The 144179-nt window shown below is 39.2% G+C and overlaps 3 protein-coding genes, 2 long non-coding RNA genes and 1 other non-coding gene across 6 annotated transcripts; 3 read left to right on the forward strand and 3 right to left on the reverse strand.

Annotated features, from left to right (window-relative positions):
• Positions 1–24554: 24554 nt before the first annotated feature.
• LOC122026480 (zinc finger protein GIS3-like) lies at positions 24555–25151 on the reverse strand. Its single transcript, XM_042585221.1, has one exon. It carries the CDS (start codon positions 25149–25151, stop codon positions 24555–24557), a length of 597 nt encoding a protein of 198 aa, XP_042441155.1.
• A 3421-nt stretch (positions 25152–28572) lies between these two features.
• Positions 28573–29659, reverse strand: LOC122027878. The gene is made up of 3 exons (XR_006124557.1): positions 29245–29659; positions 28976–29123; positions 28573–28872 (listed from the first exon to the last, which is right to left on the reverse strand). It is a non-coding gene; the product is annotated as an uncharacterized LOC122027878 (long non-coding RNA).
• A 15920-nt stretch (positions 29660–45579) lies between these two features.
• Positions 45580–46056, forward strand: LOC122027723 (non-specific lipid-transfer protein 2-like). The gene has a single exon (XM_042586729.1). It carries the CDS (start codon positions 45620–45622, stop codon positions 45899–45901), a length of 282 nt encoding a protein of 93 aa, XP_042442663.1. The 5' UTR covers positions 45580–45619; the 3' UTR covers positions 45902–46056.
• A 7441-nt stretch (positions 46057–53497) lies between these two features.
• Positions 53498–65026, forward strand: LOC122027233. Its single transcript, XR_006124322.1, has 4 exons — positions 53498–53709; positions 53783–53867; positions 54254–54491; positions 54583–65026. It is a non-coding gene; the product is annotated as an uncharacterized LOC122027233 (long non-coding RNA).
• A 3008-nt stretch (positions 65027–68034) lies between these two features.
• On the forward strand, positions 68035–70161 carry LOC122027232 (transcription factor BHLH148-like). Its single transcript, XM_042586160.1, has 3 exons — positions 68035–68876; positions 68964–69242; positions 69756–70161. The coding sequence occupies exons 1-3, from the start codon at positions 68379–68381 to the stop codon at positions 69861–69863; spliced, it is 885 nt and encodes a 294-aa protein (XP_042442094.1). The 5' UTR covers positions 68035–68378; the 3' UTR covers positions 69864–70161.
• An 18914-nt stretch (positions 70162–89075) lies between these two features.
• LOC122028287 lies at positions 89076–89181 on the reverse strand. Its single transcript, XR_006124694.1, has one exon. It is a non-coding gene; the product is annotated as a small nucleolar RNA R71 (small nucleolar RNA).
• Between the last annotated feature and the right edge of the window lie 54998 nt (positions 89182–144179).

Here is a 144179-nt window from a genome sequence, read left to right on the forward strand (position 1 = left end):
TTGGACTTACAACCGACGGAGACGACCTCTAGGGCTTCGGAGATGTGGTTGTTTCGGCTCTTCTTTGTGCCCGCGCGCTCTCCTTGCCGAGAGTAACTCGAACTTGTGAAGAATCCGCAGAGAAGGGAGCTCGCCGGCCGCCGGAAAACCAACCCTAGCCGCCGCTGCGTTTCCGCCCGAGAGGAGCGCCGTCGCGTGAAGGAGAAGAGATGTAGAAATTAGGTCACGGGAAATCAAGCCCTAAGTTCTCCCTTTATAACTCCAATATTTCTATTATCAACTATCCTTTAAATTATTTCCGTTCTTTCCTTAATTAACAAAACTCGCTGGCACAGTTGGTTGGCTGCATTTTGCTTAAAGCGCGGCTCGCAGGTTCGAGTCTCGGCTGCAACTATTTTTCTTTCTATTTATTCTCTATTCACTAACTACTGCTTAAATATTATTCACTCCATATAAGGTTATCAAAACCTTGTATCTCAGCTGGTTGGGCCGGTTTTGCTTGGGTCAGTCCGACCCGAGGTCGTGGGGTCGAACCTTGCTTTCAATAATTTTTGTCAAAAGTTCTTTCTTTTTGTAAACATACTAAACGACCTCCAAAAATTACGTAAAAATACTCTAAAAATTTCTAAAAATCTCTAGAATATTTTTAAAGTATTTCCCAATATTTTTATGGACTTTTAGAACTTGAAATAGGGAAAATTGGGTCGTTACAATAGGTTCAACATGAAAAATGCAAAGTCGGTGAGCATACCCCTGGCGCATCACTTCAAGTTATCCAATGCACACTGTCCAAAGACAGATAATGAGATCCAAGAGATGTCAAATGTTCCTTATGCCAGTGTAGTTGGTTGTCTAATGTATGTCATGGTTTGCACGAGACTAGATTTGGCGCAAATAGTTAGTATGGTGAGGAAGTTTCTCTCAAATCCCCGTACAAAAAATTTATACAAGAACAGAACTTTTCCTAGCAACCCGCATGTTTGATCAAACATGTGTTTGATTAATCAAGCAAGTTCTTGACGGATCAAAGCACACCTTGATCGAAGTACAAGATCGCTGGCCTCTTGTGTTGGTATTCAAAATCGATACAAAGAAAACTAAACTAATTACGTAGCGAAATTAAAGAACTAGTTATACCTTTCCTTTGTAGCTAAAACCTCTTGATCTTCTGTCGTATTCCTCTCCTCTTCTTGGACGCCGTGTGGGCGATGATCTACCAAGATAAAACCACCCTCCTTCTCTTCTTGGTTTCCAAACCGCCGACTACAAATGGAGGCTCTAGGATGGGGCGCTTTCTAATCTTCTTTCTTCTCTTCTTCTTCCTCTTCTTCCTCTTCTTCAAGCCGCCACCCACCAAGGGAGAAGGGGCACCGGCCCTAAGCAAGGAGGAGGGGAGGGGCGCCGGCCCTAGGTGGAGAAGGGGCACCATCCACAAGCAAGGAGGAAGAGAGGGGCGCCGACCCTAGGTGGAGAAGGGGCGCCGACCACACGGAGAGAAGGGGCTTATGGAAAATTAGGTTTTAGGAGGCACAACCTACTCCTTTTATAACATTTGCCATTGGTTATAAAGAAAGGAAAATAACATAATTCTGTTTAGAAAAAATTTCCCTTTCTATAACCAAGTTAAACCAAACCAAGTTAAACTAAACCAAGTTATGGATGGGTGGATGCGAGACTTTATATAGAGGCTAGAATAGGGACCTAGAGGAGGAATTGGTTTAGGCCTCTTGATGGGCTTGGGCTTCTTGTGTTCGGCCCGAACACCCAACTCAAGTACATCAATAATAACCCATACCACTAAAGTGTTATTATTAAACTACCGCACTAATCCCATATTATAATATGGGCTCCTTCTTATCATGAGTGTGTTAATCTCCCTGTGTTTAAAATATCGTATGTCCATTAATTAAATGAGTTACTGACAACTCAATTAATTAATATCTGATTCCAAGAGTAGTACCACTCAACTTTATATATTATCATGCCGGACTAAGTCCACCTGCAGGGTTTACATGATAATCCTTATGAGCTCCTCAAGGGGACATCATCAACCTAAATAATTAGGACACAGATTCCTTGTATAATCAACGACACATCATATAAATAGTACTATCTCCTAACTCATTGGGTCTATTAATTTAACGAATAAATCTTACCCATTGATAAGTTAAAGAAATAAATACTAAGTATACGTGCTTGTTATTATATAGGGATTAAGAGGACGCACATCCATAATAACAGAGGTTCTGTTCTTTTATGTAGTCAGTATAAATCGAACAACCTCAAATGGTCCTGCTTAATACACACATAGTGCACTAGTGTAATTTTATACTCAAGACAGACTAATACCAAATTACACTACAACCGTTCCAATGGTTTGTCCCAATCCATCTTGGTTGTGAGCTACTATTTATAATTTATAAGGAACCGATAACATGATCTTCTGTGTGGCATTGCACACCATGTTATCTACAATATAAATTAAATGGACAACTACATTAACATATATATATATATATATATATATATATATATATCAATACTTGCATAACTCTTTATTTAATGTTTCAATATATTTGTCTGCTTATTTATTTTTAGCAATGCATCATGTCATATTACATGTTTGATCAAGTCATTACATAGCATTCAAAATATGAGTAAAATGGTCAAAAAATATAGCAAAGGATCTGTAGCTAAAATTTAGATAATATTGTATTTTATTTTAAATCTTGGTTTATTTTACTAAAGATATTTCAATATCTCATTTTGCTATTTTACAGAAATATATAACTAGTAGGTTATCGAGAATGGACTCTAACCATTCAGTCAATTCATCACAAGTTTTGCATGGTAAAGAACCAATTGGTGACAAGAAAATTGATAAGAAAAAAGAATGACGTGCTTAAAGTTAAAAATAGTTAGTGGTTAAGACAAGTACAAAGAGCTAGATCGTAATGAGTTTGGACAGTCGATTGGAGATAATTCAGTGAAGTATGCTTCTTTCCTAAGTTGCATGATAAAGAAATTTATAGTCCCCTCGGATGGGTCTAGTGGCTAGCGCATGAGGTGTTGCCACAATGATGTATAGAGTTCGAATCTCGGCAAAGTCGAGGTAAATACCTCCCTTATGTGCTAGTCACTATTCCAAAGGCTAGTAGCCGCCCGTGATTTACCTCCTCCGTGTTGACCCTGGGACGGGTTGGCGGGGGCGCTAGAGGCGAGCGTATTCGCCATTTGCCACAATGATAAAGAAATTTATGCCATATACATAGATGGATGGAATGATATTGATGAAGAAGTAAAGGATAGGATGTTGAGCTATCTTCAAGTAATATATTAGTTACTTAATTTTTCATTGCCATTTTTATAACAAAATGTAGACATATTTTTGTGTTATTTAATGTACAACTCACTTATAAAGTTGAGGATTGGGAAAAGAAATCAATTTTTTAAAAGTTAGCTAAATTGTGGTGCGATAGAAAATCCAAATTGCAAATACTTGTATGAGAAGCTAATACAAGTTGAGTGGCTTCTCGAGATCTCAATTTGTTGAAGCCTGAATTTATGGACCAAAATTAGTGGGACTTATTTGTATAGAGGACATTATAATCTACCTTTCAAGTAAGTATTTATTCACTCATACCATGAGTTGGATGGGAATGCACTGAATTTATTCTCTTGCTATGGTTGGGTAAGAGACTACTAAGTTTTAATATGTTGGAGAGTTTGATTATGCGATTTTAACTAATCTTAGGAAAAGAGTGCAAGATTTAGAGAAATGAGGGAAAAAGAAGATCATATTCACACAATGAGCCGGAGAGGTTATGCTCATTTGACTCACATTATGGTAATTATTTTTAATTTTTTATAATTTAAGTATAAGTAATGATATATGCATCTTTTGAATTATGCTGTAATAATTTTGTATATATTTCTATATTTAAGGAAAAGACAAGTCTGGTAGATACAAAAATTACGAGATCACAAGTTTGGATTGAAGGTTACAAGAAAAAAAAATGGAGAGCCTAGTACTCAAGCCGTTGGAGAGAAAATGGTAAGCATGTCCACTCATTTTAGATTTCTTTGATATGTACACTTAAATGCTTTTGAATTATCATGATAACATTTTTTGACACGATTTGGTTGTAAAATTAGATTGCTAGTGGTGGCATTTGTATCGGTATTGGGAATGATTTTGGTAGCAATAGCGATATCAATATTGGTGCAAAAAAAGTGGTGATTTTGGTCATGTTGTATTTCTAAATCACAAAATTGTTACAAAATATACATGATTGAATTAATAACTTTGTATTGTTTATTTACAGTCAAATTTGAGAAATGTAAGTCATGTAGATAGTTGTGCTAATACTAAATATAAGCTGCTTCATTGATCTGTTGATGAATTAGTTGTTGCAGAAGGTCGAATTGCATCTACAAATCCAAACACAAAAGTGCATCAAGTTATTCTTGGTGGATCATGTTAGAAAGTTTGGGTTGATAAGATTTTGGTGGAACAGGTGGACCTAATTCGGCCAAATGATGAAATGCAGTTTCTCGATGACACAATAGGAAGCACAGTTGCATGGTTATCTAAATTTATAGTATTGTGTGACTGATATATATTATACAAATTTGTGTGGATTTTGAGTTTAATTATTGTTATGTAATTGCTAGTTTGTTAGATATTTCATATCTTGTTTTAGATCTTTAGATTTTTTTTGGTATAATGAAAAACTATGACTTTTATTAATTTTGTATGGATTTGATTTGCACTAAATTTGTTAAAAAATTTTAGTTTATTATTTTTGTCAAATTAGTTTTTTTAATATAGTTAAAACCATCAACAACGTGTGTTTGCATGCTACAGATTATTATCCATAACGCATAATGTATGTTGTAGAAAATATTATCTGAAGCGTGTGTTGCACGCTACGGATAATATTTTCCATAGGACACAAAGAACACTGTCAATAATTTAGGACTTTCAACAGCTTAATTATGCAGCGCATAATGCGCACTGCGGAAAGCGAATTTGCACACTGCGAAAAATTATTTTTGTTGTAGGGAATGATCTTCAAACTCTGCTTGCAAAAATTCTTGTAAAACTTATCTTTGAAAAATATTTTTAAAAAATTTGAACATTTAAAAATATTTGTAAAATATTTTTACAAAATTCTTGTTTTCAAAATTATTTAAAGTACTTGAAATAATTGCTTGAAAACTTACTTGAAAAACTAAGTATACAAACTCCTTTTTGCTAAAACTTTATTTAATTTTTTTCTACTTCATGCATAATTTTTTAATATATGACAAAGGGGGAGAATAGTGGGTTATGTTAGAAAAATTAACTCACTTTACTCAATTTAACTTAATGCTTGCTTAATTGCATTTTTTTTTAAATTTTAACCTAGATTATCATTACATCAAAAGGGGGAGATTATTGGTACAAGTTGTACTGATAATTAGGTTTTGATGTATGACAAATAGGTTAAAGTTAGATATATTATTTGTCTAACCTTTCTACCAAGTGTGTAGGAGTTGACTGATCTGAATGACCTGACATCAGACTGAAATCCAGGTAGGTCCATGGGACCCGATAACTGGTGTGAAGTCCAGATATGTCTGCGGGACCCAATATCTAGCGGGAAGTGTGGTTGGGTCCACGAGACCTGACAACCGACCGAAGTCCAATTGGGTTCATGGGACCTGACAACTATCAGGAATACCTAGTGGGTCAAAGGCAAGTCAAGTGATTGTAGTTGGTAAGTGGAGGTAAGCAACTGGAGGAGAGATCCAGTGAGGACGCGTTCTCGATTGAGGGAACTCTTGGCATCGGTCGAACTTAGGTCTATTTGAAAAACCTAAGTTGAGACCTTAACTAGATCCTGGTCTCGGGGATATAGAATCTAATTACTATTCATATTTTATTAATATTATGTTAACTCTGTTTTATAGGATAAATATATTTTATTTGCCTAGACTAACTCCTTTTTATAGGAATTCAAAAGTTGCAAAAAAGGAAGTCTAGGTGCCCAAAAGGGATTCAGACACTAGGAGTCTAGGTGCCCAGAGCTGGTCCGAGCGCCCGGACCAGTGTTGCCCGGGCCGGTGCTGCAGGCACTCTAGCAGTCTGAGAGCTCAGAGCTAGTCCAGGAACCTGGACTAGAAAATTATCCCAAAGTTTAGTTGGAGCGCGTCGACTGACCGAGCCCATATCAACGATCCAAGCGCTCGGAAGGGTCCAGATGCCCGAAAGTGGATAAACTTCACCGGATGAAGTTTTGACCAGAGATCACCATGTCAGCAGTGGTCCAAGCGCTTGGAGGGGTTCCAAGTGCTCAGAATGGGCCTATATAAGGGTCTTCGACCAACAGCTTTAGAATATCAACTACTACAAGTTTCATTCTTGCATGCTGCTCCGAAAAGGCTCCGACGACATCGAAAGGCTGCTCCGAAGTTTGAAGACGAGTGATTCCAATTTCTTTTCTGTTTGTCGATAACAACTAATTTTAGTTTTTATACTCAATATTTGTAACTAATTATTCGAACTGATAGTGATTGCCCAACGAAAGTAATCGACTATCGCGGGCCTTGGAGTAGGAGTCGTCACAGGCTCCAAACCAAGTAAAATAATTTGTGTTTACGTTGTTTTCTATTTTCTTTATTCCTCTCTATAACTCATTTTAATTTTCAATTTTCAAAAAATGTTACTCCCCCCCTAGCATATTTACGGTCATACAGGACCTTTCTAATAAATTGAAGTAGCTGGAAACAGCTCATGTTTCTACTCTGGCGACCCTAGCAACGAAAGATGCTGAGTTGGCTGCGTACACCTTGTAGGAGTCTCTACGCGTTGAGTTTGAGGTGGCGAAGTTTGAGGCTGCATCTTCTAAGATGGAGCTAGTTGGGATAAAATCTGAGTTAATCAAATCCCAGGATGAGCTAGCAAGCTACTAGAAGAAGGGGGGGGGGGATAACCTCTTCGAAGCCAGAAAGAATACTTAGTTTGCTTCCCTTGATTTCGGTTCACAAGTTAACAATGCCATTAACCAGATGCTTTGTTATGGTGCCAAAGGGGTCATTACACAACTATTGGAGGTTGGCCTACTGGCATCCGAAGATTTTCTAGATCTCTAGTGGCTCTTGAACGAGCTCTCGAATGAAGTTTTCTCCACCTTCAAGTAGACTTTTAACTATTGTATTCCAAACACAGGTTGGGTGTAGACTTTTCTCAACCTATAGTGAACCATTGTTTCTATTTGCTTTTCTTATCTATATGCTATCTATTTCTACATGCATGAGAACACTATCCTGTGAGGAATGGGGTAAATGCCCTGTCCCCCTATGCGCCGATCGAGTAATGGACCTTGCTATTCCTCGAGGGTAATATTATATGCTGCCCAAGCAATTCCCCTCCTAGATTATTATTACCAATCGAGAAGTAAATTGCACGGCATACCCATGTGTTAATCGGATGGGGAAGAGAGTTGGTAAGCATATAACCGACCGACTAGTGAGTACCGGCGATAAAAATAGCTGGTCAACGTGCCAACTGGCTAATGAGTACATGTCAATCTTGTTATTAAGCGATCCGCTCAGGGAAGTGGGAAGGTTGTTTGCAAAGTGTACTCTCTTGTGAACCTATTCGAGATTGACTGCTAGAAACCTTACTCGGCCGAGGTGCAGGTTGGCTATAGCCGGGCAGTTTAGACAAGGCGTTCCACCCTTATGAGGACCCGTTCAACCATAGTTGAGGGGATTGACGGAAGACTGATATTTATTGAATGTTGGTAAGCTCGAGATGGTCAAACCTATTAGCTTGTAGACATCATAAATGCAAGAAAAGACACAGGAATGACATGCCTCACTATTCTTTCTCGTCACTTGTTGATGTCATATATGTATCCTTTCTAATGCCGTCATGTGTTTATCAAACTTACTTTTCCCAGATAAGACAACTGATGTGTGATATTTCATATGGACGACGATCCTAAAATCCAATGGTATAGGTGCTCAACCCCTCTTTAGATGCGATCGTGCGGTTCATCCTTTTGGATAGAGAAGCGCTAGAGGGGGGCGGGTGAATAGCGCTTGTGCCTATTTCGTACGATTTAGAAACAGAGTCGGAATATGCAGCAGAAAAATAAAAACAAACGCACACGCAAACACAGGTTGTTTACTTGGTTCGGAGCCTGTGGCGACTCCTACTCCAAGGCCCACGCTCGTTGAGCGTTTATGGTGGGCAACACTTATAATATCGAAAAAGATGTTACAATTTAAGTACAATAAACAGAAATTAAATATACCAACGACACTGGAAAATAGCAGATTCAGAGCTCCGGGTCGTCAGGATGTTGTTGCAGCACTTCGGGATGGACTCGTTAGCAGCTGGATGCAGAAGGATTGCTTTTTCGAAGATGTGCTAGACTGCTGCTTGAGACCTCCTTTTATTCACTGCTGAAGGCGCCTTAAAGCCCATCCGAGGCACCTCCAACCCACCGAGTCAGCCGCGTGGATCCGCACTGATCCGGTCGCACCTCATCCACTTGAAGGCGCCTTCAAGCCACTCCAAGGCACCTCCAAGCCGCGGTCCAAGGCGCCTCCAAGTCGCGGTCCAAGGTGCCTTCAGTCCCCATGAAGGCGCCTCCATCTCCTATGCACAGCTGACTTCGATTTGCACTCAAGGCGCCTCCAAGCTCCATGGAGGCGCCTCGGACACTGTTCATCCGAGGCTTAACTTGTTCCTTTTGTACCTGCAAGATATGTTAGTCCCAAAACAACACCGTACCCTGCAAGATAAAGTTAGAACAGATATAAACATGATAAATTAAGTGGTTGACAATCATCGGACTGTCCGGGTCTGACTTCGGATTTTCAACCGGAAACCCTAGGTCGACCCGACGCCTACTGTTCCCTCTACGGGGAACGCGTCCTCACCTACCCCACTCAGGAGATTTACCTTTTGTCAGTTCGATCCTCCAGACCGACTGGACTTTTGCTCAGCGTCTGATGCTTCCGGTCTTCATGCTGGACGTTCGGTCCATGACCCGTCCAGACTTCTACCCGGTTCACGACACCAGGATTTCAACCTAGGGTTATCTCCCCCTAGCATTTTTGCTCGAAGTTTCGACCCACCAAGACTTTTCGTATAGGGTTACCACCCCCTATGACCTAGGGTTACCGCCCCCTAGGGTTTTACCTTTGCCTAACCGTAGCTAGGATTTTTCTTCACCTAGGGTTACCACCCCTTAGGACCTAGGGTTACCACCCCCTAGGATTTTTCACCTGCCTAACCGCAGTTAGGACTTTCCTAAAAAGCTCATTCAAGTATGTTAGATAACAAACAATCTTAACTTTGAATCCCTTTGACATAATCAAAACATAGGTTTGATCGTCGATGCTTCCCGCACCCACAATCTCCCCCTTTTTGATTATGGTAACACAGTTCAAAGTTAAGAGAAATATAACAGTAATATGAGGAATTTTAAGCAAAGGAAAAAAAATGAAATAACATAAAAGAAATTTCCTTATATTCCCCCCTTACTTAACTTTGATCTCTCTCCCCCTTTGACATAAATCAAAAAGAACACCAAGAAGAGAGAAAAACAAATATTCTATTTAAGTGAAGGCTCCCCCTGAAGGGTAGTACATGTTTGTCAAATTTTCATATTTTTTGAAAAACCAACTTAGCTATATTTTTAGCTTTTAAAATGATTAAGTTGTAAAAATCACTTTGCCAAGTAGCTAAGTTTAGAACATGATGTGATTAAATTTAGTTAAAGAAAACTTGATTAGTTAAAGAAAATTTTCATATATATATTTTTTTAATTTCAACATAGGCTTAGCTTAAATTTTGAAAATAGTTTGATAAATTTAATATTTAAAAATTTGATAAACTTAAATTTTGAAGCTATATTTTTTTTCATAATTTCTTTGAAAGATTTTTTAAAATAGTAAAAAAAAAAGGACTTTCTTTATAGGATTATATATATATATATATATATATATATATATATATATATATAACTATAAAGTTTAACTTGACTCCCTTCGCTCCCCCTTAATTGACGCTTTAATAAATTCTTTGGGGTCCTAGAGTCCAATCATAAGAACTTAAAGATTTTGAAATAATTTTCAAGGATTTTTTAATAATTTTGAAATAATTTTCAAAGGATTTAAATAATTTTTCCAAAAAAACTTTTAAATGATTTTTTAAATAATTGTTCAAATAATTTCTAAAATGATTTTTAAAAGAGTTTTTTAAAGGATTTTAAAATGATATTTAAAAGAGTACTTTAAAGGATTTTTAAAACGATTTTTAAATAATTTTCTAAATAATTTTTAAAAGAGTTTAAAATATTTTTAAAATGATTTTTAAATAGTTTTTAAAATGATTTTAAAAAGAGTTTAAAAGATTTTTAAAATGATTTCTAAATAATTTTTAAAATGATATTTAAATAATTTTTCAAATAATTTCTAAATAATTTTTCAAATAATTTTTAAAAGAGTTTAAAAGATTTTTAAAATGATTTCAAAATAATTTTTAAAAAAATTTTTAAAAGAGTTTAAAATATTTTTCATATGATTTTTAAATAATTTTTCAAATATTTTTTAAAATTATTTTTAAATAATTTTTAAAATGATTCTTAAATAATTTTTAAAAGAGTTTAAAAGATTTTTAAAATGATTTTAAACTAATTTTTTAAATGCTTTTTAAATTAATTTTCAAATAATTTTTAAAAGAGTTTAAAAGATTTTTAAAATAATTTTTAAAATGATTTTTAGAAGAGTTTAAAAGATTTTTAAAATGATTTACAAAATGATTTTTAAATAATTTTTACAATAATTTATAAATGATTTTTAAAATGATTTTTAAATAATTTTAAAAATGATTTTTAAATAATTGTAAAAATGATTTTTAAAAGAGTTCTTTAAAGGATTTTTAAAATGATTTTTAAAATTATTTTTAAATAATTTTCCAAATAATTTTTAAAAGAGTTTAAAAGATTTTTAAAATAATTTTAAAAAAAATTTCGAATGATTTTTAAATAATTTTTAAAATGATTTTTAAATTATTTTTAAAAGAGTTTTTTAATGGATTTTTAAAATTATTTTTAAATAATTATCAAATAATTTTAAAAATGATTTTTAAATAATTTTTAAATGATTTAAAAATAAATTTCAAATAATTTTTTAAAATATTTTTAAATAATTTTTGAAATAATTTCTAAAATTATTTTTAAATAATTTTTCAAATAATTTTTAAATTGATTTTAAATAATTTTTGAAATAATTTTAATATGATTTTTAAATAATTTTTGAATAATTTTTAAAATGATTTTTATATAATTTTTGAAATAATTTTTAAAACGATTTTTAAATAATTTTTCTAATTATTTTTAAATAATTTTTAAAATTGTTTTTAAAAGAGTTTTTTAAAGGATTTTTAAAATAATTTTTAAATTATTTTTCAAATGATTTTAAAATAATTTTTCAAATAATTTTTAAAATGATTTTTAAATAATTTTTAAATAATTTTTAAAATAATTCTTAAATGATTTTTCAAATAATTTTTAAAAGAGTTTAAAAGATTTTTAAATAATTTTTAAAATTGTTTTTAAAAGTGGTTTTTAAAGGATTTTTAAAATGGTTTTGAAAATAGTTTTTTATAGGATTTTTAAAATGTTTTTTAAATAATTTTTTTAAAATTAATTAATTTGATTCATTTGATTATTATTGAATTTATTTAATTAACTTGAATTTATTTGAATATTAATACTGTTGATTCAACCTAGATCTATCTCACCCAATTCTAAGTTATCAATCAGGTAATCTTAAGTAATTTTGTGAGATGATTATCTTAAATTTAGATTATTTCTAAGGATTAATTTACATTTGAGTTAAACTTAGGTTTTTCAATTAGTCAATTAAATTTGTATTTTCATGATTGGCTCCCAGGTCAAGGCGAGGCTCTAGGCCTTCTTGGGTATGAGATCATCCACCCCTTCCTAGACAGAACCGTTCAAAGAAAATATATATTTAATTTTCTTTTTGAAACTCATGGATTTAACTAACAAGTGTAAATTATGCCTAGATCCTTAAACTATCCTAGTCTAAGCATGTATATTGCAAGGAAAATAAATAAACAAGCATCAATCAATTTTATCTATTTATTGAGATAGTTTTTCTATTGGCTCCCCCTGGATCATAGCCTCGATATGGTCTATCAAGGAAATGAATTTGATCCTTGGGGACCCAATAGTGACCGGGTCCAACTTGATTAACCAAGTTGGACTTTGGCACCCATGCTTGGATAATTTTTTTATTATTTCTATTAACTAACGATAAATATGATTTGTATTTTATTTTAGTTTTAAATCCATGTCCGGTTTTGTTTTAAACGGCTCGCTGTTTTCCAAGAATCAGATCTAGATTCTTGGAACCCAAAGTGAACCATTCCAACGTGTCCTTGAGTTCTTTAATTTGAATTTTCAAATTGGAATTTTCTTCCTCAAGTTGTTGGACTTGAGTTGAACTTCCAATTTGAACTGGCTCATTTAAAGAACTCAAGTCAGTCGTTTCCTTAAGGGCTGCCACCTCCTTTTGGAGTGACTTGACCCGAACGTTGGATTTAGCCAACTTTTTTAACAAGTAAGGTACTAATTCTTGCAATTCATCTAAATGAGTTTCGGCGAGTAGGGCACTTAGAGTGGAGTTCGGTCCTTCGAAAATAGATGCGGATCCGTGGCTTCGCTCGGACTCGGTTTCTGACACGCTCTCAGTTTCTGAATCGGTTTCGACAATGTTCGCTTGCACTGGTAACGCGAGGAAGCTCGTCGGTTCTTCTTCATCAGTCTCGGATTCATCTGATGACTCAGACCAAGTCGCCTTCAACACCTTCCTTCTTTTCTTCTTGTTTGGACAATCTGGCTTGTAGTGCCCCTTCTGGTTACAGCCGTAGCAGGTGACTCCAGTCTTACCCTTCGTCTTCGTTTGAGTCGCCTTTTCAGTTTGCATATCTTCCGTACAAGCTTTACCAGTTTGGAAATAGCCTCGTCATTGTCTTCTGCATTTGATTCATCTTTGGACTCGGGTTTGGTTTTGCGATTTACTTTAGCTTCCCGGGTTCTGCTTATACCTGCAATTAAGGCAATACCCTTCTTGACCGAGCGTTCATTAGTCTGCTCATGCAATTCCAATTCAGAAAAAAGTTGATCTAATTTTATTGACGAGAGATCCTTGGATACCTTGTACACATCTACCATGGATGCCCACAAGGTATTCCTCGGAAAAGCGTTGAGTGCATACCTTATAACGTCCCTGTTCTTCACCCTTTGGCCGATCGCATGAAGCCCGTTGACTAGGTCTTGTATCCGGGCGTGGAGTTGGGTAGCTGTCTCACCTTTTTGCAATTTAATATTATACAATTTATTCAAAATTAAATCGCGTTTACTTACTTTAGCGTCGGAAGTGCCCTCGTGGAGGTCGATCAGCTTCTCCCATAGCTCTTTGGCGCTTGAGAAGGGTCCAACTCTGTTGAGTTCTTCTTTTGTAAGTCTACATTGTAGCGTGTAGGTTGCTTTGGCATCGGCTTCAACCTTTTTCTTTATACTAGCGTCCCAGTTGATGCATGAGACTAGTTCTCCCACGCCGTCATGTGGAAGTTCGAGACCGGTCTGGATAATAATCCACATCTCGACTTGCGTTTTGAGGTGGTATTCCATCCGGTTCTTCCAATAGCCAAAGTCGTCTCCGGTGAAAAGCGGGGGTCGGGCTGTACTGAAGCCTTCTTGGAGAGTCATGAAAGCAGAATCTCGCACACAAAGAAAAACAATGGAAAAAAATGTCCCAGGACTTAATCTTGGATTAATAGTGCGGGAAAAAGATAGAAATGGAAATTCATGAATTTTGAGAAAAAATAATAATAATATATTATTAAAATAATATTAAAAAATATTACCAAAAATTTTTGAAAACGCAATATTTTGCTAATACGGACTAGTAGTGAAAAGATGATAGTGAATTTTTCGAAATTAATTTTGGAGGGAAAAAAATGAAAGGCGTAAGGTTTTATTTTTATCCTAAACGAACGAAAAAAACGACGAAAAAATACTTGAACGGTAGTTGTACCAATTCAGAGCAACCTCGCTCTGATACCAATTGTTGGATCGAGAAGCGTTAGAGGGGGGGCGGGTGAATAGCGCTCGTGCCTATTTCGTACGATTTAGAAATAGAGTCGGAATATGCAGCGGAAAAATAAAAGCAAACACACACGCAAACACAGGTTGTTTACTTAGTTCGGAGCTTGTGGCGACTCCTACTCCAAGGCCCACACTCGTTGAGCGTTTACGGTGGGCAACACTTATAATATCGAAAAAGATGTTACAATTTAAGTACAATAAAAAGAAATTAAATATACCAACAACACTGGAAAATAGCAGATTCAGAGCTTCGGGTCGTCAGGATGTTGTTGCAGCACTTCGGGATGGACTCGTTAGCAGCTGGATGCAGAAGGATTGCTTTTTCGAAGATGTGCTAGACTGCTGCTCGAGACCTCTTTTATTCACTGCTGAAGGCGCCTTAAAGCCCATCTGAGGCGCCTCTAACTCGCCGAGTCAGCCGCGTGGATCAGCACTGATCCGGTAGCACCTCATCCACTTGAAGGCGCCTTCAAGCCACTCCAAGGCACCTCCAAGCCGCGGTCCAAGGCGCCTCCAAGACGCGGTCCAAGGTGCCTTCAGTCCCCATGAAGGCGCCTCCAGCTCCTCTGCACAGCTGGCTTCGGTTTGCACCTGAGGCGCCTCCAAGCTCCATGGAGGCGCCTCGGACACTGTTCATCCGAGACTTAACTTGTTCCTTTTATACCTGTAAGATATGTTAGTCTCAAAACAACACCGTACCCTACAAGACAAAGTTAGAACAGATATAAACATGATAAATTAAGTGGTTGACAGTCATCGGACTGTCCGGGCCTGACTTCGGATTTCCGACTGGAAACCCTAAGTCGACCCGATGCCTACTGTTCCCTCTACGGGGAGCGCGTCCTCACCTACCCCACTCAGGAGATTTACCTTTTGCCAGTTCGGTCCTCCAGACCGACTGGACTTTTTCTCAGCGTCCGATACTTCCGGTCTTCATGTTGGACGTCCGGTCCATGACCCGTCTAGACTTCTACCCGGTTCGCGACACCAGGATTTCAACCTAGGGTTATCTCCCCCTAAGATTTTTGCCCGAAGCTTCGACCCACCAAGACTTTCCGTATAGGGTTACCACCCCCTATGACCTAGGGTTACCGCCCCCTAGGGTTTTACCTTTGACTAACCGCAGCTAGGACTTTTCTTCACCTAGGGTTACCACCCCCTAGGGTTTTTCACCTGCCTAACCGCAGTTAGGACTTTCTTGAAAAGCTCATTCAAGTATGTTAGATAACAAACAATCTTAACTTTGAATCCCTTTGACATAATCAAAACATAGGTTCGATCATCGATGCTTCCCACACCAACACATCCAATGGCCTGAGTGATCGGCTCATTTTTGGAGGTGGTCATATGGCTTATTCCCCCAGATGCCTCTTTAAAAAGGCCTAACGGCTTCTCCCATACTCTAGCACTTTGTCTTCATCGCACTTCTTCGCTTTCTTCCTTCGGCGACCTCGACTACCTCTTTATCTACTCTTGGTCTTTCCACATTCTCCATTTTCTTGAGATCTTGAATCAACCCTCTCTTCGACTCCATCATGAACTCCTCTGCTTTGTGGTACACTGTCATGCCCCAGAGGAGTCCTGTCAGACAAAAATCCGGCAATATCTCCCCTGTACCGATGACAATATGAAGCAATATACATACGCACACAACATATAACATATTCATCAGCCCACACGGCTGAAACATACATAACCATGTAGTTTATATAACACAGCCTACCCGGCTGGACATAAATCAATAAAACAGCCACGCAGTTAATATTCAACCCACACGGCTGCATTAAAAGCACAGCTGCAAAACGAAGAGAAAACTCACAATCCACAACTAAAGTTTACTAGAAAATTAGACTTACACAACCATAAGATCACAATAGCAAAACACCATAAATCAAACTCCAAACATAGACAAATTCATACAATACTAAAACTGCTGAATACTAAAAATACAAGTAAAGCGGAAATAAAATCGATAAATGCCCTCCGATATGATGTGGGAAGTGGGACTGACAGTCGGGACTCTCCAAGCATCCATAATTCATCTACCTGCTATCTGGCGAAAGAAAAATCATTTTGTGGGGTGGTGAGTATTGGAACTCAGCGGGTATAGGAAAGATAGCGCATGAACATAACATACAAATAGAGAGTGCCAATAGTATACAGTCTCATAAAAGGAATAGCAGATACTAAAATAAAACTATAATACATACTCATACCTGAAACTATATCCTAGACTAGTAATAAAAGGTCGGAAGCAGTACTAATCTTCTTCCGTACTGCTCATAACTACAGAGGTAACATGTAAGGTATACAAATATTTCCAATAAATAAACCAATATCTAAACACCTAAAATGAGAACATATCTCAACATAAGGAAATATATCAGCATAAGTGAACCATAGTAAGTAAGCAATAACAACATATGTAAATAGCAGCAGCTAAAGCAAGTATAATAACAGCATATGCACGGATGGTCACTCCCGCCCACCTCTCTGCACCATGACCCCTATATGGTCGAGAGGCCGAGTCAGTGACAGACTATATACCACTCCAGCTACCACTCTCTCGAGTGGCCGAGGGGACAATTGCATAGTGTAGCTAACTAGCTACATCTACGACGGGGGTCCCTGCTGCTCATAACTCCAGTTACCACTACCCATGAGTGGCCGAGTGCGACACGACAGGACAAGCGACATCAACTCCAGCTACCACTCTCTCGAGTGGCCGAGGATGTGGCCCTGGTCAACGACTCTCTCGACCGCAAGGGAGAATTGGTCGTTGACATGCATGTCATGATATGATGCGCCAAATGCAACAGTCATCATACAAATATAAGCTGAAATTTGGTATGCTACATGAAGCCAGCATGCTCAATATAATACATAAATAAACAACAATCAAAGCATACAACCATGGTATCTAGTATCTGCTACCTATCATGAACAACAACGAGAGACTGTATAGATATGGAAACGAGTTTCTCAAAGATCGCGTGGAAGTATTAGGCGCAGGAAAATAAGAGTGGAGTCAAGGTAAAACAGTTCTTATCCAAAAATAGATCATGCACCAAGGTCAAAGTACTAAAAGAAACAAAGCAAGAAGTACCCGCATTTACTTGTCGATCGTGCTAGGTAGTCTCCACTTCGGAACACTTGGCTCGTAGCGGTGTCCTGCAACAAATCATATGATTACAACCAAATCCCCTCATACCTCAACTAGCTACCTAAATCCAATCCAAACAGAATACCTTAATTGAACCAATCCATTATACCATCTACAACACGTCATGGATCAATCATACATAATTCATGCAAATGACCACTCATGACTAATCGTGTAACAGAACTAATCAACTAACATGGATAACGAATTAATCAAATAAATCTCCAAATAAGTCCTCCATAAATCTACAAATCTATCCAATGAAACAAAGCAAAGCATTGATTCCATTTGATATCAATTCATTTCTACCCATACCTACCCCAATCCAGAATCTGAAAACTTCACCTTTCACATGCCTTGTTAATTTACCAACAAAGGAGCAATGATCGGATGCCTATACCTCATCGCTAATTTGGTATAGCTGCTCCTTGTCAACCAGAACACCAAATCAGGCAAGGTCAAGATCGTGGCCAAAACAAAGGTAGGTGGCTGACAAGTATGCGATAGTGAGGTTGTTGGAGCTTGACCCTGGCAAGAGCAATTTACAGGGGATTATTCACAGTGAAGAAGAAAATCTGCTCTAGGGCATCCACTCACCGTTAGGGCAAACGATGACCGGCGGAAGTAGGGAGAAAGAAGGGGCAATGGCGCGATCCTCGCGGCTCACATAGGGAACTAAATCGGCGATGACCGCTCCTACACGGCCGGCGGTGTATATGGTGCTCGCGCGAGGAAGAGACCGACTGTGGTCTGGGGTGCTCGTCGCGACCGATGGTGGTGCGGCGTCTCTGGTGCTGGCGTGAGGAGAGGTCGGCGGCTGCAATCTATGGTGCTCATGCGAGGAGAAAAGGCCGCCGAGAGTGAGGGAAAAAGGGCAGGCGGCTGTGGCTCTTTGGGAACTCGCGAGAGGAGAGCCGGCGGGGTGTGGGCTCTCGTGAGAGGGAGAGGGAAGGAAGGGGTGGTCGGCGCTATGGCACAAAGACGACGGCGCTGTGGTGCTCGCGTGAGGGGAGGATCGGCGACGCTGGGTGAGGGCTCGGGAAGAGATGAGATCGGTGGGTGTGGCTCTACAGGTTTGGTGAGAAGATCGCGAGGTGAGGCTCTGGGAGAAGATGGGTTTTGGCGACTTGGGAGCTAGGGCATGGGGAGAGGTACTTTTATAACTTAGGAATTTTTAAATTAAACCCTAGATCAATTCCTCAATCAACTCCTACCTTTGGGTATTCCAAACAGGCTTTCTCCGAACCCAATAGATCCATCCCCTTAACATATGTTATACGAGTTCCAATTAATTCCATAAAAATTTCTAAAAATTTCTAAAAATTTTGTTAAAGCTATTAGTCTATTAAACCTTATTATTTAATTATTATCTGGTTCGGTATTTTACATACACTCAGCTAATCTCAGATTTTACTAGGGTGAACTTAGATCATCTTCACTTTACCTACAAAGTCCCCTACTTATATCATGTGATCATGCCCATTAAAAATGATCGTCCTCGCAAGGCCCTTATTGGCTATGTGACTTTCTTTAAGGATCAAATCCTTACGGGCCTTAACTCCCCCCCTCCCCACTTTCTTCTCCGACGTGAGTCAGTATTTCTTCATTCCCCTTTGTCAATTCGTCCCTAATTATATTTGCATTATGTTTGGGGTCACTATCTTATTCTGCTTGTATGAAATTCCCTTGACCCCACAACTATTTCACTGCTTTTTTGTTCCGCAATGCCAGACTAATGGCATTTTCCATTTTCAACCTCGTCCTAAGACAACCCTTTTTGACAGGATGCCTCTTCAAGGGAGGGATTAGAAAACTAAGTATTTTTTCCTTCACTTTCCCTCTCACATGGCTTGGTCGATTAGACACCAATCAATCCTTCCACCTGCGCTTGAGATAGGTGACTTTCACACAGAGTGATCATTCATTGAAGCTTTAAAGGGATTAGCAGGTCTAAAGTGTTGGAGTAATCCCAATGGTCCGTGCGACCATGTGTTTTAATATTTGGGCAAAGAGTTTAAGTTAAGTTTACCCTTGTTATTTGATATATGTATGTGAGTATACATGTTTGCAGGATACACATATGACTCAGCTTGATGGCTTCGGGTCCGGTGAAGGATGGAGAATCCGAGGGACTGTGGACAAGGCAGCAAGGACAAGAGCCGAGAGAAGCGACTTCGAGGTATACGCGAAGGATGACATTGGGGATGAGCCACGGGCTTGAATGCATTCGAGGGATGAGAGTCAAAGAAAGTAGGCTTAAAGGCAAGGGGTCAAAGCTGCAAAGAAGAGTCAAGCGAGTCGTGAGGGTCCGAGTACGAAAGAAATGTACTCAGGAAGGGAAACCCTATGTTTAGAGTTGTGCCAGTCGACTGGAACTGGGACCAGTCGACTGGGGAAGAGCACAGAGAGTTTATGTGCTCGAATGGCTAGGACCAGTCGACTGGTAACGATAAAATAGTAGGGTTATTTCTTCCCAAGCTCTATAAGATGGAGCTTGGGATGGTTGGCCAAGGTGACGAAATTAGTGGTGGTTAATCCTAATTAGTAGTCATCAAGTGCTCAAGTGTTCTTTGTGTTCCAAGTGGTCTTGGTTGGAGTTGTGGTGAATTTCTCCACCCACAAGGAGCTACGTGAACTAGCCGGAGGTTTTCCGGGGAGTCATCCACCGACGGATCAGGATCGTCCACCTTATCGACAGCCGTGGAGTAGGAGCTCTAATCTTCGAACCACGTTAAAGGCAACATATTAGCGGTTTGCTTGCTTTCCTTATTGTCTTTAGCTTTGTATTTAGATTAGCTTTTATATTCGTATTAGTATTGTATTTCCACCGCACAAATTAACAATACATAGTAAGTAATTGAATTGGGGGCAATGACTATTCAACCCCCCTTCCAGTCGACCACAAGATCCCCAACACTTGGTATTAGAGCCAAGGCCGCACTTCATTGGACTAACTGCCGAGAAGAGCAACTTCAAGAAGATGGCCGACTCGATAGCACCTCCAAAGTTTGAAGGCTTATGAGACATCACGTATTGGATGATGAAGATGGAGGTCTTCTTCGATATGGATTGGGACACCATGATGGTGGTCAAGGAACCGTTCGAAGTCCAAGACAAGAACGGAAAGACACTCCGACCGCATTATTGGACGGAGGAGCAATCCTCACGGTCAAAGGTAAATTCAAAGGTAATTTCAATTTTAATTGATATTTTGCCTAATGACATGATGAGTAGGTAAATATGAGAACGTCCATGATTTGTGGAGTAAGATAAAGAAGGTTCCATGGGAAGAACTCATACCTACACAAAAAGAAAGAAAATCCGAAGAAAAGGATGAAATGGCTCAAGTAGAGGAGGAGCAACCGGAAGTTGATTCATGCTCAACATCTAAGGAGGAGAAGGAAGATGAGGCATCATCTACATCCTCAAGGGTTGAAGAGAATCCAAGACAAGCGAAGAAGAAGTCTTGGAAGTCAACCTTGCTAGCACCTCCACCGAAGTCAAATCAAAGAACCACATCATTTGCTTCGGGTGCAATAAGATGGGACGCTACAAGAGTAGGTGTCCATTGAGTAAGAAGAAGATAACTCCTAAACTCAATTTAATTCCTTTAGAATCTAATTTGAGTTATAGGAATAAGAAGGAGAAGAAGCACATTAGATGCTTCATGTGTGGTGAAATGGGTCAATACCACACCAAATGTCCAAGGAAGGGAGAGCTCAAAAAGTTGGAGCATTTGAAGAAATGGGAGAAAAAGAGAAGCAAAAGTCAAGGGGGGAGCTTCAAGGGTAAGGGAGGTATATCCTAACTTGAAGGTTAACTCAAATTTTAACTCCTCCATGCATGCTAGAAATAATTGTTATTATTTACCCATTCAAAATTTTAGCTTTAGGTATCATGATAGAAATAGGGTAAATGTTAGAAACAACCTTAAGATACCTATGAATGTTAGACCTAAACAAGTTAGATTCTCATTACCTAAGGAAAAGAAGGTAATGGGAGAACTTAGGCATTAATCCCAAGAAGGGGAGATACATGCCTAGGAAGGGTAGGTTTAGGAATGTCTAATGTGAACAAATCAACTCTATGGTTAGGGACCTAGAAAGGAAAAAAATCAAGCTTTGAAGGCAAAGCTTGATCAATTGGAGAAACCCCTAGATAGATTCAATATTGGATCTAGAGGGTAAAGCATGGTGTTGGGTAGTCAAAGACCCAACAATGATAGATCGGGTTTGGGATACCGATCTAGTATCTCCAATGCTAAGGGAAAGTCTTATGCTATGATTGCATATGACTATAGCAAGGAGAAACCAATAAATGGTAAGGGAAATCCATTTAAAGGTAAGGAGAAGCTAACCAAGGATAAGGTGTCCAAGGTTAACAAAGTTAGGTTTATAGGTCAAGTGTCACCGGAAGTGCACCAATATGGCCTAGCAATTGTAGATGAGTCACCTAGGGTGGTGGCTAAGGTTAAGAGTACTAGGGGGAGCTCTAAGAGTCAAGTTGGGACCCATGATAAATAGATCTTAAGTGGGTTTTACTTGAGAGTTTAGATTGGGTTATGGAATGTGACAAGTGGTTTGGAGACGAATTTGAGTCTCAACCTTAGGGAATTGACACAATTGGGATGTGCTTCATGCATGAAATATGACATTGTGGTCATATTGCATGATAATTGATTTTGGATGTATAGATGTCATATAAACCAATGCTAGGGATGTATTATGGTTTAGTATGGGTAAATACATTAAGAGGATGTCAAAACTAGGACTTTAGGTCAAGGTTCAATTGAACCTTTTAGATAGTTTTGAGTTTTGTATCAATCTTGGGATTGGTGATAGATATATTTTTAAATGTATTTTTTCCAAGTAGACATGAGCAAAGCAGACCCCTTCACAAAATTTAGGGTATTTTGGATGTCTGTGAAATTTCTGGTGTATTTCTGAAATTGGGTTCAGAATGTTGAATTAGGCTGGAAAAGGATATCAGTCAACTAGTACAGTTACCAGTCAACTGGTAACAGTATTTTTCGTCCACAAAATGCTTCTGTGAGGTTGTGTTGAAGAAAGCAGTCGACTGATGCTGGAGGCAGTCGACTGATACCAGGCTAATATTGTTTTTCAACATTTGTTTTGACCGGAACAACTCGTATAGGTGTATGAGATCAATGGGGGATAAATACACGAGTTTAGGGTTAGTTTGATGATCAAGTTTTTCCAAACTAAAGAAGCTTCTCGAACTCTCTAATGCAAGTATGGAATGCAATGCTTGCTTTCCTTGGAAGGAATTGAGTGAGTGAAATAGGGATGTGAGAGATATTATTTATACTTAATGAAGGGATATAAGAACTTCTTGATTCAATTAGATTTCATCCATCTATTTTGAATTGAATGATGTAGATAACATCTTTTCCTAAGAGACAACACTACCTCTTTATTAAATACTACCCTTTGAAAATCAATGAATGAGATTTAGCTATCCAAAGGGCACTTAAACTTTTCATATTGACTGATCAAAATTTATCAATCTTGATCCAATGATTAAAATTTAATTTCTCATTTATATTAAATTTCTAACAAGAACATCATTTTAAATATAATCTGTACATTGGAGTGCAGATAATAATGATCAAAACTTCATCTAAAAAGAGGAAGAAGGCTTAGCTTATTGGTTGAGGAAGATAAAAGAGAGGCTAGTGAGTAACAATTATGATTTGATCCTTATATGGACTAATCTATGATTCTCTAATTGAGTCATTCTTGGACCGTGCTCAATATGATCAATTGTTTTTTCTTATTTTTTTTTTTTTATAAAATTGGCGTTTGAATTTCACCTAATTAATTGTGTAGGTAGACGATCTCTTTCTTAATTTGCCTATCAAATAAATCCAAAACATAACGTATGTGCACTAGAAATTAACTTTTATAATATTTATCTTAATTAAAATATAAATTATGATTTTCTTATTTATTCTTTTAATTATTGGTTTTTGCCTCCATTGACAGATAGAAGAGGCCCATGCTTTAGCTAGTTTGTGTGTCATCGACGACATCAACCATTTGAATTTGTCTCCTCTTTCCAATGACTTACCAAAAATTGAGATGTGTGCATGATTAATTGTGGATGTGGAGACAAACATGCAACGTCCTATCGATTCAAACTCTACGTCCAACTTCTTGTTTCTTCCTTCTCCGTTTCTTGCTTCCGCCTAATTTAATATTCAAACTTCTTAAACCCACTTTGGTCCGTCGAGTCCCACCATAGAATAGCTAGGCATTACACTAGTCAAGATAGGGTTTTATAGATTAGATTAACAGATAAATTAAATATATGATATCTTAATCTTTTTCATTAATCAATAATAAATATTAGTCTTTTATAAAATAATTAATCATCTATTTTATCCTATATATATATATATATAGATAACTTCTAGTGCTATCTCACAGATTTTGTAATGAAATTTTCATAAAAACACAATTAAGCACATCTGATGTCATTGCTGGCTTGTTGCTCAGGGCTGGTGGTTTCCTGCAAGAAAATATTACCATAATATAGATTATAAGAGGTTGTTCTCCAAAATGACAGAAAGCATAGATTGCTACAACTATTTTTGTGATCCCACTTACTGTTTGAATGTATTATTATTATTATTATTATTATTATTATTATTATTATTATTATTATTATTCACACAGTATTTGGCTGCCCTGCTTTATATTTTATAAATGCTGCTAGTAATGTCCAAACATCTAGATCTTGATACTGCTCTGCGTTGAATTTTGGCTGCGTTATTAATAAGTACAAATTAGCCAAACCTATTCCCTGCATGACGCAGATCTTCGTAAACCTAACTCCGCAAGAAAACAACTACGTAAGAGCAAGAGGCCATAATGTATTAAACTAAGAGATACGCATCTCAAAGATGACCTCATCCAGGGGATTTTTCCTTGCACATGTCTGTTCGGACTGAGTCTTCACAAACTTTTGAGAAAGGAAACAAAATCATGATCAAATTTGAGATTCTCGATGTGCCTTTTTGATTATCGATAATAAATAATTCCTCGCAACTAGCAAGAGCTCCATTCGAGAAATTAGGGTGTGAAAGTTGACATGATGATAATTTTTCAGAAATCGCAAGTATACAGAGGTATATGATTTGCTCGAAGGAGATGATCGATGAATTTGGATCATGAACCGGCAGGTGCAAGGCTGAGGCGCAGGTTCAACCCGTACGCCTCCTCCGCCGCTTCCTCCTCCGGCGTCAACGCGGCGAAGGTTGCGGACCCTTCGATCGAGCGGCCGTCCCTGTACAACCTACCGCCGCCGTTAGCAGGCAAAGAGCGCGGCACGAGGCAGTCACGCGACAGGTGATGAACGGGCGAGGTCGGGCAGTTGGCGTAGTAGGCCCAGTTGGCCGAGGGTCCCACCGGCTGCGGCGCGAGGAGGTGCTGCGGAGGCGGTGGCGCGAAGGCCTCGCGCGCGGCGATGCTCTGGCAGTAGTAGTTCCCGGCCGCGTGAGGCGACCGGCGGCCGGAGGCGGAGAGGTGCTGCTGCCGCAGCTGGAGGCGCTTCAGGTGCTGCCGCTCCTTCTTGTGCGCGTTCTGGTGGCCGCCCAAAGCCTGCGAGTTGGCGAACTCGCGGTAGCAGTACTGGCACTCGTACTTCCTCCGCTCGCTGGACGCCGCCGAGGTGGGACTGCTCGCCTCGCCGGAGACGCTGTCGTTCTCCGACACGTGGATCCCGAACAGCCTGATCCTTGGGCTCGTCGCGGCCTTCTCCTCCATATTCAATCTCCCTCCTTCTACAATTAATATCACCTCTGTTTAATTAATCGTAGGTAAACACAGAGCAAAAGAGAGGGAGAAAGGAATTTAATGGTGCTCGCAAGTACTTGTTGGGGGCTTTATATAAGAGAATTAAAGTTAAAAGTGGAGTAAAGGTAATTGATGTTCCATGACCGAGTGAGACAAGGGAAGAGTAGGTGTGACATAGAGATGGATGATGTTTATAATTAATCGTTAATCAATGCTGTAATCCACGGGAGCGAGCATGATTGGTTGAGGTGACTTGTCCTTATCTTCCTTAAAAGTTAAATCATTCCTCCTCTTAATTTGTCAAATCTTTGTTAGAGAGCTAGATTAATGCTTTACGTGGGGGAGATGGAGAGTCCACAAGTCTGCAACTGCTGTTCATTTTGGAGCTGAAAAGTACGCCTCGTTTGGCCTAAACAAAACACTGCAAGTTAGATATTGAGTGTCGGATTGACAACATTATTGAGAAGACTGTTCAAGGACACGAGGTGAAGGAAGTAGTTGAGAACCAGTTTCCACGATTTCCTGTACTTGTCTCGATCTGTAGAATTGTCGTGTTGGAGATTAACACTTACACTGGTTGAGGCAATTGAGTCAAAGAGCTACTGATTAGAAAGTTTGTCTCGGGGTGTATATACGAACGTGTCTTGCTTGTTAATGTTCAAATCCAGCCGTCGTCCGAGTCTCTACGTAACGGAAGTCGCATGGAGACAACTAAATCTCTTTTGCTTAATTAAGGAGAGTCCTAGATCTGGAGTGGGACCCACCAAATTTGAGTTTAAGTTGGTACGGTAGACATTTCTCAATTGCAATATAATACGGCTAATAATTCTGAGCTCAGTGCGTGGGTTTCTCTCATTAATGAGGAAAAAATAGGTAAAAAAAATTATGAGCAAAAATAATCAGATCGAATTTCCCCAAATCATCAGAAAAGTAAGCGTTAGTAATTAAGCAATAAATTTTCTTCTGTTTGTATCCATGTGAGGGTAGTTTTGGCATGAGATTGATCTGAATGGTCAATGTTGCTCGTCTTGGATGGACAGCATGGAGTCAACGTAAGACTCAGATGACTACATCCGGAAACACTCGACTAGGTTGCATTTCCCGATCGTTTGCTTCTTGTATAGTGTTTCAAAATGTGAAGCTTTTCTTTGTAATCTTCAGTAAATTATAGTAAAAAACGATTATATTCATCTCAAATATTCTTCAAAGTTCATCTGATATGAGCTATACATTCAGCTATGTATATTTTCAATAAAAGTCCAACCAAGATGATTAAGTATGAAACTCCTTTTGAAGGTTGGAGTTGAGTCAAGCCCTAAGACATTTAAAAGTTTTGGTTGCATATGTTATGCTCACGTTCCTTCTAAAAAGAACTAAGTTCAATGAGAAAAGTAAAAAATATGTATTTGTTGGATACAGTTCTTGTAAGTATATCGTACTAGTTTTAATGTGGTCAATTAAGTTAAGTTAGGTTCTATTGTATCTGATCTTGGTATCTAAGTGTATAGAAACTTAGAAACACAAGAAGTCGAGCGGAAGACGTAGCTAGAAGAAAAGATAACACGGGAAGAAAGTCGATGAATTTGATGCCTCCAAGGGACGAGAAACTACGGAAGAGTACATCAGCGGACGAGAAAGACACGCGCGACGTTTCCAAGGGACGAGAAGCTGGAGCGGAAGACTACTGGAGGAGAAGGCCGGTGTTGGATTTGGGTGTGTCACGCCCCGGGGGAGTCCCTGCCAGAAGAAATTTCGGCAACATCTCCTCTGTACGGGTGACAATCTGAAACTTTCTACATCATCCAGATACCTCGACCAACACGGGTGGAACAATATATATAATAACATATCACACGATAAGCAAGCATCCATGCAGTTAAATAATAAAACTAAACAAATGCAACGATAAGAAAAAACCAAGTCAAAAACCCTACTCAACTACACCATAAAGCTCAAAACTTATATCATACTCCACTACACCCATAAAACGCAAATCACAACTATCTCACCTCTTCTACCATCCAGGCAGGCATGTAGCACAAAAACATCCAAATAAAACTCATCGACAATAAAGATAACACAATATCCATATGTCAGAAACCAGGACAAATCTAGATAGTAATAAGAAAACCAAAAGATAAAACACACATCCTCGCGATCTGCAGGGGACTAGTGACTGGAACTCCTCCGGACAGCCTCAACTTGAAAATAGTAAATATACACGGGGTGAGTCAACTCCTCAGTGGGTAACTACTGATATGCATAATAAAGAAAATAACAAATAGCACTAATCATGCGTACAGTCTCCTGATATAAGAAGGATAAATATAAACTGAAATAAATAGGAGAAGATTGTACTAACCAGGACCTGATGTATGGATAATAAACCGAGAGGTATAGGAATCCTGTATGCATGTCAAACAAATGCATCCATCCAATATGCAACATACAAGTGCAGCAAACACATGCAATAAATGCATCAATGTGTATGATGCCAATGACATGTCCTGGTCACCCCTACTACCAGTCAGCCATCTCACACACGATGGTGAGACCGAGTGGGTAGGGCTGTGACAACCGTGCACTCTGTCATCACTACTCCTGATGAGTGACCTAGTGGACCGGATGCTGTCGGAGTACACCTATCCTCCTACCCCAAATCATAAGTGGGGGAGCGCAATGCTCTCATCTCCCTGAGCAAGTCCAGAGGAGGGATCCCTGCCGACTACCACGCTGCGTCACACTACCCATGAGCGGACCAATGGAGCTAAATAGGGCAAACTGTTTGCCGGCTACCACGCTGCGTCTCCAGACCAGTGGAGCCTAATAGAGCAGAATTGTCTGTCGGCTACTACGCTGAGTCATCGGACCAGCGGAGCCTAACAACAGAACTGTCACACACATGCCTGACATACCACTAACCCATGAGTGGTGGTGTGTGCAGATCTATGTAACTGGCGATGTGCTCAACAATAATGGAGCCGACTATCACACAGCATGCAATCATGCGAGATGGTATATGATACTAAGCATGGGAATATCCTGAACCTATCCATCTCTACAAAATGTGTATCATAGGACAAAGAATCAAATCAAAGGTACACAGATCAGATAAGGTATAAAAACCTAGGTCCTGAACATAATAAAGCATGGTTGTCACTACCCCTATAAGCATGTATAATCAGGTAGGTACTAACATGAAGTGCATAACAAGTAAACAAAACAAGCATGTAACAGGTATCGGGTAGTGACCAACCGATACAGATAAGAAACATAATCATTACTATTTGTTAAAAACACTACTATGCATATCAAATGACATATCTAAAAAGATAAGTCAAAGTATCCGCCTCCAATAAAAGGATCGTATCCGAAATAGATCCCTTGTCGAGACACCGTCTCGAGTCAAAGTCATGTGTCAAACAATACATATATATATTTTGTTTAGCTAAGTTCGTATAAATAGCTAAATAAAATCTCTAACCCTAAATTAGGGCAAAACCCTAATCAACATATAAACATATACCTAATTCACACTTAGCCAATTTATATCAAATTCCCCTACACCTTACCTCAATTCACAACCGATAAGATTGCTGGAACAAGGTGGTTGTTGCTGTTGGAACCAAGAACACCTACAGCAAATCCTACTTCACGATCACAATTCCAGCACCACAGAAATGTAACCTCTCTGTTGGATTCCAGTATACTGTTAGGATCAAGTAGTGATCCAGCAGTGGAGATCACAGATCAAATAAAACAACCTAATTCAAGACATAACCTACTGACCGTACCTCTTCCTCACAACCAAGTGACTGCTGGTGGAATACGGTCTGAAGGGTTCGCTGTCGGAAAGATGGTCTACTGCTGGATATTGTAGTTGAAGCCAACAAGTGTGGCTCTCCTCCAACCTAAGACATCTCAGATCTGTACAACAAAGATCTAGCACAAGGGAAGAGAATTATTGTACAAAAATGAGGGAATTCCGGATGTCACCAATGAAGGAGATGAAGGAAAGTGTGGGTGGTAGACCTAGGGCACCACAGCGTGTCCCTACTCATACCTGAGGTTTACCGGCTCGAAGTAGACTGTCAGCAGCCGTCTAGTAGTAAGGAGAGATGTCGAGGCAGTGAAACCGGCAGAGGCTGGAGTCGGGAATTAGGGCACGGTGTGGAGGTGGCCGACGCTGGTCCCGTGCGACGGCGACGCTCTCCAGAGGAAGAGGGGAAGATCGGACGGATCCGAGGCGATCAGTGGTAGCGATCGGCGCCGTCGCTCTGCGAAGTGGCGGAGCAAGGGTGGCGCGAGGCGTCTAGGGCAGAGATTGGGAGAGAAGAGGAAGAGATGCCCGACTTCCCTTTTGTCGAGGGATTTTGTACGCGGGAAGAAGAAACCGTCGATGCAGTTAGCGCATGGGTTCGTCGGGGGAAGAAGACTCAGCGCGAGGAGGCGTCGAGTGAGGGTCGGGCACGCGGGTGGTTCCGCGGGGGAGAAAGAAAAAAAGAATAAAGGAAAAAGAAAATAAAAAGGAAAAGAAACACAACTTTTCCTTGCTTAAATGGGGTACCATAAACAGGCTTTCCCGGGGCCCAATTTTATGTCTGTAAATTCGTCCATACGATTTTCGAAAAATTTCCAGAAAATTTTTAAAAATTCTGAAAAATTTCCTTATGGTTATTCGCCATTTTTTCGGTATTTTACAAGGTGAACCCAACTTTGGATTGCCGGAGAATCACCCAAGTGACCATAATAGCCGGACAAGTCAACATGAAGTTGACAAGTTGACTTGTCCAAGCACCCAGACTCTAAACCACCTTGGGTAAGAAGAGGCACCTCGTCGAGACATTGTTATGAGGTTCCTATCATGAAGTCATTGCAAGCCATTGCGAAGCAAATAAGGTGCCACGATGGAGGCGCCTGTAACTGCCACGTCAGCTAACGGCTAAACTCGACTAATAGGCTATAAATAGAACTCTGATCTTTATAGTTCAATACAACACTTATTAATGAATTCTGTACTTTTAATTCTAATTCTATTTTTACATTTCTACGCTTACTGTAAGAGGTTACTCCGCTTTCATTAAAAAGAAATCTTTCTATTGGAGCTTTTACTGTCTTGGATTAAGAACCATCCTGATTGCAAACCAAATAAATTCTGACCCGTCTTTTAATTTATGTTTATTATTTCTTATTCAATTAACTTGTGTTTATCTTTGTTACATTCAGAAAGTAAAAGAACTTTGTAATGTAGGCAGGGTATCGATTATATGATATGGAAGCTAAACAACTAATTATGAGCAGATATATTATTTTTTGATGAAAATGCAATCTGGAATTGGAAGGAGAAAGAAGAGATTCAGCAACACAAGTACAAGATGTAATATTATCTTCATCAACTCCACCAAGTGAAAGTGAAAGTGAAATTTTTTTCTTTTCAAGATAATTTTGACACAATAAGTCCTCAAGGTTTTTTCCAAACTCCATCAAGTTTAACTTCTAATGCAAGTTCCTTTTCTTCATAAAGTCCCCTGAGACGAACTCGACGATTAAGTGAAATATATGAATCATGTAATATTTCTGAAGTTAAACTAGAATGCTTTGAAGAAGCCAATAAACATGAAGTTTGGACAAAAGTCTTGCACGATTAAATCGCTATGATTGAGAAAAATCAAACATGACAGCTTGTTGATCACCAAAAGATTGAGAAATAATTAGAGTCAAATGAATTTTCAAAACAAAAGTTAATCAAGATGGAAGCATCAAAAAATACAAAGCGAGACTTGTGGCTAGAGGATTTTCTCAAAAACTAGGTATTGACTTCTATGAAACATTTGCTCCTATAACAAAATTGGAGACTATTCGAACATTGATTGCTCTTGCTGCACAAAAGAAATGAAAAATTTATCAACTTATGTCAAGTCAACTTTTTTGAATGGTGTTCTAAAAGAGGAAGTATATGAAGGGTAACCATAAGGTTTCTTTGTGAAAGGGGAAGAACATAAAGTCTACAAGTTGAGAAAAACTCTCTATGGGAATTGAAGCAAGCTTCTCGAATTTGGTATGCTGAGATTAATAAATATTTTACAATGAGAGGTTTTCAAAGAAGTCAAAATGAGCATACATTCTATGTCTTAAGAAGGGGAGATATTTTTCTTATCATTTCAATATATGTTGATGATTTAATCTTCATGAAAACATGTTCATCATTTCAAAAATAATATGATGAGCACTTACGAGATGACTGATTTAAGGGTTACTACATTATTGTTTGGAAATTGAAGTATCTCAAATGAAAAATGAGATTTTCATTTTTCAAAGAAAGTATATAGAAGGTGCTCTTATGAAGTTTAATTTATTGGGATGTAAAGCTATCGATACTCCATTAATGGTGAATGAGAAGTACTTAGAGAAAGAAGATGGAGTCCAAAAGGTTGATGTTGAAAAAAGATAGAAGTCTTATTTGAAGTATTTTGTATTTAACATCTACTAGACTTGATATAATGTTTGCAACAAGTTCACTATCCAAATTCATGCAAGAGCCAAGTCAGATTCATTATGGAGTAGCAAAAAGAGTTTTGAGATATTTGCAAGGTACTGTTGACTATGGGATTTTATATAATACCGTCGAAGACTCAAGATTGAATGATTATTTTGATAGTGATTGGGTTGATTGTCTTGATGATATGAAAAGCACTTCAGTTTATATTTTTTTCTCTTGGTTTTAGAATATGGTCATAGGATTCAAAGAAACAAAAAGTTGTAGCTCAGTCCACTGCAGAATATATTGCTGTTGCAAAAGTAACATCTCAAGCTATATGGCTTTGAAGATTTTTTTGTGACATGGGAGAAAAACAAGGATTCAAGGAAGTACCATCTAGTATTGTGATAACAAGTCAGCCATTGTTATTGGCAAAGATCCAATCAGTCATGATCGTGCAAAACATATTGCAATCAAGTATCATTTTATTAGAGAATCAATTCAGAAGGGAGGAATTCAATTGGAGTATTGCAAAACTCAAGAACAATTTACTGATATTCTAACTAAGGGCATCTCCAATGATTAAAATTCTAAATGAGTTTTTTTCAATATCCCAATATGCCACATCAATAATATGAAAGTTCAATGAAATGTCTTCAATGGCTAAAACTCTAAATGAGCTTTCTTATGATCCATGTCATAGCATGAGTTGCATAGCTTTATGCATGTTATATCAAATTTGACACAAAAGAGTAGATTTGTGTTTTCACTACTGCTCTTAAATTACAAATCTCAAACCTCACCTCTTTAATGGTTCAAGACTTTTTATTCAGCTTTTTTGATTTTTCAAACCTCTCATAAACCTTGCATTGGAGGTGCCCTAAGCTGTTCCCAAATAAAAATTTAATTTTTTCTGACAACAAATTAGAGTCGTGAAGAAAGTGCATCAAGGGGGAGTGTTGGAATTAATGCACTCATTGAGAATCTAAAGATAATGACGATTCTCTGTAACATAATGATAGAATTAATGCACTGATTGAGAATCTAAAAAGAATGACAATTCTGAAGAACATAAATGACCTTGTTATTTTCAAGACATAGTTATTGATCATGTTTGAAACTCTGAAGCTGGAAAGCTAGGAGGTGGCGGTTTCGTTGACCGGACATGGACTTCGCTCTGTTCTGTAAAATAAACGGCGTCAGTGCCTGGCCAGGAAAGGGATCTTCGGCGTTCGCCCTCTGATGCTCAAGTCAATCATTGGAAATGGGGAGAAGTATAACAACAGTAGCAATAATAGAATACAATAGTAACGCATACCTCCGCCAGTGAAGGACCTCCTTTATATAGAGGTATGAGCACGCTCTCTCATATGTCCCATGAAAGGGCCTTTTCAGGAACGCACCCCTAACATAATACCTTAACAGGGCACACATATCCCTGACACGACAATAGAAGTTTCGGCCGTACAATCTGCCTGTCGACCATGCCTCATGTCAGCGACACTATCTCCCAAAAGGATGTCGAGAGATACTAGAGTGGTCCCACTGCTTGTTCGAGCAGAGTAGCCGCTTGTCTGGGACTCTGCTCTGTCCATGACTAAGTCTCATTGCTAGGCCGAGCAGGGTAGTCGCTCGGTCGGGACACCGCCGTGTCCTTGGCCAGGTCTCATTGCTTGGCCGAGCAGGGTAGCCCCTCAGTCGAGACTCCGCTGCGTCCTTGGCCAGGTCTCATCCGATGTCCTTCCACTCCGTATCGAGCGTCGACTGTCTTACGTATCATCCCGAGCCTGAGTGGAGGTCAACTCGGACACATATCCTTCCGGTCAAGGCCTGACTGTCCCGATCGACTGCTGCAATTATCCTCCATTCGGCGGCCCTTTGATGCTTGGGCGTTGGCCGCCTTGACTTTGACCTCCATCATGGCAGTTGACCATGTGCCAGGTAGGCTTACTCCATTACCGCATCACAAGCCTCTCTCTTAAGTCTAGTTGAAGGAGACTACAAATCCGACTGACTGGACCAGTGTAACCCTTGAGGATTCCCACACCTTTGTCATTCGATCGTGCCTTGTCAGACTGGTATATAAACGCCGCTTAGATTAAGCTCTTTGAAGCAAACTAAGCTTCCGCCATTCTTCTATGATGCCCGCTTATTCCTGCCGCTCGGGCAAGGTGTGGCAACACTTGGGAAAAATCTTTTTCCTGAGCTCTTCGACTAAGCGCCATGACGTTATCTAGATTTCTAGGAGACCGTGTAAATCCCTAATCATTATGGTCGAGCACGCGGCCATGCTTTTTAATTAAGCCTCATTAATATTGTTCGGTGGCTGAGTGCCACGTGTCCTTGCTACCGCCGCATATTTGACGTGACAGGCGGATATCCGCTGGCAACATGATAGGAGCCTTCTCGAATTCAACAGCTGGATCTTCTCCTAGTTTTTCACAACCCTAGATCGGACGGCTCAGGGCGATCGGCCGCGAGGTTTAGAAACCTCGCGTGCGTCGTCTTCTCCCTTACTTCGTGCACTTTCGTCCTCAAGTTCTCCGACGACCTTATGTTCCTTCTATCTCTCCGACGATCTTTCAGTAAGCTTCCTCCCTTTTTGATCGGATCTTTTCTCGCACTTCTCTTTTTGTTCTTCCATCGAGTCCAGGTTCGACGGCGGCAAAGATGAGAGTTTGAGAGCCGCTTACAAAATTCCCTCTGACTATCAGATCGCTCTTCCTTCGGCTTTCGACCGCTTGAACGAACAACTGTTGGGTGTATGCTTTTTTCGGGACCAATACCGTAGATCTATGGTTTCCGATCGACCCTTTCTTTTTTTTCGTTTGTAAATATTTTCACATTTCTCTCCACCAATTAATGTCAAACTCCTTTTGCCTGTTGTGCAGGGTCATCATCCTATTCTGTCTGCACAACATTCCTCTTACTCCTCGGTTCTTCCACTATTTCTATTATCCTAAATTGTCCGAGCCAGGGAATTTTCTCTTCCAATCCCAAGTGGGCCTCATTTTCTTTAATCATCCTTTGACAAACATTGGAAAGACTACTTCGTCTATGTGCGCTTTCCCGAATGGTCGGACTTTTCGACCAACTGCCAATTAGAAGTGTCAAACCCTCCAGATCTCAAGAAATATAAGAGCTGATCGGATTACCTTTACGCAGCTTCAAGGTTGGTCGGTTAGAAGTACCATATCCACAAGTTGCTGCTGGAGGGCGTCCTCTACGTGTTCAGCCTGAGCTCGATCTGCACCAAGCTTCCGTCCAACCTAGGTATGCTCTTTCTTTCTCCCAACCTTTGAATCTAACTAATTTTTCTTCCTTTTATGCAGCTCGAATTGTGTTGCGAGCTCAGCTGGCCGACAAATGCAAGCTTGCGGATGCAGACATCAACGTCGTGGCTATAGCCTAGCTGGAGAGCTGCGGTTTGCAGTCGGTCAACTCCAACGAGGATCTGCTCAACAAGGAGGGAACTCAAGTGTTGGGGAGCTCGACAGCCACGAGCGACGCAGCGGCTGCAACAACGGATCTTCCGCTTATTCGGCCATCAATGGCCCCTATATCGATGGCCTCCGAGTAGGCCACATCCGACGAGCCCCTTTGTCAACGCAAGAGACGTCGAGCGGAGGGTAACTCCCAATCTGCATCTTCGGCCTTGCAGAACCCCACGACGATTATTTCTCGACTCTCATTTGAGCGGGGTGAGACTTCTCTTCCACCTCTCGAGCAGGGAATAGGGGAACTCCTTGTGTCCCTATCCTCCGATCGGACGCCTTCGTTGTCCGGGTTGCCTCAAGGAATGATCTATGCGTCACCGATAGCCTTCATGCCCTCGCCTTTGCCAGCAGCGCAAGTGTCTCGCATCCGGCCAGTCTCCTCACAACACACGGGCAAGGTGACTTCTACACCATCTGGTTCGAGCAGCTAGAGATCAATAACAGCAATCATCCACTTGCCAACTGACAAGTACCGCAATCCGGATGACCCAACGTCCCTCACCCCCTAAGTATCAAATAAGAATCCAATGGTCACTCACATAGATATGGGTTGATGCCCGAGCCCACGCGGTGATTATTGCTCCAGGGGAACTAGCTAATAGCCACACCCAGATGTATACCTTTCTTTTTCTCCTCTTTTTCTTTTTTATTTTTTTTCCGCCCGCTCGGCTTATATACGGCTATCGTCTTTGCAGTACTGGGTGGAAAATCTGGCCATGTGCCACAGACTTGCTTATTTGGAGTATGAAGTCTAGCAGCTTCGTGCTCCGAGCGACCAATCATCTGCTTCTCAAGTACAATTGGAGCAAATGAACGCTGAGATGGCTCAGTTAAGGGCCAATCTAAATAAGAGCTCTGAACAGCTTGAAGCGGAGAAGGGAAACAACGCCAAGAAGGCAACATAGCTGGCTCTGCTTAATAAACAAGTCGCTTCCTTCGAAGCAAAGGTCCACTCGGCCAACACCTGGAAGCTCCGAGCTATTAAAGACTTGGAGATAAAAAAATATAGAGTTTCAAGTGTTGGCTTATAACCTGAAGGATGTGGAGGCCTCGCTGAACGTCGAACAGGAGAGCAAGTCGGCCGATCAATCTACATCAAAGGCCCAGCTTGAGGCCAAGGATGAGGAGCTGGCCCAACTGAAGGAGGAGCTACAGGCATCCCGAACGGCCCTCGAAACTTATCAGGGAGCCGAGTCTGGCAGGTTTGAGCTGATGGAGAAGGCCTACCTCCGCTTAAATGTTTTTAATGACAAGGTCGCCCATCAGGCTCTCCGCCTCTTCAAACCTCACGATCGACGGGACGCTCGACTAACTCAGGGAAGGTGGCTGCATTCTAGCTACTCTGACAAACAATGCCATTAGCCGGGACAAGCTGATCGAGTCGTTGCCCGACAATGTTTTGGATTACCTCGAGTGAGCTCGCTCGTGCAAATGTTGCCTGATTTTGTATTGTCCTCCATGCTCTTGTAAGAATTTTTGAAGTGTTAATGCTTAATCGCCCATTTGGCAAGCTTTTCCTACTGCTCCGTGTCTTCGATTCGACATTTTCTATACTTGCAAATGTATCTTTTCTGATCGGCGATGGACTACCCACTTTAACATCCATCGATATACTATTTTTCGTGAAGTCCCGTGTTTAATATCATTGCTCGACCGTTGACGAAGACCAGGGTTTAACGTCGTCGCTCGACGGTTGACAAAGACTAGGTTTTAATGTCGCCGCTCAATGGTTGACGAAGACTCAGGTTTAATGTCGCCACTTGATGATTAACGAAGACTGGGATTTAACATCACCGCTCAACGGTTGAAGAAGAACTGAGGTTTAACGTCGCCGCTTGGCAGTTGACGAAGACCGGGGTTTAATGTCGCCGCTCGACGATTGACGAAGATCGGGGTTTAACGTCGCCACTTGACGGTTGTAATGCTTAGATAAGAGTTTATAGTCACCACTCGATTTTGAACAAGGCCAATCAACTCAAGAGTCTGGGAAACTTACGCTTTTATTAATATCCGTCCTGCATCACAAAAACACATGGATTACATCATAATGTTCGCTCACGCACCTCTCAACCAGCCCTATAGGGTTAGAGATGATTCGCGCTCCATGGCCGCTCGAGCCGCCTTCCATCCTCGCCCTCAAGATAATAAGCTCTTAAGCGGTGTTTTTGTACGACCTTGTAAGGTCCCACCCATGGTACCTCAAGCTTGTTGACGTCGCCGACCGGCTTGATTCTTTTCCAGACTAGGTTACCAACTTGGAAGGATATCGGGATCACCCTCCTATTGTAACTCTGTTTCATATGCTACTAGTATGCCATCAGTCGAATGGCAGCCATGTCCCGTGTCTCGTCCACCAAATCAAGCTCCATGCACCTCTGCTCAGCATTCCCCTCATCATAGAGCTGCACCCAGTCGGATTATTCTTCGACCTCCACGGGGACCACCGCTTCACTATCATACACTAAGTGAAATGGTGTGATGCTGGTCGCCTCCTTAGCAGTTATACAGAGAGCCTATAGAATAATGAGGAGCTCATCGACCCAGCTGCCTCCCGCACGGTCGAGTCGAGCTCATAGGCTTCTGAGTATCTCTTGGTTGGTGACCTCTACCTGGTCGTTGCTTTGGGAATAGGCCATTGAGGTGAAGGTCTGTTGGATGTTGTAGCCTTTGCACCATTCCCAAAATCTTCGGTCGATGAATTGCCTTCCATTGTCTGAGACGAGCCGGCGGGGGATGTCGAACCGACATAGGATGTTCTGCCAGATGAATCTAATAACCATTTGTTCATTTATTTTAGCCAGTGGCTCGACCTCCACCCACTTGAAAAAGTAATCCACCACAATGAGCAAGAATCTTCGTTGAGCAATCGCCATAGGGAACGACCCAATGATGTCCATGCCCCATTGGTTGAACGAGCAAGACACCATGGATGTCTTCATCTCCTCGGTCGGCCGGTGCGAGATATTGTGATACTTTTGGCAGAACAGGCAAATGGCTACTGTCCGAGAGGCATCCTCTTGGAGGGTGGGCCAAAAATATCCTGCCAGTAAAATCTTTCGAGCTAGCGAATGGCCGCCCAGATGGCTTTCACAAGAGCCTTGGTGCACTTCACGAAGGATGTACTCTGCATCCTCTGGTCCAATGCATTTGAGCAGGGGCCTTGAGAAGGCTATCTTATACAGCTAATTCCCGACCAAGGTGAACCGTCCGACTCTCTTTTTTAACAAATGAGTCTCTTTTTGATCAGCAGGTGCAGTGCACGATCGGAGGAATTCTACCAATGTCATCCTCCAGTCGTTCGGAAAGGTTATCCCTTCCATCCTGTCAATATGCGTCACTAATTAAACTTGCTTGATCGGCTGCTCTATCACGATCGGTGACATTGAACTCGCTAACTTTGCCAGCTCATCCGCCACTTGATTTTTCGATCGGGGGATCTTATGTATGATGACCTCCTAGAAGTTTGCTCGTAGCTTCTTGAAAGCTTCTGCGTACAATTTGAGTTGGGAGTTGGTTATCTCAAACGTCCCCGATAGTTGCTAAGCGGTCAATTAAGAGTTCGAGTGAATGAGAGCTTTTGTGGCTCCAACATGTCACGTGACTTGTAGGCCGGCTATCAAAGCTTCATATTTGGCTTCGTTGTTGATGGCCCGATAATCAAGCTGAACGGAGAGTTGCATCCGATCTTCTTGTGGAGAAACTAGAAGGATGCCGATCCCGCTACCTTGTTGGGTGGACGAACCATCGACATATATTCTCCAAGCTGCTTCTGGCTTGGCATTTTGTACCTCTATGATGAAATCTGCTAAGGCTTGAGCTTTGATCGCTTTCCGGGGCTGATATTGAATATCAAATTTGCTTAGTTCAGTTGTCCATTTGATTAGCTGCCCAGATGTCTATCGGTTGAGGAGGACTCTTCTCAGGGTACTGTTGGTCATCACGATGATCGAATGTGTGAGGAGGTATGAGTGGAGTCTTTGAGCGGCAAGTACCAAAGTGTAAGCTAACTTTTCAAGACCAGTGTAGCGGGACTCAGATCTTTTAATATATGGCTTAGGAAATACACGAGCTACTGTTCGTGGTCATTCTGCTTTACTAATGCCGAGCCAACCACATATTCGATAGTCGACAAATAGATCTAGAGCGGCTCTGTAGCCCTTGGCTTAGCTAATACAAGTAGGGGGTTGAGGTATTCCTTGAGCTCTTCTAACGTCCGGTCGCACTTTGTGTCCCACTAGAATTTTGTCGCCCAATGTAGCACTTTTAAGAACGATAAGCTTTGGTCGGATGACTTAGATATGAACCTGGACAAGGCGGTAATATGCCCGGTCAATCATTGGGCCTCCTTCAGACTATGTGGCGATGGCATGTCTTGCAGGGCCTTGTCCTTGCTTGGATTCACCTCGATCCCCCCACTCGGTGATGATGTATCCCAAGAATCGATCGCTCTTAGCGCTGAATAGGCACTTGCTCAGGTTCAGCTTTATTCCATAAGCCCTCAGGGTTTGGTAGGTCTCCTCAATGTCAGCACAAAGATCAACAATTCAGAGAGATTTTATTAATATGTCATCGACATATACCGCCATGTTGGGCCAATCTGTCGTCAGAACACCTTGTTAATGAGCCTCTGATAGGTGGCACCAGCGTTCTTTAGTCCGAACGACATGACATTGTAGCAGAACGTTCCGTCGGCCATGATGAAGTTGACCTTTTCTTGATTCTCAAAGGCGAATGACACTTGATGGTATCCCTGATACATGTCGAGCATGCAGATCAGCTTGCAGCCCATCGTAGCATCCACCATCTGATCTATCCTGGGTAGCGGATAGAAATCCTTCGGGTACACCTTATTCAGATCGCAGAAGTCGATGCAAATATGTCACTTGTTGCCTGGCTTGGAGACCAGCACAACATTAGCAAGCCAACTCGAGAATTGGACTTCCCGTATATGGTCGACCTCCAGTAGTTTCTCTACCTTCGCCTGAATGATCAAATTTTGCTCCACGTTGAAGTCCCTTTTCTTTTGCTTCACCGGCCAAGCGTCTAGTCGGACGTGGAGCTCGTGCTGAGCCACACTTGGTGAGATGCTGGGAAGCTCGTGTATCCAGCAGGCGAACGCATCATAATTGTGTCTAAGGCAGGCGACCAACTCTGCCTCTTCGCGCTCTCCAGATCGACGGCTATAAAGGTGGTTGCCTCCGACCGACTGTGGTGGATTTGAACCTCTTCCTTTTCTTCGTAAACTAACGTAAGAGGCTTCTCAGTGATAGCGTTCACCTCCAAGTGTGGGTTTCTTCGAGCGGCCCTCGCTTCTGATTTGACCATCTTGACGTAACATCGTCGAGTGGCCAACTGGTCGCCTTTGACCTCCCCCACCTTGTCGTCCAATGGGAACTTGATCTTTTGGCAATAGGTGGATATAATTGTCCGAAACTCGTTGAGTGCCGATCGACCCAATATAATATTGTAGGTCGACGGTGCGTTGACCACAATAAAGTTGGTGGTCCTTGTCCTCTTCAGTGGCTCCTCCCTGAGCGAAACGACCAACCTTGCTTGGCCGAGCGGCAACACTCATTGCCTGTGAAGCCATAGACCGGGGTCGTCATGGGCAACAACTCACTCCGGTCCATTTGCAGCTGATCTAATGACTTCTTGAATATGATGTTCACTGAGCTCCCTGTATCAATAAAGGTTCGGTGAATAGTATAATTGACGATTACCACTCGGATGATCAGCGCATCGTCTTGACTCCCTCTAAGTCTCTTGGGTCGAAGCTAATCTCAGGTCCTTCTGCCCGATCCTTGCTACAACCAACATCATGGATTTCAAGTCACCGGGCGTGCGACTTCCTCACTCAGTTGGAATCACCGTCGGTTGGCTCACAGGCGAGCATTCCTATCTCTCCATGAGCGGCGTTGCTCCTATTCTCCTCTTCTCGAGCTGAATGCTTGTCCCGCTCGGCAGAGGCTCGGGCAGGACTTTGGTTGTTTTTTTGCTGGGGTTGATAGTGACGTGGCTCGGTTGTCCTTCCTTCTTCTCTTCGACCAGCTAATCGACGACTATGTCATCGATCGGGAGATGGGGAGCGGCGGTAGTATCCCCGCAGGGCCAACCTGCTAGCTTCCAGGTCGTAGCAGTCCCTAGTGTTGTGTGTTGTCGACTGATGGAAGGAGTAGAACATCGGCGTCCACATTCTGCCTTTTGAAGCTTTTGGGCGAGTGGCTGCTTCATGCTGAACGACATGTGCTCTGGGTTCATGTGGTGGGGCTCCTCCCGACCGTGACCCCTTAGGAGGTTGATGACTACTCGGATGCAATCACTCAGATGCTCTAGCAGGCTCGGCTGGTGCTTCCTTTTTACTTGTCGCTTAGCTTCCTCCATGTTGATGTAGTCGTTGGCCTTCTTTTGCAGGTGGCTGAAGTCTCTTGGCGGCTTCCAAATAAGTGATCGGAAGAACTCTCCTTCGGTGAGCCCCTGGGTGAAGGCATTCACCAGCATGTCTGAGGAGACCGCCAAGATGTTCATCGCCACCTGATTGAAGCGCTAGATGTAGGCCTTCAAGGCCTCTTATGGCCCTTGCTTGAGCAAGAACAAGTTCACGCTCATCTTCTGGCGGCGGTGACTGCTGGTGAAGTGGAGAAGGAACGATGCCTAGAAGTACTTGAAGTTGTGGATCGACCCCTCCGGTAATCTTTTGAACCAGCGTTGCGCCGATTTAGCGAGAGTAGTGAGGAATGCCCGACATTTAACTCCATCAGTATACTGATGAAGTGTGGCCGCATTGTCGAATTTGGCCAAGTGGTCGTCCGGGTCAATGGTTCCGTTGTACTCCCCGATTGCCAACGGTGTGTAATGTTTTGGCAGAGGGATATTCAGAATTCCCTCTGGAAACTACCGATTGACTCACTCAGACGAATCATCCTCTCTAGGTGCCTTCCCTTTCCTTGCATCCCGAACAGGTGCGTCGTTTGAGGAAGACTCCCGGTTCTTGTCCGCTCGACCCCTTTCCTTAAATGGAGTCCAAAACAACGCTTGGTAGAAGGGGATAGGTGCATTGGGTGCATCCCCGTATGTGTCAGCCAGTTTCTTGCTACTACCTCGAGCGGATACTCTATTCGCTCAATCACCTTGCTTAGCCGGGCGACCACAGCTAAGGTTGCGGGCTCCTGCGTTTGGCGTTCGGCCAGCGCCTGTTGGTGTTCGGCCAGCGCCTGTTGTTGCTATTGCTCCACTATCTTCACCGCTCGAGCTTGTATCAGTATGTCAAGTTCCTCTTGCGTCAATGTCACCATTGTGAAGCATCCAACATCTTCCATCTTCTCGTTAGGATGTAGATTGCGTTCCCACAGACAGCGCCAAAATGATCCTGTCCGAAATCATGAAGCTAGAAAGCTAGGAGGTGGTGGCTTTGTTGACCGGATGTAGACTTCTCTCCGCTCTGCAAAACAAACGGAGTCAGTGTCGGGACAGGAAAGAGATCCCCGACATTGCCCTCCGACGCTCAAGTCAGTCACCGGAAAATAGGGAGAAGTAGAGCAACAGTAGCAACAGTGGAATACAATAGTAATGCATACCTCCGTCGGTGAAGGACCCCCCTTTATATAGAGCATTGGTTGGCGGCGTGTGCACTTCTCGAGGTATGAGCACGCTCTCCCATATGTCCCATGAAAGAGCCTTGTAAAGAAAGTACCCCTGGCACCATACCTTAACAAGGCACACATATCCCTAACACGACAATAGAAGCTTTGGTCGTACGATCCGCCTGTCAACCATACCTTGTGTCCGCAGCACTATCTCCCAAAAGGATGTCGCGAGATACTAGAGTGCTCTCGCTGCTTGTCTGAGCAGAGTAGCTGCTCGTCTGAGACTCCACTCCGTCCATGACTAGGTCCCACAAGGCACACATATCCTTGACATGACAATAGAAGTTTCAGTCGTACGATTCACCTGTCAACCATATCTCGTGTCAGCAATACTATCTCCCAAAAGGATGTCGAGAGATACTAGAGTGGTCTCGCTACTTGTCTGAGCGAAGTAGCCGCTCGTCCAGGACTTCGCTCCGTCCATGACTAGGTCTCGTTGCTGGGCTGAGCGGGGTAGCCGCTCGGTCGGGACACCGCCGCGTCTTTGGCTAGGTTCTGTTGCTTGGCCAAGTGGGGTAGCCGCTCGGTCAGGACTCCGCTACATCCTTGGCCAGGTCCCGTGCGACATCTTGCCACTCCATATCGAGTATCAGCTGTCTTGTGTATCATCCTGAGCCTGAGTGGGAGTAAGCTCGGACTCGTATCCTTTCGGTTGAGGCTTTACTATCCCAACCGGCCGCTGCAATTATCCTCTGATCGTCCCTTTGACACTTGGGTGTTGGCCGCCTTGATTTTGACCTCTACCATGGTAGTTGACCCCGTGCCAGGTAGGCTTACTCCATCGCCACATCAGCTATATTCGAGAAGATTAACATTAATAGCTTTTATGATTTAATGAATGTAATGGAGTCATGAGAGTCTATATATATCTGAATTGTAACTCTCATTTTATATATAAAAAAACATCGAACTTAGCAACTCAATTCTCCACTAAAATCTTCTTCTTCTATTCTCTTATCGTTATTGTTCTATAAAATATATTCTTTCCAACAATATGAAAATAGGTAAATTATAAAGTTAGCTTATAGTTGACCGCGAGTGGTTGAAAGGTGAGAGTATTGATGTAATCGACCTCTAATATTTTAATATTTATTTGACAATATGTTTAATGGAGCTTAGTCAATGTTAACCTAGTCAAGTATGAAATCTAGTTGGGTCAAGGTTGACCAAATGACTGACAAGTGGTGAGTAGTACCTATAGAGTAACCGTAAATGGTGAGTAGTTACTGAGTAACTATCAAGTCTAAGCAGGTCAAGATGACCTGATGCTTGGCAAGAGGAAAACCTTAGAGGAGGTAACCCTAAGTACCTAGGGGGAGGCAACCCTAGGTAAAAAGGAAAATCCTAGGAGAGGTAACCTTAGGTATTTAGGAGGAAGTAATCCTAAGTAATGAGAAGTCTTGGAGGAGTGAACTCTAAGTAAAAATCATAGTGAATGAAGTTAGACCCTAGTGAGTGAAGTTAGGTGGTAAAAGTCCTAGTGAGTGAAGTTAAGCAATATAAAATCCTAAAGGGAGGTAACCTTAGGTAATGAGAAGCCTTGGAAAAGTGAACTCCAAGCATATGTGATCGAATGAACCTAAGTATAGTTTTGCCAAAACTATTTTGCATGTACTATTATTTGTTATTGTGTTAATTTAGTATTGTAGGAAAAGTCTTAGTGGATCAGGCGATCAGATACTGAGTAGAGAAAGTCCAAACATATCCGGAGGACTAGATGTTTGGCAGATGAGTGAGGTAGGCTCTTGGAGGGAGTGCGGTGAGATTGTATCCTAATAGGGACAAACCTTAGGTACTGATTCAACTGAAGAGACCAAAGGATCTTTCTAAGTTGAGATCAGATAGTCATTACTATTTCATTTATGCATACTATATTTGCATTAATCTTGCTTTGCTGGTTTATGTTCTAACTCTGTTTTGCAGGGTAATTATTGTTTATGTTACTAACATTGTTTTATAGAGAATGAGGTATCGACAAATATGTTCAGTTGATGAATTGATGAAATATCAGAATAGTGAAATTCAAATTAGAGTACAAAAGGAAAAAGTTATTCAGTCGACGAATAAAGTCTGATAAGTCAACGGAACAACGTGATCTTAGGGATTGGACAGATCATATATGAGCAAACAAGGAAAGCAATGTTTAGTCGACAGAAGGATCATGATCCATCGACGGAACAGTGAGTTTTTTACGATCGAATTGATCGAATCATCGCAAACAAAAAAGGAACAGAGGATCCTTCGATAAATAGAAGGATTAGTCGACAAATAGTTTCAGTCGACGAAATCCTTTATCTGACAGAACGAGACTATATATATAATAAGCCCTCGAGCTCCGAGCCATGCACAACTACTTTTCAATATTCTACCGTGCTCATTCTTTGCTTATGCAATCGGCAACGACTATGACGCCGAGAGACTTTCGACAACCTACCCTTGTTTTGTTAGAGTGCTTCTTTCGTTAGAGTACCATCCCTAATAATTAACTCCTCCCAGCTACTGACGCACCATCAATGGTCCGCCCACTTACTTTTAATTTATCACAATTGACTCCTCCGAATGCTTGAAGCATCACTAGCTAGACACTAGTGCCTCTAAAACTTTAGGTACAATATATAGAATCTGTGACTGTGCTCACCATTACTTCCAATTTATATAACTATATCCACCTCAAACTCAAACTGTGTTCGCCATTACCTCCATTATATTTAATAGTTGCTCTGCTCATCCAACACATATGACAGAGCACTCGCGGGCGCGACTATAAATACTGCAATACTCCGGCACCTTCTCCTCACCGGTTCGACCAATTAATAATACATGAGGATGCGGGCCGTGGTAGTGCTGGCCTTGGCGTTGGTGCTGGGCCTCGTCGTCGTGGGGCCGTCGGAGTCGGCGACGTGCAACCCCCTTGATTTGATCCCGTGCTCAGCGGCGGTTCTGTCTGGGGCCCAGCCGTCGCCGTCGTGCTGCGCCAAGCTGAAGGAACAGAGGCCGTGCTTTTGCCAGTACAGCAAGAACCCCAGCTTGAAGCAGTACGTCAACTCCGGCAACGGCAAGAAGACGCTCGCCACCTGCGGCGTCGCCGTCCCCTCTTGCTGAACTGCCTGATGCCTGTGATTTCCTCTGGGAGGATGAGAAATCTTAATTCCAGCATATCACGTTCGGCACAAGTTCTAGATAAATAATCTAGATTATTAATATTTCTGTGTGGCAATTAAGTTCTAAATTCAATAAAATTTGGCATAATAATTATATACACTACAAGAAAACAGGGCTTTAGAGACGAAAAAATCTGTCTCTGAAAATCATTTTTCCGTCTCTAAAGAAAGTTTGAGACGGAATATTCCGTCTCAAAAATCCGTTAGTGAAAGCCCCGTAGCTAATTTTGAAACAGAAATATTCTGTCTTTAATTTTTGAAACGGATGAAAAAACTGTTTATAAATCTGTTTCAAGTTAACAAAATAAAATTAATTTCAAATGTAAATTCTGTCTCTAATTTTATTTTAAATCTGTTATTAATCCTGTTTATAAATCTGTTTACAATTCTATTTATAAATCTGTATATAATTTTATTTTTAAATTTATCACTAAATATTATTATATTACATTTTTATATTTTTCATCAATATATTTAAATAATTCTTCATTTCAAATAAATTAAAATTATTAAAAAGAAATAACTTCTAATTCCAAATGTATTATACAATTAACATTAAAATAAATAAATATTTACATTATCCAAACAAATTTGACCAATAATCAAACTATAAAGATCAAATTTTCCTAAATATAAATGATTTGTATATTCCATTTCTTGAATCATTTCCAAATCATCTCCTTGAGATTTTCTTCCCTCTATAATAATAAGTTTTTTTTCTCTTTCAATAATTTGTTCCTCTATCCTCGAGCTAATAACATGCATGCCTTCATTTTCTTCTTTTGCCCTCCCTGTCTTCGAATTCCATGAGATAAATTGCTTCTCTTGTACAGATTAATGAACCAACCAATTTTGTTGAGAAAATCTAACAAATCAAAATATGAAACAAGTCTTACAATATCAGAATTTTTAATACAAATAAATTAAAATTATACAAAAGTCATAATCAATATCAATGATCACCCACTAATTAGTCCATAGTTGTCAATGCTAAAGAATTAACAAGTCATGAAGACTCTTTTGGCTCTGAAACAATAGGCATCACAAAACCATAAAAATTAGGTCAGTGTGAACAAATACTTAAGTAGGATTTTCTTCAAATTTGAATCTTAAACTTAGAATCTCTAAGTACATAAAACAAAATCAAATACAAGATAATAGAAAATTTTGGATTCTAAGACTAAGATTTGAAATAGCAAAGCAACTATGAAATCAAACCTAATGAATAAAATACAATTGCAGAAAATAATAGTCAACATGAAGTAATTAACAAAACTAAGCATGGAACAAAACCTAGAGCATTAAAGAAACCTAATCTAACTTAACCTAATTGAATTTAAATGAAGACATAAAACTTAACAATTGAAAGAGCAATACAAAGCAAGAGTTAAGTAAACTAAGATGCATCAGATTGAACCTAACTATTGAAAGAGACATTTCACCGAACGTGAAATGAACACATGACATGCAAAAATTAGAACCTAACTACGGAACATTTTATCAAACAAGTTGGGTGCATGAAACAATTAAAGCCAAGTGCGTGCATTCTAATTAAGGGAGATCAAGTTTGATATAAGCATTCAATAAGAAACATAACACACATCCAACATGATAAAAGAAACAACCTAATAAATCTGATCAGGTTCAGATTACTACCCTTATCAGCAGTTTGTGGCTATTCTGACGATGGTAAATCTGTCCAACAACCCTCACCGCCTCAGAATTCACCGATACACGACAGTGGCACAAATCCAAGCACAAATGGGGTCACCGCAGCAATGGATATGCAATCCAGAAGATGCCAATCCGTTGATAAGTTGTGACGGCTGTCAAACAGGGAAGAGGAATAGAGATGACAACATCTCATACCTCCTTGTGGCTGACCGGATGGCCACGGCACAATTGAAGGGGGCAACGCGTGGTAACCCCTCGCAACTGCTGATACGCGGAAGAACAACCCTACTCTCCTGTGTACTCAGCTCTCCGACGGTGGCAGATGGAAGAGGAAGAAGTGGCAGCCGGTGAAAGAGATGGCGGCGACGCTAGCCGCCCAAAATTGCAGGTACTGTGGTCGGATGCGATGACATCGGCTGCATCTAGGGCAGAGACTCAAGGGGAAAAGTAGAAGAGGATCGGGCCGCCTGATAGCCCAGAGAGCTTGGTGTTGGTGAGGCTCGCGGAGAGAAGGACTGCTGCCGGCGGTGCTCTCGTGACAATCGGCGTGGTGAGGACCTCCGCGACGAGGAGACGACGACAGAGGAGGGAAGATGACGCGGAAGAAGAGAAAGGGGCACCGGTTGGAGAAGATGAGGAGAAGAAGAAGAGCAGAGAGTAAACACGGCGTGAGAGAGGAGGAAGAATCGGGGCGGCGACGAGATAAGGTGAGGAAGGATTCGACGATTAGAGAGGAATAGGGCACGGTAAGGAATTATAACCATTAATTAAATTAGATAACTAGGTTTATTTTAATTAAAACCTAAGTAATTTCTTTTATCAACTCCTACTTAAATTGGGTATTCCAAATAGATTTTTCTCAAGTGCAAATGTGTCCCCTCCAATTACATCTTACTAGCTCTGAAAAATTCCTAAAAATGTCTAAAAATTCCGTTAAGATTATTTCCCAATTAAATCTTATTATTTAATTATTATTATTATTTTTTTATTGTCGTATTTTACAATAAAAGTGCACAATTATTAGTAAAAATCAATAAAAATAATAAGAATTTAGGGACGGTAGGGTGGACGACCTCACGGTCGCATGAGGGGGCTAATTGAAAAGGTCGCGAACCTTGCGGCCTTGAGAAGCAACTGTAGACAACCTTAAGTGGTTACGATCGCCCTCACAACTACGGTCGACCTCGCAGCTGCGAGCAACCTTTGCAACAGTATAAGATAGCCACTAAGCACGAGAAAAATAAAATCAGAGGCGGGGGAAAAAGAATTTGTACCTACTCTGATAAAGCCAAAGCCAAATTAAGACGAGGAGAAAGGGTTAGAAAACCTAATTCATATTTATTTTTCTTTATAAAAAGTTATATATAATTTCATATTAAATTTGGTTTAAATTCTTTCTTAAAGTTTTTTCATATATTATATTTTATCAAAGTGAATATATTTACAATTCCATGTCTCTGATTTATATAAATATAAAACAAATTCTATTTTCGTTTAAAAATATTTAAACGATCACAAATTCCGTTTATAATCCATATTTATTTTTTTAATAAAATTTATACATAGCTTCGTATCAAAATTTGTTTTAAATTTCTTTTCAAATATTATATTTCATTAAAGTTAAACAAATTAATTATTATGTAACAAATCATATCGATTTATATAAATTTGAAATAGATTTTATTTTCGTTTTAACTTTTAATTAATTTATAAACGAAATTTGTCACAGAAATTATACAGTCTTCTGTTTATAATTCATATTTATTTTTGTTTATAAAAATTTATATGTTCGTTTCAAATTTGTTTTAAATTCTGTCTTAATTTTTTTTAAATATATAATTTACTAAAATGAAACAGATTAATAATTCTGTATTAAATCTGTCTCTGATTTATATAAATCTGAAACAGATTTTATTTCCGTTTTAACTTTTAATTAATTTATAAACAATATTTGTCACAGAAATGATACAGTCTCAAATTTTGTTTATAATTCATATTTATTTTTGTTTATAAAAATTTATATGTAATTTCGTTTCAAATTTATTTTAAATTCTATCTTAATTTTTTTAAAAAAATATATAATTTACTAAAATGAAACGAATTAATAATTCCGTATTAAATCTGTCTCTGATTTATATAAATCTAAAACAGATTTTATTTTTGTTTTAAAAATCCATTTCTAAAGCCCTGTTTTCTTGTAGTGATATGTACTGACTTTTATTAAACTATGTTCAATTAATTGTAGTATAAAGTGAAAAAGTTTAATAATTATTAACTTCCTAATTATGTACTAACCTCCAGATTTCAATCCACTGACATTATTGAAGACTGGAGTACACACTTGGTTGAGTATCTAAGTAGGAAATGAGCACTCCGAGATGGATATTACTGGTCTTCAAAATGGAGATATTAGAGGTTAGGGGTTTTGATGGAGAGATGTTTAATCTTGATAAAATATTCATAAAAATCCAAATATATGTGCTTAGATTTTTAAACTCTTAGATGCATGGTATATTTTTACTTTGTTCTTAGTATAATTGACTTGTAAAAAAAAGTAAAATGGAAAAGTGAAAAACGTGAATAAAAAAAGAAAGTTAGAAAGTAGATATCAAGTGCGTGCCTGTTATAGAACTTGGTACTAAGGTAGATTGATTAACTTGACATGATTGGCTTATCGGCACTTTCGACCAGATCCATAAGTTTTCATTGATATTGAAAGCCTATAATTAATAAGGAAATGCTCTACTATACAAAAAGCAAAAAATCCACGGAGCAATTGTTGTTAATTAGTTTCTATGAGGCATTGGCTATACAATTGACCTAGAACTGCTTTGATCCATCCTTCCAACCAATAGTGCATGTGCCTTCATTTCTAATTATTTGCAATCAGTAACAATAAATTTACAGGACCTATTGTCCTGTATTTTTTATTAACTGAGCCTAAAACTGCAGGTAGGAGAGAGGAGTTTCTCATCATTATTAGTTTCTCCTTTGCCTTTCTGAAATTCCTATCAAATAATTGTCCTGTATTTTTTATTAATCGTTCTCGTCTAGTTTTCTAATGGAAACTAATTATTGAGTAGGCTCTAGGCCCTCGTATCTTAAATTTGCTGAAGAAAGCGGACTGAATAAAGAAAAAACGGGTTTATTGAGAGAAAAAGAAGAGAAATCTAAGAAAAAGAAAATCATCGTTCTCTCCATTTTATAAAATAATAATAATAATAATAATAAAAATAATCTCTCAAACAACTATATATATATATATATATATATATAGTTGTTTGAGAGATTATTTTTATTATTATTATTATTATTATTTTATAAATATATATATATATATATATATATATATATATATATATATAAACTTTGATTCATATAGGCACAACTATTAAAAATATCCTAAATATTAAAAAATTAAAAATTATTAAAAATAATAAATAGATATTCGAAAACTTTGAAAAGATCTTAAATGATATTTTTAAGATCTATAAAATTTGATATTTATAGGTTCAACTTGGTAATAAATCTAGGTCTTTGAAGCAACTTCATTTTAAATTAAATAAATCTAATTTTGTTATCTAAGTTAAAACCTATGACCTTTTAAAATTTAGAAAATCTTCTTAGATCCATCCTATGGATCAGTTGAGATCTAAACTTGGTACCTTATTCTTGTTTTTGTATCATTTAAGTTCTCTTTGTTTCTGGTTAAAAGCTACAAGGGTTTTATAGAATCTGATACAAAGGCGGACCCCCTCCTCTCAAAAAAGAAAATAACAGGTAAAATAAGAAAGACTGACTGATGTGAAAATCAAAGTGATCAAGAAATAATCAAAATCACTAACCCGAGCATGGGCATGAGGGTCGAGAACCGTCGACCGGGCTTGTGTGGTCGAGTGGGCCTCGAACAGCAGTTGGACGGGAGTGGCCGATCAAACATGAGAGGCTGATTGGAGCCATTACTTGCGACGTACAGACGAGGTTGAAAACTAAATAATAATTTACTTGGTCTATTGCTCTGTCCGATCGGGTCTAAAGATCGACCGGATATATTGCGCCTCCCCAGCAAGAGGGGGGGCCGAGTGAAGAACGAATGGTTGACTGCATTCCATGCAACCGAGCTGGCGATCTCCCAGCTGAGTGGCAGCTAATCAGCTTACAGCGGGACCTATATATCTATCATGTCGTACTCTTTTAGAAGCTTGTGTTGCAAAGGACAGAGAATATCCTGCCAGTAAATCATTCTTTAGAAGCTTTCAACCTATCAAATCACAGAGATTTGTACACTCGTTTAAGGAAGCATGTCAAAGGCCTTTTATGATCTGTCCTTTCTTAAGAATACTTTGGAAAGTGTGCAAATACTTTGAGATACGTGAGTAAGCCTAACAATGATATTATAAAAGGGAGATCTTCATTTACAAATAAAAGTATGCGATGTTCTATATTTTCATATGCCCATTTGTTGTTACTCGTTTCCACTATTTTCTTCTCTTGAACTGTATATTGACTTGAACGTTGGAGGATCAACATGAGATATTCTTCTCTAATCCGACACTAACATTCTTTATATTGCAGGACCACGAAGAATTTTCATATTGGCAAAAAGGTGGAACCGTCACTCTAGCAGCCCCTGGCCCCGGCCCCACAAGATTTCAGAGGGAGTAAATCACAGTTAATGCTGAGCAGGATAGATGACTGGGGGTCGAAGGAATTTTTGACGCAGCATACTAGGGTTTTATCCCCGAGTGCAACTGGCGACCTTCGACCCTACGACTTCATTGACAAGCTACAAGCACCTAACCAACTGATCCAGCCCATGGGGGCACGAAGAATCTTCATATGGTCAATAGTAAAGTGACATTCCTAGCTAATTATCTTTATGGCTTTCGAATAGGATCAGAACTATGAATTGTTTTCTCATTCATGCTCAAATGGACCTAGCTACAGATTAAAGGAGATAAGGAATTAAGCTATCAAATTTTCCCTTGTAAATTATCTCTTCATTAACGCGACAGGAACACCTTTTAAAAAAAAAAGTAGGCAGCCTGTCATGCATTAAGCAAATAATTTATATGGAATTTGATCACATTTTTCAATCGTCAAATCATTTCAACATCCCCAGAACGTCCATTCTATTTTTTTTCTTAATTTATTGTATTAGAATAAATATATGTAAATGACAAATTAACTCTAACCAAGATGAAGATGAAGTTCTCGTTCAAAACGTGCCTAAGCTTGTGGCGTGTTCGATACCACTTCTTGTAAATATATTCATTTTGCATTATTGAGCATGTTTAGTAGTTATTTATTTTCTTTCAATCATTTCACAGTACATGAGGTTCTTTCACTCGCATGCTAAAATGGATTCTCCAATCCACTAAATTTATTATTTTTTTAATTAATAATATTATTATTTTCAGTGTGCTTGGTTGATCCTTTCATTTTTCTTGGCATCATATTAATTCAATTAGTATGTTTTATTAGAGTAAAAAACAATATTTCCCATTGTCTCGTTGATTAGGATGTAAACTCTACTCCAAAACGCGTTCCCGAAAACCCAAGATTTAGTTGAAATTTGATCTTAAAAATTTCTTCTAATTTTTTTTAACGAACGATAGCTTGGAATGAATCTAAAGATTAGCATAGAAATTCATAAAAAAATAAATATAAGTTAAAACTCAAACGTTAATTATAAGTTACGCCTTCGATATCAAACAATACAGAAAATCTTTCACAGTGCCATTTGGGTTCCCTGCCTGTCCATGGCATGCAAACAAAAAAGTCAACAAGAATGGGGTTGACTAGTCTGCTACCAATATCTCCACGTTTATTTCGTTAGAAAATCTTATTGCAATCTCGACGGCTAGCTGTTCTGAGGTCTGAACTCTGAACTTTGCTGTGGTGGAGTCCAGACTAAATTTGTTCTTTCTTTAATTTCCTCGTCTGCTGGCACAGAGAGAGAGAGATGGAGAGTCTGATGCTCCCCGTACTTCCTCTGGTAAAAAGCAAATCAACTGATGGATTTCTTATTCTTCCTCTTCCTCTGCCGATTCTTCCCTATCTCTAGAACAAGAAGTAAGGGCTGAGTTTTTGTTTCTCTTTTTATCGATTTCCTTTTATTGAAGGATGAACTAGTTTCATTTTATAGGGCTTTCTTCTTCATCAGGGTAGATGGGAATGAAGAATTCAAGAAACAGAGTCTATCTTTACATGCTTTGGAGGAGCATAAGCAGGTATCTGAAATTTGTTCTGTTACTATAGAAATTTCTTGCAACATTAATAGTTGTTTTGTTTCTTATTGAAGAAATCTACATGTTTGCTACTGTATTTTCAAATTTTTTGAGGTCTGATTTGTTGTTTAAAGCTCTGGTAGTTCAAGTTCCGGTTATATGATTTTAACTATGCAAATCGATTTAAGATTCAATATTTAACTATCTTCTATGTAGAAAATTTAAATAACATACTCTACGCCATTTTTTTTATACAAATAATTTACAAATTATTTTTTAAGGATTAGATACTTCGGCTTAAAATGTGGTTCTTTATAGAAGCAGCGACTTTTTCTGATGGGTCAAAGAGAAAAAACGTGTTAAAATGGTGACTGACTGTTTCTTTTCAGTAGAGAAGTTTGACCCTCACTCCCGATTCCCATTGGCCGTCCACCTCTTCAACTTTCCGGCCAGTGGCTTTAAATCAACCCTGAAAGGGTCAACCAGTTCGAGGTTCATACAAAAAAAAACAAAAGTCAACTAAATTTAGTCGAGACAGTTCAACTATTTTGCAACTCCAATCTCGGATTTAAAACGCTGGTTCAATCTTCTATTCAAGTCAAAGAAATCCCAGTCAAATTCTAAGCTGTAAGATTTGTTTCTTTAATCCAGTAAAGAGTGCTTGATGGCAGATTTCTTCTTTGATTGGATCATTTTTCAGTTGTATTTCCTATTGCAGAGTACTGAATGTGCGTGAGAGAGAGGGAGGATGAATTGATAAGAGAGGAACGAAACAGCTATCTTCAGGCAGAGGTAACAACTATTTTTGCGATTTGGTGTTAATGGTGAGTGTCGTACTTCCTGCTTATTTTCATTTCTAATTATGTTTTTTTTCCTACTTTGCTGCTATCTCTAATTCAAAAGTAAAGTCAGTAGATATATGAAATTAATTGCTGTGGATAATTGTTAAGTATGAGTAGGGATGTAAAGAGGATTAAAGTTTAGGGTTTAGGATTTAGAGTAAGATGCTAAATGTAAAACAAATGGTGTAGAAATCTGAAATCCATCGAACAGAGATGAGTAGGCGCGATCATAATAAGTCAGAAAGAATAGAATGGAAGAAGAAATGAACGGCGCTGAGCGGCATAGAATTGAAGGAAGAACGTAGATACGGGAAGCAATGATACTTCTATGATCTTATGAGATTATCAGCCTGCATCATTTCTTCTTCGTAATCTTTGAATTAAGAGACCTTTAATATATTAAATCGAAACTTGTTCAAAAAATCTATAATTAATTATCAGGTTTAAAAAACATTGTTTAATGTCTTTTAAGAGGTTTTGAACAATTTTTACTATTATTTTGAAGTTATTTTCGTCTTTTGTGTCGTTAGAGTTTTAGACTATTTAAATCTTTATTTAGTTGATGTTAATGTATTATCATGATGTTGTGCATTATCTTTTATTTTTGAATTAATTTTATTTTGTTAAACCTAAAGACGGTCTCTACATTTGAAGATTTCTTGTATCCTTTTTGAAATTTCCCATTAAAAATCAACCTGTAGAATAATCATTATTTTATTCGACGTCAATATATTTGTATTCTTGATTCAACCCTCCTTTCCCACGTCAATATATTTGTATTCTTGATTCAACCTTCCTTTCCCACGCTTGGGAAAGTTCTAGTTTTAAGATCTAACCGCCTAGATCGACCAAACATATAAGGTTTGATTTCACCCACTTGCTGAATATTTGACTCCTACAAACTATGATCCTGGTTGCCTTATCAAAATCATAGGTATAAAGCAACTTCATCCTACAAAGAACATCAAGCTCATAGTTTATCAATTTGACTATGATAAATAAGAAAATAGTTAGAAAATTGCTAAAAGTATAAGCGATTGCCCCTAATATTGTCGGAGATATTGGAATTTTCTGAATTGAAATTATAAGAAAAATAACTCAAACTTATCTATCGAGATGTCTTGAGAAGGTAATCTCAAGTTGTCAAGCAAGGAAGGAAGATCTGGTTGATTGTCAGTGCTACGAGTGCTCAAGCCGGTCGCATAGTGGTGCGCTAGGTCTAGTGGGTCTCTTTGATGAGAAGACCACACAGACAATTAAGCACTGATTGTTCATAATAAATTTGAGCAATAACAAAAAGAGGATTCATATGGTAAAATATTGGTCGATTCTTTTAGGCAAATTTTGCCCCAACCAATCAGCATTTGAAGTGTTAAGTCTTGCTCACACACGAGTCAATTAATATATTTTGGATCTTGGATTGGCGCCCCCTATGAACACACATGTGAGAGAGAATCTCTCCCTATACATATATTCACAATTTCAATACTTTCAATACATTATAAATCAACCATAATACTATGAAACTCTTAATGTCGGACTAAAGTCTCATTCATAATGTAGTCGCATTTCTTTATTATCTCTCTTATTTCCATTTAAATTTTCAACAATATCATCATTTGGTCCTAGGGTCAATTTGATACTTCCCCATCATTGAGGGAGCTCAACCTAGCAACAAAATTACCTTTGATCATCTTTCAAGTTTGCCCAAACATCAGTTAAAGATCAAAACACCCTGATCAACCACTAACCATGAGAAATAAATTGATTTCCTTGTATTATCGACTTTTTTTCTTAATTTATTTTCATTGAATATAGATTCCTCGAGTAATCACCTATCAAATGATGGATGACATACTCTTCTTTTACTTTGATAAGCGATGTATTGACTGTGCATCTACTTTTATAAGGCTAACAATATATTTATTTATTTATAAGTGCATGCACATTTCTTTTGAAGGACCATCACAAAAGTATATAACTATATAGATCTCAAAAAGAGATGACCTTCACAATCTCAACTCTAAGGAACCTAACATACTGCCTGAAGAGTTTTCATAATGAGCTGATTTATTTTCTAATAATATTACCTATATATTCATTTAAATATCATCATGTGAGATTAATTATTACTTTTAATTTTTAAATTTTACTTAATAGTTTTATCTAAATTTTTAAACGGTAAAAATCACAAGTGTGTTCTTTTTTTATTGGAATAATCACAAACGTACTTAGTTTTTTTATTTATTATCAAAACAACATTTGATACCGTCTTAGCTCTTCTTATTTAGCATTGCTGTATTAATTATAATTCATAATTTTTGTAACATGAATATTTCAATTCATAACTAATAATACTATATTGTAGTAGTTACAATTTATAACTATAATTATATGAACACTTCATCTCTGATTAATATTATTCGTAGCAATTATAAACCGTAACTGCTACAACACATATAGTTAATTTCTGATCTACATTGATCAACAATATGTTATAATAGTTAGCATTCACACCAATTTTTCTATAATATTTCTAACATTTTGGGTAAATCATCTATTTTATTAAATTTAGACAATCACTTTTCACTATACTCTATATCACCTATCCTAAAACTTTCATTATCTTTATTATTTTTTATTATTATTTATTATTTATTTCTCTCCTATGTAATATCTACTTTTTATTACCGAATCAATTCCCTTTATTTTTTCTCTCACCCAAATTAAATGATATTTTAATATTTAGGGAATAAATTTCATTCCCTAAATATAAAGTACTATTCATAAAATATAAATTTAGGAAATAGATAGTAGGTGATGCAAAAATTATTTTTAAGTAAATTGTAAAATTTAAGATATATTTTTGTGTTTAGGAAAACTGATGTGGATGTTCTTTATAGGATCATAACTACCATATAGTTGTAGCAGGTATGAAATTATAACTATTATAATTGTATAGTTATATATGCTATGATCCATAGCTGTTAATTATAATAATATCGAAACTAAGAGTATTTAAAAAAATAAAAATGGACTTAGATACGATGGGGTTGTTATTTGATAATAAATGAAAAAATGCATATATTTTATGATTCCAATAAAAAAACACCCTTTTAATTTTTAGTTTTTATCGCTATTATAAACTATATATCTTGAATAATATAACCTCCTAAATGACTCACCAAGATAAAGATGACTTGAACCCCATTATTATGCGATTTCCTTATGGAATTACATCAGTTGTTCTTATGTATGAATTTCTAAAAGTTTCGGAATAATTCAAAATTGGATCATATATATCATTAATGCAAAACAATTTAAAAGAGAATGATCGTGAAATCTAACCTGAATCAAGAGTTATTGCCATTTAATAATTGTTGTTAAAGCAAAATGAAGTTCAGGAAGTAAAATCTTATTGTAGATTCAGGGAGGAAGCTAGGATCTTGATTCAGCATAGACAACACTAATATAATTAATAAAATATAAAATATAAAATCTTATAATCATAATGGTTCAAGAAATATAATAGTTCAATTTTTTTATAGCTTATTTGATGCTAAGTACATTAATCTTTAACTAGTGAAGTGAAAAGTACGAGCCGTTGAATTAGGATTTCAGAGTAAATATAGCTCTAGATATTGGAGAGGTTTGAAGTATATTTTTTTTATAGTAATATAGGTTTTTATCTTTACAGATCTAACTATTCTTGGAGGTGGACAACCCTCTCACCTAGTTCGCCTATAAAGTAAATCTAGAAGCGCTAGGGGTAGTGTGCCTAATAGTTTACCTCCATAGTTAACTACCCCCATTACTGAGCAGCATAAGCTAGTTAAATGGTTTTACAAGACATTGTGTGCCACTTTGTACAGTCGTTATGCCAATTGGGTTTGTCAATTAGTTTTACAAGACATTGTGCACTGCCTTATTAAGTCGTTCTACCAATTAATAGCCTTATTGCATGCTCTAGCTGCGTATTGCATTGAGATGCTTTGTGAATCCACCGATCATCTTTCTGTTGCATTGTGTCTAGGGGCAGGTTTGGAGTATCTTCACGAGGGTGTAAGATCAAACTAAAAAAAGAGAGAAAATTTAAATTTAAGTATGGAGAAATTATTATTTTTCTTTTTGTATATAAATCTTATATTATTTTGGGTGTATGTAGGCTATTCCACCTGTGATGGATCATGATATATGTCAACATATATATTGTTCAACCACTCTATCATGACTAGGGTATGATTTTACATCGTTTTCTTGTATTTGATGGATTAATTAAAAGAAAAACATATTATTTTTTGGCACTGGAAAATATATATATATATATATATATATATATATATATATATATATTTTACACACAACAACTATACTATTTTTTCTGGGCCCCACCTCTGGATAGATTGATCTTCCAAAGGGAATAAGGAGACAACAACCGTTTTCTTTTTGATAGGACAAGAAGCCTCATACCTTACCCTTTGAAGACCCCATTTATATATTATAGACCCATTTATGCTATTAGCCATAAAAAAAAACAGTACAAATAGAGGCCTCCACACACAAGATCCATATTAATTAATTTGGTCCATGATTACAATATTAATTAGATCACTATATTTAATTTAATTTTTAATGACAAATTTATTAGTTATTGTTGGAGTAGGTGGTTCATATCTAATGGGCAACAATCAGACCGTAGCACGGCCATGGTGCAAAGCACAGTCAAGTTGCGCTTCGTGTTGGAAATCTATGTTCAACAGAACACGGTCGTGTTCTTTGACATGGCTAGGCAGTGTTCTGTTCTAGAGACGATTAATTTGGAGATGTGAATATCATAGGGGTATATGTGTCTTAATTCCTCGATATGGTTAGGGTTGTATAAATACAGAAGATGTAATCCTTACTCATTAATTTTCTAGTGAACATTTTCAGTCACTCCCATGGATGTAAACACATCGCCGAACCATATAAATTTGTGTGCTATTCTCTCTCGTGTATTTTATTTTCAACTACTTCATATTTTGTGTCGGAATTCATTGCTTGATCTCAACAATTGGTATTAGAGCTCAAGTCATCATGTCTGATATTTAATCTGCTAAATTTGATCTGGCAAAGTTCAATGGAACTGGTAATTTCGAATTATGGTAAAGAAGAGTTAAAATATCTGTTAGTATAACAAGGCATGGTAAATCTGTTATGTGAAAAGAAATCAGAATGGATGGAGAAGATGGATTGGGAGGAACTACAAGCAAAGGTTGTGATAACAATTAAGCTTTGTCTAACTGATAATGTGATGTATCATATTATGAATGAGGAATCACAAGTGAAAGTTTGGTAAAACTTGAAAAGCCAATATATGTCTAAATCATTGACAAACAAGCTCTATCTTAAGCATAAGCTATTAGAGCTTAAGATATCAAAGGACACAAATTTAAGTTAGCATATCAACATGATTTATTAGATCATAAGCGATCTGAAATGAGTTGATGTAAAGATCGAAGAAGAAGATAACGTGCTAATGTTGTTGAATTCTCTACTGACATCTCATATGTATAAGAATTTGGTTACAACTCTAATGTGGATAAAAGAAACTCTCAAGTTAGATGAAGTCACAATTGCCTTGTTGGGTTTTTATCAGTGAAAGAAAGCTAGTGATAAAATTTCTCAAGGTGAAGAGCTCATGGTGAGAGGTAACCAGGAACGTGGTAGGAGCAACTTTTGGTTTGAGTTGGGTAACAATAGAACTCGATCTAAATCAGGGAAGGAGAAGGAGATCATGTATTATAAGTGTGGAATAAAGGGGTATATCAAGCGAGACTGTCCAAAGAAAAAGAAAGTGAACGACGAGAATAAAGATGGTTTATTAAAATATGCAAATATAGTGTAAGAAGAAAATTTAGATATCGACGATGGTGATATGATTTCTATCTTATCTGGTTCAAAACAATTAACAAACTCTTGGATTTTGGATTCAGCATATTCCTATCACATGACATCTAACAAAGATTGATTTGATACCTATAAGTTAGTTAATTTTGATTATGTTCTGATGGGTAACAATACATCTTGTCAAGTTATTGGAATAGGACATATCAAAATTAAAATATTTGATGGTGTGGTTAGAATGTCATGCGATGGTAGACATGTATCAGATCGGAGGAAAAGTTTGATTTATTGGGCACTTTAAATTGTAATGGTTGTAGTTATAAATCTGTAAGTTGAGTGATGAAAGTGACTAAAGGTGTTCTTATAGTAATGAAAGGATAGAAACTAGTAGAAAATATTTATAAACTATTAGGCACCACAATTGTAGGTGAAGCTATCGTTGTAAAATCTGAATCAGATAACACAATCATGTGACATATGCGGCTGGGTCATATGGTTGGGCATGGAATGATGAAACTTCATAAAAGAAAATTATTGATGGGTGTCAAGATATGCAAACTCGATTTCTGCAAGTTCTGTATTCTTGGAAAATAAAATAGAGTGCAATTCAAGATAACTACACACAAGATAGAGAGAATTCTTAATTATGTTTATATAAAAATCTCGGGGCTAGCCAACATTATATCATATGGAGGACATATGTATTTTGTAAGTTTCATTGATGATTACTCACCTAAAGTTTGGGTGTAATCCATGTGACATAAGTTAGAGACTTTTACTAAGTTTGAGATGCGGAAAACTTAAGTAGAGAATTAGACCAAAGAAAAGTTAAATGTCCTAGATTAGATAATGGTATTGAATACATAGAGTCGAATTTTTAAGAATTTTATGAGCAATATGGGATAAAAAGACATTTACAGTTCATAAGACACAACAACAAAATGATGTAGCAAAAAGAATGAATAGAACAATAATTGAGAAAGCTCGATGTCTCAGATTGAATGTAAGGCTTACAAAAAACTTCTGGGTAGAGGTAGGGAATATGACATATTTCTTAATAGATCACCGAGGGAAACACTAGATGGAAAAGTATCAGAAGAGGCGTGAACATGTAATCTGATCGATTACTCTAATTTGAGAGTGTTTAGATGTCTATCCTACATGTTTATTTCTAGTGAGGACAGATTAAAGCGGGATGTGAAGTCTAGACAATGTACTCTTTGAGAAATTAGAAAGGGTGAAATACTTAAAGTTTTAGGATCCTAAGGCAAATAAAATAGTGATTAGTAGAGTTGTGATCTTTGATAAAAAAACAAGTCATGTATAGCATACTTAAGGGGATGAAAAAACTGTTATCAGAAAATTTCAGCAACAATAGGATAAGGTGTAGGTGGAGTTAAAAACTCATGATTTTGATTCTCATAGCTCAAAGAATATGGAGCATCAAATTATAACTATAGACAAGACCAAACATATTATCAAACCACCATCAGGTATGATTTTGAAAACTTGATTTCTTATGCACTTATCATTAGTAGTGCAAATCCTACTATTTTTTAGAAGAAAATATTAGCTCAGAGAAAAATAAATGGATAAATGTTATGGTGGAGGAGACAGTCTCTACACAAGAACCAAACATGATATCAGGTGAAATTCCCAAAGGAGAAGAAGACTATAGGATTAAATGAATATATAAGAGAAAAGAAGTCATATTAGAAAATGAGGAAGAAAAATTCAAGACTCGTCTAGTAGCAAAGGGTTATTTATAGAGAAAAGGAATTGACTATGATGAAATTTTTTCTCCTGTGATCAGACATACTTCCATCAGATAAATGTTGGCTTTGATAGCGCAATGTGATATGTAGTTGGAGCAAATGGATGTTAAAATAGCCTTTCTCTATGGTAATTTGGAGAAACAAATTTGTTTGACACAGCCAGAGGGGTTTAGTTAGCCTAGGCAAAAGCACATAGTTTATAAATTGAAAAAAAAAATATTTTATGGGCTAAAGCAATATCCAAGGCAATAATGTAAGCTATTTAACTCCTACATGATTCATAATGGCTATAAAAGATGCGAGTATAATTGTTATATTTATGTGAAAAGTCTTGATGATGATTCACTTACTTTCTTGTTATTTTATATGGATGATATGTTGATTGCTATGAAAAGTATGGGTGAGGCTAATAAATTGAAAAAATTATTGAGTGAAGAATTTGATATGAAAGATTAGGCGCGGCCAAGAAAATTCTTGGGATGGAAATTCATAAGGACAAAGTCTCTAAAAGATTATGGCTATTTCAGCATAGTTATGTTGAGAATGTGTTAGACAAGTTTAACATAGGTAATGAAAAATCAGTGAGTACACTGCTGACGCATCATTTCAAATTGTCCATCGCACAGTGCCGAAAGACATATGATAAGATTTAAGATATGTTAAAGGTTCCATATGCTAGTACAGTGGGTTGTCTGATGTATGCTATGGTTTACACAAAACTTGATTTGGTGTATACTGTTAGTGTAGTGAGTAAGCTTCTTTCAAATCTTGATCGACAATATTGAGATGAAGTCAAGTGGATTTTTAAAAATTTGAGAAATACTGAAAATTATGGTATCATATTTAGTAGATAGCAGAGTGATCCTTCAGTTGCGGGATATGTAGATGTAGACTATATAGGGGATTTGGTTGATAGAAGGTCTACTACAAGATATATGTTCACTCTAGTGGGAGGACTCATTTGTTAGAAGTCCATGACACAACCATAGTTGTGTTATCCACTACTAAGTCAGAGTACATGGCAGTAACAGAAGTCACCAAAGAAGTGTTATGGCTTGTAGGGTTGGTCAAATAACTGGTGTTCGAAAAAGTGGAGTCAAGTTATATTGTGATAGCCAATGTGTCATCTATTAGGCGAAAAATTAGATATATCATGTGAGAACCAAATATATAAATATAAGATTTCACAAGATCATGGAGCTGATTTTTTTAGTGAAATATTACTTTTAAAAGTCCACACTTCTAAAAATATTATAGACATATTAACAACGCCAGTTACTACTAAGAAGTTCAAGCATTGTTTGAGTTTGATCAATTTCTTTAATTGCTAGATAAGATTCACCCCAAAGTCAGTCTCTCAAGTGGAGTTCTCAGATGCTCATTTTTCTTCTAAGAGTGGATATCGCTAAGGTGGAGATTGTTGGAGTAGGTGACTCATATTTGATGGGCAACAATCAAACTGTGGCACGATTATGGTTTGAAGCACATCCAAGCTGTGCTTCGTGTTGGAAATCTATGTTCAACAGAACTAACACGGCTTGGCCATGTTCTCTGATACAACTTGGCCATGTTTTGTTATAGAGATGCTGGTTAATTTGGGGATGTAAATATTATAGGAGTATTTGTGTCATAATTCCTATATATGGCTAGAGTTGTATAAAATACAAAAGATATAACCCTTAGTCGTTAATTTTCAAGTGAAGATTACGACAATTCCCATAGACATAGACATATCGGCGAACCATGTAAATCAGTGTGTTATTCTCTCTAGCATATTTTCTTTTCGACTGCTTCATATTTTGTGTCGAAATTTGTTGTTGATCTCAACCATTATAATTTTAATTTATAAGTCCAAATTTCGTCCATGACGACCGGTCATGGCTGGCCCCAAGCCCGGATAAAGGAGTAGTGTTGCATTAGGTTGTCAGTCAGCGTTAAAGCTATGATAAATATTCAATGAATGGATCTATTAAACTATTGTGCTAATGCTAGGTTGTTCCTTAGAAGGAACACGTTGCAGGATCTGACTGTAACATCTCGAGAAGGATCACTACATCTCCAGAACTCAGATGTAGTGCTAAATATGCAAAAAGTTCACGTTGCAGGGTCTGACTATAACATCTCGACAAGGACCGCTACATCTCCATGAGAACTTGAGTGTAGTGTTAAATAAGCAAGAATTCTCATATCATAGGTTGAATAAGAACAAATATAATAGGAAAACTAATAATCTAAGATTTAGAACATGGAATGTAGGAACCCTCACTGTAAATAAATAGAGGTAGTAGATATGATGATTAAGAGAAGAATTAGTATTTTATGTGTACAAGAGATAAAATGGATAGGCGAGAAGGTAAAGATGATAGAAAATTTGGTTTTAAGTTATGTTACACTGGAAAGAGTAAATCAAGAAATGGAGTGAGTATTATTATAGATAGTTCATTAAAAGATGAAGTTGTAGGAGTAGTTAGAAAAGAGGATAAAATTATAGCCTTTAGATAATAGTGGTGAAAGAAAATATGAATATAATTAGCGTATATGCACTGCAAATATGATTAGATAAAGCTACAAAATCAAAATTTTAGGACGACTTAGATGAAATATTATAAAACATTCTGCCAAATAAAATGATTTTAATAGCAGATAATCTAAATGAGCATGTCAGAGTGAAAAATGAGGAATATTAGAGGCTACATGGGAGTTATGGATTTGGAACGAGAAATGAGGAAGGGAAAATAATATTCGATTTTGCGATAGCATATGATCTTATATTAGCTAATACATTTTTTAAAAAAGAGAAAAATACTTAGTCACGTTCAAAAGTAGGAATAATAAATCACAAGTTGACTTTCTTATAGTTAGGAAGAAGGATAGAAAGATTTGAAAATATTGTAAAATCATTCCTAGAGAAAGCTTAACTATCCAACATGTGTTAGTAATGTTGGATATATGCCTCAAATATAGTATCAATAGAAAGAAAATATATACAACTCCTAGAATTAAGTGGTGGAAGTTAAAGGATAAGAAGCAAAATATATTTAAGGAGAAGGCAGGAGTACAAACATTAAGTGAAATATATGGTAACTCTAATACGACATGGGATAAGATGATATCAAAGTTGAAAATAATAGGTAAAAGTGTACTCAGTGAGTTAAATGGACATGTACCACTAAGTAAGGAATCTTTGTGGTGGGATGAGAAAGCATAAGAGAAAGGGAAGGAAAAAATAAATAGCTTATAAGGAATTATATATTTATAAAAACGAGAAAAACTTAAAAAAAATACAATAGCCAAATAGCCAAGAAAGAAGCTAAAAAAAAGTAATGAATGAAACTTTTGAATGATTATATCAAAAATTGGATACAAAAGAAGGAGAAAGAGATATTTATAGAATAACTAAAGTGCTCTAGAAGACAAGAGATTTTATCTAAATAAAATATATTAAAGATAAATATAATATGATATTAGTAAATGATAGAGAAATAAAAGAGCAGTGAAGAGGTATTTTCATCAACTTTTTAATGAAGGTTTAGGTGACCAACTTAACTTATATAATTTAAGTAGGTCAAATGAATATAGAAATTTAAATTTTTATCATAGAATTCAAACTTCAAAAGTAGAACAAACTTTAAATGTGATATGCAATGGAAAAGCCTTTGGACCAAATGATATTTCGATAGAGGTATGAAAGTTCCTAGGAAAATAAGGTATTAAATACCTTACAAAATTATTTAATATGATATTGAAAACGAAAAAAATGTCTGATCAATGGAGGATAAATACTCTAGTTCCTTTATATACGAACAAGGAAGACGTATAAAATTGTACAAACTATATGAGTATTAAACTAATAAGTCATATCATGAAACTTTGAAAAAAAAATAATAGAAAAAAAGATTAAGAAAGTAGACCATAGTAATTGAAAATTAATTTGAGTTAATACATGGAAGATCGACAATAGAAGTTATATATCTTCTTAGACAATTAATTAAAAAATATCAAGAGCAAAAACAAGATCTACACATAGTATTCATTGACTTAGAAAAAACTTATGATAGAGTTCCAAGAGAAATTATATAGAGAATTCTAGAAAAGAGAGGTGTTAGCGTAACATATATTAAATTAATTAAGGATATGTATAAGGATGTAATAACCAAAGTAAAGACTTCAGGTGAAGTAATTGAAGTATTTCCAATAAAGATAGGGTTACATCAAGGATCAACTCTAAATCTCTATCTTTTTATACTAATTATGGGCGAACTCACTGTTCACATTCAAGACACAGTATTGTGATGTATGTTATTTGCAGATGATATTATTTTGGTAGATAAAACACATGAAATAGTAAATGCTAAACTAGAATCTTAGCGGAAAATACTAGAAGGAAAATGTTTTAGGCTTAATAAAATAAAGATAGAATATATGAAATTTAAGTTTAGCAATATTAGACGTAATGAGATAATTGTTGAGATAGGAGATGATGAGTTGTCTGGAACCGAGAGGTTTAAATATTTAGGATCATTTTTGTAAAACAATGGAGGAATTGAGACAAATGTTTTATATAGAATACAAGTAGAATAGTTGAAATGGATGAGAGTGTCGAGTGTTTTATGTGACCGTAAAATACATCTAAAATTTAAAGTAAAGTTCTACAAAATCACAATTAGACCTATTATGCTATATGGAGCTGAATGTTGGACTATAACTCAAGCACATGAATAGAAGATGAGAGTTACAGAGATGAAGATGTTAAGGTGGATGTGTGGATATACGAGGATGGACAGAAAAAGAAATGAGAGCATTAGAGAGAAAGTCGAAGTTGCATCTATTGAGGAAAAACTCCGAGAGATACGTTTAAGATAATATGAACATGTACTTAGATGGCCAATGAATGCTCCAGTTACGTGATGTGAAATTATAACCAACACGTATATTAAACGAGGAAAAGAAAGATTAAAAAAGACTTAGTTAGTAATAATAAAATAAAATAAAATTTATTTAAATATAAATGATAATACAGTAAGAGATAAAGTTTTAATGGTTTAAAGAAATTTATATATTTAATTTTTATCTAATGGGATAAGATTTAATTAGTGTTGTTGATATTGAACTTCAAATTCAGATAAATAAATTCTTTAAATTCAGAGAAATAAATTCTAACATTATCATGATCTAAGTAGTAAGTTTCTTGCAATTTCTCCGCATTTATGCTATGGAAATAAGGCAACGAATTTATGGTTGTGACCAAGTCAGCGGTCCTGCCGAATGCTAAACATGGTTTTAAGCCTCAAAATGACAGCATGTGTTAATGGAGGGTTTGGCTTTTTATCTGACTCATTAAACATGTGCATAAATTTCCTAAATTTTTACACGTTTCCTTTATCACATAAATTATAGGATAATATTAAATGAGTATAATATAGTTAATTAAAATGATTTTTAAAATAATTTTTAAGATTATTATTTAGAATTTTCAAATAATATCATAAAAAGCCAATTATATTTTTTTCTCATCTATTTTTATATTTACTTTTTAAAAATAATATCTAATTAATTTTTATTAATAATTTAATTAAAATTTTAATTAAATAAATTTATTTTTTAGCTGACCAAATTGTGACACTAACCGTAAATTATATTTTAATTAATAAGATTTACTGTAAATTATAATTTAATTAATAAGATTTACCGTAAATTATAACTCTGCCGCGTTTAGTCAATAAAACAATTTGATTATTCCAATACCCTATTTTCTACTCTTTTCCCCTAAATTCAAGATCACACGGTTCTTAAGCCTGAAATCAGCAATATTTGCGGCAACGACGTGGAAGCTACTGAATTACTGTAGATGTGATTTGTCTCCTCCTCATCCACACACACATGCGCTATTTGGACGATCCCGATCCGTTGGCTGGTGCAGTCAAGAGAATGGAGGGGCAGAGATCGTGTTCGGAGGCGTTCGCATACTTCCACGTTGACGCAGGATTACCCTTTTTGACCACGTTTTTCGAATGCCGTTTTTGTGCCCTGCGCGCTTTAAACACAGCGGCAAATCAAAGCTGACGATTTCGAGCGCAACGGCAATGGAGAGGGAGCCCTTCATTCCCTTCCCCGACGACTACTTCCACGGCGGCGAGACCTGCCTGCCCTGGCCCTTGTCGCCGGACCTGCTCCACTTCGATTGTCCAACCGCCGCCACCGCCGCCTACCCGGACCTCTCGCCGGAGTTCGATCCCCCACCGCGGGAGGTCTATCGGAGCGCATTCCGGAGGTATGAGGGTGCGCATATGACGGAGTGCTCGATCTCTGGGGCTGCCGGCAGCGGCGGCCGGAACATACACCGGCGGGTGGTGGATATGCTGAAAAGTATCCCGAAGGAGGAGGAGCAGACGCCGAGCCCCGTGGCGATGAGCCGCGGATTCAGGCACATGATGAGGGAGCGGAAGCGGCGGGAGAAGCTCAGCCAGAACTACGCGGATTTGTACTCCATGATCGCCTCGAGATCAAAGGTCCCATTTTTGAGCGATTCCCCTGTTTTTAACCTAATTTCTTACCCTTTTACCCAATTCTAACGGATTTCCCCTCTCAAATATCAGGGCGACAAGAACTCGATCGTTCAATCGGCCACTCAGTACGTGCGAGAGCTGAAGGGGGTGAAGAAGGCGCTTCAGCAGCGCAACGAGGAGCTCAAGGCGGGGATTCTCGGAAGCGATGAAGTGGCGACAATCAAAATTAGGGTAGAGAATCCTTCTTCTCCCATAGACTCCATGATCGGAGCTCTTCGATGCTTGCAGAGCATGGGTGTGACGGCCAAAGCCGTTCAGTCTGATCTCTCTCGTTCTGAGTTTTCTGCCACCATTGGCATCGATACCAAGGTGAGCAAATCATCGTTGAACAATTTTCACATTGCTTCAGGAGCTTTTTTACTTTTTCATTTCGCCTCTGACATTTAATAAATTACACTTTACCCTTAAGAGAACACTAAGTTTTACTAACATTTATATTTGGAATAAAAAAATATCCTTCAGAATACATTATTTCCAAGATCAAAATATTTAATTTATCATTTTATATTTTTCATGGTTGTTCATCTGTCGACAAAAGAGGACATTTTTAAAATGAGAAATATTAATGTATATTTTAACAATAGCAAAACTTCAAAAAAAATTTAAAAAAAATATTTTTCTTAATATTTTAAAACTTTTATTATTTTTCCCATTGATATTGAATTGTTAATTTTTAATAAAAAAAGTTATGTTAAAATTTTAGAGGTGCTTTAATGTTAGGAAGGTAAAAGAAAAATTGCTAAATTCATAGGCACAAATAAGATTGAAAACAATTAAAATATTTGCAATTAAAAATCATAAGTTTTTTTCTTATTGCAATAGATAGCGACGGCTGACGTGGAGAAAGCCATGGAAAGTGTTCTGATGGAAGTAGAGAAGCAGCTTCCTGGAATCAGCTATCGGCCTCAACAATGTCAAGTGAAAATGTAACATATTTCTCCACGTTTTAGCATATCTTTCGAGTTCTTTAATTTTAGCAAAGTCAATCGTTTGACCATGTTCTTCAAGAGATGCGATACAAGTTTGACGAGGTCGTATTATCACTTGTTTAGAATTGACAAAGTCAACCATAAGAAGGCTGCTGGATCGAGGTTTCGTTTATGAAATTGTTTTTTTATTAGTTTACACATTGTGCAGTGTTTTTTCATGTTAAATTGTATTGATTTGTATCAAAATGCGCACGTTTAAAACTTTAAATGCTGCTCTCGCGGTAGCCTTTTGATTTCTACTTCATTTGTTGCACGTTACCATAAATGACAACGGAAAATGACAAACCGAATAGATCATTAAAAATAAAAATGCAGTATTGTTAGATTATGGATTAAATTTTCGTTAGATTATGATCATGTCTGAAATCTGGGTTAGATGAAAGATGAGTGAGCTGTTGCGGATGTTGACGGAGGAGCGACGAAAATGCCTTTCTCGTATACACTTCCAAAAATAGACTCTTACGTGGTGTTGGCGGACGACAATGACTGGGCCAGTGACACCTGAGCTCTGCGCACACTCAGATAAGCACCCGGACGTTAGAGGTCAGAAACTAGGGAAAAAGTCCTCGGAGTAGGTTCTCTGACGCTCAAGTCAGGTACTTTTTTCCCAGAAGATCAGTGTACAAAGAAGAAAGAAAGTAGAAGACAAGTGCGAATGTGCGAGAGAGCGTCCTTGCGAAAGGGTGAGGTCCTCCCATTTTATATGACAGTGCGTACCTTCTGGAGCCTGACTGATGTTAGAGAATGTCGAGTGTCAGGACTTGTCGGGTGATGGAGGACACGTGACATCCTCCTATAACCTGAAGGAAGGTTCCATTCGCAGGTGATGGCAGATCGTTGGAATATTCCTTGACACTTGGTAGTTATTCTCTGACAGACGGTTACGATTCACTGACCTTGTTGTCCTGTAGCACTTTCTGCCTCGATCGGGAAGGAATAGGACAACCTTGGATGATCAATCGAGTATAATGCCTAACCTAGACTTTGGGAGGCCAAGGTCGTGGAGAGATAGTCCAAGCGTTGACCAAGAGTTAGTTGATTGGGAGTTAGCTGAACGGGAGTTAGCTGTCCGGGAGTTAGCTGACCAGGAGCTTTAGTTTACTGAGAGCACCGGGCTTAAGTACCGCCAAGCCGTGAGAGCCTAACCCGTCAAATCTTGGTCAGGTGTCATCCGACTGTCTACCCAGGTGTCTCAGATCTGGAGTCTCGGTCTGTTGGAACCCGACCGGGAATTAGGTTGCTGACGTCGTTCCATACCTGTTGACTACCACGTTCCCCTTGACTTATGACTGTCATGCCCCCTTGACTGCTAATTGTCACACCCCCTTGACTTTTGACTGTCACGTCCTCTTGACTTCTGACTGCCACGCCCCCTTGACTTCTGACTGTCCACCTTTATTGGGCCCCACCATCATGCACCGTATCACAAGCCTCCACTAAGTCTAGTCGAAGGAGGCTCAAGTCTGATTAACTAGACTCAAACTCTAGTTTACTCGTTCCACCATGACGTTCTTAAATGTTGCATCTTTTCCTAACTCCTCAGCTATGAACCCTGATTAATTACCCAATCAACTTTGGGAGAAGAGCCTCTTAAACGCCTTGAGGCCGTCTCTTCCCAACTTCCTCTTTAAAAGGGCTGAGTCCCCCTGCGTCATTGTACTTTTCTCACTGACTTCTTCTGACCATGGAATCCACCCCTAACTCTGATGAGGTGTCATCTTTACACCAACAATTAGCCCATATGACTCAATTACTCACCTACAAGGATACTTTTTTAGTCGAGATGACGCAAAATAGAGATATTCAGTCTTCTCTCCGCCAAGACATTGAGAAACTTTGGCTAGCCACGAAGTCTCGGACTCGGGCTGAAGTAGAGTTGAAGCAGAAAACTATTTGTTTCGAAGTTGTGTTTTTTTTATTTTTCGAATTTGTAATTCGATTGTTTTTTTTTGTTAACACTAGAGTTATATAAGGAAATTAAATATTAGCTTTCCTTAAAAGACTTTGTCTAGGAAGTGGTGGTTGCTCCCATATCCAAGAAAGCCTAGTGTCTCGCAATGTTTAACCTGGAAGCCAATTTTGGAAATTAATATTTAATTGAATTTATAACGTAGGTGGACTTAGATCAATAGTGTTAAGTTCCGCTTGCGATCCAAGTCTAAACCATTAAGAACAGATAAGTTAAATTTGGAATCAATAATGTTAAGTTCCATTTGCGATTCCTTATTTAACTTCTAAAGAATACAATAGGTTATTTATGAAAGGTTCGACACTTGTACAAAATTTTTGTACAATGGAACCGGTACGATCTTCCTAGGACTAACCAACAGCTTTCTCTCAAGGCCTCAACGATAACGATTTTCTCAAGGACTTAGTGCGCAATCCCCCAACCAATTTTGATTTGTTGATTGAGCGAGCTACTGAATTCATTAATGTTGAAGAAGCTCAAGTAGCTCGCAAGAAGGAGAGTACAGTGCCTGTCTCAACCATAGCCCACGAGGGAGCTGTAGCTCCTGTTTATCCGCTAAGGAGGCCTCGTGGAGCTCCCCCTCCACCTCGCCAGCCTGAGCAAAGACCGTAAGCAGTCCAACATGTGGAGATGCCACAAGAAGCCCCTCGAAGATGGTGTACCTATCATATGTCGGGTACTCACTACACTGAAAATTGCTTTGCCCTAAGAAACCAGAGAACCAACAACAATCGTTATCGCTGGCGATCTCCCAACCGACAACCCTACAAGAGGCATAACAGTCCTCCTAAGCGGGAATATCAGGCGACTGAAACACAATAGGGGATATTACAATTGCCGGGCAGGCCATCTCGGGCGTATGAACCAGCACATCCCGAGATAGCGATTGCTCGACAGGAATAAAATCGGAGCAACGCCGGCCGAGGAAACATTAATATGATAACGGGCGGGCCTATTGATGGTGATTCTAATCGGGCGAGAAAGGCACACGCTCGGTGACTGCAGATCCATGTAGTGGGATGGAACACCGAAAAGGCAGCGGGACCGGAGATCAATTTTGGCCTTAAAGATTTGGAGGGAGTGGAAGTACCCCATGACAACGCTCTTATAATAAAAGCAGTCATAGCTAACTATAATATTTCCCGTAGTTTTATTGATACTGGTAGCTCTGTCAATATTATTTTCAAAAAGGCTTTTGATCAGTTGCAGATAGACCCGAGCGAGCTACAACCCATGGTAACTCCCCTTTATGGTTTCACTGGCAATGAAGTTCAACCGCTCGGCCAGATAAAATTGGTCATCTCTCTAGGAGAAGAGCCCTTGATGAGAACCAGGAGATCTTATTTCATGGTGGTGGATGCACCTTCTGCGTATAACGTTATATTGGGTCGACCTTGAACGAGTTTTGGGCGGTCATTTCTACTTTCTGCCAGAGGTGAAGTTCCCCGTTGATGACCAAGTAGGAGAAGTCCAGGGAGATCAATTACTCGCACGAAAGTGCTATGTGGAAATCATTCGAATGGAGGCTAATATCGCTCGAAAAATTCAGAGAATGGAGGTTAATGCTATCCAAGAGAAACCACCCAGTTTGATATACGAAGAAAAGGAGGAGGTACAAATACAAACCAGGTGACCAGAAGCTATGACTTATGTGGCGGCCGACTTGGAGCCTCCACTCAAAACTGAGTTGATACAATGTTTGAGCCGGAACAACAACGTGTTCGCATGGACTCCCAAGGAGGTCACAGGTATTTCCTCTCTTGTAATGGAACATTCATTACATGTTTATCCTGATGCTAGGCATGTCAAGCAAAAGAAAAGAGATTTTGGGGCCGACCAAAACCAGATTATCAAGGAAGAAGTGGATAAGCTACTGGAGGTGGGATATATTAGGGAAGTGCAATTTCCTAGCTAGTTAGCCAACGCCGTCCTGGAACATTCATTACATGTTTATCCTGATGCTAGGCATGTCAAGCAAAAGAAAAGAGATTTTGGGGCCGACCAAAACCAGATTATCAAGGAAGAAGTGGATAAGCTACTGGAGGTGGGATATATTAGGGAAGTGCAATTTCCTAGCTAGTTAGCCAACGCCGTCCTGGTACCTAAACCAGGAAATAAGTGGAGAGTGTGTATTGACTTTCGAGACCTCAACAAAGCTTGCCCAAAATATTACTATCCTCTATCGCGCATTGATCAAGTGGTGGACTCTACAGCCGGATGTGAATACATTTGTATGTTGGATGCCTACCAAGGCTATCATCAAGTACCTCTAGCTAAGGAGGATTAAGAAAAGGTTAGTTTTATTACAGCTGAAGGTACCTATTGTTATAGGGTTATGCCTTTTGGACTAAAGAATGTAGGGGCGACCTATCAGAGGCTCATGAATAAAGTCTTTCGGAAACAGATAGGGAGAAATATGGAGGTATATGTGGATGATATCTTAATTAAATCACCTCAGGCTGTTGATTTGTGCAGAGATGTAGAGGAAACATGCCGAAACTTGAGGCAATATGGACTCAAACTCAATCCTGGAAAATGCTTGTTTGGAGCCAGAAGTGGCAAATTCTTGGGCTATATGGTGACCGAGTGAGGGATAGAAGCAAACCCCAACAAAGTCCAAGAGATACAGGATATGGAGCCCCCACGTAATATGAAAGAAGCTCAAAGGCTAACCGGGCGAATCACTGCGTTATCCCGCTTCATCTCCCACTCAGCCGACCGAAGTTTTCATTTATTCAAGATACTTTGAAAGGCCAATAAATTTCAATGGGATGAAGAATGTGACAACGCATTTCGAGAATTAAAAGATTACTTGTCAACCCTACCTGTATTAGTTAAGCCTATAGTAGGAGAAACTTTATGGGTTTATCTTTCAACAAATGAGCATGTTGTAGGCTCGGTGCTAGTGAGGCAGGAGGGAAAGGAACAGCAACCCGTGTATTTTTCAAGTCATCTATTGAAAGGAGCCGAGTGTAGGTACACTACACTCGAAAAATTAGCTTATGCCTTGGTCGTAACATCTAGAAGATTGCGGCCTTACTTCTTATCACACGCAATCATAGTATTAACTAATAGTACTCTCGGGCGAGTGCTCCTTAATCCAGAAGCATCCGGGTGATTGATCAATTGGACGACCGAGCTCAGTGAATATAACATACAATATCAGCCTTGTTCAGCAATTAAAGCGCAAGCTCTGGCAAACTTTATAATAGAAGTGCAGGGCCTCAAAGAAGAAGGGACTTGGAAAATTTATGTAGATGTGTCTTCTATCAGACAGGGTAGTGGTATTGATATTCTTCTTATATCTCCCAGGGAAGATCGGGATCAACTTTCTGTCCGACTAAGTTATAGAGCCACCAACAATGAAGCAGAATATGAAGCATTAATAGCTGTCTTACAAGTAGCTCGACATGTGGGAGCTGCTCGGGTATGGATTTGCACGGATTCTCAACTGGTAGCACAATAATTGTCAGGCAAGTTAGAGATTAGTAGTAATCGATTTAAGTTATATGCAAAAGCTTTTGATAAATTAAAGGCTACATTCCAAGAGGTAAATATACAGAAGATCCCCTGATCAGAGAATCAAGTGGCGGATGAACTGGCGAAGCTTGCATCAGCAATAGTACCTTGGAACCTAGATCGACCAGTAAAGCAAACAGTATTGGTGTGTTGTATTGAAAGACAAGCTAAGATGGAGATACAAGGAGACTGGAGAGCGTCGATCATATCATTTTTGCAACAAGGTGTCTTACCAGGTGATGCCTAACAAGCGAGAGTCTTTAAGAAGAAAGTCACCCAATATACTTTGATAGGGGACTAGCTTTATAAAAGGGCCTTTTCTAATCCCTTGCTCAAATGCATTGGACCAAAGGATATGCAATACATCTTACATGAGGTTCATCAAGGTTCGTGCGGCAGTCATATTAGGGGCAGATCTTTAGCACGTAAGATTTTATTGGCCGGTGATGTGCGTAGATTATATACACATTTATACATACTTTGACGTACATCTACTTGTACTTCATGCGCATAATCTATGTTTATTGCACCATATTTCATTATAATGTCATACTTCTATTATATTTTGTTCGGAGATCTATACTCTTTGCTTGTTTTGATTGATAGGACATGATTTAAAGCAAAAACGGAGTTAAAATGAAGTCGAGAGCTTCTAGCATGACACGGGCACGAAAAACTAAGTTTTCTTCATGTTTTGGCCGTGTAGCACCCACACGGCCGTGTGGAGGGCGTGTAAAGGCCGTGTGAACCTCACACGGCCGTGCGAAGGCCGTGCGGAACTTTCAGCACTATAGACCAAAAGTAAAATGGTCATAACTTTGTGCTCAGTTGGAGTTATGAGCTGTTCCAGATATCAAAATGTAGATAACTTCAAGATCTACAGCCCTTATGAAGACTTCATCCAGAGAAAACCATGTCTTGAAGGTCTAAAATGCGTTTCTATGTGACACGGCCTTAGCACAGGGCCGTGTGGAATCCCTACACTGCACACCAAGAGTAAAACAGGCATAACTTTGTTATCCATTTGAGTTTTGGGCTGTTCTCTGAACCAATTTGTAGATAGCTTCAGGATCTACAACTTTGATGAAGACTACAACTAGAGAAAATCCCATCTTGACAGAGTAAAAGACGTTGCAATAAGACATAGCTATGCAGGGCCAATCAAGGGGGCGTGTGAGCCACATGGCCATGTCATGCAAGGGGGTGTGAGCTCCACACGGCCGTGTGAGCCACACAGCCGTGTAAGGTTTCCAGAGGAGAAGAATGACATGGCCGTGTGAGCCACACGGTCGTGTAAGGTTTCTAGAGGAGAAGAATAACATGGCCGTGTGGATCTACACGGCCGTGCAAGGAGTGCACTGGCAGAGCCAGACATGGCTGTGTCTCACACACGGCCGTGTGAGATAGGCAGAGAGGGGAGTGAGCCAGGCCGTGTCCCACACACGGCCAGGTCCTGGGGTCGTGTGGCGCCCGATTTTCCCCCTCTATATAAAGGTTTCTTCTTCATTTCATGGGGATCTTCTCCCTTTTGGGGGGAATTGAAGATTTGGGTGTTCCTCCACCTTCTTGGAAGGATTTCTGGCGATTCCAAGGGCGGATCTTCAACATTTCGACTCTGGGGAACGAGGATTGGATCCGAAGACCGTTCTTCATCGTAGATAAGCCTTTTTTCCCTCTCTTTCTTGGATTTGGGGATCAAGATGTTTATCTTTTCTTCTTCTTTTGGATTCTTTCCTTGTTCCATGGATTATATCTCTTATTCTAGGATGGAGGGAGTATTTTTAATGGGGATTTGATGAAAACTCTTGTGGATTTGCCAAGATTCCTATTTCTATGATTTTGACCTGTTTGTATCTATTCTTTCTTATGTGGATTGTTGAGATTAGGGCTTAATTACCATGCTAGATTGAATGTTTAAATATCTTATGGATCTTGTATGGATTACTTCTCATTCGATTTTTCGAGGGATCTTCGTGACAGGAACATGCCCGTGTAAGGACGTTTGAGGGGAAATCTTGAGAGAGAAATTAGGTATTTCAAGAGGGTAGGATAGATTGTATGCGTTAATCTTTATATCTAATGGGGTTGAAAAGTAGTGATTTCTATGTTGATTTTCCGAGGGACGCACGTGACAGGCAAGCCCGTGTAAGGACAACATTGGGTTTACGCCTAATTGATCACATCTAGATATATTTCAATCCTAGGCCGGTTATCTATTGCAAGAGGAAACCGACAACCTTCTACAAATAATGGACAATTGAGGAATACGATTTGATAGATCCTACATTGAATAACATTACAAAGAAACCAAAACTCCTAAAACATCTTTTATCACTGCCCTTATTCTTGTTTCTTATTCTTTTGTTTCTTTGTTACTTTTCATAGTTACACTTAGCCTTTGTCAATCCATTGATTTGTTGTCTAGCTAATTCGCATTGAGATATTCTTAGTGCTTATTCTAGTCCCTGTGGATACGATAATCTTTTATATTACTTGCGACATTTCTGTACACTTGCGGAGGTCAATAGCAGGGTATTTCTGGCTTACTCTACAGGAAGATGCTGCTCAACTCGTAAGTGTTGGTGCAACCTTAGGTCAAGGTTGACCTGGTTGACCAGACTCGAGTTGACTTGACTCGAGTTGTGTTTTGATGTTTGACGAGTTATGTTTGATAATGTTTGACGTGAACAGAAAAGTTGTATCTTGATGTTTTACAAGGATACAAGCTTGGGAGATTGTGGGTGCAACCCGTGGTCAAGGTTGACCTGGTTGACCCGAGGTGAGTTGACCTGACTCGGAAAAGTCCAAGCAGGGAGCTTGGCATGGGAAAAGTCCAAGCAGGGAGTTTGGCATGGTGAAAAGTCGAGGCAGGGAGCTTGGCACGGGAGAAAGTCCAAGTATGGAGACTTGGCACGGAGAAGTCCAAGTATGGGAACTTGGCAAGTGGAAGTCGGAGAGGGCTCGGTAGCTCGTTCTCCGGACTAGGTCAGAGAGGGCTCGGTAGCACGTTATCTGGACCGGAAGTGAAAGTCCTGGTGAGAGAAGCCAGGCAGTTGATAAAAGTCCTGGTGAGTGAAGCCAGGCAAGTGAAAGTCCTGGTGAGTGAAGCCAGGCAGTCGGGAAATCCTGGTGAGTGAAGCCAGGTGAAAATCCTAGTGAGTGAAGCTAGGTGAAAGGGAAAACCCTGGTGAGTGAAGCCGGGCAGATGGAAAACCCTGGTGAGTGAAGCCAGGTAAAAGTCCTAGTGAGTGAAGCAAGGTGAAAGTCCTGGTGAGTGAAGCCGGGCAAGGGAAAAATCCAGATGGATCAAGGGTGATCGGATATCTGGTGTTGGAAAGACCAAGTGGGTCAAAGGGATTGACCGGACACTTGTTGGGGAGTCTTAGCAGGTCAAAGGAGTGACCGGATGCTAAGCATGATGTACCAACAGGTCAACATTGACCGGATGTTGGTTTGGAAGGTTTGAGATTTGGTTTGGGCAAAAACCAAGCTCTGGATCGATCAGTGGATCGATCTAGTGATACACTGGGTATCTGGATCGGTCTGGTGACCGATCAGTAACCAAACAGTAGCCTACTGAGTGTTATCTGATCGGTTTGCAGACCGATCAGGAAACAACGATCAGAAGGCAAGAAGTTCGGGAGAAAAGGAAGGGACATGCATGCTGATCGGTCCTTGGACCGATCAGAGGAAGCTCTGATCGGTCCCCAGGACCGATCAAGGTCTTCCTTGACCGATCAGGAGATGTTCTGATCGGTCCAGCCCTAGCCGTTGGCTCACAACGGCTAGTCTTCTGTCTTCTGTTCTTCGCAGGTGCAGTGCAGGTTGAGTGCAGGTTATAAAAGGAGTTCAAGGGCTTCTACTCTCTCCTTCTTCTTCCTCCTCTGAACTGAGCTGCTGTTCTTCTGAAAGCTGTGCTCTTGAGCTTTGCTGAGCTCCGAAGCTTCGTGTGAGCTTCTTCGACTGAGTTGCTTGTTGGCATTCGCCCGTGAAGTTGGTGCTTTATCCGGGACTTCAGTCGACGAGAAGGCAAGCGAGTATTTGTACATTCATTGTGTATTTTGTTCTTGCTCTTCTTTGTATTTCCATATTGCTGTTGCAAGCTATTGTGGTGAGGTTTCTCCACCCACAAGGAGTATTTATTAGCCGGTTCACCGGGGACTCATCCACCGACGGATTGATAGGCTTCGTCCACCTTACGGACACGCCGAGGAGTAGGAGTTTCATCTCCGAACCTCGTTACATCGTCGAGTTCGAGTTTAAGGTTTGATCTTTCCTTTTTGCGTTTCTATTTAGTTATTTCCGCTGTGCTAACCCTAATCGTAGGAAGAAACGCGAAGAATTTGGGGCGGCTATTCACACCCCCCTTCTCTAGCCGCGACCATTGATCCTAACAAGTGGTATCAGAGCCAGGTCGCTCTTCGTTGGATCAACACACGGGGGAGCACGAGCTAGAGAATGGAGTTATTTGGAGAAGACGTCATAATTCCACCTTTCTACGATCACGACGACTTCGCGTTTTGGAAGGTAAGAATGAAGTACTTTCTTATGACTAACCTTGAAAATTGGAGTTGTGTTCAATTAGGTTTCAAGCCTCCGATGGACAAGAAAAGAGAAACCCTAGAGAAGAAGGAGTGGACCAAGGAACAAGTCCACCAATCCCTAGTCAACGATGAGGTATTGAAAATTTATAAATTTTCTTTACCTAATGATGTTTTGTGTAGGATAGGTGGATATAACGATGCCAAGGAGTTGTGAAATAACTTGGCAAAGTTCCATGAGGAGAGCTCCAATTCAAGCCATGAAGAGGAGTCAAGTGAGCCAAGTAGCTCACATCATGGAAGTGTTGAATTAGAAGTTGAGGGCTACTCAACATCTAAAGAAGAAGAGGAGGAGAGTTCTTCCTCAAGTTCGGAGCAAGAAGAAGAAGCTTCTACCTCCGGAAGGGATGAAGAAGAGAGCTTTCATCCATCCTCAAACCTAGGTAACTCAAGCATTTTAATTTCTAGCAAATTACACATAATGTGCTTTGAGTGTAGGGAATTTGGGCACTACAAGAGTAAGTGTCCAAAGAGGATTAGAAAGTCTCCACCGGCGCCAAAGGTCAAGAAAGCCGGAGTCCCGATACGCAAAGGCAAAGAGCACGTGGTGTGCTTTCAATGCAATCAAAGGGGACACTATAGGAGCCAATGTCCGAGGGGGAGGCAATCTCACAAGGACAAGAGACCGAGCACGTCTATAGGGGGAGCTAAGGTAAACCCTAAGGTAATCTCTAAGGCTCATTTTTACAATTCAAATAGAACACATGCTAGTAGTTTTGTTGCAATTGTTAACAATAATAAGCATGATAACCTTAGAAATCAATACATGTGCTTAGGAGCAAAACATGTTAACCTAGGTAAGGAAAATACTAGAAATGTCAACCCTAGGATTAACTCATCTAAGGTTAAGGAGAACCAAGGTAGGAATCCCAAAACAACTAGACATATGCCTAGGAATACCTCAAAGAAAAATGACAAATCAAGTCTTGAGGTATTAAGGAAGGAAAATCAAGTCTTGAGGTCAAGACTTGACATTCTAGAAAAGACCCTTAAGAATTTGGAGAAGTCAACTCTAGGGTCTAAGGGTCAAAAACCAAAGACAAAGGACAAGAGAGGTTTGGGTCACAAACCTAAGTCCCAAATGGTCAAGGCCACTTATCACAATGTTCCATTCGATTATGGAACAAAATCTAGGGCTAGGAAGACCATCACCAAGGTCACAAGGGGAGTCACCCCTAGAGTTGATCTTGATGAGACCCAAATGACCAAGGCTTCAAAGCCTAGGAGGGTCATTAGGAGAGTTGCTAGGGAAGTCATCCCTAGTGAATGTTTAGTAAACCCAATGAGCTCCAATAGGTATTGGGTTCCTAGGAGCGTGATTTCATCACGCTAGATTAGTTAGGGTGTGCCAACCTTACTTGAATAGGTAGTTAACCTAATCATGGCAAAAGGCGGCACTTTAGGATTTTTCAAAGTATAATCAAGCCTTGAAAATGAAATTAAGAATTATTCCTAAGGTGATTAGAATGTGCCAACCACATTTGAGGAATTTTCTAGAGTCAATCTAGTTGGCACATAGTGATCTAAAAGTCTTGAGGATATGATTTTAGGTCTATTACACTTAGGAATATAGAATTTATGGCAAAATGATCAAAATTATCAAAAATGGCAACTAAGGCTAGAATTAGGTATTTTCTATACCTTTATATGCTATTTCCCATGTATTGTTTGCCATATGCCATGTCATGACACCATATTTAATTTATGATCATTTGAAATGTCATGATAATACTTAGGTTAGTTAAATATCATGATTTATTTAAGTTTCATACTTTATGCCATGACATCATGACATTGGCACATGTTTTCATTTATGATATCATTTTATGCCATGTCATCATTTCTTGCATTTATAATCAATGAAATTGATCTAAGGATAAGAAACACAATTTGATATGGAGATCAAATTGTTATTTAGAAAAATGCATGAGAACTTAGATTAAGCTAACCTAAACCCATATCTCACATCAAAATTGACTTGGATGTGTTTGATACACCTTAGATGTGTGTGAGATATTAGGATGATGAGTTAGGAACAAGGTGCATAGTTCTTGTACCTAGATGAGCCTAATTCAAAATTGGGGATCATAGGGAAAGCTTATGTACAAGTCATGTACATTTAGCCCAGAGATTGTGGTCCTAAATTAAATGGTTTAAAATCATTTCAAAATTGATTTGAAAAACCTTGATGAAGCTTTTCTAGTAATAGCATTCATCATTGAGCAAAGTGATACAAAGATGAGTTAACTTTGAGCTATTTCAAAGACTTTTGAACTTTGTATCAAGATTTGAAAATGGAACTTATTTTCATAGGAAACTATTTTTCCATGATAGTATATGTTATGAGGAATGTATCCTCAAAATTTTACAATTTTTGAAATTTTCTGTGATTTTCTAGAGGTTTCTGAATTTCGGGAGAAGAAAAATTCAGAAATCAGAAATCAGAGGTCGTGGACCGATCAGGAGGTTCCCTGATCGGTCCAGGTCTGTGTGGATCGGTCACTGGACCGATCCAGAGGGAGCCTAATCGGTCTGGTGACCGATCAGGGCATGCCAAATTGCTGAAATTCGACTGGTTGTCTGAAATTTCAGCTCGGGAGTTGGTATTTTGAAGGTTTGAAACTCTCCAAGATATTGTTGGTGCAATGGTCAAGGGGGAGTTGACCTTTAGGGGGAATTTTACCTATTAGTCAAGAGGAGTTGACTTTTAGGGGGAGTTTTTACTCCTAAAGACTTGAGTGATATGGGATTGTGGACCTTAGCATCAAGGGGGAAATTAAGAGTTTCAATGAAAGGTATGGAACTTTCATTAGGAAGAAACTCTTGACCTTGATTCACTCTTTTTGATGTGTGTCAAAAAGGGGGAGAGTAGAAAGGAGAATGTCTAGAGAATGTTCAGGGAAGAACATTGGAAAACCTAAGTTAGGTTATCGGGTTAACCTAACTTGATTATGGGTTTGATTATGGGTTTTGTCAAACATCAAAAATGGGGAGATTGTTGGTGCAACCTTAGGTCAAGGTTGACCTGGTTGACCAGACTAGAGTTGACTTGACTCGAGTTGTGTTTTGATTTTTGACGAGTTATGTTTGACAATGTTTGACGTGAACAGAAAAGTTGTATCTTGATGTTTTACAAGGATACAAGCTTGGGAGATTGTGGGTGCAACCCGTGGTCAAGGTTGACCTGGTTGACCCGAGGTGAGTTGATCTGACTCGGAAAAGTCCAAGCAGGGAGCTTGGCACGGGAAAAGTCCAAGCAGGGAGCTTGGCATGGGAAAAGTCCAAGCAGGGAGTTTGGCATGGTGAAAAGTCCAAGCAGGGAGCTTGGCACGGGAGAAAGTCCAAGTATGGAGACTTGGCACGGAGAAGTCCAAGTATGGGAACTTGGCAAGTGGAAGTCGGAGAGGGCTCGGTAGCTCGTTCTCCGGACTAGGTCAGAGAGGGCTCGATAGCTCGTTCTCTGGACCGGAAGTGAAAGTCCTGGTGAGTGAAGCCAGACAGTTGGTGAAAGTCCTGGTGAGTGAAGCCAGGCAGTTGGTGAAAGTCCTGGTGAGTGAAGCCAGGCAAGTGAAAGTCCTGGTGAGTGAAGCCAGGCAGTCGGGAAATCCTGGTGAGTGAAGCCAGGTGAAAATTCTAGTGAGTGAAGCTAGGTGAAAGGGAAAACCCTGGTGAGTGAAGCCGGGCAGATGGAAAACCCTGGTGAGTGAAGCCAGGTAAAAGTCCTAGTGAGTGAAGCTAGGTGAAAGTCCTGGTGAGTGAAGCCGGGCAAGGGAAAAATCCAGATGGATCAAGGGTGATCGGACATCTGGTGTTGGAAAGACCAAGTGGGTCAAAGGGATTGACCGGACACTTGTTGGGGAGTCTTAGCAGGTCAAGGGAGTGACCGGATGCTAAGCATGATGTACCTACAGGTCAAGGTTGACCGGATGTTGGTTTGGAAGGTTTGGGACTTGGTTTGGGGTAAAACCAAGCTCTGGATCGATCAGTGGATCGATCTAGTGATACACTGGATATCTGGATCGGTCTGGTGACCGATCAGTAACCAAACAATAGCCTACTGAGTGTTATCTGATCGGTCTGCAGACCGATCAGGAAACAACGATCAGAAGGCAAGAAGTTCGGGAGAAAAGAAAGGGACATGCATGCTGATCGGTCCTTGGACCGATCAGAGGAAGCTCTGATCGGTCCCCAGGACCGATCAGGGTCTTCCTGGACCGATCAGGAGATGTTCTGATCGGTCCAACCCTAGCCGTTGGCTCACAACGGCTAGTCTTCTGTCTTCTGTTCTTCGCAGGTGCAGTGCAGGTTATAAAAGGAGTTCAAGGGCTTCTACTCTCTCCTTCTTCTTCCTCCTCTGAACTGAGCTGCTATTCTTCTGAAAGCTGTGCTCTTGAGCTTTGCTGAGCTTCGAAGCTTCATGTGAGCTTCTTCGACTGAGTTGCTTGTTGGCATTCGTCCGTGAAGTTGGTGCTTCATCCGGGACTTCAGTCGACGAGAAGGCAAGCGAGTATTTGTACATTCATTGTGTATTTTGTTCTTGCTCTTCTTTGTATTTCCATATTGCTGTTGCAAGCTATTGTGGTGAGGTTTCTCCACCCACAAGGAGTATTTATTAGCCGGTTCACCGGGAACTCATCTACCGACGGATTGATAGGCTTCGTCCACCTTACGGACATGCCGAGGAGTAGGAGTTTCATCTCCGAACCTCGTTACATCGTCGAGTTCGAGTTTGAGGTTTGATCTTTCCTTTTTACGTTTCTATTTAGTTATTTCCGCTGCGCTAACCCTAATCGTAGGAAGAAACGCGAAGAATTTGGGGCGGCTATTCACACCCCCCCTCTCTAGCCGCGACCATCGATCCTAACAGTAAGAACATGTCTGTCATGTCAGAAGCATCAAAATATCCCGCATCATCCTACCCAACTTTTGAAGACTTCCATCGTTTCATGCCCTTTTGATCAATGGGGTATGGACATAGTAGGCCCATTTCCCCTAGCCACTTCCCAGAGAAGGTTTCTATTGGTAGCTATAGATTATTTCTCAAAATGGGTGGAAGCTGAACCATTGGCAAGAATTACTGAAAATGCAGTCATCAAATTCTTATGGCAACACATTATTTGCAGATTCGGTATTCCCCATAAATTAGTCTCTGATAATGGAAGACAATTCTAGGGACTGGAGATTAGAGAATGGTATGCAGGATATGACATTGCGTTGGTGTTCACCTCTGTAGTATATCCACAGAGTAACGGGCAAGCAGAAGTGACCAATAGAGAAATCATCATAGGACTTAAACCTAAGCTAGATCATGTTGGTGGTAGTTGGGTAGATGAGTTACCCAGTGTGCTATAGGCTTACCGTACCACCCCTCGAGAAGCCATGGGGATAACCCCATTTCAACTAGTATACGAGAGAGAAGCAGTATCCCCCATTGAGATGGGGATAGAATCTGATCGTAGACGATTCTTCGATGAAGATAATGATGGTCGACGTCTTATGGAACTCGATCTTATTGAAGAAGCTCGGGACAAGGCAGCAACTCGCCTTACATCTTATCGACAGCGAATGAGATAGAACTACAACAAAAGAGTTATCCCCCGATTCTTTCAAGTAGGGGATTTAGTGTGGAAGCGTGTCAAACCTATAGGGGATGTTACTAAATTGGCACCCCAATGGGGAGGACCATACAAAGTTATACAAAAACTTGCTTCTGGCTCTTATTATCTCCAAGACTCAGAAGGGAGAAAGCTTGAGAGGCCTTGGAGTGCGAACCACTTACAACCATACAGAGCCTAACAAGTATGCTTGTAATTTGTCCTTATATTTCATTTAATTTTTGAATATAATGAAAAAATTCAGGCACGTACTCTTTAACCAATACATGCCTGTGCTAGAATGAACCAAATAATTTTTTTCTCGAGTGTGTTTCCTCCGCTCGATAACAGTCGATCGGGGACCTCAAGGAGTGACCGGGTTGGCTTCCTTGAGGGGAACCGGAGACTTTAAACCTCTAACCATTGAAGCGTGTTTCCTCCGCTCAAGTCTATTCGAGTGTATTTCCTCCGCTCAGATATACCCCAGCGTGCTTCCTCCGCTCGATAAGAGTCGATCGAGGACCTCAAGGAGTGACCGGGATGACTTCCTTGAGAGGAACCGGAGACTTTAAACCTCTAACCATTGAAGCGTGTTTCCTCCGCTCAAGTCTATTCGAGCGTGTTTCCTCCGCTCAGATATACTTAAGCATGCTTCCTCCGCTTGATAATAGTCGATCGGGGACCTCAAGGAGTGACCGGGCTGGCTTCCTTGAGGGGAACCGGAGACTTTAAACCTCTAACCATTGAAGCGGGTTTCCTCTGCTCAATTCTATTTGAGCGTGTTTCCGCCGCTCAGACCTACCCGAGCGTGCTTCCTCCGCTCGATAACAGTCGATCGGGGACCTCAAGGAGTGACCGAGTTGACTTCCTTGAGGGGAACTGGAGATTTTAAACCTCTAATCATCGAAGCGTGTTTCCTCCGCTCAAGTCTATTCGAGCATGTTTCCTCCGCTTAGATATACCCGAGTGTGCTTCCCCCGCTCGATAGTAGTCGATTGGGGACCTCAAGGAGTGACCGGGCTGACTTCCTTGAGGGGAACCAGAGACTTTAAACCTCTAACCATTGAAGTGTGTTTCCTCCACTCAGATATGTCCGAGTGTGCTTCCTCTGCTCGATAGTAATCGGTTGGGAACCTTAAAGAAGGACCAGTCTAATTTCCTCAAGGATAACCGGAGACTTTAAACCCTCAAAGTTCGAGTAGGCTTCCTCCGCTCGACACCAGTTAATCTTGATAGAGTAAAAGACGTTGCAATAAGACATAGCTATACAGGGCCAATCAAGGGGGTGTGTGAGTCACAACACCATGTCATGCAAGGGGGTGTGAGCTCCACACGGCCGTGTAAGGTTTCTAGAGGAGAAGAATGACATGGCCGTGTAAGGTTTCCATAGGAGAAGAATGACATGGCCGTGTGGATCTACACGGCCGTGCAAGGAGTGCAGTGGCAGAGCCAGACATGACCGTGTCTCACACACGGGCGTGTGAGATAGGCAGAGAGGGGAGTGAGCCAGGTCGTGTCCCACACACGGCCAGGTCCTGGGGCCGTGTCGCGCTCGATTTTCCCCCTCTATATAAGGTTTCTTCTTCATTTCAAAGGGGATCTTCTCCCTTTTGGGGGGGAATTGAAGATTTGGGTGTTCCTCCACCTTCTTGGAGGGATTTTCGGTGATTCCAAGGGCGTATGTTCAACATTTCGACTCCGGGGAGCGAGGATTGGATCCGAAGACGATTCTTCATCGTAGATAAGCTTTTCTTCCCTCTCTTTCTTGGATTTGGGGATCAAGATGTTTATCTTTTCTTCTTCTTTTGGATTCTTTCCTTGTTCCATGGATTAGATCTCTTGTTCTAGGATGGAGGTAGTATTTGTAATGGGGATTTGATGAAAACTCTTGTGGATTTTCCAAGATTCCTATTTCTATAATTTTGCCCTGTTTGTATCTATTCTTTCTTGTGTGGATTGTTGAGATTAGGACTTAATTACCATGCTAGATTGAATATTTGAATATCTTGTGGATCTTGTATGGATTACTTCTCATTCGATTTTCCGAGGGATCTTTGTGACAGGAACATGCCCATGTAAGGACGTTTGAGGGGAAATCTTGAGAGAGAAATTAGGTATTTCAAGAGGGTAGGATAGATTGTATGTGTTAATCTTTATATCTAATGGGGTTGAAAAGTAGTGATTTCTATGTTGATTTTCCGAGGGACACACGTAATAGGCAAGCCCGTGTAAGGACAACATAGGGTTTACTCCTAATTGATCACATCTAGATATATTTCAATCCTAAGCTGGTTGCCTATTGCAAGAGGAAATCGACAACCTTCTACAAATAATGGACAATTGAGGAATACGATTTGGTAGATCCTACATTGAATAACATTACAAAGAAACCAAAATTCCTAGAACATCCTTTATCATTGCCCTTATTCTTGTTTCTTATTCTTTTGTTTCTTTGTTACTTTTCATAGTTACACTTAGCCTTTGTCAATCCATTGATTTGTTGTCTATCTAATTCGCGTTGAGATATTCTTAGTGCTTATTCCAGTCCCTGTGGATACGATAATCTTTTATATTACTTGCGATATTTCCGTACACTTGCAGAGGTCAACAAGTTTTTGGCGCCGTTGCCGGAGACTGCGCTATAACATTAGGAATTATCAATTGAGTTAGACTAGACATAACTTTCTTTTCATTTGCATAGTTGTAACTAATTGTTAGAATTATGTTTTCATAGGTTTTTCCTTTCTTGTATAACATTCTTGTCAATTCTTTTTGTTGTAACTCTAATTCTGCATTTTGATTCTAACATTCTTGTTTAACTTTTCTCTGTTTTCTTTTGATTTAGTTTCTTTCTTCTTTTCTTTTGTAAAAATATCTTGCAATCTTGTTCTTGGCATATGAATTATTCTAGATATTTTTCTTGTTCCTTTTGTCTTTTCTTTCTTTTTTCATTATGCACTTTCTTTCTTGCAATTTTAATTCTGCATTGTTTTTCTTGCTTCTCATATTGCATTTTATTTCTTGTCTTTGATTCTTCAATTTTTTTCCCTTCTCTTTCTTCTAATAATTTTTTCTTGAATATCCATGAGCAGTAACATGTCAAGCAGGCCCATGAGAAATTTTTCTACACCCTTTTCTGTAAGATTTTTATCTCCCATTGTGCAACCTCAAATTGAAGCAGAAAGTTTCCAACTAGACCCAGAGTTAATTTTCATGATACAAGGTCACAAATTTGGAGGAGAAGTATCAGAAAGTCCTCATCTGCATCTTGAAACATTTCTAGAGATTTGTGATATGGTGAAATGTGAAGGAGTGTCATCAGATGCAGTTCAATTGATGGCATTTCCTTTCAGTATCAAGGATAAAGCAAGGACTTGGTTATATTCTCTCCATCCTCAAAGTATCACAAGTTGGGAACAATTGGAGAAGCAATTTCTGAATCATTTTTTTCCCTTCAAGAAAAACAGTGTATATGAGGAATTGCATAACAAATTTTGCTCAGGCATATAGAGAATCATTATTTGAAGCATGGGATAGATTCAAGAGTCTTCAAAGACAGTGCCCTCATCATGGTTTTGAAAAATGGTTGATTCTACACATATTCTATGGGGGAATTTCTTTCTCAGACAAGAGTTTATTGGATTCATCAGCTGGAGGTTCTTTTATGGACAAAAGTATAGATGAAGCATATATATTAATTGATCAAGTGGCATTGAACCTCCAAGAATGGTCGAATATTAGTTGGATGAAATCACCCTCAAACATTCAAGGAGTGCAAGCCACAAATGCTATAGAGCCTATCAAACAAATTGTAACTCAACCATCTATCAGTTTTGAAAATCACAAGTCACAGAACGGGGAGTTCAAACATTTAGGGGCAAAGATTGAAAGTATTGTTTCAAATTGGTTTAAAGAAGATCCCCCTCCTTCGCACACAAGATCTAGTGAAAAGTGTGATGATGTTGGGTTGAGAATTGGAAAAAATTATGAAGAACTTCTGAAGAAGGACATGTTTAGAATTAAGGAGAAGAACAATAGAAGACCACATGAACTCAGTTCCATTATTCCAGGAGGTTCCCAAATGCCACAAGTACCTTTCCCTCAACGATTGATCATACCAACACTAGATCAGCAAGTTGAATCTCCTCCAGAAGCTAAAAGGGAATATGGGAAATTAGAAGTACCTTTCCCAAGACCTTCACTAAGGGTTCCTTTTCCACAAAGGTTAGTGGGGGTCAATGAGAACTATGACTTTAAAAAATTATGTGACACTGGTAAGGTTGAGTGCAGTTTTTTAATTTGTATAAAGTTGAAGACTCTTCAGATGAGGATTGTGAAGATAATGCAGTGGTAAATAAGTTTTCAGATCTACCTCTAAATTTTATAGGGTGTTATAGTGACATTGAACTTTCAGATGATAAATGTGATGTAGTAGATCAACTTAAAACTGCAAGTGAAGTTATTGATCCTCTTGTTATTGATTCTCCTATTGAGGACATAGATGTTGGTTTATTTTTTGATGTTTGTGTTGATGATGATGATATGGAAAAATGTGTAGGGAGCTGTGTTGTGAAAGCATAATCTCAAGGATCACCACCTTTGTTCATACCACCCTTAGAGGTTGTAATAATTGATCATGTTGTGGAACAATGTGTAGGGACTCATGTAGATATGGTTGAGTCTCAAGAATCACCATCTTTGATATCACCAACACCTGAGCCAGAGCTAGAATCATCTTTTGATTCAGAGGAAGTCACATCTACATGTTTAGAAATTTCAGGTATTTCTCAGCAAAGTAAGGTTAGTATTTCTTGTGATCTTTTGGAAAATTTTATACAGGTACCTATCTTTGACTTTGTTGGATGTGATTCAGTTTTTATTTCTTATTCTGCTTATCTTAATATGGTTATGACTCTATCTTATCTAATATGTTTGTGGGAGATTTGTATTTTCTTTGCATGTGCAGATTTTACTTGGGCTAATAATTGGAAGCTCAATCTGAACCGTCTTCGACCACCCGAACGAATTTTAAAGAAGACGAAGATGGAGAGAGCGATACTTCACTTTTTAACTCCTATATTGAAAGCTCCCTCCATAATAAGAGCCCTTGGTAGGAGGGTGTTGAAATATCTTACCCCTCCAAGAGCAAGATTTAGATGAATCTAATGAGGTGGTCGAGCTAATGACCTTAAAAAAGCGCTTCTTGGGAGGCAACCCAAGTTCATTTTCCTTATTTTCTTTTATGTATTTAGTTCTCTCTTTATAATAAACATGTATCCTCTACTTAATTTTTCTTGTCTATCTTATTGTTGTAGAATTCAAAGTTGTGGAGGAATGTGAGTATTGAATGGAGGAGTATCTTTAAAAACATGAATGTCAACCATTTGAAGCTCATCACTTGGTCACTTCTCTTAAAATCTCCTCCACATCGTTTTTAGTTTTCATTGGGACAATGAAAAGTTTAAGTCTAGGGGGATCCATTAGATGCATTTGAATTACTTTGTTTGTTTTTTTTTTTGTTTTTTCTTATGTCTTGCATTTTGTTTTGATTTTTTGTGGCATACATCTTGAGAACATCAAACTCCATTTTTATGTTTTCTTGTCTTAAAGCAAATTGTTAGCATGTTCTTTATCTTGATTCATGATATTGTAAATGATGATAGTATGTTTAGTGTACTTCTTTTCTCTATCTTGAGTAGCATGAATTGAGCTAAGTATCAATTAGAAATAAGTTTTAGTCTTGGCCTAACCTTAAGGATCTTACTTTCACTACACTTTGACTTGATGCTTGAATAGTTGATATCATTGAAATAGTCATGATTCATCTTGTTTGTTTAGTACTTGGTTTCCATGATGATTTCTCAAACTTCATTTTGGTTACTGGATGAGGCTCAACTCATGTAACCTCATTTGGAAAAATCAAAATATCCCAATATTTGTGCTAAAGGTACATTTGTGAATAAGATTTGCACAATGCAAACACTTATAAAAAAACAAAGGAAAAAAAGTGAATAAGAGATATAAAAAACAGTTGTCGTGAGTGGAATCTAGTAAGTCACCCCTTTGAGACCGAGTTAGGTTACTGGGGAAATGACTGCTTAACTTCTCTTGAGATTGAGCATGCCTTTGAGACCTTGGGTTAATTGAGAAATATCAACCAAGTGTGTGGCAAGTAAGTGTCTATCACTGGTTACTTGTCTATCATTGGAAACATTAGGAATTCAAATTTGATGACGATTTGACTAGGACATAGATTGAAACTTAAAGAGTTTTGAGTTACTTATTTGCACCGTGCACAAGAGACTTATGCTTAAGTCATACTAGGTTTATTTCTATGACCATGCTCATTAATGAAACTTGTGGATAGAGTTAGGAGAGTGCATTAAGGATTATGATGCATTGTTGAATACATGAATCGTGATTGCGACATTTTACTTGAGGACAAGCAAATGTTTAAGTCTGGAGGTGTGATGTGCGTAGATTATATACACTTTTATACATACTTTGACGAACATCTACTTGTACTTCATGCACATAATCTATGTTTATTGCACCCTATTTCATTATAATGTCATACTTCCATTATATTTTGTTCGGAGATCTACTCTTTGCTTGTTTTGATTGATAGGACATGATTTGGAGCAAAAACGGAGTTTAAATGAAGTCGAGAGCTTCTAGCGTGACACGGGCATGCAAAACTAAGTTTTATTCATGTTCTGGCCGTGTGTCACCCACACGGCCATGTGAAGGCCGTTTGGGGGGCGTGTAAAGGCCGTGTGAAGGCCGTGTGGAACTTTCAGCACTGCAGACCAAAAGTAAAATGACCATAACTTTGTACTCGGTTAGAGTTATGAGCTGTTCCAGATATCAAAATGTAGATAACTTCAAGGTCTACAACTCTTATGAATACTTCATCCAGATAAAACCAAGTATTAAAGGTCTAAAATGCGTTTCTTTGTGACACGTCCTTAGCACAGGGCCGTGTGGAATCCCTGCACTGCATACCAAGAGTAAAACAGGCATAACTTTGTCATCCGTTGGGTTTTTGGGCTGTTCTTTCAACCAATTTGTAGACAGCTTCAGGATCTACAACTTTGATGAAGACTTCAACTAGAGAAAATCCCATCTTGATAGAATAAAAGACATTGCAATAAGACATAGCTATGCAGGGCCAATCAAGGGGGTGTGTGAGCCACATGACCATGTCATGCAAGGGGGTGTGAGCTCCACACGGCCGTGTAAGGTTTCTAGAGGAGAAGAATGACATGGTCGTGTAAGGTTTCCAGAGGAGAAGAATGACATGGCCGTGTGGATCTACACGGCCATGCAAGGAGTGCAGTGGCAGAGCCAGACATGACCGTGTCTCACACACGGCCGTGTGAGATAGACAGAGAGGGGAGTGAGCCAGGCCGTGTCCCACACACAGCCAGGTCCTGGGGCCGTGTCGCGCCCGATTTTCCCCCTCTATATAAGGTTTCTTCTTCATTTCAAAGGGGATCTTCTCCCTTTTGGGGGGGAATTAAAGATTGGGGCGTTCCTCCACCTTCTTGGAGGGATTTCCGGTGATTCCAAGGGCGGATGTTCAACATTTCGACTCTGGGGAGCGAGGAATGGATCCGAAGATGATTCTTCATCGTAGATAAGCTTTTCTTCCCTCTCTTTCTTGGATTTGGGGATCAAGATGTTTATCTTTTCTTCTTCTTTTGGATTCTTTCCTTGTTCCATGGATTAGATCTCTTATTCTAGGATGGAGGGAGTATTTGTAATGGAGATTTGATGAAAACTCTTGTGAATTTTCCAAGATTCCTATTTCTATGATTTTGCCCTGTTTGTATCTATTCTTTCTTGTGTGGATTGTTGAGATTAGGGCTTAATTACCATGTTAGATTGAATGTTTGAATATCTTGTGGATCTTGTATGGATTACTTCTCATTCGATTTTCCGAGGGATCTTTATGACAGGAACATGCCCATGTAAGGACGTTTGAGGGGAAATCTTGAGAGGGAAATTAGGTATTTCAAGAGGGTAGGATAGATTGTATGCGTTAATCTTTATATCTAATGGGGTTGAAAATTAGTGATTTCTATGTTGATTTTCCGAGGGACGCACGTAATAGGCAAGCCCGTGTAAGGACAACATAGGGTTTACTCCTAATTGATCACATCTAGATATATTTCAATCCTAGGCCGGTTGCCTATTGCAAGAGGAAACCGACAACCTTCTAGAAATAATGGACAATTGAGGAATACGATTTGGTAGATCCTACATTGAATAACATTACAAAGAAACCAAAACTCCTAGAACATCCTTTATCATTGCCCTTATTCTTGTTTGTTATTCTTTTGTTTCTTTGTTACTTTTCATAGTTACACTTAGCCTTTGTCAATCCATTGATTTGTTGTCTAATTAATTCGCGTTGAGATATTCTTAGTGCTTATTCCAGTCCATGTGGATACGATAATCTTTTATATTACTTGCAACATTTCTGTACACTTGCGGAGGTCAACAGCCGGGTATTTCTGGCCTACTCTACAGGAATATGCAGCTCAACTCGTAAGAACATGTCTGTCTTGTCAGAAGCATCAAAATATCCCGCATCATCCTACCCAACTTTTGAAGACTTCCATCGTTTCGTGCCATTTTGATCAATGGGGTATGGACATAGTAGGCTCATTTCCCCTAGCCACTACCCAGAGAAGGTTTCTATTGGTAGCTATAGATTATTTCTCAAAATGGGTGGAAGCTGAACCGTTAGCAAGAATTACTGAAAATGCAGTCATCAAATTCTTATGGCAACACATTATTTGCAGATTCGGTATTCCCCATAAATTAGTCTCTCATAATGGAAGACAATTCTAGGGACAGGAGATTAGAGAATGGTATGCAGGATATGGCATTGCGTTGGCATTCACCTCTGTAGCATATCCACAGAGTAACGGGCAAGCATAAGTGACCAATAGAGAAATCATCATAGGACTTAAACCTAAGCTTGATCATGTTGGTGGTAGTTGGGTAGATGAGTTACCCAGTGTGCTATAGGCTTACCGTACCACCCTTCGAGAAGCCACGGGGATAACCCCATTTCAACTAGTATACGAGAGAGAAGTAGTATCCCCCATTGAGATGGGGATAGAATCTGATCGTAGACGATTCTCCGATGAAGATAATGATGGTCGACGTCTTATGGAACTCGATTTTATTGAAGAAGCTCGGGACAAGGCAGCAACTCGCCTTACATCTTATCGACAGTGAATGAGATAGAACTACAACAAAAGAGTTATCCCCCTATTCTTTCAAGTAGGGGATTTAGTGTGGAAGCGTGTCAAACCTATAGGGGATGTTACTAAATTGGCACCCCAATGGAGAGGACCATACAAAGTTATACAAAAACTTGCTTCTGGCTCTTATTATCTCCAAGACTCAGAAGGGAGAAAGCTTGAGAGGCCTTGGAGTGCGAACCACTTACAACCATACAGAGCCTAACAAGTACGCTTGTAATTTGTCCTTATATTTCATTTAATTTTTGAATATAATGAAAAAAATTCAGGCACGTACTCTTTAACCAATACATGCCTTTGCTAGAATGAACCAAACAATTTTTCTCTCGAGTGTGTTTCCTCCGCTCGATAACAGTCGATCGGGGACCTCAAGGAGTGACCGGGTTGGCTTCCTTGAGGGGAACCGGAGACTTTAAACCTCTAACCATTGAAGCGTGTTTCCTCCGCTCAAGTCTATTCGAGTGTATTTCCTCCGCTCAGATATACCCCAGCGTGCTTCCTCCGCTCGATAAGAGTCGATCGAGGACCTCAAGGAGTGACCGAGATGACTTCCTTGAGAGGAACCGGAGACTTTAAACCTCTAACCATTGAAGCGTGTTTCCTCCGCTCAAGTCTATTCGAGCGTGTTTCCTCCGCTCAGATATACTTAAGCATGCTTCCTCCGCTTGATAATAGTCGATCGGGGACCTCAAGGAGTGACCGGGCTGGCTTCCTTGAGGGGAACCGGAGACTTTAAACCTATAACCATTGAAGCGTGTTTCCTCTGCTCAATTCTATTTGAGTGTGTTTCGTCTGCTCAGACATACCCGAGCGTGCTTCCTCCGCTCGATAACAGTCGATCGAGGACCTCAAGGAGTGACCGGGTTGGCTTCCTTGAGGTGAACTGGAGATTTTAAACCTCTAACCATTGAAGCGTGTTTCCTCCGCTCAAGTCTATTCGAGCATGTTTCCTCCGCTTAGATATACCCGAGTGTGCTTCCCCCGCTCGATAGTAGTCGATCGGGGACCTCAAGGAGTGACCGGGCTGACTTCCTTGAGGGGAACCAAAGACTTTAAACCTCTAACCATTGAAGCGTGTTTCCTCCACTCAGATATGTCCGAGTGTGCTTCCTCCGCTCGATATTAATCGGTTGGGAAACTTAAAGAAGGGTCAGTCTGATTTCCTCAAGGATAACCAGAGACTTTAAACCCTTAAAATGTCGAGTAGGCTTCCTCCGCTCGACACCAGTTAATCAGGAAATTTTAAGAAAAATTCAGCAGCGTTTCTTGAAGGATAGGCGAAGACCCTAAGCTTGGAACCGGTACATATCAAATTTCAACTTCCTCAATATATCATTATCACCGGATACCTCGCTCGGGATTACATGCCCGACTGAAATACAGCAGTACTTTGGTCTTCTTGTATTAATACAAATTCGCTCGGGATCACACGCCCGACTGAGATACAGTAGTACTTTGGTCTTCTTGTATCAATACAAATTCGCTCTGGATCACACGCCCGACTGAGATACAGTAGTACTTTGGTCTTCTTGTATCAATACAAATTCGCTCGGGATCACACGCCCGACCGAGATACAGCAGTACTTTGGTTTTCTTGTATCAATATAAATTCGCTCGAGATTACACGCTCGATCGAAACATAGCAGTACTTTGGTCTTCTTATATCAATATAAATTTGCTCGAAATTACACGCCCGACCGAGACATAGCAGTACTTTGGTCTTCTTGTATCAATACAAATTCACTCGGGATTACACGCCCGACCGAGATATATCGATACTTTGGCCTTCTTACATCGGTGCAAACTCGATCGGGAGTATTTACCCGATTGAGATATATCAACACTTGCACCTCCTCACATCACGCCAAATTCGGTCAAGAATATACTCCCAGCTAGAATATAACAATCTGCCAGATTTCAGGCTTTATTTTATATTCGATCACCTTTTCACTTGGATTTGTATTTGCTCAGAAGTACACGCTCGACTAAAGCGTCATAATACTCCGGCCTTCTCATATTAATTTATATCTACGCGGGATCGCATACCCGACCGAGAATAGATCAGGAACACCAGCTCGGCTAGAATACATCAATACATTGAATTTCAAGTATTATCCTCACTCAGAAGTACATGCCTGACCGAGATACACCTACTTTCTAGCCTTCACCTATTGATATGAATCCACTCAGGGGCATATCCCTAACAGGGGAATGACAAGGCGATGTTTTCGCTCAGGAGTACATTTACAATTAAAATAACCCCAAGTTCTGAAGTAAAACGAGGGAAATTTCGAAGACAAATTGGTATGTCATGATTCTCAGTTAGTTATTCATAATCTAGAAACATGCCACATGCACCCAACTACTTTACAAATTCTCCTTCTCATGGCTTAGTTAACATATATTCATTCTGAAAATTCATTTACAAGCATGATTAGAGTAGTAAGTAAGCTTCATAAACATGAACTCAAAAGAATTTAACACAGATAGTTTTACTGGTGCACCAAAGTTCTACTTGAAACTGCTGACAAGTTGCTTAGGTAACTTCTTGTTAAGCCGTCGACGGTCTATAAATCGGGGAGGAGGTTCTTGAGGTAAGAACCCTCTTTCTCGCAATTGTGCCAGAACCCCATTAACTGAATGATTTAAGGCCCATACCATATGACTGACGAACTCATTTGTGAACTCAGGAGCAGTCAGGTACTCTCGACGACGGACTTCCCATTTTTCCTCTTCGCTCGCCTTATAGGTCTGAAATTCTGACTCAAGGCGTTTCGCTCTCTCTTGGAGATTGGATTTTTGAGTTTTGAGACGCTCTGATTCCTAAGTGAGGAAATCTATTTCCAAATCTTGAGCTTTCAATCTCTCTTGTAGCTGTAATAACTCAAAATTTTGAGAAGCTAACTCTTGAGCTGAATCTGGAGACCAAGAGACGGAAGTTTGAAACTGTTCTAGGATAGAAGATCTAAGAATAGCATTTGAAATGGCCTTATTCTTCCGGGTCACTTCAACACTCAACTGAGAGGATAGGCTCTGTACTTGCGAAACCAAGGCCTTTTTCTCTTCCTCTTTTACCTCTAACATTTGGCAATGCTGCTGCAAATCTTTCTCCAAAAGGACCATCATATTGGCTTGGGAACTTACCTTCTCTTGAAGTTGAGTGACCTCATTACTCGGAGTAGGGGGAGCTGATTGTTTGCTCCTTAATTGATTTCTCAATTCTCTATTCTCCCTCTCTAGGTCAGCGACCAAGTTGCCCATATAGAAGCATGAAGTAAAAAAACTAGACCAACATGATAACATGATTAAAACCTGTATACACAAACTGGAAGGATATATCTGAAATACTTACAGAAGAGGTGTATCGATTGTAAATGTCAGCCTGATTAAAAACGTTCTTTCCCCTCAAAGAGTTCTGGCCTTGTACCCAGGAGTCAGCCATGGAGTCCTTTAACTGAAGGATGCCAACAGAAGAAGGAATACGATCGTTCCTCAACAATGAGGGAAGGCCTTGGGGCAGCTTGAAAAGCACTCGAGGAGGAGTTGGAGTTAAAGGACCCATAGAAGAAGAAGGCGGTGGCCCTGGAGGGGGAGAAGAAGGTAATGAACTGGGGCGAGGGGGAGAAGAACCAATGCTAGAGGTCAGAGGAGGTCTTGATGCACTAGTGAGAATAGAGGGACATAAAGCAGAAGACGCAGAATCAACAGTTGGTTTAATAGCAACATCGTGGGAGGATAAACTGGAGGACCTTTTGCAAGGGATCCTTCTAGCCCTTACTGCAGGAGGAGTAGTAGGAGAGGAAGTCTGAGAAGGCGGAGGAGATAGTGGCACACCCATAGTTATCTCAGAAGCAGTAGCAACTGGAAGAATGGGCGGAATCAATAAACCCGGTCGCATTATGTTAAGAGCAATGTTGGGATGGATGCGATTATAAGGCATAATTTCCTTACCCCTCTCAAGAGACATCTCAGCAAGAACGATGGGAGTCTGTTCTGATTCATAAATAATGATAGGAGCCAAACTATTCTTTGAAACAAGTGTAACCTCCCGTCGAATAGTGAAGGGTCTCTCTTCCTCGGAAGATTCAGGTTCCTCAACAGGGACATCTTGAGGAGGAAGCAGACCAAGAGATGAAGGGGTCGGATTGAGACGATGATTCTCTAATAGCCTTTCCCCTAGCCTAGCCAAAATTGGCTTTGTCAACCCTGAATTCTTATACATCAGAGCTGGGAAAATGACATCAACTAAAAAAGATAAAAACCATATGTTTTTTAGTAGAAACAAGTTAAAGATAGCAAATGAATACAACAGGAAGTAGGCAATTCACCAAAAGGAGCATCCAATTCTGTGTCTATAGAGCTTATCCCAAAGATAAAAAGTAAGCCTTCAACAGTTAATGCAGGAAAATAAAATTTAGCCCCTTTCAACTTCAACTTGGACTCATAAAATGTCAAGTCGACAGTACCGTCTGGGGAATTTGGAAGAATGGGAAGAGTCCTTTGCCAAGTGATGGGATATGAAGGAGGAGAAGGTAGACGCAAGAAGAAGAACTTCTGTCTCCATTCCGCTTGTGCGGGAATTTTGTTAAATAGGATAGCCTTGGGACGACTCTGAAATTTAAAAAGACTATCTTCTACTTGACGAAGGACAAAAAATTGGTGGAACAAACGAGGAGAAGGAGGAAAGTCAAGTAGTTGAGAAATAGTGATAAAACCAGATAATATGGAGAAGGATTGAGGGATAAGCTGATTCAAGGGTATGTTGAAATATTGACTTACGGTAACAAAAAAAAAAGATGGACAGGAGACGAAAATCGAAAATCGCTTGTTCCCAAAAGACAGCAACGCTCCCCGGAGGAGGGAGATGAGGGCGGTCAGCCGGAGTAGGAAGGACTAAATAGGAAGGGAACCCAAACTTTAAACCCATTGCATAGACTTCTGAATCGATGGCACTGGAAGAGCAGTTAACGAACCACTCAGGTGGGGAAGATGAAGAAGAAGCCATTGTGAGCAAAAGATCGAGGGAGGAAGTAGAATCTTAATGGAACAGAGAAGGAAAGAATGCAGCGGAGGAGGAAGACGACGGGATGAACCCCTTTGGTTTGTCTCTAAAACCTCGATGCTACTACCAAGGAAGGTAAATATTAGAGCGAGAAAAGGATAAACGGACCGCAAGTCAATAAGCGACTGAGTAGAATATTGGGTATTCAGAAAAGGATATACTTACCTGGATAACCGTGACTAATACATTCCCTAAGTTGCGAGATCCCGAGGTAAGTTATGATTAATCTTATAAAATCTCGACAAGATTACGGTCATAAGAGGTATGACATAAAAGATGGATCGGGTGAATACTTTCGCCCGGTCATCCCAGGATGAGTTGAAAAGGTAGGTGTCTAACTCACCTGACTAGGCTACTAGGCCACTCAAGCCAACAAGCTCGTCCTATCATTGTACGCCGAGTGAAAGGTAAACAACCCAAACGGCTCCACTCGTCCTTCGTACATAGAAAATATCCAAAAAGGGGTACACCTTATTCCTCACAAAATGTCAAAAAAGGAGAAAAACACATACACATGCGTATGGGTTGAAGTCATATAGTTATGCATGATAAGGTTAAGTTATCAAGATAGGTTGACCAAGATGTTAATTTACATACGTATGAGCATACAACCATTCGGTTAGTTCCCGTAGAGGCATATATAAATAAGATGAAAAGGTATGCATAGATTATGATCAACTAAGTCATGCCAAATTCAAAATAGCCATCAACAAAAATGCATCAGTCGAGAGAGAGCTTGTAAAACATGGGGATTCCAACATAAAAATAGTTACAGTAGTTGTGGGAAAAAGTTGGGAGGATGATTCTTCACTATCCTCCTTGTGTCGGGAAAGTTAGAGGGAGGATCAACCACCAATAACTTCAGTTCTTTCAGTTGCTCCTCTCCTTCCTTTGTCACGAACTTGATAGAATTAATGAAGAAGTTGGAGATCGGAACGACGAAATCAGAGGATTGGAGATATGCCTTTTTGCGCTCCTCAAAGCGGGTGTCTTCGTTGGCCTTGTAGTTTGCTAGTTCCTCCTGGGTAGTCTTAAGAGCAGTCTCTTTGATATTGAGAGCAGCTAATTGATTGGCTAATTCTGTAGCATGTGCATCTTTCATTGACTGCAGCTAGGAGGATAGTCGAGCAACTTCAGACGCCCGTTCCTCTAATTTGGAGGATAAATCATTACCCCGAGCATTGGCTAATTGTAGTTGGGATTGGAGACTTTCTATATCAGTTTTGTATTGTTATGACTGCTCAGTCTCTGTCTTGAGCAGCTGGATGGTTCTTTCCAATTGGGTGGACAGACCTTTTAATTTTTTATCCACTTGATCAGGAGATAACTCAGAAACCTGTTTCTTCAAGGTTTCATTCTCTTGGATCAAGATATGCATCAAATGGGGCACACTCATATTATATATCCAGCACTGCCGAACAAAGAGCATTAAGGGGATGCGTAATGAAATAGCACTAGGGAGGAAAACAAAGATACTTTCGTTTCTTCCAGAGAAAATGTATCAGCCATCTCAGAGAGGTCAATACTTTCGATTATTTGGCATACCTTCTCCCTAACTGTAGTGAAGGACCCTCCCAAGAGTATGGTTGGGTAGTAGTAATAGAGGAAGTAGAGGTAAAAGAAGTTTGGAGCGAAGGGGGACAATAGATAATGTAGGATACATTGTGAGGGGGCAAAGTCATATGTTCAAGAAAGTTCATAAAAAAAAGGAGGTGAAAAGTTGCCACTAGGGATAGGTGGGGTGGTAGATGCAAAAGGAACAAGGGAAGGATAAAGAGTCGAGAGAGGAAGATCAGGAGAAGAAGGAGAAACATCCGAAGGGGGAAAGTCTCCAGAAGCAGATTTCTGCTTTGGGGATGGAGCAAGGGTCAGTTTACATTTTTTCTTGGCAGGGACTGCCTCAGGGGATTGCTCCGAGGCCGACAAAGAGATAGGTTCATCGACGGAAGGAGGTTTGATGAAAGCTCCTTCCAAAACCACTTCCTGAGAACCAGAAACACCCTCTATGTTAGTAGGGGCTGCTGATGAAGAGGGTTGGCCCAATGTAGCAAGAAGTTCTCGCTCCTTAGTAGCAACCAATTCCTCCGATAGGCACAATTGATCATCAATTGCAGCGGCATATAAAGAGTCCACTACACAAAATAAAAAGTGTCTTAATTAGTAAAAAAGGATTGGGATAGATGAATAAGGACTTACCAAGGGAACCGTGAAGCTCTATCTTGATAGGACTTAACCCGAATAGATAGAGGAGGTCATCACGAATCCACTTATGAATGAACAAGCGAAAACCCGATAGCTTCTTGGAGTAAGTAACAAAAGAAGAGTGTTTATGTAATTCCATTATGTCAGGAAGAGCGGGTAGAGAAGATTTCCAGGTAGAAGACCAAGGGATAGGCTCTGGAAGCTCCACAAAAAAGAAACGGGATTTCCATCCCTTAATGGAAGAGGGCATCTCCTCAAAAAAAGGTCATTTTAGGTCTCGATTAAAATAGGAAGACACCAAGATCTGATTTTTTTGGGGTATGAAAACATGAAGAAATTCTGAGGAGTTGAAGGGATGTCGTGAATGCGAAAAGTATGTACAAACCACAGAGATAGAGAAAAGCATTGGGGGTGAACTGTTGTAGGGGAATGTCAAAATATTGGCTAATCTCTATCAGAAAAGGGGGAATAAGAAAACATAAGCCCGTCACTAACTGATCTTTGAAAAAGGTAATACAATTTTTAGGAGGAAGATGGGGGCGAGCATCAAGATCTGGACTGATAATGTGATAAGTTTTAGGGATATCATATAAGGAATGAAGAGCAGACCTATCCGATTTGCGAAAGACAGAACGGGTTTGAGCATACCAAGATGAGAAGGACTCTTCAACCATAGAACGATGTAAGAAAGCAAGAAAAACAACTTACTGAGGTTCAAAGAAGAAGGAACAACACAGATAGACAAGAAAGGGAGAGGGGTCAATTGAGAAGGCGAAAATCCCAGACAACGATATCAGCGAAAAGCGTAAGGAAGAAGATGAAGAGGTGAAGGGTTTAGGGTTTTTTGAAAACATTAAGTGATGATAACCACCGTTAGATGTGAAGAACGCTCATCTAAGGAACTAGGAATGTCACGAAGAAAAGACGGTACAGGACGTTATCGCGGGAACGTGCGGCTTATTATGTCAGGAAAGAGAAATTAGTCAACACGTGTCAGGAAACCACAAGTAAGCATTTATAATAGACACAACCGGTCAAATCATACTCATATCAGCACCGTCATATCGCACACTACTAATATTCTCTTACCATTGAAGGGCCAATCAACGAGCAGAAGATGTCAAGAAGGTGTTTGATTTCCTAGGTGTAATAAATAAAGGGGATTATTATTAAGTTATAATATAAAAAAGAACTAAAATATTTGAGTAATTCATAAGCCCGTCTGGTTTTGTAGACAGGACGGACCTCAAAGATTCATTTATTCGCATACAAGCAATCACCCCTTTCCTCATTCTAGGTATAACCAAACACATTACATTACACGCCCATCTCAAACATCAAGCTTTAACATTAACAACAGTAGTTTTACAAACATAGTTATGGGTTTACAAACATAGTTATGGGGTTATAAACATAGTTATGGGATTGCCTTAACTATATCAACCCCACTCAAACTATTCCTAATCAGGTAGGGGTAGGGGGAATATTTTTCCCGGCACTGTATGCCTATAGACGTCAGATTGAAGGATGATGAAGAGGAGAATGACAACTTAGACACATAGGAGAAAATTGTCTTATTCTCCAAATGATTTGGGCAGCTTACCGCCTCAAACAGGTGACTGAAGGGTCCACCCTCACTCTAAGTTGATCCAACTCGGCTTGCAGAATATCCACCTTAGCTTGTAGCCGACCTAACTCTTGTTGTTGATGTGATATTAGCAGATTGTCTGTATGGACCTTCCTGATTAGCGCAACTATCTCTGAAGCATGACGATCCTTCAAATCATTTAACTCTTTAGTCTTGCATTCTAGATCCCGATAAACTTTGTCCCTCGAAGAAGTCTCGGAATGAACTTGGGACGGGGATGTCGACGGTAGCATCTCTGGTTCCCTGTGTGGGGAACGATATCAGTCTAGAGCCTGCACCGCCTTAGCCAAAGTTTTCCTTCTCTCTCGCAGCAATTGATCCCAGAAGGAAGGATCTAAGGCCATGAGTCTCTATAAGCTTATAGAGTAAAATAGAACGAAGGGAATGAAGAGGGGTGTGGAAGGAAGCAAGAGCACAACTCTATTTAACATGCCAAAAGGAGTCACGGGGTCACTATAGGAGGAGTCATGGGATCATTGTAAAAGAAGTCACGGGATCACTGGAAAAGATGTCACGAGATCATTGTAAAGGTCACTGCAGAGCTGCCACAGAAGGTAGCAAGAGGTCATAAATAGACTTAGGTCTAGTCAGTCAGCTACACCTCCTTCGACTAGACTTGAAGGGGAGACTAGTGATATGGGTTATGATAAGGGGACCCCTTTGTAGGAGAAGGGAAGAAGGATAATGAAGATGAGGAAGGCTAAAAAGGGCGAGAGGAGGGGTCGCCCGGAAAGGGTTAGACCCGGTAAAGGGAAAGTTGCTGCACGCATGGAAGACAAAGACAGGTTGGATGTGACAGACCGACCGAGCATGTAGGACCGACCGAGCATGTAGGACCGGTCGAAAAGACCGACCAAATAGGTTCGGTCGGTCGGATATAAGGATCGATCCAGTGTAAAGAAAGTTTAACCATGGGCGGTCTGGAACGTAGCAGAGTCACCCAAGTATATGAGTTTTGTAAGCAAAGACCGATCAAGCACGGGTACTCGACCGGGCATACATGACCGACCCAACATAGAGAGTCGGCCGAATGTAAAAGTTCTTGGCCTTGTACACAATAGACAAAAATCGGACGAACGTAATATACCGATCAAGCCTATAAGCTTGGCAGGCAAAGGCGGGCGAGTTCTATAGATCGGCCGAACACAGATACATTTAGTGTCATATAACCCTTAACCCACAGCTGCCTGAAAGAAGGGTTATCGGATAATGGTGTCTCTATAAACCCAACTAGATGATTCTGGTCAAAGATACAAGGTCAGACGTGCTCAATAGATCAGCTGATCATATGAAGTCGGTAGGCAAAGACCGGTCAAGTAGAAGAGACCAATAGAAAGTAAAAGCACTTAGCATTAAGCTATCCTGAAGGCCTACATATACCCTACCGATTAGTTTTGGTTGATAAGGTAAGACTGGCCGAATAGATCGGTCAATCGCAGAGGCCTTTAACGGCATACGGTCGACCGAAGGAAGAGTTGATGGGCTAGGGCGCCTTTGTGCGTCTGACTGATCAATCTCGGTCGGCAAGGTATGACCGCCTGGGTTTAATAGACAGGTCGAGTATGAGGAATAGATCAAACATAAAGATATTCAACCTTACATAGTTTCTGGCATAATTATAATGAAGTCTTGGTCGGGTATAAATAACCAATCAAGTATAGAATGCTGACTGAGAGTAATACGGACAGAATGTATTCCGCATATATACAAAATAAGCTTATGCAACTAATCAAGTTTATGTAATAGGTGAATCATAACAATATACAATCATATGACAACTTAATCAATTTGGCGGCAAATATCTTCTAGAATTCTCCGCAGGTATGCTAAACGATAAAAAAGGTACATCTGGGGTAAGAAAAAGATTCCTTAAACTATTATGATAGTTCTGGCTTACATCATCTCTTAACAAACTTTAACAAACTTGGGTCCACCTCATGACTGTGGAGGTTAGATGAGGTGGAATAAAAAGGGTAATCCTCTCCACTGGCAAGGCACGCAAACATATGCATTGCATCCAAATTAAACCCTAATCTTCTTCTTCTCACCAGAGACTAACTTGAGCATCGGAGGGCCTAGCCAGGGATTCCCACCCCGGTCTTAGGTCACTAACGCTTTGTCGATCGGTCTCATTGTGTGCAAGGAGACGAGATCATCTCATCCACCGGATTGCAGAGTTTCCGCTGATCCCCGGAGCCACTTCACTGGAGTTCCCTTTTGTGAAGGTATCATTCATAAGATCCGCTCTGGTTTTCTCGGACCGATTGTCTTGTATTTGAACGTCAGTGAGGTCCACTGTGGTTTTCTCAGATCCTCTCTTGTTCATCCGTATCAGAATTCGCCATCGCCCATCGTCGTTCAGTGCTTCATCTCGCAAGCTCTCAGACAGGATCATCGGTATTATCTCCTATCAAAGGTTAGATTGCAGGTTATGAAGTTCTTATTAGCCCATTTTTATCCCTTCTGCTCGAAGGTTGTAGGCTTCAGAAAGATGCAGGTTAGATTGCACTAACTTAAGATCACTTCTATCAAAATCGGAGCGGAAGAAGACATACTAGGGGACTAAAGTCTCTCCGGCCATAATCCCAGAAATGTAGAAGTAGGGGAGAAGGGAAATGAACACTTATGAAGAAAACACACAGACAGTAGGGCAAGCAAGTAGGAAAGAAGAAGTATGGGGAAGAAGAAGCATCGATGAACATCCACTCGATGCCTTTAGGATTTTTAAACTAAAACCACTAAGGGGCATAGAGATGTGAGCCGGACAATCGAAATGGCGATGCGAAGGATAGCCGTTGGATCACTAGAAGGGAAGCACTATTGAGTCTGGTGCAGAAAGCGTGCATCAAGAGTCGTGTCAAAGGAAGTCAGTCAGACACGTGTCATCTTCCTATGAAATGACATTTATGATGAAAAACATAAGGAAATCATGAAGATGATATGAGGACACTAGCACCATGCCTCGAAGACCAACAATTTCATGCGGTTACCTTGGGAACAGGAGTAGAAGGCGGCGGGAAGCATTGATCATAATTTGGCGCCTCTCCCCAACTTCGGAACCATAGTAAGATTTAAATTGGGCCAAAGCCTAATTACCGAGTGGGAGTCATGACCACAGGTTGCTTCAAAGACCACTAAAGATAAGTCCACAGGCATGCTTCCTTTGTTCACCAATGACCTCCCGGTCGGTATTCCAGACTCTCGCCCCAACGCGAGTTATAAGCGAGTATGCTCTAATGACCAATGACCTCTTGGTCGATGTTCCAGACTCTCAACCCAGCGCTAGTTATAAGTGAGCATGCTCTCATGATCAACGACCTCTCAGTCGACATTCCAGACTCTCACCCTAGCGCAAGTTATAAGCGAGTATGTTCTCGCAACCAACGACTTCTCGGTCGGTGTTCCAGAATCTCTCCCTAGTGCGAGTTATAAACGAGCATGCTCTCACGACTAACGACCTCTCGATCAACATTCCAGATGTTAGGACCTTTGGCGGCCAACTAGAGGGGGGTGAATAGCCCCTGCACAAATCAAGCAAACAAAAAAAAACCTTTCTCGGATTTACAGCTTTATAAATTAAACACTTATATATAAGAAATACAAAAAGACTAAAAGATAGAGGCACACGGGTTTACTTGGTTACAACCGGGGAGGTTGTTAATCCAAGGAAGTAAACTGCAATAATTTCTCCTTTAGGCGGAGAAGCCTCTTTACAGCAATGAAAGCACAGAAATGATGAAGTTAAACAGAAATGAAAGCATCTATAAGTGTTGCTTGAGTATTTCTTGTTCTCCTTAGCTTCTGGGAGCAGGGCTGCTTATATAGTCCTATTCGGGTTTGCATGGAAGGGTTCCAGGCGCTTAGAATGAGATAGAAATATATCCCCAATGCAATGTTTAAATGCCATGTTGATATGAAGAAAAATTGGGTTCCGGGCACCTCGGACTAGTCTGGGCACCTCGGACTAGTCTAGGCACCCCAGACTGGTCTGGGCGCCTCGAGCATCCGAAGTCATCCTTTTGCTGACTTTTGGTTTGGGCCTTCTTCTTCGGTTCCTCTGGCCTTGGTCTGAGTCTTCCGCTCCAGCTCCGCTCGCTTGACTGATTTCGACCATCCGAAATAGGGCTCACCCAAACCCAACTTCCGGCCTTCTCGAGCAAACTTCCGCTCCGGCTTCCCGTCCCTCGGAATTGCTGCTTGCTTCCTTCTCGTCTGCCAGCATACTCTTCCACAGCTTTCCATCCCTCGGGCAGCTGTATCTTTTGTTCCTTGAGCAATCTTCCACTCCTGCTTCTCGTCCCTCAGAAGCACCGCACACTCCCTTCTCGTCCGCCGGTGTACTCTTCCACAACACCTCATCCCTTAGACACACCGAGCTCGCCGGCTCTCTCCCGTGTCGTCCTTCTCGCTAGCTATGTCTTTCGCTCAATTTCTTGTGCTCCTAAATTCCTGCACGCTTAGACACGGGGTTAAACACAACAGGACCTAACCTAATTTGTTTGATTACATCAAAACTATCTTAGGGTACCAACAATTTCTTCCTTTTTCATGTAAGCAACCCAAGTTAAGTTAGGGTAAACCAGCATAAAGTAAAAGTAATAAATTTGCAATTAAAGTGCAAACTACCTCGCCCTAGACTTAATCTTCCCTTCTCCCCCGTTGATCACATAAAAAAGTGGGGTACTTCAAAAGTCTAAGGGTAATTTGTCAAGAATTTTAAGTCGTTTAACAAACAAAATTTTGAATTTATAAAGTTAAAATAACTTAAAAAATTTGGTGAATCTTAAACACAAGTCTAAGAGAAAAAAAATCGAAATTGAAAGCCTTAAAAGAATTTTGGAAATCTTGAAATATTTTCTTAAAAATGTATAGAGTATGCATGTTGATAAAAGAAAATCCATTTTCAAGATTTATAATTTAAAAATTCTAAAAAATATATATTTAGATAAATAACTCAAAAACTTTTTAGAAAAGTTTTCTTAGTTAGCAGGGATAACTCTTGCGAAATAATTAAAAAAATTTGAATAACAAAATTCAAATATTACAAAAAATTGAGATTTTTCTATAGATGAATATTGAATTCCTCTTCTCAAAAAAATTGGGATCAAATTAATTTCGAACAATAATTAAACTCAGAAGGGATTTTGTAGTTAAAAACAAATTCAATTGTAAAAAAAAATTAATACAAGCATGATCTTAGAATCCAAAATAGATTCCTTTCTACCGGATTAACAAGAAAATTTTTAGGTCTTTGACAATTTTTTAATTTGCCCATTGTGATATTTAAATTTCTATTTTAGTCTATAATAATTTCTAAAATTCGAAGCAGAGAATCTTGAACATGCAGAAATTTTTAAAGTTTGTGTATGTTCCTTTAACATTTCATTTTATGTTTTTAGTTTATCGAAATCCTCTAATCGACAAGTTGTTGCTATAATTCCTTTTAACTCATTATTCTCTATTAATAATTTTCTATTTTCTATTTTTGATTTACAAGAATCTTTCAACAATATTTTTATCAAATTAAACAATTGGTCAGGTGGTAGAGACCGTACCTGACTTACCTTGTCAATGTTTGATGCTCCCCTTGTAGAGCTGCTTTCCTCTAACGTTGCTCCCCATTCATTGATGCTCTTAATGCTCATTTCTGAACAACTTTCTTTATCTTCAGGTAGGTACTCGGCTATGAGAGCAATTTTAGCAATTTCCTCATTTTCTGCTTCTGATAATGACTCAGAGTTCATCGAAGAGTTGGATTTAGCTACTTTTGGTACTTCGTAGAGCTTTAAGAACTTTTCCCAAAGTTCTTTTGCATTCTCATAATTGCTGATTCTGTCGACATCCTAGGCAGGCAAAATGCTCAGAAGGTGGAACTCAGCTTTACCGTTAGCCATGAAGTCGTTGCGTTGCTTTTCAGTCCATCAATGTTTCTCAATTTCTCTTCCTTCTTTGCTTTTAGGCATATCAAAACCATACTTAATTGTTAATGAAATATTAAAATTAGTTTTAAAATATAACTCCATCCGATGTTTCCAAAAAGTAAACTCCCCCTCAAATACTGGTGGATAGATGCTAGCTCTGGCCATCGATTCAGTGCTTCGATCGGTGGTTTGTCCTTCTGAAGTTGTTAGACTCTGATACCACTTGTTAGGACCCTTGGCGATCGGATAGAGGGGGGGGGGGTGAATAGCCCCTGCACAAATCAAGCAAACAAAAAAAACCTTTCTTAGATTTACAACCTTATAAATCAAACACTTGCATATAAGAAATACAAAAAGACTAAAAGACAGAGACACACGAGTTTACTTGGTTACAACCGGGGAGGTTGTTAATCCAAGGAAGTAAAGTGCACTAATTTTTCCTTCAGGCGGAGAAGCCTCTTTACATAAATGAAAGCACAGAAACGATGAAACTAAACAAAAATGAAAGTGTCTACAAGTGTTACTTGAGTATTTCTTGTTCTCCTTAGCTTCTGGGAGCAGGGCTGCTTATATAGCCCTACTCGAGTTCACCTGGAAGGGTTCCAGGTGCTTGGAATGGATTAGAAATCTATCCCCAATGTAACGTTTAAATGCCATGTTGATCTGGATAAAAATCAGGTTCTAGGCGCCTGGAATGGTTCCGGGCACACCGACCTGGTCCGGGCACCCCAGACTGGTTCGGGCGCCCGGGCATCTAAAGTCAGTCTTTTACTGACTTTTGGTTCGGGCCTCCTTCTTCAGTTCTGCTGGCCTTGGTTCGGGTCTTCCGCTGTGACTCCGCTCGCTTGGGTGATTTCGGTCATCCGGAATAGGGCTCACCTGAACACAACTTTCGGCCTTCTTGAGCAAACTTCCGCTTCGGCTTCTCGTCCCACAGAATTGCCACTTGCTTCCTTCTCGTCCGCTAGTGTACTCTTCCATAACTTTTCGTCTCTCGGACAGGTGCGTCTTTTGCTCCTTGAGCAATCTTCTGCTCTGGCTTCTCATCCCTCAGAAACATCACACAATCCCTTCTCGTCCGTCGATGTACTCTTCCGCAGTACCTCGTCCCTTAGACGCACCGAACCTGTCGACTCTCTCCCGTGACGTCCTTCTCGCTAGCTGTGTCTTTCATTCGACTTCCTGTGCTCCTAAGTTCCTTCACACTTAGACAAAGGGTTAAATACAACATGACCTAACCTAATTTGTTTGATCACATCAAAACTACCTTGGGGTACCAACACCAAATTCTCGCCCCAGTATGAGTTATAAGTGAGCATGCTCTCACGACCAATGACCTCTTGGTTGGCATTCCAGACTCTCACCCCAGCGCGAGTTATAAGCGAGTATGCTCTCATGACCAACGACCTCTGAGCCGACGTTCTAGACTCTCGTCCCAGCATGAGTTATAAGCAAACATGCTCTCACGACCAACAACCTCTTGGTCGGTGTTCTAAACTATCACCTTAGCACGAGTTATAAGCGAGTATACTCTCGTGACCAATGACCTCTCGGTCGGTGTTCTAGACTATCGCCCCAATGCGAGTTATAAGTGAGCATGTTCTCATGACCAACGACCACTCGGTCGGTGTTCCAGACTCTCACCCCAGCCTGAGTTATAAGTGAGCATGCTCTTGTGACCAACGACCTCTCGGTCGGTGTTCCAGACTCTCGCCCTAGCGCAAGTTATAAGCGAGTATGCTCTTGTGACTAATGACCTCTCGGTTAGTGTTCTAGACTCTTGCCCCAGTGTGAGTTATAAGCGAGCATGCTCTCGTGACCAACGACATCTCGGTCAACATTCCAGACTCTTGCCCCCAGTGCGAGTTATAAGAGAGCATGCTCTCGCGACCAATGACCTATCGATCAGCGTTCCAGACTCTCGACCCATCACAAGTTATAAGCAAGCATGCTCTCGCAACCAATGACCTTTCGATCAATATTCTAGACTCTTGCCCTAGCATGAGTTATAAGCAAGCATGCTCTCATGACCAACGACCTCTCGGTCAGGATTCTAAACTCTCGCCCTAGCGGGAGTTATAAGCAAGCATGCTCTCGCGACCAACGACCTCTCGGTCGGCATTCCAGACTCTCGCCCTAGCACGAGTTATAAACGAGCATGCTCTCGCGACCAACGACCTCTTGGTCGATGTTCCAGACTCTTTCCCCAGCATGAGTTATAAGCGAGCATGCTCTCGCGACCAACGACCTCCTGATCGGTATTCTAGACTCTCACCCCAACATGAGTTATAAGGGAACATGCTCTCGCAACCAACGACCTCTCGATTGATATTTCAAACTCTTGCTCCAACACGAGTTATAAACGAGCATGCTCTCATGACCAACGACCTATCGGTTAGGCTACAGACTCTCAACCTGGCATGAGGTATGAGCCAACACCGCTCTTATGAACACTTGTCAACAACCTGAGCGTTGGGATTGCCTTCATCTGTTCAACTTCGTCGGGCGAATGGTAGCACTATGATTCACCACCTTCACTGGGCCGATAGTAGCACTGTGACAAGGATACAAGTTTCAGTCTTTGTAAAGATAATCAGCCACACACCAGTCTCTTGTATGCAGGTTGAGTCACAAGCATGCCCGGGTCTAGTCAGTCGGACTTGAGCCTCCTTCGACTAGACTTGGAAGGGAGACTTATGATACGGTACGTAAAGGAGGGGCCTGATAAGGCCAGGAGGTCAGTAGTCAAGAGGACATGATAGTCAATAGTCAAGGGGGTGTGACAGTCAACAGTCAAGAGGACGTGACAATCAACAATCAAGGGAAGGCTGTTGGAGTGTATATTAAAGGTCTAACTTTTGTAAACATTTATTTTTGAAATAAAAGAATCACATTGGTCAATATCTACATTTATTTGTTAAATGTAATTGTTCAATTAATTTATATAGTAGACAACATGGTGTGTGGTGTCACACACAGAAGATCATGTTGACGATTTTTTATAAATTATAAACAGTTGCTCACGACTAAGATGGAAAGGAACAAACCATCGGAATAGTCGTAGTGTAATTAGTATTAGTTTATCTTGATTAATAAATTACACTAGTACACTCTAAGTGTATTAAGTATGACCATTTAGGTAAGTTTTTTTTATACTGACTTAATAAAAGAACTAGACTTTAGTTATTATGGAAGTGTGTGCTCTTAATCCTAATATAATAACAAGCACATATATTTAATATTTATTTCTTTGACTTATCAAAGGGTTAGGTTTAGCTCGATAAATCAATATGCCCGATAAGTTGGGAAATGATATTACTTATAGTGTGTGTTGTTGATTATAGAAGGAATCTGTGTCCTAGTTATCTAGGTTGAGAATGTCCCCAAGAGAAGCTCATAAGGATTGTCATGTTAAACCCTGCAGGTGGACTTAGTCCGACATGACAATGAAGTTGAGTGGTACTACTTTTGGAGCTAGATATTAATTAAGTGAGTTGTCAGTAACTTACTTAATTAGTGGACATTTGTTATCTTAAACACAGGGAGACTAACACACTCATGATAAGAAGGAGCCCATAATGTAATTTGGGATTAGTGTGGTAGTGCGATAATAACTCTCTAGTGGAATGAGTTATTATCGATGAACTTGAGTTGTGTGTTCGGGGCGAGCATGGGATACTCAAGCTCATCGGAAGACTAAAATCAATTTCTCCTCTAGGTCCCTGTCGTAGCCTCATTATAGCCTCAAGTCCATCCAAATATAAGCCCATCTTGGTGTCCAAGAAGGGGGTCAGTCCAATGCTTGGTGACCAAGCAAGGGCCGGCCACATCCTCTTCCAAGGGGTCGACCCTATTGCTTGGTGATCAAGCTAGTAGGGACCGGCCACAATAATTCAAACAAGGAGGGTTGTTTTGAATTTTTAAAATCTTCTCTTTGTAAAAAACTATAAGTTTTAAAAGAGAGATTTTAATTTTTAAAACTTTCCTTATTTGAATTAGGCCACATGTTTTAATAGAGAGTTTTAAAAGTTTTAAAACTTTCCTTTTTTAACCATCCTCATGGTTTAAGAAAAAAAAAGGAAGATAAGTTTTAAAATTTAAATTTTCTATCATCATGTTAAAAAAGGAATTTTATAAGAGAAGTTTTAAATTTTAAAACATGGTTTTAATTTTTAGAACTTTCCTTTTTTTAACTCCTACTTTAGGAAAGAGAGCTTGTACAATTTTATAAGAGTTTTTCTTCCTGTAAAATTTTATAAAAAAATAAATATTCCTTTCCTCTTATGGGGGTCGACCACCCTTGCTTGGTGCCCAAGCAAGGTGGTCGGCCATGTTTAAAAATAAAATCATCAAATTTATTTTTGGTGATTGATTCAATCAAGAGGAAAGAAAAGGAAAAATTAAAAGGGAAAAGGAAAAACTCTTGGAAGATTTTAATTTTTGTAAAAATTCTTCCCTTATTTGCCTTGGGCAAGTATTATAAAAGAAGGGGTGAGGAAGCTTCATGGGACACAATTCTTATTCTCTTGGAGGAGTCTCTCTTGGTGGTGGTCGACCCTCTCTCTTCTCCTTTTCCCTTTGCTCTCTTCTCCTTGGTGGTGGTGGTGGCCGGATTTTAGAGGAGGAGGAAGGAAGCTTTTGGGTGGTGTTCATCTTGGAGGATCGTCGCCCACACGACGTCTAAGGCGAGGCGAGGAATACGGCAGAAGATTTCGAGGTCATTAGCATACAAAGAGAAGATATAATTAGCAATTATTTTCCGCATCATGCTAGTTATTTTTCTTTGTAAGAATTCCATACACAAGAGACATTAATCTAGTTTTTCGAATTAGTTTTTCGAGTTTGTGTTTTTTTTTTTTCGAATTTGTGATTCGATTGTTATTTTTGATTAACCTAGAGTTATTTAAGGAAATTAAATATTAACTTTCCTTAAAAGACTTTGTCTAGGCGGTGGTGGTTGTTCCCATATCCAAGAAGGTCATGTACCTCGCCATGCAGTCCTGGAAGCCAATTTTGGAAATTAATATTTAATAGAATTAATAACATAAGTGGATTTGAATCAATAGTGTTAAGTTCCGCTTGCGATTCAAATCTAAACCATTAAGAACAGATAAGTTAAATTTGGAATCAATGATGTTAAGTTCCGTCTGCGATTCCTAATTTAATTTCTAAAGAACACAATAGGTTATTTAAGGAAAGGTTAGACACTTGTACAAAAATTTTGTACAGTGGAACCGGTACGCTTTCCTAGGACTAACCAACAAAGGCAAGAGTCAGACTGTCTCACGTTAGCAGCCGCATAATTCCTGGTCGGTTACAGGTAGGGTAGGTCCCCAGATCTGAGACGTAAAACACATCCTGAACTAGTTCCTGACCTGTCCCTGACTGATTGGGTTTCCCCAGTTTGGGCTTTGTAGATGGTCCTATTTTGCTAAGACAACTCTCGGCCTGCTCCTCAACGGGCACATCGTGAAGAAGGAGGCCCTCATCATAACTCATCCTCTTTATCAAGGCTCAATCTTTGTGGTACACCTGAGCGGTCATCCCGATCTGTCTTTAGCTGAACTCAGGCGGGATGAAAAGTACTAAGCGACAATAATGTCAAAGAATCGCAATCTCCTGTCAGAGAATAACTGGCATATGCCAGGAAATATTCTAGTGGTCTGTCATTACCTGAGAGTGGAACTTTCCTTCTACCAATAGAAGGTCGTCGTACATCCTCTCTCACCCGATAGATTCTGACACTCGACATTCTCTGACAACGGTCAGGCTCTGAAGGTATGCAGCATCATATAAAATGGGAGGTCCTCTTCCTTGGCCAGGTACGCATACATCCACACTCGTCTTTAACAGTTCTTTTTTCATCTTACACTATTCTTCCAGGGGAAAAAGACCTGACTTGAGCATCAGAGGGCCTGCGCCGAGGACTTTCTCCTTGGTTTCTAGTCTCTAACACTTTGGGTACTTGTCTGAGTGTGTGCAGAGTTCAAGTTCCGCCAGTCCTCATACTATAGACCTTAGAGTTCCACGTGGGGGTTAGTTTTTCGGATGTGCATACACGGGGTGCGTCAAAGTCGCCTCTTTGTCAACACCAATGCCATCTCTGCCGGCCTCCGTTTGACTCAGATTCTAAACATGATCAATTTCACTTTATTTGTTTTTTTCAAGGCAAAATTATTATCTTTTTTCTGCATTACTTCATTTTTCTAAGTGTTCAATTTTTTAGAGTGTTCTTACATTGGTCCCACCAAATGATTTTATTACTTTTGGATTGTATAAGCCTACAATTATTTCTTTTAGTAATTATATCATGTTACTTGTTGTAGGTTCCTCTCAGTGCAATCCTAACATCGAAGAAGTACACTATTCATGTATTCATATGACATAATATCAAAAGCTATCAGGATAATTCCTCGACGTGTGATGAATCTAAGCAAAAGGAGGGCAGAAATAAAAAATCATGTGCCACCTACAAATCTTTTCAGTTAACTGTGAGAGTAAATTTTTTTCAATTATTTTTAATATTATATTAGCTTTGGATGTAAAAGAATTATCATTAGTGTTTCATTGGTAAAATTGACTCAAAGCTTACTAGATAAATAAAAAAATGATATATTCACATTTTGAATGTATTTTGAAATATTTATTCCTATTTTAAGTAATGAATGAATTTTAATAATGTTTAAATTTTAAATTTAGATTATATATTTTAAATAAATATTAATAATAATTGTATATGGTTAACATCACACCTTACTACAGCTAGCACGCTATGAATGTTCTTAACTATAGTGCATGACATAAATGCTCCTAACTATAGCGTGCGGTATGTCGCGAATGCTCTTAACTATGGCGGCGCCACAAATGCTCTTAATCGTAGCATGCGGCATGCATTATCGATATCTTATAACTTTCAACAGCTTACAATTGTGCAGTGTATGGATGCGTACTGCAAATAGAATAATTACGCACTACATAGAGTCAAATTTGTTGTAGTGAAACATCAGTTAGTTATCATAGTGGAAAAAAAAGGAAAATCAACTTTCTAAGTAATTGGTGATGTCCAGACTCAGTTAATTGCGGTAGAGCAGGCCCTCGTCCATCAATTTATTCACATCAAAGTGTAAGTTAGTGAGGATGCCAACCACTTCTAGATAAGCTGACTCACGCTTATATCACCCCAAGGGAAGTAGGGTCAGCAACTCCACTTGCCAAGTGGTCGGGTAAGTGAACGGCTCAAGTGGCTTCATGAAAAAGAAGCGAGTCTTCCAACCTTTATGGGAAGAGGGATAGTTGTCTAAGAAGTAACATCCCTACTTAGCCATAAAGTAGAAGACCCCAAGCTTCATTCGCTTCCAATAGAAGAAGTAGTGGAAGATGACTGGGCTTAAGGGAATTCGATACAAGTAGAAGATGATTATGACCCTGCAAAGGATTTGGAAAGAATTAGGAGCTAACTGATAGAGGGGTGTAGAAATACTTAGAGGCATCTCGAAAGAACTCGGGGGTGGGAAAGCAAAGGTCATTGATCAGTTGACCGTGAAAAAAGGCGACGAAACCCAATGGAGGTTGTTGAATCGTAGAAGTCGCTAGAGGGGAGGGTGAATAGCGATCGAAAATTCGTAGTGAGTACGCAAAAGAAAATAAAAATCACAACGCTAACACGAACCACTTTTACTTGGTTCGGAACTTTCGTCGACTCCTATTCCAAGGCTCACACTCGTTGAATGCTTTCATTGGGAAATTCACTAGCAATTCAAAAATTGTTTACAAATAAATGTACAAGAACTCATTTAAAAAGAAAATATATTGACAATAAATAGAAATAACTTGAGCCGCAAGTTGTCGGTGAAGTGTCGTCGCGTCGCAGGAGCAGAGCACAATAGAGCAGTCGTAGGAAGCAGTTGTTATCTTCAACTCTGGAAGTAGGCTCCTTATATAGGAGTGCTCCGGGCACCCAAATCACTTATGGGCGCTCAGACCGTGATGTAGGCCTGACCAATCAGTGCGCTGCATATCTGCGATGGGATAACTTTTGCCTCCCGGGCGCCGAGACCAACTCCGAGCGCTCAGATCGTCATTTTTCAGAAATTCCTTTTCCTGCAAGAAAATGTTAGTCTGAGGAAAAATAAAGATTAAACTACCCTGCAAAAACAAGAGTTAGCACAAATATAATAAAATAGGGTAATAAATAGATTTAGTCTCACTGAGACCAGAATCTAGTTATGATCTCAACTTAGATTCCCGAAATGGTTCTAAGTTGGATCGACGCCTAAGTTTCCTAACTGGGAACGTGTCCTCACCAAGTCACTCCCCTCCAGTGACTTATCTTAACTTATCTGCTAGACATCCGGTCAGCCGTTGACCTATCTGGACTTCATGCCAGCTATTAGGTCAGCCCGTCGACCTAGCTGGACTTCGTGCCAAACATCCGGACAACCCGTCGACCTGTCTGGACTTCATGCCAGCTATCCGATTGGCCCGTCGACCTAGCTAGGCTTCATGCCAGCTATCCGATCGGCCCGTGACCTAGCTGGACTTCTCCTGCACACTCAATCAAAGTGTTAGATCACAATGAAACTAACTTAATCTACTTTGTCATTCATGAAAACCTGAGTTAAACTGTTAGTGGTAACTACACCAACAGAAGTGAGTAGGGATGTTGGTCTGATCTCAATATTCAGATCCTATTCTTGAGGAACACCGAAGATGGCCCCATCTCATACCGCTGTCTCGTCGCTTGTTCACGACTTCTACTAATGTGACGCCTCCCACGACGACCATGATTCCGGTGGTGTAAGAATAAGAGGAAGGAAAAGGAAAACATATTAGAACAGGGACTTACGGCTGTTAGGGTCGATTTGTAGCTAGATGGAGGGGGGAAGGAGGGTTGAATAGCTCGGCGCGCTTCGTTGCTTGCTCCTTGATGATGATATGTAGCGGAATATAACTGAAGCAATGCTAACACTAAGATTTACTTGGTATCCACCTCAAGATGAGGTGACTAATCCAAGGATCCACACATACGAGCACTCTCCACTAAGAAAACACTCATTCTTGGTAACTACCAGAGGTGGAGAAACCTCATACAAGACTCATACAACAAGATACACTCAAACAAGAAGAAAATACATAAGTTTATAAATAAAAACCTTCTCTTTCTTGATCTTGTTGATGTAGATCACCTCTGGACCCTTTGAAAAGTGCAACAGTACTTCTATTCCAAGCTCGAAGTCCGGTGGTGAGTGTTGGAGAGAATTGCAGTACGATCGGGAAGAAGAGTGTGGAGAAGAAGCTCGCCAATGGCTATATACTTCACGCTTCTAGGGCTCTCAATCGATTGGGCATGCTCTCAATCGATTGCCAAGTCAGATCCGTGTCATCCCAGCGGTCCATCACTCGCTACTTACACAACAGTCACATCCCAATCAATCAGTTGATCGATTGGGGAGGCTGAATTGATTGGCTGATCGATTCAGCCTTCTTCTGTGCTCTCGCGTCTGCGTGAGAAAACTTACCCCAATCGATTGACTAATCGATTGGGGAGCCCAATCAATCAGCCGATCGATTGGGGAGTATTCTGTGCTCGTGATTTCACTTCTCAATCGATCGATCAATGGATTGGGCTAGCCTTATTCGTAGCACACCTTCAATCGATCGGCTGATCGATTGAACCACAGTTCAATCGATCGATTGACTTCCCTTTGGCTTGCTTAACTCAAGTCTAGGGTCCCCAATTCCAACATCCAGTCAACCGTGACCTGTTGGAACTCCTCATGCCTAGCATCCGATCAATCTTGACCTGCCGAGACTTCTTCGCCAAGTGTCCGATCAACCCTTTGACCCACTGAACTTTTCTCCTCGTGCCAAGTGTCCAGTCAATCTTGACCCACTTGGACTTACCGTCTCATGCCAAGTGTTCGCTCCTTCATGACCCACTTAGACTTCCACCAGATGTCCAATCAACCTTGACCCATCTGGATTTCCTTGTGCCAAGTATCTGGTCAATCCTTTGACCTACTTGGGCTTCCCAACACCAGGTGTCTGGTCAACCTTGAGCCACCTGGATCTCCACATGCTTGGCTTTACTCACTAGGTTTTTCCTTCTGTCTAGCTTCATTCACTAGGGTTTTCCATCTGCCTAGCTTCACTCACCAAGGCTTTCACCTATCTTCACTCACCAAGGCTTTCACCTATCTTCACTCACTAGGGTTTTCACCTGGCTTCACACACCAAGATTTTCCCACTGCCCAACTTCACTCACCGGGACTTTCCCACTGCTCGGCTTCACTCACTGGACTTTCACCTGCCTAGCTTCTCTCACTAGGTCTTTCACCTAGCTTTACTCACCAAGATTTTCCAACTTCCTAGCTTCACTCACTAGGTCTTTCACCTGACTTCACTCACTAGGATTTTTCCTTGCCTAACCTCCAGTTAGGACTTTCCCAATCAAGTATCCGGTCAACCCTTTGACCTACTTGACTCTTTTTCACATCTAACTAGGCAGTTCTTGACCAGAGGAGAATTGTATCAACAATCTCTCCAAATAGATGACTGCATCTGCAATCTCCATGTATTGTCAAACATCGAAACTCAAACATCAAGACTCAAGCTTGAGTCAACTCAAGCTTAATCAACCAGGTCAGCCTTGACCTAGGGATATTGCAGCAACAATCTCCCCCTTTTTAATGTTTGACAATACCTTTAAGTTAGGCTAATCCCATAGCCTTAACTTATTCTTCATGTCAATGCCCTTTGGATAATGAAAGCATAATTTAGACCCTACATTCTCACCCAAATTTTCCTTAAGGGACAAAGGCCTAACTTAAACCCTACATTTCTCCCACTATTGGCACACATCAAAAACTGTCCCCCTGAAAAGTTACTCAATGTTGTTCACAACCTTACATATTATTCACAACACCACAATGAAGGTCTCATACCCTTCATTATCTTCAATGCTCACCCTTTAGCATTAACCAACTTCACACTCACAATGAAAGTCTCATACCTTTCATTATATTTAATGCTCATCCTTGAGCATACTCCTTTTCTACAATGAAGATATCCAATCTTCCATTGTTCCCCAATACTCAACCTTGAGCATTTTTCCAAACGAAGGATTTACCACCTTCAATGATTTTGAAAAAATATTTCCATGTTTTTAAAGAGTAGCTCCCCCTAAAAATATGCTTCAAACTTCTATCATTGCACCAACAATGACTTGGGATTCCTAAATCTTTAGGAAACCCAAAAATTTTAAGTTTTGAGGTTTAAGAGATTCAATGTTGAAACTAACCTCATCCTAAACTTCAACCTAGTGTTTCTTAACCATTTCTCCTTGTTTTCATCATGAAAACTACCCCTAAATGTATACAAATGTATTCCAAGGGTTTAGGAGTGGACAAAGAGACTAAATATGGCTCAAAGTGCTGAAATCAGACGTTTCCAGCCAAAATCAGCCTTTCAATCGATTGGGTTGGGACTCAATTGATTGTCACTTGCTCAATCGATCCACTGATCGATTCAGAGAGGTTATGTTCGCAGAAACTGCCTCTGAATCGATTGCCCGATCGATCCAGGAGTGAATGGATCGATCTGCTGATCAATTCCGTGAGCTACTACTCACGGGAAACACATCCCAATCGATCGACTGATCGATTGGGGCCCTCCAATCGATTGGTTGATCGATTGAGGCTCTGATTTCCAAAATTCAATTTCAGCAAAATTTAGAAACTCCCTAAAAATTTTACAAAATTCTAAAAATCATAAAAAAATTTGTAGACATTATTTAGGGTATCTACTATCATGGAAAAATAGTTTTCTAAGAAAATACATCTTATTTTCAATGATTGACACAAACTTGAAAACTTACAAAAACTTTAATGTTTCTTTCAAGTTTGTGTCTAAATTTTTAATGATGATTACTATCAAAAGATAGCCTTCACCAAGGTTTTTCAAAGTATATTTAAAATATTTTTCAAAATCAATTTCCAACCATGTTCTTTAGGCTCAATGCACATGACTTGTACATTAGCTTTCCCAATGATTGGAGTACACATAACTATATGTTTTGATGAAATCAAAACTCAACTAGATGCACTAAATCAACATCTTGAATCTTGTTCATCACACTAACATCTCACTTGTATTTAATGTGTACTAAAATATATACAAGTCACCTTATAGTCTTTGTGAAATGTAGATTTTGATTTTCCCTAAGCTAGGGATCATGCATATCTATCTAAGTATTTTGAATTATAAACATTTACCTAGAATGTCACTTGTTAGTAAATATTATTATCCTTAATTATAAGGAAATTAAAATAACGCATGATGATTTTATGACATACATCAAAAAGTATAATTTTAAAAAAATATATATCATAGCTACATAATGTATGACATGACATGATATTTTTATATTTTTCATAGTAAGCATGAATGCACAATATGATGTCATGACATATGATAAACAATCAATCATGATAAGTTTTAGAATAAATAAAATATACCTAGATATTCTATCTAAGTATCCTAAATCCTTAACTAAACCTAAAATTGATCCTAGATTGCCTAATCTTCTTCAAGAAAAATGTTAAACCCCAACTTGACATTTCTTTTGCCCTTGATTAATTGTGCCAATGAAAATCAAATCTATTTTCTCAAATTTTGGCATATTTTACTCTTTCAAAAAGTAAACAATAATCCATTTCATTTTCAAAGGTTAATAAAAACCTTGAAAATGCCTCCAAGTGCCAACTTTATCAAGGTTGGGTTAACCACCCTACCCATTTAGAGTTGACACTCTCTAACCCTCTAGGGTATAGAGAATATGCTCCTCGGAATCGAAAATATATTTGTGCTCTTTGGATGCTCTAGGTACTTTCTAGAGATAACTTCCCTAGATACCTTCCTAGTGACCTTTCAAGGCTTTTTAGAAGCCTTGGGCACTTCCTCTAGGTCAACTCTAGGGATAGCTTCCCTTGTGACCTTTTGGTGACTTTCTTGGATTTCTTAGAAGTCTTAGTCACATTTATTGTTGCAAAGATACTCCTAGGGATAACTTCTCTTGTATCCTTGACTTAACTCCTAGACCTAGGATTGGATCCATAGGTATATGAAACCCTATGATATGATGTTACATCCTTCTTAATCTTAGATTTGTATCCTAAACCTCTATGACCTTTGGATGATTTTTGGTTTCCTAAACCTAGGTTATGCTCTTTCTGTCCCTTAAGGATACTTTCCATCCTCTTTAAGGTCTTTTTAATTTTGTCAAGCGTTGACCTCAAAACTTGATTTTCTTTCCATAAATCCCTAGATTTTGATTTATCATTAAATCCTTGAGCATTTCTAGTTTTGAGCTTGTATCTATGGTCCTTGGTGTTTTTGCCCAGATGATTATCTACCTTCCTAATCCCAAGTGAGGTAGTCTTAGCATAATAGGCCACATGATTTTCTTTAATTCTATCATGCTTTCTGTTTTCATGATAAATAGCATTGAAATGATATAAGTTAGAACTAGCATGCTTTTTACCATGATTTAAAGGGATAGACTCAATAAATGATACCTTGGGTTTTACCTTGGAAACTCCCCCTTGATTTGTACTTCCTCCTTTAGGCTTGACCGATTTCTTCCCCTTTAGACATTGGCTCCGGTAATGTCCTTTTTGGTTGCAAGAAAAGCACAAAATGTGCTCCTTGCTCTTCTTTGTTGTGGGGGTGCCCTCCTTGGGCTTCTCCTTGCCCTTAGGTGCCACTTGGCCCTTCTTATTAGCTAATTTAGGGTACTTACTCTTGTAGTGCTCATGTTCCCTACACTCAAAGCATATAATAGGATTTTTATTATTAATTGAACTAATTGTACCTTCATGTGTAGGGATGGCACTTGATCCTTCAATTAATTTCGCTTGACTTGTGGAGGTTGCCTCATCCTCTTCTTCTTCACTTGACCCAAAAGTAGAAGCCTCTTCTTGCTCCGGTGTCAATGGTCTACACTCCCCCTCAATCCTAGAGGTGGAGGCTTCATCATCCTCATGTACATGAAACAAGGAATATGCTCCCTCTGTGCCTTTTTCTTTGCATTCCTTTGAGGATGAAGCTTCTTGGACTTCTTTTTCGAAAGTTGCATCCCTCAACTTTGGAGTCCTCTTCCTTTTGGTCTTGCTCCAATGAGTCACCCTCTTTGGATTTCTCTTGGTTTGGTGCAGTGGAGGGGTCTTCATGAAGCTTGGCCAATTTGCTCCATAGTTCATTTGCATCCTTGTATTCTCCAATTTTACAAATGATTATGCTTGGCAATAGACTAACCAATAATTTGATTACCTTGTCGTTCACCTCGCACCTTTGAGTTTGCTTCTTGCTCCATTTACTTTTCTTGAGAATTTTACCCTTTGAATCTTTTGGAGCTTCAAAGTCTTCCATTAGAGCAAACCATTGCTTTATCTCCATCATGAGAAAAAATTTTATTCTTGATTTCCAAGAATTGAAGCTCATTGATATGAATGATGGAGACACCCTTGTGTCAAATCCAAGTCAATCTTGGAATTCCATTTGAAGTTGAGCCTTTGATGAAGTCTTTGAATTGTTGAAATTTGCTTCAACTTCTTCTCCCTCTAGCTCGTTTCCTCTTACGGTGATGATTTCGGTGAAGAGCGACCTCGCTCTGATACCACTTGTTAGGGTTGATTTGTAGCTAGAGGGGGGGGGTGAAGAGCTCATCACGCTTCATTGTTTGCTCCTTGATGATGATTTGCAGTGGAATGTAACTGAAGCAATGCTAACACTAGAATTTACTTGGTATTCACCTCAAGATGAGGTGACTAATCTAAGAATCCACACACACGAGCACTCTCCACTAGGAAAACACTCCTTCTTGGTAACTACCAGAGGTGGAGAAACCTCGTACAAGACTCACACAAAAAGATACACAAACAAGAAGAAAATACACAAGTGTATAAATAAAAACCTTCTCTTGCTTGATCTTGTTGATGTAGATCGCCTCTGGACCCTTTGGAAAGTGCAACAACACTTCTCTGCCAAGCTCAAAGTCCGGTAGTGAGTGTCGTAGAGAATCGCAGTAAGATCGGGAAGAAGAGTTGTGGAGAAGAAGCTCGCCAAAGGCTATATACTTCACGCTTCTAGGGCTCCCAATCGATTGGGCATGCTCCCAATCGATTGCCACGTCAGATCTGCGCCATCCCAGCCATCCATCGCTCGCTACCTGCGTAATGGTCACATCCCAATCGATCGATTGATCGATTAGAGAGGCTGAATCGATCGGCTAATCGATTCATCCTTCTTCTGTGCTCTCGAGTCTGCACGAGAAAACTTGCCCCAATCGATTGACCAATCGATTGGGGAGCCCAATCGATCGGTCGATCGATTGGAGAGCATTCTGTACTCGCGATTTCACTTTCCAACCGATCATTCGATCGATTGGGCCAACCTTCTTTGCAGCACATCTTCAATCGATCGGATGATCGATTGAATCACATTTCAATCGATCGGTTGATCGATTGAATTCCCTTTGACTTGCTTAACTCAAGTCTAGGGTCCCCAATTCCAACATCCGGTCAATCATGACCTGTTGGAACTCCTCATGCCTAGCATTCGGTCAACTTTGACCTACTGGGATTTCTTCGCCAAGTGTCCGGTCAACCCACCCACTTGGACTTTTTTCCTCGTGTCAAGTGTCCGGTCAACCTTAACCCACATGGACTTACTGCCTCGTGCCAAGTGTCCGGTCCTCCATGACCCACTTTGACTTCCACCAGATATCTGGTCAACCTTGACCCATCTGGATTTCCTTGTGCCAAGTATTCGGTCAATCCTTTGACCTACTTAGGCTTCCCAACACCGGGTGTTCTGTCAACCTTGATCCACCTGGATCTCCACGTGTCTGCCTTCACTCATCAAGTCTTTCCTTCTGCCTAGCTTCATTCACTAGGGCTTTCCATCTGTCTGACTTCGCTCACCAGAACTTTCATCTAGTTTCACTCACTAGGTCTTTCCTTTTGTCTAGCTTCACTCATTAGGGCTTTTCATCTGCTTGGCTTCACTCACCAGGACTTTCACCTAGCTTCACTCATTAGGGCTTTTCATCTGCTTGGCTTCACTCACCAGGACTTTCACCTAGCTTCACTCACTAGGATTTTTACCTGGCTTCACTCACAAGAATTTTTCACTGCCCGTCTTCAATCACCGGGACTTTCCCACTGCCCGACTTCACTCATCGGGATTTTTACTTGTCTAGCTTCACTCACTAGGTCTTTTACCTGACTTCACTCACCAAGATTTTCCAACTGTCTAGCTTCACTCACTAGGTCTTTCACATGGCTTCACTTACTAAAATTTTTCCTTACCTAACCTCTAGTTAGGACTTTCCTAGTAAAGTATCCGATCAATCTTTTGGCCTACTTGACTCTTCTTAACATCTAACTGGTCAGTCCTTGACTAGAGGGAAATTGTATCAACAATCTCCCCAATCAGATGATTGCATCTACAATCTCCATGTATTATCAAACATCGAAACTCAAACATCAAGACTCAAACTTGAGCTAACTCAAGTTTAGTCAACCAGGTCAGCCTTGACCTAGGGATATTGCACTAACAACGGTGACACTCGGAGCAAACAATCCGAGGCTGGAGCGAGCAATAGAGAAGATTCAACTTAAAATAATGACACTAGCATTGTTCCTTCTAACCTAATATATCTCCCATCGCTCAGTCGTGACCGTCAGATCCCACCGCCAAAAAGAAGGACATGTTTTCGCACTTTTAGATCGGGCACAAGGGTCAAGGCAATCTTATTAATGATGGTGATTCAGATGACACCTCGATCTTCTCAATCAATCAAGTCACATTTATCAACGTGACCTCTGAAAGGTACAATCACCGTACCCCCGACTTGAAGACCAAGGTTGATTTTGCATTAAATGAGCATGGTCATATTTAATGCGAGAAGGCAACCAGATCACGTCGAGACCATGACATGTGTCCCCTTTGACTACTAACTAGAAGTTTTGGCCAAAGCAAAGGCATGCTAGCATGGTCATCCTAAAACACAAAAGTCTAGTCAATTGGACTTCAGTCTCTTTAAACGAGGGGTGAGCATTCGCTTAATTTGGTCAATAACTCAACGGAATTAACCAAAAATCAATTTAACCGATTTAATTTTGGCTAATCAAATCGAACCGAAGTTTTGCTATAATTGAACCGAATGGAGCCGAACCGAACTGAATTAAAAATTGATTATTTTAGTTAACACTGAATTAATTGAATTTATTTTAAAATATAATAAAAAAATATATACAATATTAATAATTAAAATTTGATATATATTTTTTATCATAATTGGGCCTTTAAATAAAAAAATTTACAAACAATGTTAAATATAAAACATTAAATAAATATTATAAATTATATATAAAGCATAATAAATAAAATTTATTTTTTTAATAATCCAGTAAACCAAATTTCTTAACCTAAAAATCGAAATCCAACTGAAATAATCGAATTAACTGATATTTTTAAAAAAATAAAAATTAAATTTCCAAATTGATCGAACTGAATTTTTGAAATAAATCGATTCGGTTAATGTTTTTTTGGTTAAATTGAATAATTGCACACCCCTATTTTAGACTAGATTTGAAAGGGAAACTTGCTACACTCATTCTAAAAGATTAATAGTCAAGCTGACATCAGAATAAAAGTCAAGACAAGTCAGCAGGATCACTTCCACTCGACCTACTTTAGACAATCTACATTGATCGCTTGATTAGTCAAATCCGCTCCCTTGATCTGACCGCTTGTTCAGTAAGACCTAGTCCGTCAAATTGATCGCCTACTCAGTCGGATCCACTCCTCCAATCCGATCACCTGTTCAGTCGGATCAATTTCACCAATCTGGCCTCTCTCTCAATCGGATTCACTCCACTAATCCGACCCCTTGTTCAGTCGAACTTGCTATGTCAATTCGATCCGAATGATTCGATCCACTAATTCAATCGCCTGCTTAGTCAGATCTGCTCCACTGATTTGACCGCTTCACTCAGTCAACTTATCTCCTTCGACTTAAGGCTTTGTTTAGTCGACTTAGCTCTGTCGACCGAATACCCAACTTTTTCCTCTACCTGACGCTCCCACCACGTGATTCTTGACTCCTTCCTTTCAGTCATCTTGACCCTCTTTTACTTAACATGCCATGCTCTTCGGCCAAACTAGCTCAATATTATGGGGGCCGACATATCATATGGGGTAAACGTATCACGTGAGGTAGCATGTGGGTAGTCAAAGTATGTGGAGCATTTTGATGAATATAGTGTAACCCCACATGAACTTACATAAATACAGAATATGAATGACATGAACTAATGATACGGCAATAATACTATGTCGTCAGAATGGTTGAGTCGGGCACCCCTGACCTGACCATCCTTTTTCTCTTTTTTTTCCTCCCTTTCTCCCTTTCTCCCTTTCCCCCCGCCTTACAAACATTGCTGGTAGGAGGTCTTTTTTCCCATTCGATTACTTCATCAACTTAGTAAATAACGAAGCCAGCTTATCTCATTGACGATCTTAGACATAAAAAGAACTTTTTAGTTTCTTTTTCCCATCCCGGCTTTGTACGAAGTGCTTGGTTAGAAGAGCCGGTTCGATTGGAGTTAGACTCAATCGCATTGTAATGGATGCGGGTGTTGTACAGCTGGTGGCTGACAGCAAGTTCCGAATTGATAATTAAATGCCGATTACCAGCGCTTAAACGGGCTTCACGTGGGGGCGGCTTGCCTGCCTCTCCTTCTCCGTCGCCATGTACCTAATTTGGCCATGTACTTAATTGACGAATGGAATCTAGCGGCATCGCAGTCATATCGGTGCACGAGGACAGCCGCCGCCGAAAGTCGGAGCCGCTGTTCACCATGCACATCTAATTCCAAGTCGCGTCGCGTCACTTTGCGTCAGTCGCATCACGTCATCTCACATCACGTCACGTTATACGATGCTTGATTACATGAGATACAACTCGTGTTCACATTAATACGTATTATAACGTTTATAGGGCCATTTTGCGCTGACGAGTAAAGATATCATCCACGTGTTATATATATTTTTTTATTAATATTAATATTTATTATTATGTATTAATATTAATATTCATTATTATGAGATATATATATATACTCAATTTAAATAATTATTATTTAAAATAAATAATAATAATAATTAATATATATATTTATATATATATATATATATACTCAATTTAAATAATTATTATTTTAAATAAATAATAATAATAATTTCAAATATATTTATTATATAAAATATTTTTTCACTTATTTTATTTGTTGAATTTTAATTTTAAAATTTTAATTTTTTTTTTTTAATAAACTCACCTAGTGCATGCATATATGCACCAAGTGAGATTTTTTTTTTTTTATAAAACAATCTTATTTATTATTTTTTATAACAAAAACTAAGTTTAAAGCTGTGTTGACATTAACACCCTCATAAATTATTTTAGGATAATTTTTAATAGTCAGAATCTAAATATAAAGTGTTTCATTATTATATGTAATTTTAATTAATATATGTTAATTAAAAAATAAATATAAAAGATTTCATTTTGATTGATTAGATTCTAACTATTTAACACTATCTTTAATTTTAACACAACGGTTATAACACATAATAACTAATATGAAAACCTAAGAATAAGCTTGAAAATTTGCGCCTAGCTGGAAATTGCCAACTCCCAACCACTAAAAACTGAAGAGATTGAAGATGGTCAGCAAGTGAGGGACTTTTGGTGTTGGTGCAAATTGTACCAGAATCAAATCATAGTTTTAATGTTGTCAAAGGTTCAAGTTAAATTTTGTTGTGATCTAACAAGTTAACTGAGTGTGCAGGTTATTTTTCTCAACCGGGAAAGACCTAGTTGGAGGCTAGGCAGGAATAGTCGTCTTAGCAGATCGTGGAACCCAGGTGAAAGTCCAAATGGGTCGAGAGGACCTGACGCTTGACAGTGTGATCAAGAGGTCTGGAGGACCAAAGGTCGAAAGAGAAGTCCTGGCGAGCCGATCAGGACTAAGTGAAAAGTCCAAACAAGATCTAGAGGATCAATGTTTGGTAGGTAGGTTGAGGTAAACAACTGGAGGAGCGACAAAGAGGTCGAGTTCCTGAAGGGAACAACCTAAGGTCGTTGATCCAACTGAAGAAACCGGGAATATTTCCAAGTTGAGATCAAGATAAGTTCTACTGTTTAATATTACTCACGCATTATATATTACCATGCTAATTTTTGTGTTGCAGGGATACTTTGTCTAACACTGTTTTGCAGGTTATAACCTGATCGGTCGACGAATGTAGGGATCGGTCGACCGAACCAGGGTGACTCAGCACAGTCAATTCAATCAGTAATGATCAGAAATAGAAGGAAACTACACTGATCGGTCGACCGAACGATAAATAATTAAAGGCACAGTAAATGCGAATCTCGGCAAATCTCGACGAACAGGGAAGGAGCATGTTCGGTCGACTGAATAGAGAGATCGGTTGACCAAACCCTTAATGATCATTAATTACCGAAGATCGAATCTGCATCGAATCTCAGCCAGGAAGGAAGGGAGCTGGTTCGGTCGATCGAACATCAACGATTCTTATAAAAGAGAGCTCGAGGTCCGAGGCTGGGCACAACGGTGTCCTACTTCGAAAATCATCTCTATGCAAGCTTCTGCTACTCGTCTACAACTCGCAAGTTGCTCCATCCAGAAGGGTCGACCAAGCTTCATCATAAATCTTTGTCGATATATTTTATTTTAGAAAAGCTTGTATTGTACTTAAAATCTTACAAGATAGTAAGGTGTTACTATCTTGCATATTATACGCACTGTTTCTTTCCGAGGTTTTCGGAAAGAAGAGTATTAGTGGATTGCCCATCGGTGCGGTCAAGGATCACGGGCCTTGGAGTAGGAGTCGACCTAGGTTTCGAATCAAGTAACCGAACTGTTCTTTATATTTTCGCTGCATGAATTTGTTTTTAACGAGTAAAAGAAAAGTTTAAAAAAATACAATATTCACACCCCCCCCTCCTCTATTGCACTCATTCAATCCAACAATTGGTATCAAAGTCTCGTAGCTCTGAAGTTACTTAACCGTTTTTCAAAGTATTTTCAAAACTTTTACTTTTCACTTATTTCTTTTCTTTTCTTTTAGAATAATCTTTCTTTTCTTATTTATATTTTTCAGCATTAATAATCTCAAGATGAAAGTTTTGGAAATTTGTTTGTTATTTTTTTTATTTCAAGGATGTCAAACTCCTACCAAGAAGGATACAACACCGTCCGGCCTCCTCTTTTCAAAGGGGAAAACTTCAGCTATTGGAAAAACAGAATGAAATGCTACCTTAAGTCCGATATCGAGCTTTGGTTCACAATATTGAAAGGCTACACAACTCCGACAAAAGATGGAACACCACTATAACCTAAAGAGTGGATTCCTCCAATGATCAAGAAGGCACAACTAAACTACAAGGCGATCAATACCATTTAGTGCGGACTCACAATGGAGGAGTTGAACCGAGTCGGCCCCTACGACAACGCTAAGGAATTATGGGACTGCCTAGTAAAACTACACAAAGGGACTGACGAGTCTAAGGTAAATAAAAGAGACTTACTTTTAAATAATTTATTCAATATTAAAATGCTCCCCAGAGAGACGGATTCGCAACTATACGCTCGACTAAAGGACATTCTCAATGGCCTCCATCTGATCGGACACAACTTGGAGAACCGCGACACAATAAGGTACGCACTAAATGCTTTTCCGCAGAATACTTTGTAGGCATCAATTGTAGATGCTTACAAAGTTTCTAAGGATCTTTCAATTCTTAAGTTAGATGAGTTATTTTGTGAATTGGAATTACACGAATAATCTAACATGAGCCATGTCGAGAAAGGAGTCGCTTTGTATACAGATCCAAGCAAGGAAGCCAAATCAAGAACAAAGATCGAGTTAGAAAGTGAGTCAGACTTTGACTCAACAAATGAAAAAGAACTAGTCAACATAATCTGGAGATTGCTAACGAAGAAGCAATTCAGAAGAAGTGCCAAAAAGACACCACTTAACCCGATGCAAAACAAATCAGAAATGATTTGTTATGGATGCAACAAGAAGGGCATTTCAAAAATGAATGCCCAAATCGGAAGGAAAAAGGCCCAAGTCAACAAGAAAGAAAGCCCTCCATGTGACATGGGACGAGTCATCCTCCGAGGAATCCGATGCGGAAGAACCAAAGCATTCCAGCTATCTTGCCTTTATGGCAAGAAACGAAGAATCTGATTCCGAGGAAGAGTGCAAGTCCAGAAACTACAGCAATTCCGAGGTCGACATCGAGTCCGAGAGAAACCATGTATCTTCTTGATGTGTTAAAAAATACTTTCGTAATGTTTTAGGTAGATTAATTGAGTATATATTTTTATCTCTAAATCCTTTTAGCAATGTTTTAGTTGAATCATTGTAACTTATTAAACATTCAGAAGAAAGAAATTTGACCTTAAATCCTGAATCACATAATTGACTTATACTAATCAAATTATAATGAAATTGTTCAACAAGTAAAACTTTTTTAATTGATATATTAGATTGTAATTGAATGTCACTGTACCAATTACCTTTAGTTTACCATTATTTTCAAAGGCAACTAATCCTAGGTTTTTGAACTTGATATTGGTAAATTTGTGATGATCCCCAATCATATGTCTAAAGCAGCCACTGTCCAAGATCTATTTATCGAGAGCTTTGGATTCCTACACAAAATGTAGGATTTAAACCAAAGTTTGGTTAAAGGATCCGTTTAATTAAGTGGCTAAATTTTTAGAATTCTGAGTTATATTGTTGATTTAGTTGTATTAATATAATACATGGGTTGAATTAGTTTAATTAAGTTTGAATATTATTTAGTGTTTAAATTAAGTTTTAAAATAATTTTTCATTAAATTTTTAATTAAGCTTTTAAAATAATTTTTAATTAAGTTTTTAAAATAATTTTTAATTAAGGATTTTAAAATAATGTTTAACTAAATTTTTAAAATAATTTTTAATTAAGTTTTTAAAATAATTAAGTTTTTTTAAAAATATGTTTTGATTAAGTTTTAAAATAATTAAGTTTTTTAAAAATAATTTTTAATTAAGTTTTAAAATAATTAAGTTTTTTTTAAATAATTTTTAATTAAGTTTTTAAATTATTTTTAATTAAGTTTTTTTAAAATAATTTTTAATTAAGTTTTAAAATAATTTTTAATTAAGTTTTAAAATAATTTTTAATTAAGTTTTAAAATAATTTTCAATTAAGTTTTAAAATGATTTTTAAAGTTTTAAAAATTTTTTAATTAAGTTTTAAAATAATTTTAAATCAAGTTTTTTTTTAAAATGATTTTTAAAGTTTTAAAATAATTTTTAATTAAGTTTTAAAATGATTTTTAAATTTTTTTAAAAATAATTAATTAAGTTTTAAAATAATTTTTAAAATTTTAAAATAATTGTTAATTAAGTTTTAAAATGATTTTTAATTAAGTTTTTAAAATAGTTTGAAATGAATTAATTAGGTTTGAAATTAATTTAATTAATTAAGTTTGAAATTAATTAGAATTTGAAAAAGGTTATTGAACCCATGTTAGATTCAAACTTAACTTTGAGTTAATCAAACATGCTTCCTAAGGATAAGTTTTCAGTTAAGTGGCTAGACATATGACATTCTTGTATATCAACGGTGGACCACTTGCTGAATACTTTCCAAAATGGTCCTACCCAAAAAAACTTAATACTAAGTTTTGATCTAACTAGCCCATGTTTGACTGGGGTAGCTTCGGTCAGATCTGCTAAGTTTAGTGCACCAGATAGAATACACAAGATTTAGCCTAGACATGCCTTCGACAAAGCTTCCTTGACGTACTATCATTCCAATCTATTACGATTATATGTTGTAAGGTTTGGTAAACATTTTTAACTAATCATTCTAAGCAGAAAGTAAACCTAATCCTAAGTGTATAAGATTAATTAATCATGTTGGTTGAACTATTTTTCTAATTCCCCCCCCCCCCCCCCCCCGAGTCATAGCTTAGATATGGTCTATCTAAGTAATGCATCTGACTTTTAGGGATCAAGTAGAGATTTGATTTAATTGGTTTCGTTAAATATTTTATTTGGACACATGCTTGGACTTGACTTTTAACATTTTGACTAATTAATGACAAATATGGTTTGTTTGTTTAACTTGGTTTATAACCAAGTTTTGATTTGTTATACATGGTTTGTTGCGATCCAAGTACCATATTTAGACACTTGGATCTCAGTTCGAACTTTTTCAACGTTTTATTGAGTCGCTCAACTTGACCTTTCAAGTTGAAATTTCCTTCCTCAAGTTTTGAAACTTGAGTTGAAGTTTCGACTTGAACTTAGTTAGTCGAGTCACTCAAGTTAACTTGCTTCTTAAGGTGGTCTATTTCCTTAAGTAGCAAGTTATTTTGTTTTTCAAATTTTGATAATTTTCTGAACAAACATTTAACAACTTTAGGTAAATTTGACTTCGAATAAATCGTTACCATATTTGGACCTTCAAAAACGGATGCGGATCCGAAGGTTAGCTCACATCCATATTAGAAATTTACTCAAATTAAACAAAAACGGATTAGTTAAGAGTCTACCAAAATTAGGAAATTCTTAAAATAAGTTTTGTAATTCTTGTCAACAAAGAAAAAAAAATTAAATCAACTCATAAATTAACTAATTAAAATAGAATTAATAAAATATTTGAACTCTTACATTTAGATTTATTTGACTCTCATGGTATAAAATCAATAAATGGAAACCTTTAATGCTTAATAATTATTGATGATTATTTGAAATACACTTAGGTTAAATTCTTATCTAATAAAACTAAAACTTTTGAGACATTTAGAAATTTCTACAAACAAATAGAAAATAAAAAAGAAATTAAAATTAATAAAATTAGAAGTGATAATGGAGGGGTATTCAAAAATCATTATTTTACTAATTTTTACTTAGAAAGTGGTTATCACCATGAATTTTCATGCCCAAAAACTTCACAACAAATGATCTAGTAGAACGCAAAAATATAACTTTACAAGAAGCTGCAAGAACAATGTTAAATGAATATAATTTACCTAAATAATTTTGGGCTGAAGCTATTAATACAGTTTGTTATGTCCAAAATAGAATTATAATTAACAAAAGTCAAAATAAAACATCTTATGAAATTTATTTTAATAAAATTCCTAACAAAATATTTTAAAGTATTTGGATGTAATGTGCATATTTTAAACCTTAAAGATTACTTAGGTAAATTCACTTCAAGGACTCAACAAGGAGTTTTTCTTGGTTATTCATCTACAAGCAGAGTCTATAGGGTTTATAACAAGACCACTTTGAAAATTGAAGAAACCATCAATGTAACTTTTGATGAAAACAATAAAACTATTACTCAACTAGGTTCAACCAATCAAAAGGAAGAGGAACAATTAACACAAACCAAACAACCTGAAAATTTTAATAGACGAATTTTAAAATTAAACCCTAATCATTCGATTGACCAAATCGTAGATAATCCTGAATTATGGGTCCAAACAAGATCCGCCTTTAGAAACTTAAGTCAAATATCACTAATCTCCAAAATTGAACCTAAAACCATTAATGATGCATTGCCAGAGCCCAATTGGGTAATTGCGATGCAAGAAGAGTTATGTCAATTTGAAAGAAATCAAGTTTGGGATCTAGTCCCTTCGCCAAAAGGAAAGACAGTCATTGACACCAAATGGGTGTTTCGAAATAAATTAGATGATCTCGGAGAAATCATAAGGAATAAAGTCCGACTAGTTGTCAAAGGGTTTAGTCAAGTCGAAGGACTAGATTACGACGAGACTTATGCCTCAGTAGCTAGACTTGAATCAATTAGCATGTTGCTAGCCTATGCAGCATATAAAGGATTCAAATTATACCAAATGGATGTTAAATCTGCTTTCTTAAATGGACAAATTAAAGAAGAAGTTTACATAAGTCAATCGCCTGATTTTGAAGATCTCGAAAATCCAAACTATGTTTTTAAACTAAAAAAGGCATTATATTGTTTGAAACAAGCACCTAGGGTCTGGTATGAAAGATTGTCTAGCTTTCTAAAATTGAAAGGGTTTAAAGACAGTCAAATTGACCCTACACTTTTCATTAAAACCCTTAATTCTGACATTTTCATAGCTCAGGTCTATGTAGATGATATAGTATTTGGTTTAACCAACTCAAAATTCTTAAAAGAATTTGTAACTTTAATGGAAAATAAATTTGAAATGAGTTTGGTTGGTGAATTAAACTATTTTTTGGACCTTCAAATCAAACAAACTAAAGATGGTAACTATGTACATCAAACTAAATACACAAATGATCTACTTAGAAAATTTGGTATGAAAAACTCAAAAGAAATTAAAACACCTATGGCTAGTAACATTAATCTAGATAGTGACAAAAATGGTAAATTAGTTAACTTAAAATATTATCGAAGCATGATAGGCAGCCTACTATACTTAACTGCAAGCATACCTGACATTTTATTTACAGTAAGTATGTGTGCTCACTATCAAACTTGTGCAAAAGAATCTCATTTATCTTTGGTTAAAAGAATTATTAAATATCTAAAAGGAACCATAAATGTAGGAATGTGGTATCCTAGAACATCACAATTTGACTCAGTTGGATATTCTGATTCGGATTATGCCGGGTGTAAGTTAGACTGGAAGAGTACTAGTGGAGGATGTCAATGGTTAGGATCGTCTTTAGTTAGTTGTGTTGGAACCCCAAGGTTATTTTGGTGTGATCAACAAGTTAAGTTAGGTCCTGCGTTGTTTCTAACCTTGTGTCTAAGTGTGCAGGAGCTTAGGAGCACAGGTACTCGAGCGGAAGACGCAGCTAGCGAGAAGGACGGCACGCTGTGCGCCCGAGGGACGAGGTGCTGCGGAAGAGTACACCGGCGGACGAGAAGGAAGTGCGCGCGGTGATTCCGAGGTACGAAAGCCGGAGCGGAAGATTGCTCGGGGAGCAAGAGACGCAGCTAGCGCGAAGGTCGGCACGGGGTGAGACCGAGGGACGAAGTCTGCGGATGAGTACGCTGGTGGACGAGAAGGGACACGCTGTAATTCCGAGGGACGAGAAGCCGGAGGGAAGCACGCTCGAGAAGACCGGAAGATGGGTTCGGGTGAGCCCTATTCCGGATGTCAGAGATCACCCAAGCAAGCGGAGCCGGAGCAGAAAGACCCGGACCAGAGGCGAGCTGAACCAGAGAAGAGAGCACGGACCAAAAGTCAACTGGGTTGACTTTTGGCTCCGGGGCGCCCGGAACTATCCGGGGCGCCCGGAAGGGACTTTTTCACAGGATCGAGCTTTGACTCGATCCAACCGTTGGGGGATAAATTTTATCCCCCCAGGGCGCCCGGAACCCATCCAGGCGCCCCGACCAAGACTATAAATATAGCCTTGGTCCAGAAGCTTTTCAACAATCACGCTCATTCTATTTCCAAGCACTTGTATGCTTTAGTTGTAGTTAAGCTTCTGTTTTCTGTGCCTAAACGCTGTAAGAGGCTTCTCCGCCTGAAGGAGTTTTTGAGCTTAATCCTCCTTGGATTAACAACCACATCGGTTGTAACCAAGTAAACATCTGGTGCCTCGTATTTACTTTTATGCTTTTATTTATCTGCTTAATTCATTTTACAAGTGTTAGCTTAATCGTTCGAGGAAGGGTTATTTGTTTTTAATTGTCAGGCTATTCAACCCTTCTAGCCGGTCCAACGGTCCTACAAGTGGTATCAGAGCCGAGTACGCCTCAGAAGGACTAACTGCCGTCTGAAGCAACAAAACGATGGTCGGAGCTAGCGAATATCCACCAGCATTCGAGGGGGAGTTTTCTTCATGGAAGAAACAAATGGAGGTATACCTTAACTCAGACCTTGGTATTTCCTTAATTTTAAAATCTGGTTATGAAGAACCGAAGAACACGAACGGAGAAAGACTCGATCTACGTCTCTGGAACAAAAAGCAACGTAACGAATCGATGGCAAACGGACGGGCAAAATTTCATCTCCTAACCGTGATACCAAATGAAGATCTCAAAAGAATCGGCGAATACAACAGCGCAAAAGAACTTTGGGAAAAGTTCTTAAAACTCTACGAAGAACCAACTGAAGCCCAATCCGACTCTTTGATGGATACCGAGACAGCCCCAACAGCCGAAGTACATCCCGAGAGTGATGAAGGGGGAGAATCTTCGGATAAAAGCAACTCGACAGGGGGAGAATCAACTACCGAAAAGGTAAGTCAGGTATGGACTCGAACCTCCGATTAATTAAATGATTCAATCGAAAAATTGCCTGAAGAGTCTTTCGAATCAGAAATTGAATCATCGAAAGAATTTTTCGAATTAGAAAATCAATTGTCAAACTTGCCTTGCAAATTATTATTAAAAGAATTTTGCAAGTTAGAAATTTTGTCGAAAAACTTTTGTAAATTGCAAAATATTTTTTCGAAAGAATTATGCAAATTAGAAATGATGTCAAAAACTTTCTTCGAATATTTTTTCGAATTACAAATTACTTTCTCGAAAGAGTTTTGTAATTCAGAAAATGAGTGATCGAAAAAGTGTTTCGGATTAAGAAATCTATTATTAATAAATTCCTGCAAATTAGAATTTTTATTAAAAACTTCTTGCAAATTACAAAATATTCTTTCAAACGAATTTTGCACATTGTCGAAAGAATTTTTTATAGCGTCGAAAAATTTTATCAAGTTAGAATCTATGCTATCGAAATATTTTTGTGAACTTAAAATTCAAAAAATAATAGAAATTAACATGATACAAATTGTTGCATGTTTAATATTTTTTGCTTTAAATCTGAAAAAGTGTGACTTAAGAATTTCTGATAAATTAAAATGGAAATTTAAACCTTCTGATTAAAAGCATAAAATATATAAATAAATAAATGCATAGAAAATTTCTCTTTATGCTATTAATTCTCTGAAATTTTCTTGCATAAAGCTTTCTGTTTAGAAACTTCTTAATCTTGATGTCGAGTGACTTAGAAATTTGTCTTGACTTAGAAATATTTCCCTGAAAATTATTGAAATATATTTTCAAATTTTTTTAATGTCAACCCTTAGATTTCGTTTGTACCCCATTTTTATTGTGATCAAAGGGGGAGAAGGGAAAGTATAAGTCTAGGGGGAGGTAGAAAAAATTGAAAATTAAAATTGGAATGTTTGAAATTTAATTTTTTCTATCATGTTGCATGTTATTGCAATAAACTGTTTAATTTCATATCTATTGTTGACCCTAGCTTAACTTGGGTTGATCACACCAAAAAGGGGGAGATTGTTGGAACCCCAAGGTTGTTTTGGTGTGATCAACAAGTTAAGTTAGTTCCTGCGTTGTTTCTAACCTTGTGTCTAAGTGTGCAGGAGCTTAGGAGCACAGGTACTCGAGCGGAAGAGGCAGCTAGCGAGAAGGACGGCACGCTGTGCGTCCGAGGGACGAGGTGTTGCGGAAGAGTACACCGGCGGACGAGAAGGAAGTGCGCGCGGTGGTTCCGAGGTACGAAAGCCGGAGCGGAAGATTGCTCGGGGAGCAAGAGACGCAGCTAGTGCGAAGGTCTGCACGGGGTGAGACCGAGGGACGAAGTCTGCGGATGAGTACGCTGGTGGACGAGAAGGGACACGCGGTAATTCCGAGGGACGAGAAGTCGGAGGGAAGCACGCTCGAGAAGACCGGAAGATGGGTTCGGGTGAGCCCTATTCCGGATGTCAGAGATCACCCAAGCAAGTGGAGCCGGAGCAGAAAGACCCGGACCAGAGGCGAGCTGAACCAGAGAAGAGAGCACAGACCAAAAGTCAACTGGGTTGACTTTTGGCTCCGGGGCGCCCGGAACTATCCGAGGCGCCCGGAGCCGTCCGGGGCGCCCGGAAGGGACTTTTTCACAGGATCGAGCTTTGACTCGATCCAACCGTTAGGGGATAAATTTTATCCCCCCAGGGCGCCCGGAACCCATCCAGGCGCCCCGACCAAGGCTATAAATATAGCCTTGGTCCAGAAGCTTTTCAACAATCACGCTCATTCTATTTCCAAGCACTTGTATGCTTTAGTTGTAGTTAAGCTTCTGTTTTTTGTGCCTAAACGCTGTAAGAGGCTTCTCCGCCTGAAGGAGTTTTTGAGCTTAATCCTCCTTGGATTAACAACCACATCGGTTGTAACCAAGTAAACATCTGGTGCCTCGTATTTACTTTTATGCTTTTATTTATCTGCTTAATTCATTTTACAAGTGTTAGCTTAATCGTTCGAGGAAGGGTTGTTTGTTTTTAATTGTCAGGCTATTCAACCCTTCTAGCCGGCCCAACGGTCCTACAAGTTGGTTTAGTCGCAAGCAACATTGTGTTGCCTTATCTACCACTGAAGTCGAATACATAGTAATGGGTGAATGCGTAACTCAATTGCTATGGATGTCCCATACCTGAATATAAGAATATAAAAACTTACATTGATAATATAAGTTCTATAAATCTAACTAAAAATCCAATACATCACTCTAGGACTAAACATATAGAAGTTAAACATCATTTCATAAGGGATCATGTCTCCAAAGGAAATATTGAACTTAACTATATTGAATCAAAATCAGACTTAGCTGATATTTTTACTAAACCATTACCTAAAGCTGAATTTAGTAACTTAAGAAGATAATTAGGGATGTGTTTTATAGAGTAAGTTTCTTAACATGTTTTTGAAAAATATTACTTAGTAGTTTTTCAAAATTAATTTTGTAAACTCTCCCTTTCAAAATTTTGTTTTCCAATATTCTTTCAAAATATTCTTATCTTTCTGGAGTAGACTAGATCCTACCATAGAATTGCATGATCTTATAGTTTTAGAAGCCAACATCTCACAAGCACAGTAGGATCCCTTGCTTGTACACCATAGAATGGGTGGGATGCTTAGGACTTAGCCTAAGATTTCATATGCTTATATCAGTGCATCGCTATAAATCTGGGCTTTAAATAACGTACATTGATCAATTTGAGTTCACTAGCTAGTAACAACCTAGTTAGTCTTAAATGCTCAAATTGACCAACCTGCATCAATAGCTACTATCTTATGGTAGTTAGCATTGTACTAAGGTTGGGCATTTCATCATAAGGATATTTTTTTTTAGTTTTTTAAAAGTCATGCTTGCACCTTTAGGAATTATCAATTTTAGGGGAAGCTTATAAATTTAGAAAAGATTTATTTCTTCTAATTTATTTTCTTAAGTAATTTTTAAAATTTTATCCTTCCTAAAATTTTAATCTAACTAAAGATTTATTAAAATTTTCCTTTACCAAATTTTTAATATTTTAACTTTGTTAAAATTTTAATAATTTAAACTTTGCACTCAAACGTTCAAAATTATTTTCTTTAGAATAACTATAACCTAGCTATATTTTACTTTACTATTTTTTCAAAAATTTGGGTTCATTTTTCAAATTCAATACCTTAAACTTAATCTCTTATAAAACATTTCAAACTTTTACTTTCGACATATTTTTCAATTACTTAACTTAAAATTTTAAAATCTTCCAAAGTGTTCAAAATTCTTGTTTTCACAATCTATAACTTTACAAATTTATACAGTCTTTCAATCTAATATTTTTATCAAACTTCTACTTTAATTTTATTTATTGACTTCCCCTATTTTTGATGTGTGTCAAAGGGAGACAGATAGTAATTCAGGGGGAGTTATTCAACTCAGGGGGAGAGTGAAAATGCTTGCTTATTTATTTCTATACCTTTTAACTTAACTTTGAACCTTGGTTGCCAAACATCAAAAAGGGGGAGATTATTGGTCCAAGTTGTACCAGAATCAAACCTTAGTTTTGATGTTGTCAAAGGTTTAAGTTAAGCTTTGTTGTGATCTAACAAGTTAACTGATTATGCAGGTTGGTTTTCTTAACCGGGAAAGACCTAGCTGGAGGCTAGGAAGGAAAAGTCTTAGCAGATCGTGGAATCCAGGTGAAAGTCCAAGAGGGTCAAGAGGACCTGACGCTTGGCAGTGTGATCGAGAGGTCTGGAGGACTGAAAGTCGAAAGAAAAGTCCTGGCGAGCTGATCAAGGCAAAGTGAAAAGTCCAAAAAAGATCTGGAGGATCAATGTTTGGCAGGTAGGTTGAGATAAACAACTGGAGGAGTGACAGAGAGGTCGAGTTCCTGAAGGGAACAACCTAAAATCACTGATCTAACTGAAGAAACCGGGAAGGTTTTCAAGTTGAGATTAAGACAGGTTCTACTGTCTAATATTACTTAAGCATTATATATTACTGTGCTAATCTTTGTGTTGCAGGGATATTTTGTCTAACACTATTTTGCAGGTTATGACATGATCGGTCGACCGAATGTAGGGATTGGTCGACCGAACCAGGGTGACTCAGCACAGTCAATTCAATCAGCAACAATCAAAAATAGAAGGAAATTACACTAATCGGTCGACCGAATCAGAGGATCGGTCGACCAAATGATAAATAATTAAAGGCACAATAAATGTGAATCTCGACGAACAGGGAAGGAGCCTGTTCGGTCAACCAAACAGAGGGATCGGTCCACCGAACCCTTAATGATCATTAATTGCCAAAGATTGAATCAGCATCGAATCTCAGCCAGAAAGGAAGGGAGCTAGTTCGGTCGACCAAACCCAGGGATCGGTCGACCGAACCCAGGGATCGGTCGACCGAACATCAACGATTCTTATAAAAGAGAGCTCGAGGTCCGAGGTTGGGTACAACGCTATCCTACTTCGAAAATCATCTCTGTACAAGCTTCTGCTATTGGTCTACAACTCGCAAGATGCTCCATCCAGAAGGGCCGACCAAGCTTCATCGTAAATCTTTATCGGTATATTTTATTTTATAAAAGCTTGCATTGTACTTAAAATCTTACAAGATAGTAGGGTGTTACTATCTTGCATATTGTACACACTACTTCTTTCCGAGGTTTTCGGAAAGATGAGTATTAGTGGATTTCCCATCTATGCGGTCAAGGATTGCGGGCATTGGAGTAGGAGTCGACCTAGGCTCCGAACCAAGTAACCGAATTGTTCTTTATATTTCCGCTGCACGACTTTATTTTTAACGAGTAAAAGAAGAGTTTTAAAAAACGTAATATTCAACCTCTCCCTCTATCGCACTCATTCGATCCAACATTTTGTACAGTGTGGAATTAACAAATGATGCGAAGGAGATGACCAGGGAGGAACAGGTGAATTGGGCCAGGCTCCCATGCCCATGCCCATGCCCAGGGCCGACCCTAGATTTTAAAGGGTTCGGTGCAAACAAAAAATAGACCTTTTATATTTATATAAAAAAATAATAAAATTAATACTATAAAATAATTTTATTAACAAAATAAAGATTTTTATCATAATAAAAAGAGATCAAACAAAAATCATTTTTTATTTAATCATGCACAAAGTTAAATCAATATGCATGGATCAAATAAAAAAACTCTACCTAAATTGAAGACTCAAAGGGTCTAAGCGCGTGTATAGTATCAGTGGGCATCGATGGTGACGTAACTATGCAACGACGACGATACTGGAAATCACAATTTGATAATTAGGAAGGTGGCTGTCGGTGGCTATCAAAGTGGGCGAAAGAATAGTTTGAGTGTGAGATAGGGAGCAAAAGTGAATTTAAAACAGAGGAAGAAAAGATATCATCGAGCTCCTTCCCATGGGTATTTCTATCTTTTATTATTGACACTTTAAAAAAAAAAAAAAAATCTACAATCATTTTAGATTTTACAATTAAATCTTTTTAAATTAATTTTTTATCCAATAAATACTAATATTTTTTTACTAATAGAAGTGGGGCCTATCTGAGATGAGGCCTTGTGTACTGGCCCCACCTTGACCCTAGGGCTGGTCCTGCTCATGCCTTGCTACTGCCTTGAAGTTTAGAGGGCTGCAATCGCACTATTATCACTGGCCTGCGATGAGCTGAACAGGATTGATTGTATCCTTTTTTTTTTCCCCCCATCAATTCCATAGCTTAATGTTCCTAGTTGAATCATCATAGGGACTATAAGTAAACATATACGAGTTTGATCTCTAGATGATGTTTTCTTATAGTCACTATAGTGATTCCAATAAGTTGTGTGATTGTTGAAAAAAAAAACGAGAGAAATAAATAGGATATCATAAAAGAACTAATAAGTAGATAAAACAGATTAAGTCGCGGTATTTTTGTTTTAGATTTATTTTCCAGAGCTTATGTATGAGTTGACATTCTTGGCAGCTACTAAAATGCTTAAAATTTCATCGTCAACAGTCAATAAAGGGTACTCCCCCTTAACATATGGAACGACAAGGTACATCTTTATATATCACC

Source organism: Zingiber officinale, chromosome 10A, assembly GCF_018446385.1.
Source record: "Zingiber officinale cultivar Zhangliang chromosome 10A, Zo_v1.1, whole genome shotgun sequence".
NCBI lineage: Eukaryota > Viridiplantae > Streptophyta > Magnoliopsida > Zingiberales > Zingiberaceae > Zingiber > Zingiber officinale.

Coding starts and splice junctions, on each gene's coding strand:
- LOC122027232 (XM_042586160.1), top strand. CDS start 68,379: ATGCCGTTTTTGTGCCCTGCGCGCTTTAAACACAGCGGCAAATCAAAG. Junction 68,877..68,963: donor TGATCGCCTCGAGATCAAAG/GTCCCATTTTTG, acceptor CTCAAATATCAG/GGCGACAAGAACTCGATCGT. Junction 69,243..69,755: donor CCATTGGCATCGATACCAAG/GTGAGCAAATCA, acceptor TTATTGCAATAG/ATAGCGACGGCTGACGTGGA.
- LOC122027723 (XM_042586729.1), top strand. CDS start 45,620: ATGAGGATGCGGGCCGTGGTAGTGCTGGCCTTGGCGTTGGTGCTGGGC.
- LOC122026480 (XM_042585221.1), bottom strand. CDS start 25,151: ATGGAGGAGAAGGCCGCGACGAGCCCAAGGATCAGGCTGTTCGGGATC.